At 45.8% G+C, this 144179-nt stretch overlaps 1 protein-coding gene across 1 annotated transcript; it reads right to left on the minus strand.

Annotated features, from left to right (window-relative positions):
• Positions 1-40952: 40952 nt before the first annotated feature.
• On the minus strand, positions 40953-101069 carry LOC147749180 (maestro heat-like repeat-containing protein family member 1). Its single transcript, XM_086936542.1, has 14 exons — positions 101009-101069; positions 100301-100362; positions 99306-99425; positions 68990-69097; positions 67740-67860; positions 65150-65190; positions 64719-64860; positions 63620-63672; positions 62188-62295; positions 58768-58887; positions 57690-57788; positions 44185-44268; positions 42560-42631; positions 40953-40997 (listed from the first exon to the last, which is right to left on the minus strand). Exons 1-14 carry the CDS (start codon positions 101067-101069, stop codon positions 40953-40955), a joined length of 1236 nt encoding a protein of 411 aa, XP_086792668.1.
• Positions 101070-144179: the final 43110 nt, after the last annotated feature.

The raw sequence follows: 144179 nt of genomic DNA on the forward strand, positions 1-144179 counted from the left end.
GCTCCCTTAAGGAAATTGCCAGACGTGCACGCGTTGCCATTGCAAGCAATGCAACACGTGCACGTATTTGCCCCCAAAGCGGTGCCAATGGCATTGGGTCTCTCTCCTATGCAGCGCTTGTGCGTTGCGTAGGCGAGACCTAAAAATGAACCTATAAGAGAGAGATAAAGAGACACGCAGGGTTGGGGTTTGGGGTGGAAAAACAGGCATTAGTTAGCTACAAGGCACTCTAGCATTTTACTGCTCCTGCAGCGGGCCCCTAAGAAAATCTTTGGGGCCCTGTGCTTGTTATTTTTTAGGTCTCGAACTGATCATGCGCTGGTCTGGCCGAGACATTTAGTAGCTGCTTTTAAAAGTGCTACCAAAGCGGCCACCAGCCTACTGTAACGCGCACAAGCACGCGAATCCCTAGCGTGCTTTAGCACGTCATCGCGATCGTGATCACCTGCGCTATCAGAGTGATCACGATTGCGACGACTTTCGCTTTCACGTCTGCGCAGCATTACTTTTACTGCTGTGCAGCCAATACTCGTTTGGTTATCCTGTCTCTGCTCCTGTTAAATGGTTAGTTTGGTTTGCTTCCTATAAGCCTTCCCAGCCGCTTTATTATTCTGCTTGCCCATGACTCATCTTCCCGATCTCCCGTGCCTTGCCCAACACCATCTCACCACTCCCACTTGCCCTCCGAGGTCACTGCGTTCAGTGACCTCTTTCCGCTCCACTGTGTATTGATTTCCTCCCTCCCCTTTTGCATTTTTATACATAGCGATCTCGGCCCGTAGGTATTGGAGCGCTTTACGCAAGCATCAGTTTCATAACACATTGTAACATTAATTTTTTGGTAGGGCCGTTATTGTTGTGTGTGTGCTGAATTGTTTTAACAATCAATGTTGGAGGGCGTTTCGACAGACCGGTAAATTGAGGTCTTCTTCAATTGTTGGTGCTTGAGGTTAGAGCGTGGGTTTGCTGGCAGAAGCCACTTGAAAGCTCAGTCTCTGTCTGGAGCTTTCCGTGGCTCCGCCACATATACTTAAATTGCACAGGATGTTCCAGACTTAACAGAGTTCTTGTAAACAGGCACCTACGACAGCACATACTTGCAGCACCGATAAAGGACATTATTTACAGAATAGCTCTAATAAGTGACAGCTCACAATGTTCCACTTTGATAGCTGCATCTAATGTTTCTCACTCGGCACCTCTTATAAACGCCCCCTCTGATAACTTTGTGTGATGTTAATTCTCACATGCCATTGCCTATAAACAATCCGTAATGTTTTAACTTCTCCCTCTCTGTCTAATGTCACATGCTTCAGCGCCTCTTCTAAACAGTCCCTGGATATCAGCCCTGCCCCAAAGCACACTCTTACATAAGAGCTATATTTCATGTATGGAGCAAATGTAATGTTGCTGCAGTCTTGCTTAGCACTGTTTCTTATGTCTCTTTCCCGTTTGTTTTTTGGCATTGTTTCTTATCTCTTTTCCCCGTTTATCTCCCCTTCACTGGCTCCCCACCCTCCCCCTTCACTCTTCCTCTCTCTCCTCCCTCTCTTAAAAACCTGATAAAACACTACAGTTTACTTTATCTGCATATATTTTCTTTCGTTATTATTTTTTAGGATCCCTGCCCGTGCTTAATTGCGAACTCGTACTTAAAGGCACATTTCGTATCTGTGGGGGAGATCAGCACCTAAAAAGGATACATCAAATCCATTTTGTGCACCTTAATTAGTGAAACCAACAAATGGATCACTAGGCACTTGCACAGCCCCTCTAAACACACTACCATTGCTGAGGCTTACAAACCATTCATTCCTTCTCTGTAGGCTGTATGTCAGGAGGCTCGACTTGCTTAAAGTACTTTTTGGAAATATAAAAACTGGTGTGAGTAGCTATGTACAGTACTGCACAAGTAACTAATTGCCACCACTTTGGTGCCAGCTTCTCGACCATTACATGTACAGACATCACACTGTACAAAACATTTCTAAAAACAGTTGGCATGTTGTCCCACTATGGGAAGAGTTTGTGGAGGGGTGCAAGAGAGGTGGTAGGGTTTTTGTATCTACGCACTAAGAACACTTTGTCATAATTAAAGCTCAAGTTAAAACCAGCAGCTTCACTAAGAGGTTTACCTTGAACATAAGGGTTAGTAGCAGCATCAAAACTATAAATTACCTTAAAATGAGAAACCCACTGAGGGTCTGTGGTTTGAGTACTTATTATAGTTAAAATGCAATCACTTACCCTAATTGAATTGATCGTCTGCTAGAAGATATTTGGACGCCGCCTCTCTAAAACCTAAAAACACGATCCCAATTCTAATGCTTAAGCTCTGTTTTGGCAATTTTGAGGGCAAGTTTATAATGTGCTCAACCATGCCCCGGTTACTTACCGGTAATCTTCATTACTCCGAGTATAGTCTTCCTCGCCACATGACTTACATAGTGAGCTTCAGCTCCATGACAGAACCCTCCAAAGTAAAAAAAAGCCTCCCACCCCCTCCCAACATGGCCGACCAGTCACCCCTGACCTCTATAAGAGGCGGGCCGGCCCAACCAACAGCCTGAACCACCAAGCAAACAATGAAGCCGATAGTCAGACAGGGAGGGGGGGAGGGAACTCATGTGGCGAGGAAGACTATACTCGGAGTAATGAAGATTACCGGTAAGTAACCGGGGCATTACCTCCTCGTTAGTCTTCCTCGCCACATGACTTACATAGTGAGCAAATACCCAAGCCAAAAGGCTTCATTGACCACAAGAAGAACAACACCACACGGTGATGCAGAAAAACCAACACAAGGTTGATGCAGTACAAATGAAAAGAAAACAGGAATTCCAGCAAACCTGAATCAAGACACAATAGAAAAAGCCATCAAGGAGTCACAGCTCCCGCACTCAGAACGGCCCCAGCGAAGTCCCCAGGGACAGAACCACCCAAGACAACACGAAAGTGTTCCATGAACATGTGGGGGGACGACCACGTCGCCGCCCGACAAATCTCCTCAGTGGAGACACCCATGAAGGAAGCCCAGGATACAGATACACTCCTAGTGGAACGTCCCTGGACCCCCGCCGGTGCCACCGAACCCAGCGAAGCATAGGAAAGAATGATAGCCTGTTCAAGCCAGCGACTCAAGGTGGAAAGCGAGGGCTTGTGGCCAGAAAGAACGGGACCGAAAATCACGAACAGGCTATCACACTGGGAAAGGGAAGGCGTGCGTTCAAGATAAACCAAAACAGCACGCCGGACATCCAGCAAGGACAAGGAAGGATCCGTGTCGGGAGGGAAAGAAGGAAAGACACCTCCCGAGACCCGTACACCAAGGAAGGAACCTTGGGAAGAAAACGGGTGTCAAGACGGAGAGCAACCTGTCAGGCAAAACCCGCAAGAAGGGAGGGGAGCGGATGAACAAACCCAGCACGCCCATCCGCCCGGCAGACACAACGGCCACTAGGAAAACCACCTCAAAGGTGAGAAACCGCACAGCCACCGAGGCCAGGCGTTCAAAGGGGGGACTCTGAAGGGCTCGCAGGACGAGAGGGAGATCCCAAGGGGGAGACAGGCAGAGCGTCCGAGGGCGACGGAGAAAACAACTCCGGAGCAAACTAGCCACCAGGACATCCAGCCCATCGAAATCCAGACCGCGGAAGGCCCGCAAGGCCGCTCACTGGGTCCTTAGGGAAGAAGAGGCCAAGCCCAAGGAAAACCCCTCAGCCAGAAAATCCAACACCCGCAAGGGATCCACAGAGGCGGGGTCAGCACCTTGCCGACCGCACCAACGCGAGAAAGAAACCCAGTGCCGGGCATAGGAGGACAAGGTGGAAGACCTGCGGGCGCCCCGCAGCAAATCCACCACTCCAGAAGAACAACCCCGATCCAGCAGCATCACCCGCTCAAGAGCCAGGCCTGCAGAAGGAGCCGGCGCAACACCGGCTCCGGGAGCGGGGGGCCCGTCTAAGGAAAGGGAAGATCCGGGATCGGCCAGTAGGCCTGAACCGCCAGCTCGCAAAGGAGAGAGTACCAGGGGCGGCGGACCCAGCCGGGAACCCCCAGAAGCACCCTGGCACTGTCCAAGCGAACCTCGCAGAGGACCCGAAGGGTCAGGGGGAACGGGGGAAAAGCGTACAGAAGACCGGAGGCCCAAGTGAAAGACAGAGCATCCACACGCCACACCCCCGGAACCGGGAGGAGAGAGCAGAACTTGGGTAGGCGGGCCGAAACCCCGTCCGCGAACAGATCCACCCGCGGCAGACCGAAGCGAGACACCAGGTGTTGAAAACACCAGTCAGGGAGAGACAAGTCAACGATGGAAAGAACTGACTCAGACGATCCGCCTCCACATAGGCGGACCCCGGGAGATAGACAGCCCGAAGAGACAGGACCGACGACTCCGCCCAAGTCAACAACTCCAGAGTCAGCAACCAAAGGGAGCGAACCCTGCACCCCCCCTGATGGGTGACATAGCCCCTCACAACCTGGTTGTCTGTCCTGACCACGACACGGTGACCCCGTAGAGAAGGAGCAAAAACGACGGCAGGCCAGGAGGACTGCCACCAACTCCCGATGGTGCAAGGAGCAGCGATACAGGAGGAGATCCCAACGACCCCGAACCGACCCCGCGCCCAAGGCCGCCCCCCAGCCGAGGAGACTGGCATCGGACGTGACCACCCTAGACGGGGATACCAAGGAGGAAAGACCCCCGGGGAGGCGAGACTCCACCAACCAGCCAACCCAACTCCGAACGAAGCAGAGGGGAGACCGGGTCCAGGCACACGACCCCCGAAGGAGGACAAGCCCGAGACGAGAACAGAAGGGACTACCGCACATAGAGCAGGGAGACGAGGGAGGGGAGACACCGTCTGACGTGAAGCCTCACCCAAGAAAAAGAAGAGGCCGAGATGTATCACACATCCAGACAAGTAAAACCAAGACCCCCTCCCGGCGAAGAAGGCCCACCAGGCGGGCCAGGAGTACAGCCCACACCCACGGGTCAGAAGGCAAGCCCAACGGAAGCACCCGTAACTGAGAGTGGGAACCCCCAATCGCAGAACCGGAAAAACCATCCGGCCACTCAGTCCAACCCATGGGACACGGAAGGAAGGAGACCAGAAAAAGCAGCAATGCAGCCGAGAGCCAACTCGAATACAAAATTGTGGAATGGCGGGATACAACCACACCAAAACCAAAACTGGCCGAAAACATCCCAGAAAACCTTCCAGAGCAGACCAAGGAAGGAGTAGATGCCCGAACCCCCTGAGAAGGCTGGACCCCGTGGAAGGCCCGCATGACAAGCAAGACCGAACTCCCGCCAGCAAGTCCGAAGAGCCCAAGATCCGAGACAGACACGTCCCATGCCGGGATGAAACGGCGGAGACAGCCCCCCACAGGGAACACCCCGGAGGGAGACGGCCGAAAGCCAGGATCCAGTGGCGGAAAGGGAGCGGCAGCACCAGGACGAGACCGGGAATAGCCGAGGAACGGGGTGCCCCGGCCGCGACCCATCCCTTGAAAGGGCGAGACGCCCACACCCATAGGCGGACGAGGAGAAAAAAGTTGGCCGCGCCCATGGAAGCGGGCCCCATACGAATGGAAGGGAGACAGCCAATATTGGCCTCCCGCAGAAAACTCCGAATCCACCAGAGCAAAGCACCCCTGGCCGCCACCGACGTCCCGGCCGCAGCCAGACCAGACGCTGAGCCAGCATCACAGCACCTCAGCGGCCGTAGCCGCACCCAGAGTAGTAAAGGAAACGCCCGACAGAAGGCGCGACCGCCGGGCCATCAAGGCAAGGATCGGGACAACAACCGCCCCCCCGATCCAGGTGTCCCCCCCAGGGCCCGGAAGTCCAGCACCACAGAAAGCACAGTGTAAGAAAAACAGGCCCAGGCCCTGAATGGCGAAATGAGCCGTAGCCCAAGAGCGTATAGCAGCCGCCTCCACGCGCTCGACCCCAGGGCCAGAGGGGTAGGCGCCCACCGAAATGAACGCACCCCGTGAAGACAGACACACCACCAGAGAGTCCACCCCCGCTGCCAGAGGAAAAACTCCAGTGAACCATACCTCCTCAACGCCCATCACGACGGACGCAAGCAGAGGAAGGCAGTCCGGTAGTCTTGCGTAGAAAACGCACCAAGAGAACCCCGGGAACAACCACCGCCGCCAGAGGAGGGAAATGCAAGGCAACCTAGATGAGCGAAAAAAACACACTATCCACCCTCCCCCACCACCTCAGATGGAGCGGGGTCATCGAGAGGGAGTCGAGGTGAGGAGGGGTCAGGGCAACCCGCCGCGCAAGGACACCAAGTAGGGACAGCGCAGCAAAAGGGAGACCATGCAGACCAGGAGTCAGACCCCGACCCCGTCCAAACAAGGGAGAGCAGGCAACAGAATGCAAATTACCTCAGCACACATCCCCTTTGGTCGACCCGGGGAGACGAGACGAACCGCCCAGAATCACCGGACGAGCGAGCGTCACTGCAGAGACACGAACCCAGCACCACCAGGCCCGTGAGCGCCCAGGCGCCAGGCCACCCCCTCATCCGGAGGAAAACACGGGCCCCCAGGACGCCGGAAAGGCATTAGCCAGTAGGGGTTCTCAGCAGGGACATGGAAGATGAAGGCATTCCCATAAGCCGCACCTGGCGTAAACAAACCCCGCCCACAAGAGGCGGGATGCGCCCAGAGCCAACCCCAGCGCGGCAACCAGCCGCGGGCCGGAGGGAAGACAAAAATCCCGTTGCAGGCGGCAGCGACCAGCGCCGCGAACCGAGACCCAGACCGGCAGAAGGGGAGCACATGGACCCGGACAGCAGAGCCCCCGAGGAACCGCAGAAAAACGCGGTAGGACCGAGCTAGCCCAAGCTGTTAGCAGACAGGGGCGCGCCGCACCCACACAACAGGCGGCACTCCGCAGCATACCGGCAAAGGGGGCCGAGCACGTAATAAAATTGAACACCAATGAACAAAGCGTGTGCAGCAGACAATCCAAGATAGAGAACAGAGACTCCCGGAGATGCCAGGAATAGAACCCGGGGCCACATACATGCGAAGCATGCGCTCTACCACTGAGCTACTGCAACTGACGAGACCAAAGGAAACGCGCCAGCTCAAGCCGTACCAACGCGGCAGTCAGGGGCGTGCTGTGCAAAACAGCGCGAGTACCAAGGACCCACGCAAGGTGCCTGAAAGCAACCGGAGCCCCATCAATAAAAACAGGAGAACCCCCAGCGCCGGACCCTAAAGCCCACTCAAGGGCAAGGGCCCACCCAGTAACGACCGGGGGTAGACAAGGGAATGGTACAAACACCCCACATCCCCGGCCGCCCCCCCCCCCCCCTGTAAACCCCTGGCACGCTATAGCAGCACCTAACCGGCCCCACAGGACCGGGGGAAGGAAGAGGGGGGGGGATTTGAAGTTCCAGGTACCAGGGACCGCTAAAGCAGGACCCTCAACCCCAAAACCCATGGACCAGCTAAAGCAGGCCCAACCTTACCTGTACAGCGCCTCTGGAGAGAATCGCACAGAACAAAAAAAAACAGGCTGTTGGTTGGGCCGGCCCGCCTCTTATAGAGGTCAGGGGTGACTGGTCGGCCGTGTTGGGAGGGGGTGGGAGGCTTTTTTTACTTTGGAGGGTTCTGTCGTGGAGCTGAAGCTCACTATGTAAATCATGTGGCGAGGAAGACTAACGAGGAGGTAATCTATGTTTCTAGGAGAAGTGTGGCTCAGGGGTTAGAGGCGGCAGACCCGGAAGCTGAGATCGGCCCTGGACCAGGGTTCAATTCCCCGCCTCGGTGGGTCTTGGGCTCAAAATTCCACGGACTCGATAATTCTCGCTCCGGTGCCTTCTCGACTCACGGGTTCACACTCTGCGACTCTGGGCAATAGCTTGCTTAATCTCCACAACGGCCCCTCGCGGCGGGATGCCTGGCTTTCACCTTGTGGATACCCTGCCGGGGTTATCTCACAGGGGAATACCAGGACGGGCTCCCTAAGCAAGCGCCGGGAAACCCTTTGTGGGTAGCTGTGCGCTATATAAGCTCAAATACATTTACATTTACATTTAAATGGTCCCACCCACAAACTCCTACTGGCGAGGGAACATAAGGCATCATACCATCGAGCTGTTGCCTAATTGCCTTATAGGTTGGGCCACTGGAATTATACTGCAGGAAAGGCCAAATTATGGGGCAGGACTGAGTAAATTATGCGGCAAGAAAAGGCAAATTGTGCAGCTTAGTGCTGCTTATTTTGTAATAGTATTACTTCATTATTTAGTGAGGTCAAAAATAACAAGCATTGGCATAGCCAATAGGTCTCACTTTTGGGACCTTATAAGTATTTAGGTATTCAGCACAATATCCTTGTTGCAATAACAGCAGCTGTTGCATGGCTAAACACTTATAAGGTCCCAAAGGCGAGACCTATTGGCTATGCCAATGCTTGATTAATTAGGCACTTTCTCTCTCTTTACCTCTCCTTTTCAAGAGTTGACAATCCATGTTTCCCTAGTTCAGACCGCCCCTCCCATGTGGATAATTTGTCCTCGCTCCCTGGGAGACCTGGCCTTCACAGGTGCTCTGTGAGGGCTCCCCGACTCCTTCCCTTCCCGAGATTATATTGGGCTCCCTATCACTGTCTTTACCTGCTGATCTTTTAAGTACAATGTGGCACCCCTGGGAGTTCTGGAGCATCTCGCCCCTGGGTTTGTTTCCTGGTTTTGGAGGCCTCGTTCTCTGGCTGCAGCTTCCAACTCGGTCTTCAAGGCTTTCTAGGATTGTGGGAAACACGCCTGCCAGCTCGTGGCCTTGCTGGTGTCGTATATAAGGCCACCTCAAGAAGCATGCAAAGCAGGAGAGAAGGAATGTGCGGGAGGGAAGGTCCAGACAAGGGAGACTTCGGCAGAGAGGACACAATCCTGGGACTGTCTGCCATGAACATCCCCGGACACAGTTCTGGGAGTGTCTGCCATGGCTGCCATGGGCATCCACACAGCGGACGCCATTGTGCTGTTTTTGCTGCAGCTCAGCCTCACTCGAGCAAAAATTAGCCATTGCTCAGTCGCCCAAAAATGAGGAATTTCAGCCATGCCACAACTCTGTGGCTAACTGCGCCGAAAACAGTCGAACAGCAGCATAATCAAGTAGGATTTTGTAATGAGACACTTACTTTCGCAGCAGTTGCTGCCAACGAGCCTGCTCCTGGTAGCCGCAACTACACGGACTGCTGGGCCCCCCTGCTGCGATGACTTTCCCCTCAAACAGCTCCAACCGTGGTCCAGGGCTCGAGTCGAGGACAGTGCCAACGCAGCATTGATAATGGCCTCAATGCTGCTGGACACGCTACAGGTTGCAGTGCCTGCTGATGCACTGTCACTTTGGTGGCAGACGGGTTGGTGATGACGGCGTGGGCATATTACGGTACATAATAGTCTGACGCAATATGCGCAGTGTGAGCACTCAGCAGAAACGGTCTGCGCAACCTCGCGCTCACGGCACAGGTGAATTAGTTAAGTTGTAACCCCACCTGCTTGAGCCTTGTGCGAGTTGAGCCAGCCCCCCAAACAAGCCTGCAAGCTGCGCGCTCCGAGTGCTGTCAGCTTTCTGCCTGTAGTGTTAATTTACAGCGCTCCTGTTTGTTTTGAGAGCCCAGGAGACGCTATATAAATGCATGACTTTCCATTTCAGTGCGGTGATGCGCACCACACTGAAACGCATTAGTCTAACACCTGATGCGTGATACTTAGCAGGCCTGCAGATTTAGTCGGACTATTGAAGGAATACGATTGATTCATGGGTCCTTTCTTTTAAGGGAGGATCTCCTGGTTGCTGAAGTGGTAGAGTTCTATATTCTGTGGCATGTTTTTGCTGGTTAAAGGTTTGGTTGTAGATTCAAAATCAATTGTGCTGGAGGTTTTTTTACCCTGGCGAGTATACTTCAGTGACTGTGAGACACGTCCTAGGGTAATTGGTATTATTTGTGTCACAGAGCTTCCAATTGGTGCTCTTGCCTCGAAATGACCTTGTAGATCGAATCGGTCACGTTCATCACCACAAAGCCACAGCACTGTTCGTTTGTCCAGTTCGAATCCCCTCCGAAGTGATAAAGATGTCTTTTAATTGAAATCCTATATCCCAATATTAACAGATTATTTGAAACGAGCAGCTTTAATATAGCTCCGCGATTATGCAGAATTGTGTGGGGTTGCAGTAGTCTCATATTGGTAGACCCTTCTATTGCATACTGAGTGGCCCCAGCAGAGTTCAGTTTTTTCAGGTCTCCTTTGGCAGTGCAGCATTACATCTTTTGGGATCAACCGAAATAGCTTTAGGAACGCTTCTGAGAGTGGTGCTTGGCTCTCCCATCCATATTGGTTACCTTGAGTACAGTATTTGAGTTGTATTTCAGAAGACACCAAAAAACAGTAACTTGTCAACCTGCAGAAATGTATCAGGGAAAAATGTCTGGGGGAAAAAAGGCAAAGCATTTGCAATTTGGTGTGTTGGAGGCTAATTATGTTGGGCGTTGTTTTCTTGTTGAAAACTAGAAATAAGAGGCATTTACCCTGAATGGTAAATACCTAACCATACGATAATGTTATTCACGTGTGGTAAGTATGCCGCCCAATAGCTTAAGACGGTCTTCCTCGATTCAGGATGGCTCCATTTGAAGGTCTTGCAGAGTATGCAGAGGGTGTTGAATCATGTGTGTAGATCTGTCAGTTCATGGTCAGGGAGGAGTTGAGTATGATGGCGAGGTTGCGGGTATGGTCCACGGGCATGGGAGTGTTTTCGAGGGCGGCGGGCCTCCAGGTGTCGTCCCACGAGGAGGGGGTGGTTTTGAGGATGATGACTTCTGTTTTCTCAGAGTTGAGCTTCAGGCAGCTGCTGCTCATCCAGGTGATGCTCATCCAGTATTCCTAACACTTATATTTATGTGACACAGTTTTCAATAAAGCATTGATGTTTTGAAGTGCTTGATCTGCTGTGATTTATGAATATCTGAAGAAAAATGTTCCTTAAATGTAGCTATCAATGAACCTACTTCGTGCGTATGGGTCTGCTGCAAGTTAAGAGCAAATTAAATATTGTAGGGGTACGTGCCCAAATTTTTGCAATGTTTTACCTGCGCCTGATAATTTGCAGCTTGTGCGTGTTCAGAAAGCACAAGCTGGGCTGGATGTCTGGAGGCGCCTCCATGGGGATAGTCGGGAATTCACCTATTTATCCGCAGTACATAACTCGTTCTCCAGAATTGACTATCTCTTTGTCCCCAGAGTGACAGTGAGTGCAGTGGTGTCAGCGGACATTCTGCCCCGGGGCCTGTCAGATAACTCCCCGGGGGCCCTTACACTTCAGATGGTTCGAGGGCGACAGCCGTTTAGGTGGCGTATGTCTGTGTGGTACCTGTAGAAAGATGACTATAAGGAGAGCATGAGCTAAGCTATCTATCACTACCTGACTGTTAATGTGGGGTCCGTTTCCTGTACTGAGACACTGTGGGAGGCACTGAAACCCATGCTGAGAGGGGTGGATATTTCGTGGTGTGCAGCAGCGCGTAGGGAGCGTAAGAAGGAACTACTGCAAGTGGAGGCAGGAATAGAGGTGCTTGAACGTAGGAGCCGGGAGGTAGAGGGGGGCCCAGTGAGGTGGCAACTGTTAGTGGTACAACAAAATTATGCGGCCCTCTCAATGGATGAGGCCCACCAAGCCTGGCTGGCGATGCGTAGCAGAGTGTATCAATGCGGCCCGGCGGGAGAATCAATTATCGACTCCGCGGCTATTGCCGAAAGCTTGGCTCCTTATTATGCGGAACTTTACGCTTCAAAAGAATGCTGTAATTTATGAATTAGCTGCCGTCATAGGTAAATTTATCGATGATTTACCGTCTAAAGATGTGTTGGTTGAGGTGCGAAAACAATTGGAGCTGCCACTGACAGATGAGGAGTTGGGTACTGCGCTGGGAGAACTCAACCCCGGGAATACCCGGGACCCAACAGATTCCCCATTGATGGCTCGCTCCCCCGGACTGGAGACATGTGGAGGTGGTGGTATTCCACAAACCAGGTAGGCCCCCAGAGCAGCATGCTTCATATCGTCCCATCTCCCTCTTGAATGTGGAGGCGAAGGTTCTGGCCAAGGCTTTGGCCAACTGTCTTCTGCCCCACATTTCCACTCTGGTGCACCCCGACCAGGCTGGGTTTATGCCCCAGAGGGCGACCAGGTAGGTGGGCACATGTGGCGGCCAGCGGGCAACTGGAGGAGCCAGCTGCACTGTAATTGGCCAATATGAACAGGTGTTTGACTTCCTGAGCTGGGTGTACCTTTTTGCCTTGCTGCGAAGGCTCAACTTCGGCCCGCGCTTTCTTTCCTACCTAACTCTACTATACGCAGACCTGACGGCGTCGGTGCGGGTGGCGGGAGCACTTTCTTCATCCTTCTCTATTAAGCGGGGTACACGGCGGGGCTGCACCCAGTCCCCATACTTATTTGCGCTTGCCATGGAGCCGCTGGCAGCCTGGGGGAACATTGACGCTCAGATCTGGAGATTTGAATGGGCGCCGGGCCTGTTCGATAGGATTGCATTATACGCGGAAAATGTCCTTTTCTTTCTCACGGCTATAGATAGGACGGGGCTGCGGCTATTGCGCATTCTGCAAATCTTTGGGGACACTCCAAGACTCTATATGAACCCTCATAAGTCAACACTATGAATTTTAGGGGATCACACTGGAGTAGGAGCGTGGGAGTCCTCGGTCCAGCTGGCGGCGGGGGAGCTGCAATACCTGGGCATGTTTCTATCAGATATACCAGCAATTTCCTGGGAACCTAATCTGGTCCCAGTGTGGGAACGCACTCAGGAAGATCTTAAGTCCTGGTCCCATATGCCTCTGTCCCTATACGGGATGGTGGCGCTTCCTCTGCTCCTCTACCAATTGCAGAACCATCCATACCAGATCCCACCCCGATGGTTTAAGCAAGTGAACGCACCACTGGGTCAGTTCCTGTGGGAGGGGGGAAAGGTGCGGGTGGCCTTGCGCAGATGTTTCCTGTCCACCTACTGTGGAGGGCTGGCGTCCTCGGATGTCCTCTCTTAATATCAAGCTTCACACTTGCTGGTTCTTAATGAGTGGTGGTACGGTGACCAGGGCGGCCCGGCATATGCAGTTGAGCGGCAGCTCATGGAACGCCATTCCCTACATATGATATTATATTTGTCGCTGCCATCGGTCATGCGAGCAGTTTTTCTGATTTTGAGGCAAGCTCTACGCCACATGGGGTGGTGGAACATTTTGACTCGTGAGACCCCCCCTCTGGGACAATGGGCTTCTGCCTCAGCTAGTGGCCTTACAGGGTTTCCGGGGTTGCAACGCAATAGGTATCTCGGTCCTTGGTGATGTCATAAGGGGCCGGACTCTCAAATCTTTTAAAGACCTGCAGAAGGAATCTTCGATGCCGAAATCCCAGTTTTACCGCTACTGCAATTTAGGCATGCCCTATCCCCTAGTTTAGAGGGCCTGGAGTAACTGCCGGAGTTCAGTCCATTAGCGGTGAAGGTCTTCATGGGAGATCTCACTGACCTGAAGATCTCTCGAATTTACCAATCCCTGGTCAATCACTGCTACCCCACGCTACAGAGGCTTCGGAAAGCTTGGGAGGAGGATGTGGCACATTGGAGGAGGAGGATTGGACTGAGGCCTTAGCAGCCCCGCGGGGGCGGCAATAGCGATGCGCCTTCGGCTGGTGCAGTTCAAGTACCTACAAAGGGTCTACTTCACCAAAGTGCGTTTGTGGAAGGCAGGGCTGATCGCCTCCTCTATGTGCCTTCGCTGTAATCGGGAGGAGGGCACATTTATTCACACGTTCTGGAACTGTCCGTCTCTTAGTCGCTTTTGGAGTTGGGTATATTCCAGCCTCTCTGAGGTTCTGGGATGGGGGCTCCCCCGCATGCTGCAGCTTGCCCTACTGCATGTTATGGAGGAGGTAGGGGGTAATAACTATAAGCGACACCTCATGCAATTGGGCTTTACACAGGCAAAAACGGATATTGCCAGGACATGGAAGGCACCTAGGGCCCCATCGGTGGCTGCATGGAAGAATGGGCTGGACTTCTGTATGGGGCTAGAACAACCCATTTTGATTGCTAGGGGGTGCCCGCGCAAACACTACAAAATTTGGAAACGGTTGGGAGATTATCGGGGTCTGATGTTGGAACCGCCGCCGGTGGTAGAGGCACATTTGTCAGAATTATACATATGCATACTTTTAGACCAGGGGGCAAATTGTGGGAGGGCTCAGAGGGGCTAGCATTTCCTGCTGTGTCTCCAAGTGGTGGACAGGTTTATGTGGAATTGGCGCGATCTGGGGGGTGGAGGGAGGAGGGAGGAGGAGGTAGTTGTTAATATGTGTTTGGTTATTAAATGTCAAAGTCATTATCACTGTATGGTTGAATTGTGCAGTTGTCTCTGGGGTGCAGAGCCCTGCAATATATGTGCAACTTGACAAATAAATTTTGTTTAAAAAAAAAGAAGGCACAAGCTAGTTCAAATGGTCAAGCCAAATAAATATTATAGCACTTAAGGGTGACAAATGAAGGTGGGCTTCTATGCGTCTCAGTCATTGTATGTGGAGATTGTTCAATGTATTACTGATAAAAAATCATATACTTTTACTTTATTGTAATCTTAGGACTTTTGAAAATAAACCAAATAGTCATATGAACAAACGGTCATCAGTGCTGAAATACTTTGACCATTAATTCATACTAATATATTAATTGAGGAAGTTGTGAGATCCTCCAATCTATGCATGTGTAATTAGAAAGTATCTGCTAGTGTACCTGTTTATTTGTAAATATTATGATATATTATTAACCTAGCCATACCGTTCGGTTTAGCTTTAACAGTTTGGACACAAAATGCTTTGAACATCTTTTTAATATTTAATATTTAATAACTAATAAGGTTCACAATCTGCTACTATTTAGCATGCAGCTTGATTAGAATGTTAATAGTAGTCTGGGTAAAGTCCAGTAGTATTCAAATTGTTTGTATTCACTAAATGTTCTGCATTGTAAATGAAGACTATACGGTTAGCAAATAAGTATTTGCTCAGTATTCTGTTAGTGTTTAAGAAGTATCACTCACATATCATGCCACTATGCAGACTTTTTCAGATCTCCGTGCTCTGTGCGGAGCTCAGAGTGGGAAAAACTCAGTAAAAAAACTCCTCAAGTGCAGCAAAGTTTAGTGCCCAGCTAATAAACAGAATTATTTTCTTCATGTTACTTCTCTTGCCCATGTCTGAGCCAAGCAAATTCATAGACGAGACCAGTGTGTCCCTGTGTTTCAAATTTGTGAATATGATTTAAGGAACATGTTCCATCCAAATCTTAAATTCTGCATAAAAACCTTGCTTAGAGTGATTTTTCAAGAGTGATGCATTGTGTTGCAATATGCCCCACACCTACTTAGTTTTGAAACTCTATCTTGAAGGATTATGCCAGTCATGTAGCCAAGAATATACGATAGCTCTCATTAAAGGCAAGAATATTTGTTTTCTTCATTTTTTTTATTTAGTGCCAAGGGTGCTTAAAATGCATAAAAAAAACAAAAAATGTACAATGTTTACATTCAGTGGTCTGGGTAAGAACATTCACATTACATTTATTTTAAAGAGTCAGATTTACTTTACAAATAGTAAGCAATTTCATATTCATCATAGCTGTACAATAACTATTTATTAACTGCTTAATATTGCTCAAGTTGTGATGAACCAATGTTTCATGGCTGATATTGGAGAATGATTTGATGTAGGAGCCCCAGACTCGAGGAAGCAGTACTTCATTGTCATTGGAGGTGATTCTAAGCCGTTGAGATGCTGTCGTCATTCTTCGCCAAATCACAAAAGTCGAACCTTCATGTTTCTCTACAGCTGGTGAAGCTTTACTATTCAATGATTTCTAAATGTTCTCTGCAAGTCCTCTGGTGGGATATGGCATTTCAGCACTGAATGCTTCTCAGAAAGGAAATGGCGAGGGATCCTCCATAAATGTTGTCAGTGATATCAATCACAGTGGTCAGAATCAAAAGCTGAAGAGATGGCTTTTAGTCTGGAACCTGAAAGTTGAAAGGTATAAGGTCAGATTGGTCAAGTAGGCAATTTCCCATCCTTACAGTCTAGCAAGCAACGTGGAGGTACCATGGGCTCATAAAATATCTTTTGCCTTGTTTTAAACGTTGGCTTGCAAAGAACTTGAATAACTTTAACCAATGTAAAGGGGGAGTTAGCTGGGAAGAGATTGGGCCTCTTTAAACACAACAAGAGGTAAGACAGTTCATAAAAATGTGCTGCCATACAATATTGTACTCCAGTAGCTGCGTCGTCTCTTCTCCAGTGTCACAACCTCTCCCATGCAGGAGCTACTCCACAGAATTCTAACACTCTTGGAAGTCTTTAAACAGCCAGTAGGTGTTTTGTAATCATACAGATTATTTATAACAATGTGACCGTGACCTGATAACCACCAGTCTTAGACTCTAGGGGGCAGATAATGTTACTTACCCATTGGTCCCCCTTGCATCTGACCTAGATTTACAGAATTATTTTGCTCTTCTGTGGCAATCCCAAAGCATCCATAGTGGGATGACAGCCAAGCTCTTGGGGGTCCATTCCCACGTGATGCACATAATGAATTCATATAAACAAAGTCTTTCTCTTTTAAAAGGTTTTGCACCCAATCTTAATCAACATAAAAGTGTTTCTTTGATGATGAGGACTTGAATGACCCTACCCCAGAATCGCTCCTCCTCAAGCACCAATGGGATTTGAGCCTCAATCTCTCCATGTCGTATGTTGATTACATTTTTCCCCATGACTCTTAAAAACCTTTGTATTTCGTTCTTTTTCTACACATCCAACTGTAATGTAATTTAAAACATTAATCAAAGGTCTTCTATCAGAAGTGGCTCTGGAATTCTGAAACTATGAAGGGGCGATTGTATTTTTGAATATATAGGACAAGAATATTGTGGCACAGTGAAAGAGTGGACAAAATATCGAGGGACAAAATAATGAATGGTAAATGCATAGAGGAACGTATACATTTGCCATTCTTAACGCCACATAAATGAAGATATATGTGTATGTTTTTTTGGTACACCGATGTGGAATTAGGTGCAGAAAATCTATACACATACCTTTTGATATTTTGTCTCTCGATTTTTTGTCAATGATATTAGTGCTTCACAATATTGATATTCAGAGACACATTTGGAAGGCCAAATTATGGAACACAGTGAAAATGATGCAGCAAATGTAGTGCATTCTGTGACAATAATATTTTGCTGTTTCATCACACATTAATGCTATTCTCGCAAGATGTTCTGCCTCTCAAGTACCAATTTAACACGGGTGAAACAATCAGGCGAGTAGTTAACGTATGCCACGGCGCAGCACCATGTGTGATTTTTGATCCTTCTAAAGTAGCAAAACAATTCTTTGTGGAAAACTGCAAAGTGTGTATCATAGGGTGGATTATTTGGCAAGTAAAGCAAACCCATTATTGTATGGAAGAAGCCCCTGGATACCCTCTAGGGTGACAAGCACTGCTCTACAAATCCACCTTACATTTACATTACATTCCAGCGACCTCATTGAATAGTGACGGTTATTTGTGTGATTCTTTCAATTAGATAGTACTCACGCTCTCTCTTTTTGACAGAAAAAAGCATCAAAATCTTACCTCGCTCTATGTAGAAAGTATGAACTCATAAAACCTGAGAGTGCTTTTCATCATTTTGATCATGTTCTCAAGCTGATAGATAGAGAGAATGGAAACAAGAAGGCTATTTAGACATGTAAAACAGTTGATTTATTTTTCTCTAAAATAGCAAACTGTGGGCATTACCAATAACCGGTTGATCCTAGGTAATAGGATAGGATAGTATTTATAAAGCGCACTTATACCAGCTGATGTCAAGGCGCTAAGTGAACAGGGAGAAGTAAGCACCAACAACCTGCTAGGAGGCAAATAAACAGGGGCCTGGTGTACGACCCGGGCATTTAGTGACTCGCAAATTGCTCTCAATTGCGAGTCGCAATTTGTGAGTCGCTAAATGCCATGTACAACAGTGTCAGAGACACTGTTTGTCATTCCCAATGAGGTTGCACATAGCATGCCTCATCAATATTCATGAGGCACTCATAGTTTGCAACCCCAATAGGAATGGCTGGCCTTCTCAGGTATGGCGGCCTGCTCAGCTCAACAGGCCTCCATGCCTGAAACTGCTTTTCAATAAAGCATTTTTTTAATGCAGCCCGTTTTCCTTAAAGGAAAACTGGATGTATTTTAAAAGAACATGTAACGTTTTCATTTTCCCCTGCAATTGCAAAGTGGAAGGGGTCCCCTGGGGACCCATTCCCATTTGAGAGTGTTTTATCACCCTCTTGAAGAGGGTGGTAAACTGTGAGTGTTTTGCAACTGCAATTGCAGTAGCAAAACATTCTTACATAAGGTAGCAAGTCGCAATTAGGAAGGGGCACTCTTGGAATGCCCCTTCCGATAGTGAGTTGTAAATCCTATTTAGCGAGTTGCAAATAAATTGCAACTTGCTAAATAGGGTTTGTACATGGCCCTATTTGTTTTTGCATGCGCAAATGAGTCCATAACCCGTTTGCTCATGCAAAAATGGGTCGTACATCTGGCCCCATTACTTTAAGAGCTTCTTAAAGACCGGAAGTGAGTCTGCCTTGGAAATCGGAAGGCGCAAAGATTTGCAGAGTTTTACGGCTGCCAAAGAGAAGGAGCAGCCACCCCACTTGCACCTGCGAAATCTGGGAGTGACCAATTTTTTAAGAGAAAAAGATTTTTTTATTCTTTGCTCAAAGCCAATGCCAGCCGAATCTTTTGCTTAATTTAGAAGTGGGGCTAAATTTGATCCTAGAGTGAAATGGAATTTTTGAGCCCATAGATTTTTGCTCGTCCACAAGTAGGATCAACCCTGTGTTTTTTGTTCTCGTCTCGCACAGAAGAGTTTAGTCTAGTAGTCAGAAGGATGATTGTTTTAATTAATCCCTGTTTCCAGCAGGAGATAGATTCCACCTCTGTCTGTTTACACTGTGCACTAAAACCAGCTTTGAAATTAAGAGATCAGCTGTAGCTCTCTAAGGGTTCCAGTGGATGAGAGACAGATTGAGTTGCTACACCATTCACTCATTGCTAGTATCGTAAAGAATTCCTTTGTTTCTGAGAATGGAGCGCATTTTCCACAGGCAGTTATTCCTGTGATATCTTGCAAATTTACTTTGATTTGTGAAGATAGAATGGAAGAAACATAGTTTGAGAGAGAAGGAACATGAACATGATGGTATGGTATTTTAAAGAAGACTCAAATGTTTCTCAGCTGCTAAGGTGGGGATGTTGAAGACATCCCTGTGTTCCGGTGGTGTTACATCTTCAAGTAGTTTATATGGATACTGTAAATATAATAAAAAAGATCAGCATTACCAAGACCATTGTCAAAAAATGTAGACTGTCATGAGTTTCACAGAGACGGAAGTCATGTAACGCTGCACATCTCAAGGTACTAAACATTTTAAAAACCATTTGTACAAGTAACTACATGCTATGCTTGCTTACCATTTTGGCATTTCACATCCATAGCACTTTGTGTTTATCACCTTCTAAAGTAGAAGATAGGTGTGAGTGAAATATTTCTATCTGTGAGTAATAGATCAAAGATGCAGAAACAGTGAATAAAGGTGAGCTGGCTATGTACAAGTGTGCTGCTACCAGAAGTGCTCACTCTGCTCTTTACCCAAGAAATCTTGTGTGACTCCTTCTAAACAATACAGTTTCTACCTGAAATGAGGCGCTAGGGGGCGCACAGCGGAATGGCTTGGTGAGACCGCAGCTCCGCCGGACAACCGAAGGAAACGCGGTCTGTGCTCGCCCCGAGGCCTGCAATGTCGCCGACGGAATATGGCCCCGACGTGTGAATACATCAGGATGGTGAAAAAGCGAGTTTGAACGCCAATATCACGAGTGGAGTAGAGAAAACTGCAGACAAAAGAGAGTGGGACTGTGCGGCGATTCAAGATGGCGGTCGCCGCGTCTGCTGCCGACTCGTACAAGCCCAGAACTCCGAAGTAAGCAACGCGGAGACCAGCAACACCGTTAGCGCTGTACGTGTGGGCTGTGACATGCGGGCTGAGACGAGCACCGGAAGGTATGGATTCAGTGCCGGACCGTAATGGCTGGGGTACGGCTCCTTTAAGCGCCCGGGAATGCACTGAGGCAAAATGGCAGCGCCCGTGTAACCTGTGATCGGCAGGCGAGCATTGCACTTACTATACGACCAACGTGATATGTGGGACTGGGGGAAGACTGCTCACTGTAAACCAACCCTTGGATGTGCAGGCGGCAGTGGCGTCCAGAGCACGCGCGGTGCTTCGCGGCCCAGGAGGCGATACTTCGCCAGGCGCTATGGCAATGAAAGGGCGCGAAAACGCACGGACTGGTCAACCCTGTATGCAAGCGAAGCCTACGGACTAGGACGATTCGCTGTGGTGCCGTTGGGAGGATACGGACTTGCAGTGGCTTTTGATGCGCCGTGTCGCTCCATTCATGCACCTGATAAAGCCAACACTGTACTCAGCGTCCAATGATTCATCAGGGCTGAAGGCTGCTCGCCCTTAAACAAACATCGTGGGGATCAGCCATCCTGCTGGGTATTGCAGTGGTGCCCCCCTCAGCCCCATTACAAGATAACACCCCACCAGGCAGCTCAAACCACGCCTCGGTTGGACATCGGGAGCGGCGGCGCTAGGGACCCTGATTTGCACGCGGTGCACATAGTTAAATATCGCTTGGCAGCAACGACGGCGGCATCAACCAGGATCACCAGGTCCTTGCTTCAGGCTGTGGAACCAAGACCACCACTGCCAGTGAAGATGGCTAAGCCAGACAAACAGCAGCAAAAGATTTCATTTGAAAGCAAAAAAGCACCTAAACCCACGGAGCAGATGGCGGACGGCGAGGTGTCGACCGACCTGGCGCCGAGTAACAATATGGAGAAGATACTGCTTTCCATTCAGGCGAACTTACAGGACATTAACGGCAAATTGGACAACTTGACATGCACGATGGACGGCATGTCTGACAAACTGGAAAAACATGGCGAGAGGTTGGAAACGGCCGAAACCAGGATATCAACAGTAGAAGATGAGTCGCGCGCCACGACCAACAAATGCGCCGGCATGGAACGCATGTTGGAAGTGATAAAGGCGAAGGAGGAGGAATTGGAAGCGCGGTCCAGGCGCAATAATGTGTGTATCACTGGCCTTCCTTCCGGAAACAACAAACACCGGTCGCATGGAGGTAGACATAGAACAGTGGTGCAAAGATCTCTTCGGTGCAGACGCGCTATCTCTGATCTTCATAGTTGAGAGGGCTCACAGATCCCTCGCGCCTCGTCCACCGCCGGGAGCTCCACCACGGCCCATAGTGGCGAGAATTCTTAATTATCGTGACAGGGACACCATCTTGAGGCTCGCACGTGAGAAGGGAACGATCACCCATCAAGGTAACACTTTAGAATTCTACCCGGACCACAATGTAGCGGTACAGCAAGCAAGGAAAGAATTTGCGTCTGTGAAGGCCAAGCTCCGAGATCTCAACATCAGTTACTCCATGTTATACCCGGCAAATTACGTGTGTCTTGGGAAGGTAAAGCTGTACTGCTGTCGACCCCTAAGGCCGCGCAAGAATTTGTGAAAAAGGTGATGAAACAGAATAAACTTAATGCACGAGTGGAACAGAAACCGGATTCCGACTGAGGGGGATGGACAGATAGGCAGTACTCCCGCGAAAATTGTGGTAAGACGATCTCTGATCATTTGTGGTTTGATGTTCCCAATAACTGGTACGGTCATGTTCACGGCGTGCAAACCCCAGGTGGCATCGACTGCCAATTTCCGTGGCCTGCACTAACTGTTTCAAAGGGCTGTCAGATATGCAAACTATTGCTTTGGATGTAATCGTTGGAGGCCGCTGGGCGTGACAGGACTAGAGACTGGCCCACTGTGTAGCCATGAGAACTGTATCATTGCTACGCTCATTAACAAGGCGTTGTTATGCATTAATCCTAGCCTCCAGAGGGCCCTTTATCGCTATGGGTTGCACATCACTGGCATATCTGCATTACGACCCTAACTTACTTCTGATGTAATGAGGAAGTGCCTTGCTGGCTGATTGTTAGTGCTGGCCAATGGGTCTGCACATGCCCTCTATACTGTCCCGCTCCACTCGGGACTCTGTCACTCTGCATGATAATGTTTCACGCTCCTATGCGTCCTGTAGACCACTGCCCGTTTGACGAAAGGACCAGGGTGAACAATGGCAAAGGAGCACATGACCTGTGATTTGTGGTGCGGCCATTACGGCCTCATGCAGTGTCATAATACGGAAGGTTCGATATGACCGGGTGAGATATATGTGCACACTGTATACCTTGTTATCAGCCTTACACAAAGCCCCCTAAATCGCTGGCATCTTCATGCTGGACTGTCATGCTCTACGAGGTCACTGATGTTACTACTCACAGACTGTATCCAGGTTCCTGTTGGTGGTGGGTGGGATAGGGGCAGCCAGCCATACCACACATGTGTGAATCGATCGATAAGTGAGTCGTCCGCATCCATTAAGTTGGGTGTTGAGTTGTGCGCCAAGCGGACCTCCGCAAGGGTATCCCCCCACGTAAGTTCTGTTAAGATGGGAATTGTTCTGAAGTTCTCTAGGTTGAAGGGTATGTTTCAGAAGGGCAGATTTGGGTTGCTGGAGTGGGTGGGGGGAGGGGTAGGGGTATTTTTCATGACAATGTCAAGTTCCTGTGTTTTGTATGGCAAGGGGCTAATAGGTCACACGTGACCGCACACATTGCAGTGCGTATGGATTCTGATCATGATTGTAAGTTGTTGCTAGCTTGGACTCAATGGCCTTATCGATGACTCCGGAAGGTAGAGGTACAGGTAGAACACATTTAAATTTCCTCACGTGGAATATCAGAGGCTTTACACAACCAAAGAAAATAAGACAGGTGTTTGCCTACCTAAATAGATGTGGCTGTGCTGCAGGAGACATACATCGCACCTAACACACATCAGCACATAGGCAAACGCTGGGCGCAGTCGTCCTACACTGCTACTTACTCCTCTTATTCGAGAGAGGTGAGCACACTGATCCGGAGGGGTGTGAACTTCACAGTACACCAATGGGAGATATGTTATTGTGTCCGGCACATTACGTGGGCAACGACTAACGCTCCTTAACGTGTACGGTCCGAATGTGGATGCACCCGAATTTTTTCAAGAAGTGTGGGGGCATTTACAGACACTCACAAACACACACATCATATGCGGGGGTGACTGGAATGTGGCTATGGTGGATGGTGTAGACCGTTCCTTACACTCCTCGGAACAGCACAAGCAGGCAAGGACGAAACTTGTTCATATGCTGACGGACCTGTCGTTAACAGATCTTTGGAGACACAGACACCCTGACACACCGGGGGCCACACACATTTCAGCGATCCACAATAGTTGGTCACGTTTGGATTACTGGCTGGGCACGGATAGCATTGCACTGTGGGCACAGGACTTGCGCGTCCTACCTAGAACACTGTCAGACCATAACCCTGTATTGTTAAAACTCACGATACCGCATTACGCACCACCCCCGTTTCACTGGAGGTTCAACTCACGTGCTCTAGCTGATAATGTTTACGCTAAAACCATCAATAAAGCGATTAGGGAATATTTTCAGATAAATGCACCAGTGGTGGAGGATCCAGGGCTGTTATGGGAGGCATTTAAGGCCACAATACGGGGCGTGTGCATGAGCACTACAATAGGCATATGAAAGGACATTAGGCAACAGATAAAGCGCTGCGAGACGCGCATGAAGGAGCGAGAAATGGCCTTTGAGACCACTCACGATATCACCCTACTGGGGGAACTGCGTCTAATACACACAGAACATCAAACATTTGTTGACGATGAAATAAAGTATATAGATCGAAAACACACGGCTAGATCTTTCGGTGAGGGCGGTAGACCTGGCGGCGTACTGGCAACCAAAATATGCGAGGGCAAGGGACACACGGCTATACTGCGCATCAAGTCTAGGGATGGTACATTACAGACACAAGCCACGGACATTCTGAATGGCTTTGTTGACACTCACGGGGCACTATACAAATCACAACCGATAGCATCGGCGGAGGAGATTTTTAGCTATTTGGAGGATGTGGCAATAGGTTGGCTGTCGGACGGCCAGTGTGGTACTGAAAATTCTGGACCCCGCTATTGTGTGGTACCGAAGCTCTGCATCCGTGTCATAAATATCATCGTACCATGACGATTTTGGTATCGGCAGACCGGTAATGATTGGGATACTATACATCAACATTTGCGTCATGATCGAGTGATGCAATCACCCTGAAATCGTAGTTTTCGTCTTTGAACCCTCGGGTTCCATTTTGTGAGCGGCATCCATTTTGTGATTGCCCTTACCTAGTCAAAACGACCAAAGGCCGAATTCGATCTAAAAGGACACGTACACCTTTGCTGACTCCTCTGTGACCTGGGCGAGTTGACTCCACTGCCTCAAGCCAAACCTGTTCGGGCAGTTCCTTTCCCAATGGCCGAACAAGATTAGTATCAAGGCATAACATGTCATAAACCGTTCATCGCATACAAGCTATGTTTTATCTCACACACACCTTTCCCTGTTTCTTCTTTATGACCTGTTTTACAAGGAGGAGGTGCCCGATTTTATTAGGGGTCTGTCGATATCTGATGAAAGTTCTGGGCCTTGCCGGGTAATCTATCACGAACTGGACAGACTGAAATGTGGGCTTGTCATCGTGACTCTGCTTTTTCTTTGTAGTGAAAATATGTATATGGTCAAACTGTAAAACAAGGAGTTCTTGCCTGAAGCTCAATATTTTGTATAAAAAGAGAAGGCTGGTTCTGTAAAAACGAGCAGTCTCCTGAGAACATACATGCGCTTCATGCTATTGTACTTCTAGGATACCTGTTACTGGTTGCAGCCAATAAATACGATCTTTGCCATCACCTAGAAGACTGTGTTTCTGTGGTCCAAAACAGGAAGGACTCGAGGTCTTTGGGTGTTTCCCCTGGCACCGCCGGGTCCAAGCCAGAGGTTCGTGAGGAGCTTCGAGTGAAAATTCCGGAGGACGGCCAGCCACTTCAGCGACCCCTGTATGTCGACGTGGTTCCGAAGGTCTTTGCTGCGAGGTTCCCCACGTCCCGACGGCTACGAAGGACTGCTGCCCTGACTATCGCCCTGTTTTGGACCCTTGATGATTGGTAGAGCGAAACGATAGACGAGTCTTCTGGTGACGTCATCGATCATCGATACTTCAGTTAAGTATAAGTGGAGCGTCTCCCAGTCCTTAGTTTGGTTCTTTGTTTGGTATCCTTCGGATACGCTTTGATTTGGAACTTGCAAGCGCCAAAGCCGAATGACTCGTGTATTCACGAGACTATCGTATTCGATAATCCTTTGCAGTTTGAAGCCAGACTAGAGAGCGAAGATGCCTGGTCTTAGCAGACTTGGAAATTTGTTTTGTCTTGGTTGTAGTAGGGACTCCCGATTGGAGGACTCGTGTCCGGTTCCTCCGATTGGAACTCCAACGTATGAGCTCTATGTGAAGCATGGCGTAGGCCCTATCACATATAATGAAGTGTGGATCCGATACACCAGAAACGATGGTGTCTTAAAATGGCCCCAATATGGTAGCTTTGACACAGAGATTTTAGATAATCTGCAGGTAAAACTTTTCAAGAAGAAAGCCCGGCCGGCGATGTTTGATTCCTTTCGCCTATGGCGCAAAGAAGCCAAACAGAAAGAAATGAAATTAGCAAAGAAAAATAAACAAGGTATGTCGATGGTACAAGCTGCCGTGGCGTTCAGGGATAATGAGGAAGAGCAAGAGAGTGAACAAACACTTAGAAGTAGGAAGTTAGCGGTAGACAAGGTCTACCCAGTTTTGCCACGTAAAGGACGAGGATCAAAAGAAGAACTCGATAAAGATCCTTTAATGTCTCATTTACTGAGTTCACCACCGCCTTATGCGCAGAGTGCTACAGCACCCCAACAACCTCCCATTGTTGGTCCACAGGTTCTACCACAAGCACAGCTCCTCTTCAGCTGGTTCCTACTGCTCCGGCGCAGCCCTCTCAAGGGTCGCCGCCTTTGCTACCTACTCCATCTGTTTTTCCTACGACTTCGCCTACTGCTCCAACTGCTTATCCTAATACTTCCTCTATTACTGCCTCCACCTCTGCTTTACATCAGCCTGTCTTTTCCGGCGCTTATGCCTTTCCGTCAGTTTCTCCTTCTGTTCGACAGAGAGTAACAAACACTGTTACTGGCCTTTTCTCACCTTTCTCACCTTTCTTTGGGTCGCCTAATACGACCCCTAACTCAGAACGAAGACAGTTGCGGAGTCAACTGCCTGACTATCGGGAGAGAGAATTATTGGATGAGTTAGCGCGCAAATGGGTTGTCGATACTGCAAGACATGATGAAGAGTCTATTATAGAAGTCTTCCGTCAATGGGAAGCATCGAGTTGTACCTTGTGCGGTTCAGGTTCGCGGAGGGCATGATTGTGGGCACCGATGTTGAACAAGCGGTTGCGACATTATTATCCTATAGGAGTAGAGGGGGCACTTCCAGATCACTATCTGAATGTGACGCACCAGGTAGGAAAAAGGCGCGACAGTATCCCATGAGAGAGGTTCCCCCAGTTTGGAGGGAAGGTGACGCAAATGCTAATCCAGCCATTCCGCCGCATTTTCAGCGTGTGTGGGTACATGTTCCTTGGAAGAGATCTGAAGTTTTGGCTCTTAAACAGACATTGCCTGATCCCCGTAAAAATCCTGCAGGATATTATAAGGAGTTATCACAGACTGCGAGCTCCTGCATCATGAATTTAGCCGATATAGACATGTTGTTTGGAAATGTTGTTCCACAGCCTTTATGGGGAAAGATTCGTCATACAGATCATGATCAAGAGTTAGGTGACACATGGGTTAATATTGCAACTGCTGATGCTAGACAAGTTGGTGGTGCTAAACCTGAGCCTTTAGTAGCAGAACTTCCTGGTAGGATTATTACGTATATGAAGACTTTAATGCCCGAATTGCGTGTGAATTGGGACAAGTTGTCTGCGTGCAAGCAGAAGAAAGATGAGACTGTGTCCGACTTTTTCACGCAGTTCGAGGAGACTTTCGTCGATAATAGTGGTCAGGATATGGCTACTGAGGGTGGCCAGAGATTGTTTGTTGACAAATTTGTACATAATTTGCTTCCTGAATTATGTAATAAGTTGAAGGATTCTGAGAGTGCTTGGGCCGTTTCCACATCAGCACAGATTTTAGCTACGGCCCAGTACTATGAAAATCGGCGCAAAGATGAGCTAGAGAAAGCGGATAAAAAGACTAAGGAATTGAAAACTATAGTCCTTCTACAGCAAGCTTATCCACCTAGTACTACTAGTCAGCGTGACTATCAGCAACCCCAGCAGTATTCGAGACACTCGCAAAGAAACGAGTCTTCTCAACCACGTTTACAGTATGGACCGAATCAGTGTGCGTATTGCAAGGAAGAGGGTCATTTCGAGAGTAGTTGTCCGGTTTTGTTACGACGTATGAATGGTGCTTCTGGTGCAAGAGGTCGAGGTGTTCAACAGGCTCCTAGAGGTAGGGGCCGTGGAAATTTCCCCCAGAATGCTCCTTCTTTCCCGCCTCAGAATTCTATGAATAGTTTTGACCAGCAGAATAACGCGTTCGCCAGGACAGCTCAGTACTATGCTGATGACTACTATGCAGAAAACGATTATGTATGATTGCTAGGACAGCCATGGACAAAGAGAGGGAGTTGTTTCAGTTCCAGTAGATCAGAACGGACCTTATGTTGAGGTGATTACATCAGGTGTGTCAGAGCCTTTTCTGTTAGATACTGGTGCTACAAAGAGTTCTATTATGCACTCAAAACTCCCTGGCGCACCTTTGTCTGGCGAAATGAATGTTTCAGTAGGTTTTTCTGGCGCCCCGGTTAGGAACCGATCTCTAGTCCTATGTCCCTTTCTGTTGGGCCATGTGAATTAGAAGCACCCCTTATTCTCACAACAGGTTGTGGCGAAAACTTGTTGGGATTGGATCTGTTGAAAAGATTGTATGCAACCTTGTACTGTTCTCCTTCGGGAGTACAGCTTACACTGGGTAAGAAAGTGGTTTCTCCAATGTACATGTCAAGGGAAAAGCTCCCAGCAGAATTGTCTTCTCTTCCGGATACACTTTGGGCTACTGGCTCTAATGATGTGGGTCTCTTGGAAATAGCGCCATATGTTATAACATTGAAAACTAATGTTAGAATGCCACGCATTCCCCAATACAAGATCTCTAGTGAAGGTGAAAAAGCGTTGTTAGCGATCACTTATGATCTGATTGAGAAAGATGTCATTGAGGAGACAGCAGGCAACATCAGTAATAGTCCTTTTCTGCCGGTTCTGAAGCGTACTGATCCTTCCCAGCCACCTGTGTACCGATTTGTGATTGATCTTAGAGAGGTCAATAAGATTGTTGTGCCACAATTTCCAGTCGTCCCTGATATCACTGCCCTATTGACTATGATTCCAGCTTCAGCCACTTGGTTCTCGGTGATTGACTTAAAGAATGCTTTCTTCAGCATCCCGATTGCCGAGGAGAGCAGAGATATTTTTGGCTTCAATTTAGGAGGCCGAAGTTTCCGCTTCAAACGCGCTCCTCAGGGCTACTGTGAAAGTCCATCAATATTCAGTCAGGCCTTGAAATCGCAGCTTGACACGATCATTTTACCCGACGGCGCTACCCTTATTCAGTACGTCGATGATTTGCTAATAGCTGCAGATACTGAGGATATTTGTAGGGAAGCCACATTGTCGTTGTTGCGTCATTTATGTGATCTGCACCACAAAGTCTCTCTTTTAAAGTTGCAATATTGTCGACAAGAAGTGACCTACCTAGGTCACCTCTTATCGAAGGAGGGAAGATAACTGACCCCAGAAAGAATTCAGGCAATTGCAAGATTGAGTGTCCCAAGGACACACAGAGAAGTGCGTGCTTTCTTGGGCATTACATCATATTGCAGGCAATGGATATTGAATTTCTCCTTATTGGCCAAACCTTTGGTAGCATTAACTCGTAAAGATACACCGAAACCCATTCCGTGGTCTGAAGAGTGTCAGAAAAGTTTTTCCAAATTGCGTGATGCATTGTGTTCGGCTCCTGTGTTGGGTACCCCCGACTACAGTAAGCCTTTTACATTGTATGTCCATGAGAAAGAAGGTTGTGCTTTATCAGTTCTGACACAATCTTTCGGGGACAAACAGCGTCCATGCGCATACTTTTCAGCGACTCTAGATCCGGTAGCTAAGGCATTGCCAAGTTGCTTGAGAGCCACTGCGGCAGCAGCTGTCTGTATTCGACAGTCTGCTGGGTTAGTAATGAATAACATGCTAATTGTCATGGTCAAACATGCAGTAGACATTTTGCTAAACAGAACAAGGACACAGCACTTAACTAGTGCTCGATTGTCAAGTTATGAGCTGACACTGTTAGCAAGTCATGTACATATAAAGATGTGCGACACACTAAACCCAGCCACGTTATTGCCCATTCCAGTAGAGACAGATGAAGTCGAGGAACATGAGTGCTGTTTTAGGACAGAAGAAGAGACAAGAGGGAGAATAGATTTACAGGACACTCCTCTTCCTGAATGTGATGATACCTTATGGGTTGATGGTTCATGTTTCAAGTTGCCGAATGGCGATACGACTGCAGCATATGCTGTAACGACGTTGCATACTATTGTTGAAGCTGCACGTATCCCCCACAATTCCGCGCAAGCAGCAGAGTTGATTGCACTTACAAGAGCATGTGTTTTGGCAAAAGGGAAACGAGTGAATGTGTACACGGACAGCCAATACGCCTTTGGCGTGGCTCACAGTTTTGGACGTTTGTGGCGAGAACGTGGGTTCCTGACTTCGCATGATGCTAAGATCCAGCATGGTCAGTTAGTAAATAAGCTTTTCGAGTCACTGACCTTGCCATTACAAGTTGCGATTGTGAAATGCAATGCACACAAAAAGATGACGGATGATGTTGGTCGTGGAAATGCATTTGCGGATGAAGTCGCGAAAGAAACTGCAAGGAATGTAATGAGCCGAATGTATGTTGCAGGCCCTGCGAGATGGATTGGTGATGTTGGTATGTGTGAAGATGTGATTGAGAGTGTGAAGTCTATCCAAGCCGAAGCCACAGAGAAAGAGGTGAATGAATGGAGAGAAAGTAAGGGTAAATTGGATGCGAATGGTTGTTGGGTCGAATTGTCAGAACATCAGAGATGGTTGTTACCCGATGCGTATGTGCTTGCCGTGGTGACAATGGCTCATGGAATGGCTCACATTAGCGTGAAAGGGATCTGTAAGTTGTTGGCTCCAGTATGGCAAAATGTTGGGATCCCTAAGTGTGCAGAGAATGTGGTCAAGAATTGTATGGTGTGTCTGAAATACAACCCTGGTAGAGGAACCCCAACTCCAGCTGGTCATTTTGCGCCTCCAACGTATCGGTTCGAGGTTTTGCAGCTAGATTTCATCCACATGGAAAGGTGCAACAATCTGAAATACGTACTCGTTGTTGTTTGTGCCTTCTCCAGGTGGGTGGAAGCATATCCCCTTAAGGACAACACTGCCTTATCCACAGCTAAAGCCCTTGTCAAGGAATTCTTCCCTAGGTTTGGAATGCCTAGAATGGTTTGGAGTGATAATGGAAGTGAATTTGTGGGACGAGTGATGAAGAAAGTGTGTGAGGGGCTAGGCATACAACAGAAGTTCCACGCTGCAAATCACCCCCAATCAGCTGGACTAGTAGAGTGCTATAATGGCACTTTAAAACTGAAACTGGCCAAGATTCAAGCAAGCACAGGTCTGAAATGGCCTGACGCCCTGCCCTTGGCACTCCTATCCACAAGAATGACTGTTCACTCTAGAGTGGGACTTAGTCCACATGAAATTGTGTTCGGCCGCCCGGCCAACATATGGGGAGTGCCAAGGCCCACCAGGTTCAGTGAAATAGAACATCCTGTACTGCTTGACTATCTGTATGAATTGACGGCTAAATTGCGTGTTTTACACCAACAGGTCCACGACATCCTACCTCAGGCCTCTGAAGCTCCAGGACACCCTATCGATCCTGGAACCTATGTCCTCGTGAAAAACTTCCAGCGGACAAAGAATGATGAGCCCCGCTGGACCGGTCCCCACCTAGTTCTCCTCTCCACAAGATCGTCGGTTCGAGTGGAAGGAAAGAAAAACTGGATCCACGGGACCCATTGCAAGAGGGTCCCGTTACCTCTGCCTTACGACCAGCGGGTCCAGGAAGGGATTGCTGACTCTGAGACCGAGACTTTGCCTCGCTTCTTGCTCTTTAGTGATGCACAGATAAAAGGAACAAACTCTGTACGTGAAAGTGACGACATTCTGCAAGGATCTGCGCCACCGTCAATGCGATTGGACACTACAGAGCCTGAACTTCTGTTTCAAGACCAAACGGCACCTGGTACCAATCGTTATAATTTGAGGCTGAGACCTATGACTATGGACAAATAAACCTTTTTTACTTTTTATTGTGCAGCTCTCTCATCTAGGAAACTTGCTCATTTTAGTTTTTTTTGAACCGCCATCCGGTTCTGCTGCTAGGGTCGCGGTTGCCACAGTCTTTGGAGTGCAGCTGGAGACGGTTAGGTCGACAGTTCTGGTCGGTTCAAGAGAGTTACCCTGGACTGACAGAAGCACTCCTTAGCAGAAACAACCTCCCACCGCGGGCAGCAAATTAGGGAGGATGGAGTTTCCCAACATAGAGAGACCTACCAGATCAACGAACTTTGAAACCAGAATATGCACTGTAATGGCAAAAACACGATTTTTAATAGTATGCATTTTTATGTTGTGTAGTATAATGATGTTTTTAATTGGCTATGCTTTATACACCTTTCGAGTTTCATTTGCACCCACTACACAGCCCATACCTCCTCCTACTGTTTCCTCGCATTCTTTTCACCCCCTGCCCGAACATGAGTCCTCTAGGAGATTAGAATTTATAAATAACTCATTCGTTCAGCTCCTACACCAACACCAGTTTGTAGTGAACACGACAAATTGTTGGGTGTGTGGACTTATGCCGCACACGACAGATAAAGGTATCCCTTATTTTGTCTTGCCATTTAGCTACTATGGTTCTCTGTGGGCATTTCAAACAATGTTCCTATTTGCCCTCGAACCATATTCCTCACGTTCCACAGGAAGCAACTCGAGCAACAAGGCACTAGTTGCGGGAATCAGATATATGAGTAGAGATATCGACACGTATAGAACGATTCCCAGAGACGAATTGCAGGCTTACAGTAGATGGAATATAACAAACTATGAAATTTCCTTGAGTGAGAGCCAGCGAGCAAAGAAGTCCTCCCCAATCTGGATAGTACCCCATCAGGGTCACCTATGTCTGCAGGGAAATGGCAAAAACCCCAGAGCTCAGCTAGGAAAGAGCGTCTGTACCAAAACATATGTTTTCTCGTCTCAGACCTCCCCTTCATTCTTAGCAGCTAAGGGTACATATATCATCTGCCATGATAGAGCATATACATGGCTGCCCCCTGACTTTTCGGGCACATGTTTTATCTCGTTCCTGCTGCCACCCACCTACACGGCCGCGGCAGATTACCATAGGACAAGGACAGTTAGGGGTGTTGTGAGTAAAGACGACACTGCGGAACAGGAGTTTGGGGATTTCGCAAAAGGTTTTCTGCCGTTTTGGGGGCCTATGGTGAACAACAAGAACATTCGCCAATTGACGAGGGTAGTTGAATCCGCCGTGATTGAAACGGCTGGTGCCCTTAGTAACTTGACTGCGGAGCTCCAGTCGGACCGCCTTATGACTCTTCCGAACAGGGTTGACCTAGATGTCATACTTGCAGATCGTGGTGGGGTATGTAAGGTGATCCAATCCAGTTGCTGCATCTTCATCCCAGATAACTCTCCGACAGTATACCAGGCCATCTCCAAATTGCATAAGATCTCTGAGTCCATTCATGTGGACAAAAGAGACTGGTCCTTAATGGGGTGGTTCTGGGAACTGATATCTGCCTGGGGATGGAAGATTCTGATAGTCATTGGGATGGTCTTAGCCGTTCTGTTTATGTTCTGCCTGTGCGTGCAGTGTGCTCCTGCAATATGTGCCCTCTGTGCTACATCATGTGTAAGGAAACCTGTATCAAGAGGTAAACTAAGTAATAGGATGATGCTACAGAAGCATCTCAATGACTTTATGTATACAGACCTAGACTCAGATTAGAATGAGTATAGGTTATTGCCTATATAAGGGCAAAAGAAGGGTCTGTGGTACTGAAAATTCTGGACCCCGCTATTGTGTGGTACCGCAGCTCTGCATCCGTTTCATAAATATCATCGTACCATGACGATTTTGGTATCGGCAGACCGGTAATGATTGGGATACTATACATCAACATTTGCGTCATGATCGAGTGACGCAATCACCCTGAAATCGTAGTTTTTGTCTTTGAACCCTCGGGTTCCATTTTGTGAGCGGCATCCATTTTGTGATTGCCCTTACATAGTCAAAACGACCAAAGGCCGAATTCGATCTAAAAGGACACGTACAACGTACACCTTTGCTGACTCCTCTGTGACCTGGGCGAGTTGACTCCACTGCCTCATGCCAAACCTGTTCGGGCAGTTCCTTTCCCAATGGCCGAACAAGATTAGTATCAAGGCATAACATGTCATAAACCGTTCATCGCATACAAGCTATGTTTTATCTCACACACACCTGTCCCTGTTTCTTCTTTATGACCTGTTTTACAAGGAGGAGGTGCCCGATTTTATTAGGGGTCTGTCGATATCTGATGAAAGTTCTGGGCCTTGCCGGATAATCTATCACAAACTGGACAGACTGAAATGTGGGCTTGTCATCGTGACTCTGCTTTTTCTTTGTAGTGAAAATATGTATATGGTCAAACTGTAAAACAAGGAATTCTTGCCTGAAGCTCAATATTTTGTATAAAAAGAGAAGGCTGGTTCTGTAAAAACAAGCAGTCTCCTGAGAACATACATGCGCTTCATGTTATTGTACTTCTAGGATACCTGTTACTGGTTGCAGCCAATAAATACGATCTTTGCCATCACCTAGAAGACTCTGTGTTTCTGTGGTCCAAAACAGGAGGGACTCGAGGTCTTTGGGTGTTTCCCCCAGCACCGCCGGGTCCATAAAAACCCGGTACCTCACCAGAGGGAATATTTGGCGTTACCCATTACGGTAGAGGAAGTGACTGACGTGATCAAATCACTTCCGAACGGGAAGGCACCTGGCCCAGACGAGTACACAAATGAATTTTATAAACAATATGTAGATGTGCTTGCGCCTTATATGGTAGAAATGTACGGTGCAGCTTTCGACCGGGCAGAATTACCCCCTACACTTCGGAAGCTGTGATAATCGCCCTTTTAAAACCCTCCAAAGACCCGGAATTGTGCAACTCTTACAGACCGCTATCGCTTATCAATACTGATTCCAAAATACTCGCGAAATTACTGGCGGTTCGGCTGACTCCACTGATGACGAAATTGGTCCTCCCGGACCAGGCAGGGTTTATCCCTACGCGGGCAACATCCCATAACACTAGGACACTGTTTGCCCTCTCGCACTATCTTCAGCCTTCCACGAAGGCAGTGGCAGTCATGCTCAATGCCGCCAAGGCTTTCGATTCTATTGAATGGAGCTATCTGATTGCTATTCTGCAGAGAATGGGCTTCCCCAAACGTTTCGTACAATGGGTATCGTTGATATACACCAATCTGTGCGCCCGAGTTCGAGTGAATGGTTACGTCTCTGACATCTTTAATATAGAGCGAGGTACCAGGCAAGGGTGCCCGCTTTCACCCTTGCTCTTCACGCTAGCACTGGAGCCATTGGCCTGCCTGATCAGACAGAAATACAAATCGTCGGCCCTGCAGTTCCCTTCCAGACCACTTCATATCTCGCTGTACGCAGACGATATGTTGTTATACGTTCGCGATCCCAACATACATTTAAATCGGCTGCTGCGAGAGTATATCAAATTCGGGGGACACTTGGGATTAGCCATAAACTGGTCCAAATCCTCCATTATCCCTCTAACGGATACGACGACTCCCTTTGACACTGAATATCCGCTAGAATGGCAGAAAGATCCCATACGGTATCTGGGTGTGATGTATCATAGAGACCCTGAGGTGATTATCAGGTCGAACTATGGGTCAGCGATCTCCAAATTGGAAGACAAGGTACAGCGTTGGATACAATTGCCACTATCTTTGGCGGATCACATAGCGATCGTGAAAATGAATGTGTTACCTAAACTATTATACCTTTTTAATAACATCCCTATCACACCCCCTGGAGAGGTTTTCCGCCGCATAAAATCACTCGTACTAAAGCTCATATGGGCAGGCAAACAGGCTCGCGTGGATCTAACTCTTCCATATATCCGGGGAGGTTTCGGGGTGCCGGACTTTCTATTGTATTATTTATGTGCCCAGGCCCAATATGCTGCTTATTGGTACCACGAGTTACCGTACATCGCTCATACTGCCATTGAGGAAGGGGACGGGGAACCAATCCCATTGACAGCAATCCTGTCTCATGTCAGACAACCCCTTCATGCTCAAGACATCAACACTATCGACACCACAGTCAAAGCCTGGCAGAAACTCGGGCAACTGGCGCATAAGACCCCGCTATATGCACCTGCAATGCCATTACATCACCATCAGGCGTTGTCGGTCACAGGTGAAAAAGTGGGCATGTCACTATTACAACAAGTGGGCATAGAAAGAATGGGTGACCTGTTTCATGAGGGCACATTTCTTGACATTGAGGACCTAACATATATTCAAAACAAGTCGCCCATGTTCCACTTCACGCACCTCAGATTGAAACGCGCACTGAAAGAACTTTATCCTACATTCCCCAACGAACCAGATAGTTTAGACACACTACAGCTGCTCATTGAAACCCAAGACTTATCGCACCTAGTATCAAGACTATACTCCACAGCACAGGCTGAGATACCACACACCACTGAGAAGGCTAAAGCACGATGGGACACGGTATTAGAGGATTCACTGACAGACCAAGAATGGCAGCAAACTTGCGCATTAACACAAATCCTCACTCCTAATGGCAACCTCAGAATTATCCATTAAAAGTTTGTACATCAGGCGTACTACACGCCTGCGCGTATGTGTAAATTTGGCCTACAAGTAGAAGACAGGTGTAAGAGATGTGGGGTGGAGGGCGCAGATTTCGCACACTTGGCTTGGTCATGCCTAAAGGTCCAAGACTACTGGGCGGAGGTAACCACAACACTCTCTACTATGATAGGGGTAGAGGTAGAATGCACAATACGGTCCTGCCTGCTAGGAATCGTACCACATCTTAAAGCCGCCAAACGCAAATTTTGTGTGATTTCCCTACTGTTGGCCAAAAGACAGATTGCACAATGCTGGCACAGTAGGAAAGTGCCAAAAGCATCCAGATGGCTACACGACATGTCCAGCTGTAGAGATAAGCTGTTAACATACGAGGAAGAGCTACCGGTGAAATCTAGGCCCAAGAACTTTTGGGACTACTTCACAGATTATATGGGTGCACTGGATGTGGACGCGCGTGAGTGATCCATATACATGAGTTACAATGTAAGGGTCGATGTTGTGATGGTTGTGTGCCGTACTGTCCCGTCGGATTGTACATGTCATGAATCATACAGATTACACTGTTGTGACAGCTGGATTGTAATGGTCTCATTTTCAGGTTTCTAAGTAATTGTTTTCTATTTGTCGTTGGACATCTACAAAAGAACCATAAAACTGTAAGACTTCATGTAATGCATTAAGCCACCGGACCTAGCATTGTCGGCTGAAGGGCTGTGTAACTCCTTCATTGGCTTGTCCTATTTCTTACCTCACAGCCGGCCCCAGGGTTGTAGGCTCCTGGCTGTGTACGATTATCAAATGACAATAAAGGTCTTGCAAAAAAAAAAAAAGAATACAGTTTCTACCTTATCTGATAAATACCATCATGTCAGCAAAGGGCTCACCTACCATTATATATCACTCTCCTCCCCTACATTGTAAAGAGCATCAGGAAAGAAATTACTGGTGGGCGTGGCCAAGCAGCCTAAAATGGTGGCCGCGTTTTAAGCAAGCTGGTGTCAGCTCTGAGAATCCTGCTGAATCTGACCCTTAGGCGACCTTTTTCGGTCGCAAGCACCCAAACAATGGTCCTTATTTTCACCCCCTTTGACTCACCTGAGCCCATCCAGGGAGCCTGTGATGAGAGAGATAATTTCGGTGATCGACAACATGGGTGTGCATATGACCTGCCGGAAGACTGCCTGCCGGTGGCAAATACCACCTGGAGCTGTGAACCCACAGTGGCGAACACTCCTTTGCATCAACTCCTGGATGAGCGAGGGAGAGAAGACAGCTGATTAGCCGGGGTGTGGGACAAAGCTGTTTTCACTTCCAAGTGGTAGCCCGTAATACCGGAACGGGTAAATTAGAGTGGAGGAGATGGGCTGCCTGGACGAGCCGACTATGGGGCAACCTTTTCTCTGATACAAAAATCCATAAGGTGGCCCGAACCCTTGTCCCCTTTGGCTTACCCAAGTCCATGCTGGGAGCCGGGGACAAGAGAAACGCATTAGTCCATACAACGCCCTGCCGTGAGACTGGCATGCCGGCAATGGACACAACCTGGAGCTGCAATCGCACAGTAGAGACCCACCTTTACCTCAGCATTGACTGTTGGGGCACAGCGAGGCTGAGGAGTCAGTCTCAAGAAGAAGAGAGATAAGGACCCCCTTTCACCTTTAGGCAACCACAAGAGTTTGTGACAGCCCAGCTGAGCTGATGGACAAGGGTAGATGAGACAGACTGAGCAGCATGAGACTCCAGGACTACGATTGCAGCCTGGGTGGGTGGAAACCCACACAAGACATCTGAACTGGTTTGGACTAGGCAAAACCCCCTCTGCCCTCAGAGGACAAATAATTTTGGGGTATAAATATTGGGACCCTCATCCCAAGAAATTAGATCACTTTTGGACAACAAGAAAAAACCTTTGCTGAGGAGAGGAACCTGACGAAACTGAGGAAAGATTATCCCTAAGCTGAAGTGCTGCTTGGGGGACTGGCCTACAGTGGTTGCCTAACTGCCAAAGAAAGGTGAGAGGAACTTTGTGTGTACTTTCATCAACTTGTGTAAGGCTCTCCAAGGGCTTGCAACAGAGCTTGCCTCCTGCTGAAGTCTCAGGGACGGCAATTGCAAAAACAACAAGTGATGGACCGAATGTGGATCAATGTCACACATTCACCCCAGTCAAAAGATCTGGGCCCAAATCCATCGTTTTTTTGCACTCCACACCACAGCAGACTTCACCCACTGGCTCCTCAAGAGTTCTCCTGAAGAGCCTGCAGTTGTGTTGGACTTTTTAGGGACTTGCGCGTCGCAAGGAGCTGGTAGCACGACTCAAGATCGAGAAGTGTGTCGCAGAGCTGCCTCTTCACAACATGAGGTGCCTCGCATCGCCAGAGGAGAGTATCGATGTTGCAGCAGACGCCGCCGCCTCACCGGGAAGCGTGTCGTAGGAGTAGAGGATCGACGTTGTATCAGTCGCCGCCGCATCTCCGAGTAGCATGTCGCAGGGCCTGTCGCCGCTCATCGCCGGAGAAGAGGATCGACATTGCAGCAGATGCCGCCGCATTACCGGGAAGCGCGTCGCATCAAGGAGAAAGCACCATCTTTATTTCTTTGCACCGGATATTAGCTGCATTTCCATCGTTGCAACACTTTCGCTGCCCTTCGTGTCGCATCTTAAGGTACATAGACTCAAAGTGTTGCATTTTAAGAACTAAAGAGAACTAAGCTAAAACGACCATCTTAATTTTAGGATTGTGAATTTTTGTTGGTAGTGGTCTTGTGATAAGCCTATATAAAGAATACTTATTTTGTATATAAAACCTGTGTGGTATCCATCTGTAGTGTTGTCACTTGATTACTGTATGTGTTCACAAATGCTTTACACACTGCCTCTGAGATAAACCTGTCTGCTCGTGCCAAGCTACCAATAGGGTGAGCAGGGGTTATTTTAGGAGTATACCCCCCTTACCCAGACTAGAGGCAAGGGGCCCTATTTGTCACAAGTACCTACCTGGGCCAACTACAGACCCCCAAATCTAACAATAAGAAAGGACATTTTGAGACACACAGCTACGGGGTTTGTTTACTAATTACCTTGTCTCTTACTTATGCCAGAGAAGCCATATGATCCTCAGTTACATCTCTTCCTTCTTAGAATGAGTCAGGAGTCGAAAAAATCATTTGGGGTAAAAAGCGAAAAATCTCCTGCGAGTTAGGGGCTTAGATACTCTTTCACTTTTTTTTTACTTTGTTATTTATTTCCTCAAGAAAGATGTATGGGCCCATTACCCTGCTCAAGGACACTACATAATAATTGAAACAGTGAGATTATTTTTGTCCATTGAAACATCCCAAATAACGAAGATGGTTGAAAATAGTTGAAGAAGATTCATAAATGTGATCAGCATGGATTTCGTTTTTTATGGTAATTTGTGTAAATGTGGTTTCTTAGATTCTTCATGGCTTTTTAAGGGCTGGCATAAGCGTTTACATAAACAAGGGACAAATTAGTAGGCTTGAGTGACAAAAAATTCCACAGCGCTCCATGGAGGTCCACAAGCAGCAGAGTGAGATAAGTCATGCTGCTGATTTTTACCACAAGAAGTAAAACAGCGTGAACAGCACCACAAGCAGAGCAAGAGGAGCAAGCTTCTTTCTGCCAATTGAAAACATGTTTAACTTGAGTGGCAGCTTCCTCAATGCAAGTGGCCGGTTTTTCAACATGAGCAGTAACGATCTGCTGTGACCATCCATGTTGAGGATTCTCGCCAAGAGATAGTCTAGCCTTGGTGAGCCAGGAGAGAGGAAATACTCCACTGCATGCCACTTTGCAGAGTTTTTCGGATCTCCGTGCTCTGTGCAGGGCACAGAGTGGGAAATACTCTGCAAACTCCGGAAGTGCAGCAGAGTTTACTGCCCAGCTAATAAACAGAATTCTTTTCTTCGTGTTGCTTCTCTTGCACATGTCTGAACCAAGCAAATTCATAGACAAAGACCAGTGTGTCCCTGTGTTTCAAATTTGGGAATGTGATTTAAGAAACATGTTCCACCCAAATCTTAAATTCTGCATTAAAAAACCTTGCTGAGTGGGCCTTTTCAAGAGTGTTGCAATATGCCCCACACCTACTTAGTTTTAAAACTCTATCTTGAAGGATTATGCCAGTCATGTAGCCAAGAATATATGATAGCTCTCATTAAAGGCAAGAGTATGGATTTTCTTTATTTAATTTATTATGTTCCAAGGGCACCTTAAAATGCATAACAAACAAAAAATGGACAATGTTTACCTTCAGTTAAGTGTGGATAAGAACATTCACATTACACATATTTTTTGTGTTGAAAATTTGTATTGAGTTTTATAATATAATACAAGTTAATAATAAGGCATCAATAAGTGGTTAATAAATACAATACTAAAAAAAGATATCAATGGAGGTATAACATTTGCTGTTGAATAAAACAAATAAATATGGAATACATAAATAGGTATATAATAAATGTTTATTTAAATAAATATGTAAAGAAAGGAAATGGTGAGGGATCCTCCATAAATGTGATCAGTGATATCAGTCACAGTGGTCAGAATCGAAAGATGGCATTTCGGCTGGAACCTGAAAGTTGAAAGGTACAAGGTCAGATTGGTAAAGTAGGCAATTGCCCATCCTCACAGTCTAGCAAGCAACGTGGAGGCACCATGAGCTCATAAAATATCTTTTGCCTTGCTTTAAATGTTGGCTTGCAAAGAATTTAAATAACTTTAAGTAAGGTAAAGGGGGAGTTAGCTGGGAAGAGATTATGCCTCTTTAAACACTACAAGAGGTAAGACAGTTCATAAAAATGTGCTTCCATACAATATTGTACTCCAGTAGCGGCCTCATCTCTTCTCCAGTGTCACAACCTCTCCCACTCAGGAGCTACTCCACAGAATTCTACTACTCTTTGAAGTCTCTAAACAGCCAGTAGGAGTTTTGTACTCATTCAGATTATTTATAACAATCTGACCGCGACCTGATAAACACCAGTCTTGGACTCTAGGGGGCAGATAATGTTACTTACCCATCGGGCCCCCCTTGCATCTGAACTAGATTTGCTGAATTATTTTGCTCTTCTGTGGCAATCCCAAAGCATCCATATAGGGATGACAGTCAAGCTCTTGGGAGCTCTATTCTCACATGATGCATGTAATTAATTCATATAAACAAAGTCTTTCTCTTTTGAAAGGTTTTGCACCCAATCTTAATCAACTTATATGTGTTTCTTATATGATGAGGACTGCTTTGAATGACCCTACCCCAGAAACGCTCCTTCTACAGCACCATTGGGATGTGAGCCTCAGTCTCTCCATGTCGTATGTTGATTTAACTTTTTCCCAAGACTCTTGAAAACCTATGCAGTTACTTCTTTTTCTACACACCCAACTGTAATGTAATTTAAAACATTAATCAAATGTCTTCCATCAGAAGTGGTTCTGGAATTCTAAGACTATGAAGGGCCGATTGTATTCTTTAATATCTAGGACAAGAATATTGTGGCACAGTAAAACAGTGGACACAATATAGAGGGACAAAATATCGAATGGTAAATGCACAGAGGGATGTATACATTTGCCATTATTAACGCCACATAAATGAAGATATATGTGTATGTTTTTTTTGGTACACAGATGTGGAATTAGGTACAGAAAATCTATGCAAATACCTTTTGACATTTTGTCTCTTGACTTTTTGTCAATGATATTAGTGCCTCACAATATTCATGTTCAGAGACACATTTGGAAGGCCAAATTATTGAACACAGTGAAAATGATGCAACATAATGTAGTGCATTCTGTGATAATACTATTTTGCTGTTTCATCACATATTAATGCTGTTCTCACAAGACGTTCTGCCTCTCTAGTACCAATATAACACTTGGGTGAAACAATCAGGTGAGTAGTTAACGTTTGCCACCGCGCAGCACCATGTGTTATATTTGATCCTTCTAAACAAGCCAAACATTTATTTGTGGAAAAATACCCTCATGGGTGACAAGCACTGCTTTACAAATCCACCTTCCATTTACATTACATTCCAGAGACCACATTGATTAGTAACGGTTAGTTGTGTGATTCTTTCAATTGGATAGTACTCACACTCTCTCTCACATTGACAGAAAAAAGCATCAAAATCTTACCTCGCCCTCTGTAGATAGTATGAACTCGCACAACCTGAGAGTGCTGTTCATCATTTTGATCATGTTCTCAAGCTGATAGATAGAGAGAATGGAAACAAGAAGGCTATTTAGACTTGTAAAACTGTTGATATATTTCTCTCTAAAATGGCAAAACTGGTTGATCCTAGGTAATACGATAGGATAGTATTTATAAAGCGCACTTATACCAGCTGGTGTCAAGGCGCTAAGTGAACAGGGAGAAGTGACAGCAACAACAACCTGCTAGGAGGCAAATAACCAGGGGCCAGATGTACGACCGGGGCATTTAGCGACCTGCAAATTACGCTCAATTTTGAGTCGCAATTTGCGAGTCGCTAAATGCCATGTACAACAGTGTCAGAGACACTGTTTGTGATTCCCAATGGGGTTGCACAATACATGCCTCATCAGTATTCATGAGGCACTCGCAGTTTGCGACCCCAGTAAGAATGGCTGGCCTTCAAAGGTATGGCGACTTGCTCAACTTAGAAGACCTCCATGTCTGGGACTGCTTTTCAATAAAGCAGTTTTTTTTAAAATCCAGCCCCTTTTCCTTTTCCTTAAAGGAAAACTGGATGTGTTTACAAATTAACGTTTTTGTTTTCCCCTGCATTTGCAAAGTGGAAGGGTCCCCTGGGGACACCTTCTCATTTGAGAGTGCATTATCACCCTCTTGAAGAGGGCGGTAAATTGTGAGTGTTTTGGGACTGCAATTGCAATCGCAAAACATCCTTACATAGGGTAGCAAATCGCAATTAGGAAGGGACACCCTCGGAATGCCCCATCCTAATTGTGAGTTGCAAATCCTATTTATCAAATTGCAAATAAATTGCTACTTGCTAAATAGGGTTTGTACATGGCCCTATTAGATTTTGCATGTGCAAACAGGTCGCTAACCCATTTGTGCATGCAAAAATGGGTCATGCATCTGGTCCCAGGTCTTCAAGAGCTTCCTAAAGACCTGAAGGGACTCTGCCTTGGATATCAGAAGGGGCAAAGATTTCCAGAGTTTTACGGCTGCCACAGAAACGGAGCGGCCACCCCACTTGCACCTGCGAAATCTGGGAGTGACCAATTTTTTAAGAGAAGATTTTTTTATTCTTTGCTCAAAGCCAATGCCAGCTGTTTCCTTTGTCTAGTTTAGAAGTGAGGCAAAATTTGATCCTAGAGTGAAATGGAATTTTTGAGCCCATAAGTTCTTGTTTGTCCACAAGTAGGATCAACCCAGTGTATTGTTTTCTCATCTCTCACAGAAGAGGTTTGTCTAGTAGTCAAGACAATTGTTTTAATTAATCCCTGTTACCAGCAGGAGATAGATTCCAACTGTTTACTCTATGCACTAAAACCGTCTTTGAAATTAAGAAATCAGCTCTAGCTTTCTAAGGGTACCAGTGGCTGAGAGACAGATTGAGTTGCTACACCATTCACTCCTTGCTAGTATCGTAAAGAATTCCTTTGTTTCTGAGAATGGAGTGCATTTTCCACAGGCAGTTATTCCTGTGATATCTTGCAGATTTACTTTGATTTGTGAAGATGGAATGGAAGAAACAGAGTCCGAGAGAGGAGGCACATAAACATGATGTTATGGTATTTTAAAGAAGACTCACATGTTTCTCAGCTGCTAAGGTGGGGATGTTGAAGGCATCTCTGTGTTCCGGTGGTGTTACTTCTTCAAGTAGTTTATATGGATACTGAAAATATAATAAAAAAGATCAGCATTACCAAGACCATTGTCAACAAATGTGGACTGTTATAAGTTCCAGAGATGGAACTAAGTCATGAAACGCTGCACACCTCAAACAACTAAAAATGGAGAAAAAAAATTGTACAAGTAACTGCATACTATGCTTGCTTCCTATTTTGGCATTTCACATCCATAGCACCTTGTGTTCATCACCTTTTAAAGTAGAAGATATGTGTGAGTGAAATGTTTCTATTTGTGAGTAATAGATCAAAGATGCAGAAATAGTGAATAATGGTGAGCTGGTAGTGTACAAGTGTACTGCTACTAGAAGTGCTCACCCTGCTCTTTACTCAAGAAATCTTATATGACTCCTAAACAATACATTTTCTACCTTATTGATGAATACCATCCTGGCTCCAAAGGGATCATCTACCATTGACATATCACTCTCCTCAACTACATTGTAAAGAGCATCAGGGAAGAAATTACTGGGGGGGGGGGGGGGGGGGGGGGGCGGGCAAGCACCCTAGGATTGTGGCCACATTTTTAACAATCTGGTGTCTGCTCTGAGAATCGTGCTGAATCCGACCCTTAGGCGACCTTTTTTCGGTTGCAAGCACCTGAAAAATGGCCCTCATATTCACCCCCTTTGGCCCATCCAGGGAGCCCGGGATGAGAGAGATCATTTTGGTGATCGACAACATGGGTGTGCGTATGGCCTGCCGAGAGATGGCCTGCCGGTGGCAAACTCCACCTGGAGCTGTGAACCCACCGTGGCAAACCCCCCTTTGCATCGATTCCTGGGATGAGCGAGGGAGAGAAGACAGCTGATTAGCCGGGGTGTGGGACAAAGCTGTTTTCACTTCCAAGCGGTAGCTCGTAATAGCGGAATGGGTACCTTAAAGTGGAGGAGATGGGCTGGGCGCTATAAGTAGCCAGGACTGCAACTGCATCCTGGAAGAGCTGACTATGGGGCAACCTTTTCTCTGAGGCAAAAATCCATGAGGCGGCCTCCGCGCTTTTCCCCTTCAGCTTACCCAAGCCGGGGACAAGAGAAACGCATTAGGCAAACAACGCCCTGCCGTGAGACTGGCATGACGCTAACGAACACAACCTGGAGCTGCAATCCCACAGCAGCGACCCACGTTTACATCAGCATTCACTCTTGGGGCACAGCGAGTCAGAAGAAACAGTCACATGGAGAAGAGAGGTAGGGACCCCCTTTCACCTTTAGGCAGCCACATGGGCTTGTGACAGCCCAGCCAAATTGGCTGACGAGGGTAGATGAGACAGACTGAGCAACATGAGAATCCAGGACAACGATTGCAGCCTGGGTGGGTGAAAACCCGCACATGACGTCTCACCCCAAAGGTAGGAGATGGGCACACAGCTTCCCCCTCAGGAGGTGACCCCCCAGGAGCCCAGAGATCCTGGGAGACTACTACAGCAAACACTGGGCTTGGACGGTCAAACAAGTACAGCAATACTCCACCTCACTGTGGTGTCTCAAGAGGATAGAGGGCGTGGCCCCTGTCCTGGACCAGCGTAGGCAGATGTTCCCTGTATCAGGTGTAGGGGGTGACCCTCCTCTGCCCTTATGGCTGGTGGGCCTCCCAGAGGGCATGTAAAACCAGCACCCAGAGAAATTCCTCATGGATCCTGGATTGTGAGTTTTCCCCCTACTTTGTTCTGGAAAGGGCACACCGGGTGGTTGCCCTAAGGCCTCCACCGGGGGGGGGACCCACTAGAGCCATTGTCATCAGGGTACTGAACTTTGTGAACTGATAATATATCCTGTGGCAGGTACGCCAACATCTAGACATCCATTGCACCAACTCCAGGGTTATACTCTTCCCTTATTACACAACTAAAGTGCAGCTCCTTTGTAAATCTTTCTTAGAGATTAAGTAGAAAGTCAGGGCTGTGGACATTCAATATATGCTGATATAACCTGCCAAATTGAAATTAATGTCACAGTGGAGAACCATTTTCTTTGAGAGCCCGGAAGAGGCCTGGGAGTGAGCAGTGGAGAGGAAATAACTGCCCATATAAACAAAGGAGCCAATGACATCTCGGGAGACTGTAGGGGGTCAACCATCCCACCCTAAGAAGAAGTGTAGCAGACTGATAGGAGGGCAACTCTGGTCACAACCAGAGGACAGACGTAGAGCATCCTCCTCAGACAGGAGAATTTTGGTACCCTTCCTTCCTTTCCTCCATGTATAGCTACAAATGTTGTCTCATTCACTTATGGAGAAGAGACACATTGCCTCCAGATAGAGGGGCTTGCTTGGAGCGAAGCTACACAAAACTATGGTGATTACTTTCTGCCGACTTCATCCCTCCCACCCCTTCACACCCCACCGCTGTTACCTGTGCCAGCCGCGCCTGAAGTTGCGTACTATAGGGCTGATTTCGGTTGCAACACTATGCCTCAAGCAAGACACATTACACGGCCACGGACCCTAGTCAAACGGGCTCAATGACTCGCCAAGACCTCTGACAACAAAACCATCCACTAAAAGCTGTTGTCTTGCAATGTCAGTGGGTTGCTGGATAAAATAAAATGCACAACAATTCTCAACAGGTCCACAAGCTGACCCTGGTGGTTCTATTGTTGCAAGAGACATATTTGCTTGGGAGTAGGGGTTCCTTTTTGGTACAGCATGGCTTTAACTGCGTATATCATGCAGGGTTTACTAGGTGCTCAACAAGAGTTACCTTTCCCCTGATGGTCACGCATGCTATCTGAGACACCATGGATAGATATTTGGTGGTTACTCAATTTCTGAATGGCATCCTATGGATGGTAGTGTCTGTGCATATTTCACCGAACCTGCAGGCGACCACAATGAAAGATCTGATGACAGTTATCACCACAGTCTCGGAGTGGGACCTTATTGTAGCAGGCCACTTCAATAATGTCATGCACCCACAACTTGATGTGAAAAGAGAGGCTCAACCCTGGTGCCATGGGTGGAGTCCCTGATGCTTTGCAATCAATGGAAAGCAAAGAACTAGTCAGTATGTATTATTTTCACTGCTGGACTCCGATTTCTCAGAAGGGTACCATTGGACCACTGACCGATTTAACTAATTGGGGATGCCTAGGTCTAATACGCACTGAAACCTTCAGGTTGGGTGACTGAAGTATGTTAGATTTTTGGAACACATGAAGGTAAAGATATAACTTTACCTCAGAACAAACGCCACAACAGATGTCTCCCCAATCACATTGTGGGAGGGAAGGAAAGCAGTTCTTCAGGGGAACACAATAGCAGACCCTGCATGGGCAGCAGTGTCCGATTCTCAAAAACAGCGAGAATATGGGAACATTGCTACACAGGTATGCAACCAACTCTGGCAGACAGGTTTGTCCCATAGACACGGGGCCCGACGGTGAGGTGACAAATGTTGCTGAGGCAATCGGCAATGACTGCACACATTACTATGAGAAACTTTACCAATCAAACACGTCGGGCACGTGGAGCAACAACACCCCATAGCTGCGGACCTGATCATGCTGCAGGACTTGGATGCACCTCTGTCGAAGGAGGAATTATTTTCAGCCTTGCAGGAGATGCATTCTGAGAAGGTGCCCGGTTCAAGTGCAGAAAAGGTTACACCAACACTACTCTCTCACTTCTTTACAATGGTCGAAGCTGCAGGTACAGCTATGATAATTCCCTATCATATCTAGGGGGCCTCAGTTGTAGTTTTCCCCAAACCATATAGGCCACCTACAGACTGTGCATTTTACAGCCTGATTCCCCTAAGTAATATTTAAACCAAAATATTTGCAAAGGCCGTAGCACCAGGGTACTGAAACAGGTGAGATTCCTAGTGATGCAACTGGACTTAGAGAAGGCCTTCGACTCAATTGAATGACCTTTCCTCCACGCATCATGGAAAAGATTAATTTTGGCCCTAAAGTCCTTCAGTCTGTAAAGATGTTATACACAGTGCCATGTGATAGGGTCAGAGTGAACACCATTTACTCACAACAGTCCAGCTAGGCAGAGGCCACTGGCAGGGCTACTAGTGAAGTAGTGTGGCTCACTGGTTAGAGGCGGCAGACCCGAGAGCAGAGGACGGCCCGGGACCAGGGTTCGATTCCCGACGCGGCAGGTTTCTAGGACCAGGGTCAGCGGACTCGATAATTCTCTCGCCTCGGTGCCCACTCTGATCAGCGATCACACTCGGCAACTCTGGGCACTAGCTTGCCTCATCTTCACTAACGGCCCCATCAGACCGCCGGGGATGCCTGGTCTCACCCCGGAGATACCCATTAAGGGACCATCTCTCAGGGAAGCCAGGAAGGGTTTCGCAGCGGTCTAAGCACGGGGACACTCCGGTGCGCGTAAAAACCCAGCGCTATATAAATGCCCCTATTACTATTACTATTACTATATCACCTGCTGTCTACTCTCCTGTTCGCTCTTGTGATTGAAACACTGGCCAAATAGATCGGGGGATGCGCAGGTTTGGGGCTTGAGGTGGGGTGTAGAATTAGGGTACTGCATCTCTTTGTATGTGGTATGATGTCCTCCTTTATATTCAGCACCTAAACCAACTGATCCTACAGCTGATTTGCATTCTAGAAATCTACAAAGAAGAAACAGGCCTGAGAGTGAACTGGGGGAAATCAGTCATAATCCCTGTGGTGCCATTCCTCCAGAGTTACTTCCAGGTGATCTGGAGCACTTAAATAGTTGGTGTTTGACCTGTCAGCCCGAGGGTGGTCTTCCCCAATCTTTTTGCCTCCACATTTGGCTGAATCTATTGTTGGTCCTAAGACTCTGAGCGCTTTACCACTCTGAATCAGTGCTAAAGAGCATGTGCTTCTTCCTTAAACATGTGTATAATTGGTGTATACTTAATCGACCTGTTTATTTAACTTGTAAGTCCCTGTAAGGTGGTATATCATATACCCAGGGCCTGTAAATGTAGTGCTACTAGTGGGCTGCAGCTCTGATCGTGCCACCAACAGAAGAAGCCTTTCAAACCTCTCTCAGGCCTGCAACTGCAGTGCCTGTGTTTGCAGTTTAATGCTACTTTGATTTGGCATTTAGAACTACTTACTAAGCCTTAAACTCCCCCTTTATTACTTATAAGTCACCCCTAAGGTAGGCCCTATGTAGCCCTAAGGGCACAGTGTATGCAAGTAAAACGTAGGACATGTACTTTTCTGTTTTGCGTGTCCTGATAGTGACAAACAGCATATTTCACTTTTCACTACAATGAGGCTTTTTTGTGTTTCGTATGTTTGGAATGGTAGTGATAAATCCTACTTACTGGTGAAGTTGAATTTAACATTGCTATTTTAGAAATGCCGCTATGCTTTAAGAAAGTATGCAAAAGAAACAATTGCTGGACAGAATGCTGGACAATGCAAACATTCACCCCCGGTCACAAGGATCTGGGTTTAATCTATCATTCTTTTGCTTACCACACCACCCCAGTTTGGACCCAGCCATATGCAAATCAGTCTTGACCCTGTTCCTTATGGGAGCAGTCCAGCCTGAACTGCCAAGCCAGGTTCAAGACTGATTTGCATGTAGCTGGGTCTGAACTGAAGTGGCGAAGTGAGCTAAAGAATGATGATGCATTCATCCCAATCTGTGACAGGGGGTGAGTGTCTGAAAAGTGTCAGCGCTCCGTACATCATTTCCTTGTGTTTGCTTTGTTCACAATAAGAAAGTAGACATTTATCTGCACATACTGCGTTGTGTGCCTGACAGCCCATCTCCAATAATTGGAGTAAGTGACAGCTACACTTTTTGCATTCCCTCTTGACAGCCACAACCCAGAAAAGATAGGTGTGTCTGAGTAGCCATCAACATGCATTTGTATTCTGATGGCCTTACCTGGGCAGAGTGCAACAGAGGGTCTAACACTTTACTTGAATAGGCAGTGGCCTGTCCCCACACAAAGGACTGATTATCCCCTATAGATAGCCTGGAGGACAGGACTGGGCTGAAAGAGGAAGCTGTGCACTTCAGAGAGCTGCTTTGAATTCACGAACCAGCATCAAAGGCACTTTTGGCTATAAGTCTGGGTCTCTGACCAACACGCCCCACTCAAAATCAGGCACTTCTGGATCTTGAACTGAATCTATGTCAGAAGGACTGCTGTTCTGCTTAAATGACTTATCTTTGGCTTGCAGGCTTGGAACGCCTGCTTTTCTCTGGTGTTTCTCTGCTGTCTGCTTTTCTCTGACTGCCCTGAAGGAGAGCTGGGCTCTGCCTATCCTCCAAGTGATCTCCAAGGGCTTGTTGGCTGGCCTCCTATTGCATGAGACTGAGGGACATCAAAGTCTCTATCCCTGCTCCAGTACCTGAACTCACTGGAAGTGGCCCAGACACTTGCAGCATGGAATTTGATGAATTGTATGTCTGTGTTTAACCGAACTGGCGCATCAACCAGTTGCAGGAGTAAAATGGGCACAGCGCATCAGAACTAGCGCTTTGCCCTCAGAGATCGATACATTAGACTGCGTATCGCCTCGGCGGCAGCTTGGTAAGATCGATGCATCCCCTCGACTGTGTCGCAGAATCCGATGTGGCACATCACTCAACACATCTACCACCCATTTTCAGAACTGACGTATCGCCTTCACTACGTGGAGCAGATCAACACATCTCACTGTTTGAGACCAGGAAAGGTACTTTTTTCACTTCTTCCTGCCGGGGTTCTGTAGCTGGCCTGCGCTTCCACGCGTTTGGCCTGAACTTTGACCCGATACAGCGCAACCTGAAGTAACCTTTTTAGAGCTGCTTGCTTCTAGGTGCTTTAATGCATTTATTCATTTAAAAATGTTATATATCTCAACTTCTATACATTGGATTTTTGTCATTTTAGGCTTGTTTTGGTTATAATATAATTGTCTATCATTTTCTAAACCTGTCTAGAGTCTTGTTGTGGTGTATTCATTGTGTTACTGTGCATGTGTGTGTGTTGCACACATACTTTGCACATTGTCTCTTTGGATACCCCTGAGTGTTCTGTGCCAAGCTGAGCACAGGTTATCTTTTAGTGTGTATCTTGCTTATCCTGACCAGGATTATGGCTTCTGCTTGGACAGGGTGCGTACCTGTGCCAACCAGAAAGCCAATTTCAAACACTGAGGCATGCTCTTATCAAGAGACCCAGAGGAACGCTAGGGCAGGAATATAACCCCTTTGACATGCAAAATTAAGGGACATATGGCAAGATGGAACTCTCTCCCCCTGATCATGATGGGGTCTATAGCCCTCTTCAAAATTGTGGCCTGGTCACAGCTGTTGTATGTTTTGCAACACTACCCCCACAAAATCCCTAGCCTTTTTTTTACAACCCTAGAGGCCAACTTCAATAGCAACAAGTAGCGAGGATCGTTGCTGTGAATCTCCCATAAGAACTGCATAAAATCCCCTTATGATGGTGGACTAGGGGCAGTAGACATCAGACTGTATTACTTTACTGGGCTGCCCAGCTGGTTGTGGTTATTGATTGGATATTTGGTGCACGGGGACCCACTACGAGACGCACATGGACTTTACCAGGCAAGCACCAGGGTTTTGGCTGTATGGGGAGTCCCTCCTACCCACTCCCCCGGCCATTCCAGCCATTCCAGTGATTAGCTGGAAAGAGGCATTGCAATGGATATGAAAGTGGAGGGTGCCCACTAGGAAGAAGCCATTGTGGAAGGGTACATGGCTATGGAGAACAGTAGGGCTCAAGTGCACTGAAATAAGTTGGGGATCTCTAAATTGGGAGACGTCTGGCAGACACACCATATGATGTTCTCTGACCATCTCAAAGCTGAATGCAATTTACACAGAACTTATTCCCGGGTTGGGACAGGTAAGGGGACAAAAACTGATGGTTGGGATCAGTTGTTTTTTGGCTAAACATCACATAGCGGGCCATTGAGGATCCGGGGGGCCCTCCCAATCTCAAAGTGGCTAAGAGGGATGGATTTCTTCTTTTCAGCTGAGGAAGCAGTGAATAGGTCCAGAGGGGGACCACAAAAGTATGATAACATCTGGGGACAGTAAAAAGCGCATCACAAAATACCCAGAGCGGCCCACCCATAGGAAGTTGTTGGGGGAAAAGCACACAGTTTACTGGGGCACAGACCCCTCTATAGAGCACCGAACTGGTTGCAGTGGACTTGACTGTGGTCTACTTCATGGTATTTTGGAACTAAATGGGATATTAAGAAAGGGGAGAATCAGGTGGATGGCGAAGCAGTGTCACAGTATTGTGATCTTAAAATTGTTGAAAACTAAGTAAAATATTTTTTTTAAAGAAATAAATTACTATCCAGCTACAGGAAATACAACAAGAATTATCTCTTGTGCAATAGCTACTCTCGAATTAGGGTGAAATGCAGCAATGAATCTCCACCAATCTGTTCACATCACAGTCAAAGCTGACCCTGCAGATGTGCCGGCTGAATTTCTTCACAACTTTTGGTATTATTGACCCAAGTCCTACAAACTAGCATGGGATTTTCAGGAAGGAAGAAATACCTCAATATGGTTGGCTGTATGTCTGCCAGGTCAGTAGAGTACATGCCACCACTGTCCTCTCCAAACGGAGTACACTATTTGATGGTCTGGCCCATCCATCAACACTACAATATTTATGAAGTTCAGATTATAGAAATATCTATGCATACATACATGCAATATCAGTGTAGAGTGTTAGGTTACCTAGGAAGAGGTGGGACTGCTGTTGTGACTGATGTATTCTAAGAGAATCAAATTACATGTTTCTAGATTGACAACTATTGGTTAAAGTAGGCACCTCACTTCAGCCTTTGTAGGTGCTGTTGCATTTCTCTAAACTCTTCATCTAGTCTGAGCCTTTCATTGTCTTGCTTTATTAGCCACTGATCATCTACATTATCCCTTTCATAACCCTCAGCCAATGCACAGAGACTTTAACAGTTATTGGATTGCATAATTTAACAAGCATTTGCAATACATTAGGACTCAGGTTTTTGATATTTAGAGCAATTGACGTACATGACAATGCCTTTTACCTATATATTTTGGTTTGGAGTGAAGTGGATGTATGTGGTGTAGAGTGGAAATATGTGGGTTGTATTGGACATTGTTAGTTTTGAAATTGTGTTGTGTATTTGTGAAAGGGAATGTTGTGGCATAGTGAATAGATAGGGATGAGAGCTGCACAGAATAGATAGAAAAGAAGATCGAGAGGAATAGGTAGTTTGTGCAGGAAGTGGTGATTGATATTGAGATAGGGTAGCAAAAAGAAGGGAACCGCAGGCCACAGATGCATACAGTAGGACCACATGTGTAAGCAGAAGACACCCAAAGCAGAGGAGGAGAGGATGGGTTTGAGGGATTGAAATTTTGAAAAGGCACGAGAAAGAAACTGTGCTTCAAGACCTGAAGAGAACCATATGAGAGAGGCGGTAAGAGTGTGTGAGGGAGCGAGAGATAGGGGTGAGAGAGAATACAAGTGAGAGAGAGAGACAGAAAAAGGCATGAGTGGAAGGGGCACCCATGGGGATAAGCGAGAGGTGGACCAGTGCAGAGCGTGAGGAGGTACAGGAAGGTAGCGTGTGTGAGCAGGCAGTATAGAGAGGAGACAGTGTATGTGAGGGAGGGATGAGAGGGCAGTGGTATTGCAAGATGAGAGCGGGTACTGTGAGTGTGAGGGAGAGATGAGAGGGGCTGTGGGTATGTGGAAGAGAGATGACAGGTTTGGTGGTAGTGCAAGTGTTGGATTGAAATTGTTTGTTGTGGAATTGTGTGGCGTAGTGTGAAGTTGTGTAGTGGAAATATGTGGCATGGTGTGCTGTGGAATTATGCGGATAGAATTTAAGAGTGACAAAGGTTTCAGTAAATGGGAAGCCCATGGGCAGGCTGAAGCCTATGTAGTAGATGCAGTATTTCTTGGTTTGAGACAGCTCATGTGTGCTGTCTAAAGCCAAGACCTAAAAACATGACTTAATCTAACTGTGTAATTTACCATCAGAGAGATACCTGAATAGCGGTGCAAGGCTTTGCCTGTACCAATGCATATATGTTTTCTTCGCATTCTCAGAGTGAGGCATAGAGCAAGATAGACTGACCAAGCAGACACTGTGGTTTATGAGTAAGTGGGAGCAGTATGCCTGACAACAAAAATGGCTGCGTGTGTTTTGGCCACGGTATAGGGGTAGTGGAAAAATGTGTAGATGCAGACATAAATGTGCAATATGGCATCCTGTCCTTGGGGGTATGCACACAAAGTTGCACACATGTGTACAAATGTAATCCTAGGAAAATCACATGTACATGCAAATATGGTGTAATCCAATATAATAAAAGAAACATATGTAACAGGTTTCTTCAAATTAGATGAGTGTAAAATGACTCCAATGGTTCTCAAAATGTTCATAGTGTAGTACCTTACAATCTGCCACTCTTTTCGATCACATACCAACCTTACGACCCACAGTTACGTTCTGAGAAAAGTAGGCGTTGTTCCTATTTTATTGAAGAGGTGGCACACGGATTGAGAGGTTGCTTCAGTGCGGCCCACACTGCAGTGAAAGGCCCCTCCTGCAGAGAGCCCAGGTAGGCAGTGGCAAGGGACACATAAGCTTTTGCATTTTCAAATCCACTGGAGTGTGAGAGGGTACCTAGCCCCAGGAGTTAGAAAGAGAGAGCAATAATAAGGGCACGTTATACAAATGAAAAAGCCCAATAGGGACCCATCTCAGCACCTGTTTTTTAGTACTGCTGGTGCACCGTCAAGACCCAGCCCACTTAAAGCCCTGGGACTACGTGATATTTATTTGTGCCTACCCACCGGATGCCAGTGCACCCATTCCCTGAGCTGCATACTCCTCAGCATACGCTCCCTGCACAGACATGCAGTAGAAATCTGGGACTTACTCAGCGGAACCTAGGCACCGCTACTACACCTACAACCAGCAATGCCAACCAGCCTACCATCACCGCATGGACCCCTGTCACCACAGAAGACACAGCTAAAACCATGAGAACCATACACTCAGGAGCCCCCACTGACCCCAGCCCGACGTACATCTACCACAGAGCCACCTCCCCTATAGCACCCTCAAAACAGGCATGTTTCCCGGTGATTGGAAACACACTGATGTCAAGATCCTCCTCAAGAAGCCCTCCGCAGAGCTGACAACCTCCAGAACTATAGATCCATCGTTCTCCTCCCCTTTGCAGCCAAAGTCACCGAGAAGATCGTCAACAACCAGCTCACAAACTTATAGAATCCAACTCAATCCTCTACACTTCCCAATTTGTATTACGTAGTAACCTTAGCACTGAGACTGCCCTTATAGCCACCACGGGCAACATCCGCACCCTCCTCGACCAAGGACACATGACTGCCCTCATCCTATTAGATCTATCAGCAGCCTTCGACACCGTCTCCCACTGTGCATTAACCGCCAGTCTCTGCGACGCCGGAATTCAGGGGAATGGATCCGTTCCTTTCTCACCTCTCTCCTCCCCTTCGCAGCCAAAGTCAAACAGAAGATCGTCAACAACCAGCTCACGAACTTTATTGAATCCAACTCGATCCTCTACACTTCCTAATCTGTATTCCGTAGCAACCTCCGCATGAGACTACCCAACTAGCCGCCACGGGTGACATCCTCACCCTCCTTGACCAAGGACACATGGCTGCCCTCATCCCACTAGACCTATCAGCAGCCTTCGACACCGTCTCCCACCGTGCACTAACCGCCAGACTCTGCGACGCCGGCATTCAGGGGAATGGATCCATTCCTTTCTCACCGGCCGAACTCAAATAATCAGACTCCCGCCCTTCCTTTCTGAACCAACAGAGATCAGCTGCGGAGTACCCCAAGGATCCTCTATCAGCCCCACGCTCCTCAACATCTGCATGGTCCTTCTTGCCACCATTGTCAGAAAACACAGACTCAGGATAGTATTCCACGCTTCCGACACCCAGCTCATTTTCTCATTCACGAACCAGGTACACGAACTGCAAATCCTATGCCTAACGATAACGCTATCCTCATCAATTACCCATTACTCTTATGCAATGTAACCCAAACACAAAACCCCTAACACTAGCAGCATAATTTACACCTACATTCCATAAACCTAAACCTAGTTCAATCCTGCAAAGTATCCTTAACCTTAAGAAAATCATTTACCAATACCCTGTATCAAACCCATACTTCATCTCTAGCCATAAAGGTATCCCTAAGACTAACATTAAACAAAAACTGTTCCATAATTGGCACAATATACACAACCTGGAGTCTATCACTGCACCTAACTTTAATGTGTCCCATTACTCCTACTGTAGCTCTTATTCACACACACACACACACTCTCTGGTATTAACACTACAGTCAACACTAAGGGGAGCGCCCTAAGTGTTGACTGTAGTGTTTGCACTACAGTCAACACTGAGGTAAGCACAAATTGTACCATGATACAGAGGAGCAAACTTATCTAGGTCATGATGCAGTGTCTGGCCATACCCTTTTCCCTGCCAGACTGTTTTAAATGGCCTCCTCTACAATTTATCACATGTTCCTAATGTTCCTTTTTGTAAATTTTGCATTCCAGCCCATTTATTACACTTCATCCGGCCTGAGCTGGAAAGAACGACTCAAAATGGAGAGTAATGCCACAGCTGGAGAGTACGGCCCCAGCCGGAGAGTAAGGTCTGGGTGTGTAGAGTTTGGCACAGAGGCGAAGATTCCGGCCAGACTGCAAACGTATAGATACGACTCATAAAAGACCTCTTTGAATACCAAAAGTCATAAATAACTTCTGTGAATACCAAAAGTTGTAAAGTTAGACTTTTGTCTCAGATTGCCTTTGCTATTCGGCCCCAGGATGTCCTGAATGTAGCACAACACACCAGGGCCAGTGAAGGTTGCCTCCTGGCTTAAGCCAGTCACTATTTCAACTGGAGTTATGAACAGAGCCCTTCCCCTTTCCTCAATGTATCTGTATTGTGTATCCTGTGGATACAGAGCCCAGCCTTTAGCCAGGCCTGGTGTTTGATCCTGAGTACTCCGCCACCTCGGAGTGCAGGGACCGGTCTTAGACCCTGTCTTGTATTGATTCCTAAATGCGAGTCGCCTTGGAGGGCAGCCTTTCCCTCTGTGCTCTATCACTTCTGAAGTCATGAGTAATGCAAAGGAGGAAGTAAAGTTTGAATGTTCTTGTTGTTTATAGTGAATTTAAGACATTGTTGCATTTGGTATCATAAGCCCATTCAAAATAAATATTTAAATTTCTTTTGTTTTCGGTATTGTAGACCACCTACGCCTTTAGACATATTTTTGCTTTTCTTTCTTGTAAACTGTTATCTAATTGCAAATTACACTTTTATAGATGTGAATCGCCACTGCTGAGGAAAGTTGGAAATATGAGACAAAAAGAGATGCATGGTTCTTACCAGGTCAATAGCAAAAAGATAGCCTTTGTACTCTTCAATCACCCGACGGCTTTCGAATGGATGAGTCTTGGCACATGTTTGAAATCCAATTATTATATCCTGCAAAGAGTGAAAGACAACTCACAGCATTAGGGAAACATTAACCAAACACAGGCATTTAGGAATAGAGATTCCATATTCGAAAGAAATTATAATGATACGGTTCTTGATTGGACCTTCAGTGTTTACAACTGGCAATTACAAATGGTTCTCCACTAGTAAAGCAAATATATTCAGTTTCCAGAAAGCATGATTTAAGGATACCCCCTATACAACTATGCTGGAGTGTCCTTACCATGCTACTGAAGAAACATCTATAGACAATAAGATGAGAGTTCAGTCACTATTTGTGTTCTGTAACTTAGTTCTTTCTGGTTTTCACCTAAAGAAACTGCAAGGACTTTTTAGTACACAAGCATTTGGGAAGAAGGAGTGCATTTTCTTTAGAAGGAATGCTTATCCTCTCTTCCTCAAGGGTACTGTGCAGGGATTATACCAGATTCTGCTCTGTCCTTCATTCTTTGAGAAATCGCCCCCCTCTGACAACAGGTAGAAACAGACAGCTCTGTTATCTATTTGGGCCTTTCTGAAAGCTTCACAAAGCTTTAGATCGTCATCCCATTTATCTGCTACATTGATTAAGCTTGATTTATATAAATAATTCACTTGTGTCCATCAAGACGGATCACCTAAAGAGGCAAAAATAATCCCTGATGAAATGCAGCAGTAGTAACCCGAACAAAGGCACTACACTTCTAGTTTCAGCTAGCTTAGTCTTCACCCACTCTGCGGAGGGTTTCCACTCTGATATGATTTGGCTATCCATGGGGTAGATATCACACTTTTGGGTGACAGGATGTGCTAAGTGAGGAAGGTGTTTCCTGTTATCATTAATTTACCATCAAGCTCCTTTAATGAAGTTACAATCCAGAACAATATAACCCAGATGTTCTTCAGTTCCTTAAGACTCCATGTGCTTGTTCTGGTCATACAGGGTCAAATTTTACCTAAGGGGAATAGAAATACACTTGATACTTACTGCATGGTGAGGAGTTGTAATAAACTTAGTAGAATTGAACATCTTTCGAAGGTAACGTAAGATCAGCTCAGTATCATCGCATGCGGCGAGGCACTTCCCGAGGCACCGGAAAATAAAACCCTAATATAGGAGTAAATTAAAGACAGTCTGAGTTAAGAATGAAAAGAAACTCCTGCCCACTCTATGAGAGTAATACTTATAGAGGAGTATTCATCTTTGATTCACTCTACACATGTCTTCAACTCACACTATGAAACAACTCCTAATGAGTTGAGCGAAATGTTTGTTATGTTATGTCATGTTATATCTTCTGGACATTGTAGAGATTTGGATATGGCCATGAATATGACTCAAAACAATGAAGAGGGAGGACTGGGAGCCAGTAAAGGTCCAGTACCTATGCTCCGAAACTGCTAATCCAAAAAGCAGTTGAGGTACTGTTCCTTTCAGGAAGCAAAGAAGAAAGAAAGGCTGACAAAGAAGGGAGAATCCCTTTGATTATATCTTGGTGCCATCACACATCCATGAAGATGTACTATATCATCATAGGATGTGCTCCTCATAGGGCTGGTGCTGCAGTGCCCCACGAAGGGTCGCTTTAGCAAAGACCTTTTTAGGTTTGCTATCTGATGACATGTGCCAGTGTGATGGCATTTTGAATGTGTGGGGTGGAGTGAATGGGTATAGTGAAATGAAGGGAGACTAAAACAGTCTAAGAGATACCACGCAGGACTTTAATGTGATGGTTCCCTCTGCAAGATTGAAAAACGTAATTTGGTAGGGGCTATTACAGGGACGTGATGTATCCAAGTAGCCTAAATCTGTAAGTGTGGTCAGGTCAACATGTTTTGCGCATGATGGTCCAAAAAGGATCCAAAGTGCTTCTTCAGAACCTAAAAGGGGGGGGTAACCCTACCCCACACCTAAGACGTAATTTGCAGTGTAGGTATTGCCCTAGAAAAAAACTTCTTGTTCAAAAATTTTAAAATTGATCATCCAACCTAGAAACTAAATTAGAAAATAAAGAAGACACACTGTAAACAAATTTGTTTCATGTATGGCAAGTAACTCATGTAGTCCTGTTAAACTTTTCAGAAGGGAGCAATGGTGTATTTTCTGCCTCTCCATGAACAGCAAAGGTCTGAATGATGAAATCCCTTGGTGCAAGGTGTAATTCCCATGTCAGTCTCCTGCTAAATCAGATACTCCCTTACAATGGATTTATTGACATGCCGTCATACAGGGGATCTGATCTACCATTTCACCATTGAGACCATGTAACATACCTGCTTTAGAGTCTCATATACCACAAAAAGCAGTGCTTATGATAAGCCTTTTGTGACTTGCCATGGGTATCTTCTTCATTACTACAAATGTTTCTGTGGAAACAATGAGGTGGTACCCTTCATAAGAAAACATTTAACTGTGTTAGTCTACTGTTTTAGACGCCGTTTTACTAATATAATTGATGACTTTGGGCCAGCCCACATTTAACCGCACCACAGACTCCAGGATGGCCACCACTGAAGGATGATACTTCTGTTACACCAGCACATGAGGGTCTCACTCCTATGACTTCTAGCACACCCCTACTCTTCTCTCTTATCCTCATTAGCCATTTGCCCAACAGTGCTCTCCAAGCATGCAAATCCATTGGCAGTAGACTACTTAGCCGCCCTTGTTACTTATTAAATGTGACCGCCCATATTTACAACATGAACATAGACGCCAATATGCCTAGAATAATCCATGAGGGATGGCAAGCACTTATGTGCACCTGACTTGCTTCCCGTCACTATATATGCGTGAGCACTTAGGTGCCCCATACATTTCTCTTACCATCACCTTCCATTAAGAAAACCTTCAACTGTCTTAGTTTACTGCTTAGATGCCACCTTTCAAAAACCATGGTTGACTTTGGGTCGGCCAGCATTTCAGCACTACACACTCTGAGATGGCCGCCAATGAGGGGTGATACCTCTGTTACACCAGCACGTGAGGGGCTTGCTCCTACTGGCTCAAGGTTACCCCTCCTCTCCTCATTGGCCATTTGGTCATCACTTCTTCCCGCAAATGCACACACCACACCTGTAAAAATCACTCCAATTACCTGCACCTTAAAGCAGAGGAGAATAGACTCTTGTGCTTTTGAACTATGGGGCATAATACATTGTATCAAAGTGTAAGACCCTGCACTCACACCTGAAGACAACCAATCACTCATGAAGCGATGTGTAACACCACCAGAGATTGGTTTTATGTTGTCTGTTCCACGTATGTCCACTTGCTTTATCTGTTATATTGTAAGTACAAGTGTGTTTTTCACATTTTTCACATTGTGGTGACTGATCAGCACCAATATTAGCATGAACATTTGTACCTTTGGAGACAATGTGATACAGTGAGCTGGAAAAGCGATTCCAGTGAATCATTGGACCATATATACAAAACATTTGCTTACTGTGTGTGTTTTTTTTATATTCTCATTTATTTTCTAGATTGGATGATCAATTTTTAACTTGTTGAACCGGGTATTTTCTTTTGAGGGAATACCTATACTGGATGTCACGCCTTAGGTGTGGGAAAGGGTTATCCACCCGTTTTTTAGGTACTAAAGAAGCATTGTGGATCCTTTTTAGGCCATTGGGCGTGAAACATAGCGACCTGCCCACACTTTAGGCTACTTGGGTACATCACCCTACTAAATTATATTTTTTAATCCTTGCAAGGGACCCATCACATTAAGGTCCAGTTTGGTATCTCTTAGATAGTTTTAGTCTCCCTTCCCTTCACTTTAGACTTTCACTCCACCCCTCACATTCAAAATGCCCTCACACAGACACTTTTCATCAGACAGCAAAAATAAAAAGATCCCCGCTAAAGCGACTCTTTGTGGGGCCCATAGAGCATTACAGTGATGGCCTTACAAGGAGCACGCCCACTATAAAGCATGACATCCTCATTGATGTGTGAGGGCACCAAGAAATAATCCTTAGGGTTCCGCCTTCTTGTCTGCCTTTCTTTCATCCTTGCTTTTCAATAGGAACAATAGCTCCACTGATTTTTGCATGAATATGACCTTACATCCACTGAATGGGGAGTGGCTCTAATGAAGAATACCTATTGGCTAAAGAAGATCCATTAGGGCAAGGAGTATAGCCCTGGTATGTGGTGTCTCCTAACGAGCCAGGTGGAGAGGAATTACCTCATGGTGTTTATCTCCATCTGACTCTAAGAAGGTTGGCTTTTCCAGGGAGTTGGAGAACCATACCTGATTTTCCCGACTGACTAATTTCAGTGCTGTGCACCCATAGTATACAAGTGTAGTTTACCAATCACAGTGCGATTGGAATACAAAGTTATATCCTTCTCTGACTTTGTATTAAACTGCCTTTCCAAATGACCCTTGAGAGCACTAACCTCCTCATTCTCATGATGGGCAAAACTGTCAATTTGTGCGGTGAGTTCTTCCATAAAAAAGGCATGCCATTTTCTGTATGGTGCTTGCTTCAGGATAGTCCCCAGGAACTAAAAAGAAAACAGTGAGAGACTTTAATGCAGTAATATAAACATTAATGCAGTATCCACAGCTGATGTTTGCAGTGACTTTGAGAAGATATGGGTAAACAAACTTCAGCTGACAACAACCTCAGTAATGATGAAATAATGTGTGGACAGAAGAACCAGAGAACACATAGAGCAGCACGTAAATAGTGTGGTGTGAAATCAGTGGTCAGAAGAAATAGGATGCCTTTACAGTGGCAGTGATTTACACAGAAACATATGCACCAAAAGCATGCTGCCTGCAAATTATTGTGAATAGAGTTACAGTGCAGCCATCCAGACCGAAAACACATGGGGATTTTGCAGCTATATCATATACTTAGGAGCAGAATGCAAACCTCTAGGGGCTGATTTACAAGCCCCTTGAGCCACTTTTAACATGGGAAAAGTGGGAAAAGTGACGCAAAAGGGGCGGACAGGGTTGTAAATCTGCTCCATATACTCTTAGATCACCAGAGTTAGGGCTGAATGAAAATTTAGTGTTATTAAGGGTGAAGACTGAACACAAGGAAAAGAAAATTACCTCACAGGAGCACAATAAAAGCAAAGTGAAGTGTGATGACCTGGCAAAGAATACACTGTTACAAGGGAACCAAGTAGGAGTGCGACAACCAAGGATTGAATAGAGACAGTTATAACCTGGCCATTACAAGGTTACACTAGAACAGTGACAGAGTAACAATTCAGATGAATATGGGGAGCACTGATCACATGCCAAACTGATTGCAGAATATAAACATTCTGATGATGTGAAAAGCAGTTGGCAGACCCGGAAGAGTGATATTGTGACAATCCAGGGAAAGAAAAATGTTGCGCTAGTGTGACTATCCTGGGGACAAAATGAGTCAGAGGACCTGATTTCCAACACGGGGCTACATTTCTAACCCTGTGTAAAAACAGTCAGATTGATTTAATGCAATAATCACTGCAGTGCCTGTAATTTATGTAGGTAAAACATGGAGATAAAATCTTATACATGCAGGACTATCTGCAGTAAGCACATAATTCCAAGGTTCTGAATGTGAATATGGCCAATGAGGTTTTAAATGGTTCTGGTAAATATTGCATTCTAGGAAAAAGTTGTGTACCGAGATTGGCTTCTCCCTCACCGTGCCCATTCACAATCCAGAGAAACAATAGGCATATGGTGAACATATTGCAACCACATAGCAGAACAGCACTATGATGGGGGGAATTTAATATCTGCATTAATTCACTCTAAATGAGTGAATATGAAAGACAATGCGTTAAGAGCCATGTGTGACATTCATTAGCAATTAATCCTTACTGAAACAAGCGCGCATTTCCACTGTTCCAAGTCAAAGTTTCTTTCAGTTGCAGCTGAAATAGCAGTTGGGAAAAAAGAAAATATGTAAGTAAAAGTGAACAGCAGGCAACATTTCAAATGCCATGGGCTTAAATACCAAGCACTAGCAGAAGTAGAGTCACACAATTCAAAGTGTGCAAAATCTGGCTGTTGGCTCAGCCTGTCCTGGGATTTGAATTCAATGTCATCAGTTGTTCATGTGCCCTTGATGTCACTCTTGCATCCTTATATCTGGTTGTAATTTTAGGTTTATATATTTTGGTTTCCTTTCTTATATAACCGAAAGGCTGCCACATCACTTGTTTGCAGAAGATCTATTTTTACAGAGCTTTAGCCTGAAAGCATTTGGCTGTCAGATGCAGCCTTGATCACATAGGGGATGGCCGTCGTGGTTCAGAGATAAAAAGTGCATACCTGCTCTAAAATTACATACATATAGAAAAATACTCCTTTATTATAACCAAGACCAAAATGATTATAACATTTCATAGTTCGACCTCCTCATCTGTTGACCTATTGTTTCATATCATTCACATTCTCTTCTGCCCTCCACAGCATTCATCATGGGCCAAATCAGCCTTAAGCTAACTTCACTGTAAGTGATGGCATTCTGCTTTTTCAATCAATCAATCAATACACTTGTAGAGCGCACTACTCACCCGTGAGGGTCACAAGGAGCACATCCACAAAGTATTTTTCTTTAGTTCCAGGGACTACTAAGGGAATGTGGGCTTTTTGAGTACCTGGCTTCTCCTCCCACAGTAAAGGCTTACAAAAACTGTGAAAAAAAACAAGCGTGGACAAAGCCTAAAAACTAGCAGCCAACACCAGGCTTAACCACATGGCTGCTAGGCGTTTTCCCGTCCTGTGCTGCAAATTGTTGTTTTACTTTATTTCATGACGAGCTGGCCTTGTCATCAGCGCACGGCAGGTAAGCGCCATGACGAGCCCAGCTCGTCATTAGCCTCGAAGGGGTTAATAGCTTTGTCAATGCTTGTTTGAAATACCATTAATGCTTGTTTAAATTGGGTGCTCAATGGCTTGTGCTTTGGGAACTCACCTTCCAAATATGTTATCAATGGGGGGATCTTCATTCTGATGAGCCTTGCTAAAAATGGGTAGTTTGCAGGAATCAGGCGTTCGAGAAGAGCCAAGACAGCGGTTCCCTTTTCGACATCCCAGCGAGGATGTGAAGAAATGACCTGAAAACCCACAACAAAGAATTCAGCAAGAGAATACTCACTGGTCTTTAAAGCATCTGGAAATGCTACCTTGTTTTCTATACAGTACTTAATACCTCATTTTGGCTGTTTCTGTGTGATATAAATAGTATGTCTTACTGATAACCAATTGACTAGAAATAAAACCATCAAGTTCAAAAGGATAAAAGCCGAGTTGAATGCAAGCTCTCCATGGGCAGGTTGCATAGAAATGCCAGCAAAGAACTTGAGGAGAGGGATCTGTTGGAATATGGTGGGGGTGGATACTCACAAGCAATCTTATGAAGAGGCTGTGTATTGGAATTCCTTTAGCTGTTTAGATACAAAAGAAAGAAGACATGTCATACTCAGTCCATAAAATACTGAGCAACACTTGCCAAAGGAAGACATGTGGCTGACAAACACACTTAAGACACTCAGTAGTATCTGCAAAGAAGAGGATGGAGTGATGGGTGGTATTTCAATAAGGCACTAGAGGTCATGAGGATGCTTTAATGTCCCTGCAGATACTGACAAAGACACCCCCACCACAAAGGATGCTGCTAGTGGTATACAGTACCTCAATGGTCTGTGCTACAATGCTCCACCTCCCTACCCCAACAATTGCTGTCAAGGAATGACAGCCGCAGAAGATGCTACCTAAGCTGTCATGCAATGGTCCTGCTTCAGCTGTCATTGAGTGACAGAAGACTACAGTGGGATAAGAGAGGATGCAACAGGAGCCGTGGACACGCCCTACATATTGAATGGACCATGCTAAAGAGGAGTCATTCTGCGACAGCGGATATCCCAACAGAAAGAGGACACCAAAACATGTTCTTGCATAACCATTTTCTAATAATGTTAACCACCTGGGGAGCAGGCTATAATGAATACATAATTGCCTGTTCTGTTCTGCTTAGGACCCTTTACATGAGTGACAAAGAAATAGACTATGATACCATCTGCCCAGGTTACTTGTACTTTATCAACATATTCATTGGAAAGTTGAGTGGGGACTGCTAATTGGAGCTCTGGAAATGTAGTTTTCAATTACAGGTTCTCACCACATGATGCAAATCTACTTCTTGACCTTGGAATCAGTCCAAATAATTATTTTCACTTACCCTCATTGAGTAGGCCTCCCTGTCTATCAGGTCCATATGTCAAGTGAGAGCCAATAACTAGCAATTTAGTCTGGATCTGAAGTCCAAAATAATGAACCAGAAACATTGAAGAGACAAATATCATAGCCAAAAGTAACTCCATAGAGAAATAAAATACATCCATTTTGCGGCTGACTAAAGTAAAAGCGTATAAATAGGTACCATACCCAGAAAGGTCTGGTCACCATACCAGAGATAGGTAACTCCATGGAGAGCAAGAATACTCCAAGGTTTGAAGAGGACCATTAGAGGCCTGAGAAGTCTCACAGAGTGTGGAAACCTGAGACAGTCAGCACATTGCATTTAAGTGGTGAGGGTAATAACCAGATGAAGAGCTGAAACCAACAGAAAGTAACTTTATGGCTGACAAACTACAATAAGTATATAGAGAACAAGGCGGCGGACCCTCCCATATCACCGGGCACATTATCTTTAAGCGACCAGGGGAGGCATCTATGCTAGTCACAGATAGAAGTACAAAAGGGGGTGGTAATGGACGGAGCATCTGAACCAATCAAACACTCACACCCAGTCAAAAGATCTGGGTTTAATCCATCACCGTTATTTAGCCCACTCTGCCACCCCAGTTCAGACATGGCTATATGCAAATCAGTCTGACCCTGTGCCTCATGGGAACAGTCCAGTCCAAACTGCCAAGCCATGCCTTCCCTGGACCGGAAACAAGCTTCCGAGGACCGGTTTCTGGCATTCCAGCCGTCTTCAGCCCGGCTTGCTTGAATCCAGTGGCAAAGTGAGCAAGGGACTCACGTCTGAGCATACCCTGCCACACTTATGGCGGCCAAAAGCAGTACAAAAGGGGGTGGTAATGGACGGAGCATCTAAACCAATCAAACACTCACACCCAGTCAAAAGATCTGGGTTTAATCCATCACCATTCTTTAGCCCACTCTGCCCCCCCAGTTCAGACATGGCTATATGCAAATTAGTCTGACCCTGTGCCTCATGGGAACAGTCCAGCCCAAACTGCCAAGCCAGGCCTTCCCTGGACCGGAAACAAGCTTCCGAGGACCGGTTTCTGGCATTCCAGCCGTCTTCAGCCCGGCTTGATTGAATCCAGTGGCAAAGTGAGCAAGGGACTCACGTCTGAGCATACCCTGCCACACTTTTGGCCGCCACAGGACACCTTACACTTTGTCTTCTTATGTAAATATTTTCCCCACCCCAGGAGATTGATTCTTAGGCTCCTTTTAAAAGCCATGAAATTTAGACAAGCCTGGGTTGTAGTAATGCATTTGCAGCTTTTGCCTAACAACCATACCCTTTTTGTTGCCAAAAATTTCCTGAGGGATTCTTTTAGATCAAGAAGCTCAAGATGCGACTGACGTTAGCTTGGACCTTGCAAATTTGCACAGTATCTCTTTTAATGTAATGAAGTTCTTCTTATAGTTATATTTTATATTTTTTTGAATCTTTTATGGATGTGACTACTTCCGAATGAAGATTTATTATTATATAGAAAGCAGCAACATCAACACAGATACATATATCACTAAAGTGAGAGCAAACACTGTTATTGAAAGAATGACACCCACATACTATAGTAAATTAACCAAACTCCTGAGCTAATGGACTGGTTCTTCACCTCATGCCAGATCATTACTAAATATGAGGGAATCTGGGGAGAGGAGGAGGAAGCATTAACCACCTTCAATGGTAGATCCCACGGCATCAATGAGTAGGATGTTTAAGACTCACCACATTCCTTAAAGTTGATGCTTGCTTTCTTATCTACAACAAGTACCATCTGGCACAGTGCTGGCACAGATGAAGTATAGCCCTCTTCCAGCATGTAGAGCAAAATCTCTTTCCAAAAGTCCTGCAAGAATGAGTGGTGAACGTGTTATTTGTATCATTAGCATTTAATAAGGCTTTATTCCCACAGATAAACAATCATGGCTGGTGGGAGGGTTTTTGGCATTTTATTTAGTTCATAGGGCATTTTGCAAGCTCCCATATCCAAGAGATGGGGCTATATTTGATTCATCCCCTTGCTGATACAATTCCTCGCTGATGGGGTCCAAGGCAGATGCCTAGTATTACACCGATGTAGCACTAACCGTGTTTAATGCTACAATCTGGGATTCTGCATACAATCAAAATGAACCCATTATGTGCAGAGAATGTGTGAAACATGTTACTTTCCAAAAACCCTACAAGTGAGCTGAAGTTTGCAAATTAGCTCATTATCTGTTGGAATCTTCATAGAATCATCTTTAGGAATGTGCCAGAATACGAAAAGCAATGGCTGGGAATGAACAACCATGTTGATATGAAAAATTGGTGCCTGATGTATCATGGGACAGGTAGCAAATAGGAGATGCAAATTGAGAAGCAAAGTTATGCAATATAACCGATGTACCATTAAGTCTCATTTCAGTCTATTTAGAAGAAGCTGCAAACCCTTCTGCCTCATTCTAATGAATGAGGTAGGATTCAATTGGTGCTCTTGTACAAATGCTCCAAACCCTGGGAAGTTCTGCATGGGACAGCAGACCTCCATTCCTCCATCAGAGGACACAACTTTTACATCGTATCTCGAACCACTGTGCGCATTAACAATGTGATCCAACTCACTAATGCATCTTTACAATGTATTCCTTTAGCACACAGGTAGTTGCGATGCCTCGCCTAAAGGAAAGCGTTGTTGGACTAATTTTGGACTTTAAGGCCAACACTTTCCCTACTGTTGCACATAATGGAGTTGGAATAGTACATTTTACTATTCCAAAGTCCAGCGCTTTCCCTAAGGCAATTCATTGTAACGACTTCTCTGGTAAAGGAATGCGTTTCAAACATGCAATCGTGGTTCAGAACACGTTGTTAAGGCAGGTGTGATAAATTCCTGCATGGTTCCAACATACAACCCTGCAGCAGAGGGAGCTTTACAAAAATGTGCTTGTATGTGAGCCGGAGGTTCCACCTTGTTTCACATCCCCCTCGCTTACCTCATCAGTATTTCTATGGTGTAATGCAATTGTATTGAGGAGCTGAGAGATTTGGATGAGGATGGTCTCTTCCTCAACATCAGATTCATCATCCAGGTGACTAGCGATCTGTGGAAATGTGGAAAAGAAAGCAAAGTAAAATACGATGTATTTGCACATAATTTTAATTGTGTTTTCTCTCCTTATGGAGGGACAAGAGATTTGAGAGTTAAAACATCACAACTTTCTAATCAAGGTTGTCAAGCACAAAGAGAACCTCTTGACAAATCCAAATGTGAAAGCAAAACTACTAGCCTCAAACATGTAAATAGAAATGTACAAATGCGGTTATGCTCTCATGCTCCGCTCTGTTGAGTATAAAAGTACCCAGCCATTAGGCGTGGGAGGGTATAGCATTCATATACTGTCAAAATACCGGTGGACTCACTTATAATATATAAGGTTCTGATACATGGGACACTACCCCTGAGAAATTGCGCCTCTGGCACCACACAGTAGTATCTCGTGCTCACCACACAGATTTGCCCTTCCCCTATGACTTGATGAGGAAGTATGTGATACCTATGGGACTTAATACACTCAATAAAGACTAAAGAATACCAGGAACCACGTTTATGGTAGGCAGTTTTGATATGAAATACTGATTTGAAGTATGTTCATGCTACTTTGCGCTGGATTTGGTGGTTTGCCATGTTAGGCATTTAAACTGTAAAGTGGGGTATGCAACAGAAAATAACCCACTAGATAATGCACTGTCAGTGAAAAGCCCAGCTTATCAGTGCAGTAGCTGAATGCCCATGTGCCTTCCCCAATCACCCCAGAAATAGCCCAGTTAGCCTTGGTAAAGTCTAAGGGGTAGTTGGATCTCATAGGCTGGATTGTGTGGTTGGCCTCTGTACTGCCTGTGAGCACTGCTGTTGAGCCAGTCCCATTCCCAAAGTGTCTGAGCATTTTATTTCTTTGCGCTTAAGCCAGTCAACATGTGCATCAGGTTAACTAAGATGGGATCTAGGTGTACAAGCATCATTCTTACAGTGCGATGCAACACAAGGACAGGCATCTGAATTGTCCCCAGCATCAGACCTTGTTAGAATAAAATTGTTTTTGCTGTTTTGATTATGCACTTATTCATGTAAAAATTTGCATTTGCGGCACCATTTTATCTTTGGCCACCATTTTGAATCATGACCAAAACTGACCCTTGCCTTTCCAAAAAATGGCTTTTCATAGGTTTTGTTTTTTTAAGGTTGGGCCTTGCTTAACTGTCAGTCAACATGAGCTTTATTCGACAGATGTCACAAAAGCAATTCACATAAAAACGATTTTTCAAGTTATAAAAAAAATACAATAAATTGAAAATTTCAATAAAAAGAGAGAATCAAACACATTAAAAGAGCATATACTATATGTTGATAGACAAAATTAATGCTACTAATTGATAGATAGTTTAAAAAAGTGTCCAAGCATTAAAATATAGCATATTATTATTATTATCGGTAGGAGACTTCATTTACAGAGGTACAAAAGGAGCCTAGATCTAATTGTCCACATCCATCTCAAAAACGTTTCCACTGATACTGCACACTGGACTGATGGATCAGAACACAATATTCTCATTGCTACACTTAACAAGTGAGTACCCATGTTCCTACAAATGGGTGTCAGCCAGGCTTTGCGGGGAGCAGCGTACGCCGGACAAACAAACAGCACATGCGCGTATGATTCTTCAGTGTCAGTGCAGTTTAGACATTTGTCATCGGCCGCAGTGGACCATGCAGCTGTAAAGGACTTCAAAGGTAAGCAGCCTGCTCTAAACTGAAAACACAGTTTGCGATCTAGCGGCTTAGTACTAATTACGTCACAGTAAAACATGGATTTGGTTTAATTTGTTAGAACTTCCCTGTTAGAGAGGTGGCATCGCTCATTCTATTTGCTTCTTGCACCATCGGTTCCCAGTACTTTTGCTTAATTAAATGTTTTGGTGGGAACCCAGTAGCACTAGGATCATCCCACAGTGATGTCATACCCATGCTAATTAGTAATGATCTGATGTTGCATAGCCAGCCAATCTTGTGGAAGTGATCTGCCTCCATTATATCTTTAAGACCATCTGCAAAGATGGCCAATTCTGGGGTACGCCAGATTCTACGCCAGAAGAGAATAGGGCATAGCCTTGCAAGGTCTACTATGGCTTTTCTGCCTAAATCATAGGGGTACTTTGATGTAGGCTTGTTATCCCACTCAGGAACTTATTCTCGGAGAAAGCTAGAGGATGCATTTTCTCTAAGCCCCATAATATAGATGTGCAGTGCCGGGGTAAAGGGGCTTAGTCAGTGATGTCTTATGTTCCTTTTTTTCATGGCTCCGGCCAACTGCATGTGCTTTAAGGCCATGGTGTCAATATGCGGCCTCCAGCTAATTCGTTTATGCAGGGTGATGCCTAGATAAGTAATGCATCAACCTGATCCACGGTAAGCGTGGGCGGAAAATCCGTTCCGCTCGCGGATTTTGCGGATTTTCGGGAAATCCGCAATCCGCGAGATTTGCGGATTTCCCGCAAAATCCGCAAATTCGCACGCAGCGGATTTTTTTGGCGGCGCGCGGCGTTGGTGATACAATTTTTGCGGCGCGCGGCGTTTATCATCGTTTGCCGAGTTGTTTTTTTCGATAGTTTGCGAGTGCTGCGCCATTTTGGATCTTGCTGTGTGATCCCGCGGGAATTGGCGAGCGCGATTACGTCATCGCGGCTTGCCAGCGATAGTTTGTCAACGCGAGTACGACGAGATCACGTCTCGCGGTACTTCGCAATTGCGAGATTTGAGATGCGGCGCGCGAAAATATAAATTTGCAATTCTGCACAAGAAATCCACCAGCAAGCAGCATAAACCTTCTAGAAATGATGATTTTTATGTGAATAACTCCTTAGTTTGACATTTGCCTGCACTTTTTTAGCGAGGAGTCCATTTTGGGGAGGGGGGCAGGGGGGTGGGAGGAAGGAAGTGCCCCATAGTCTTCAACTTCCTGTTCCTGTTCAGCAGGCTCCTCCCAGTGCTTTGTCCATCTCCTGGTCACTTTTCATTCGGATGTGGACCTGGAAGGATTACCTTTTGTGGATGCTGCTGGATCTTTGGATTTGAGGCCTTTTTGACTTTCTTTGGATCACTGTTGGATTAGAAATTTTACAAGTAAGTTTGTTTGGGGCATTACAGTTGCTGCAACTAAAATTTTGGGATTTTCGATTTTTGGGCTGTTTTGGGGCCTTTTCCCAGGGGTACTCAGTGGTGGGTGGACTGATTCTTTCTGTGGGTTGTCTTGAACTTAAACATCATGGAGGCCATAGATGAATTGGGATTGTGCTGATTTTTCTGTGTTTTTCGATTTTTTTTTTTTGTAAAATTTTGTGTTTTTCGATTTTTGACCTGTTGTTGGGGCCTTGACCAGGGGTAGTGAGTGGTGCATGGGCCTAGTCTTTCTGTGGGCTGTCTTGAATTTAAACATCATGGAGGCCATGGATGGAATGGGATTGTGCTGATTTTGCAGTGTTTTTCGATTTTTGGGGGTGTTCATGGGGAGGGACATGCCATGTGGCTGGTGGCCATTTTGAGTGCAGCTACAGGCACTGGCCATGTGCTGGCAGGCAAGTGGCCATTTTGAATGCAGGCTTTGTTGTTAGGCCTCCAACCATTTTGCCTACTTTTCAACCTTTATTTATGCCAGGGGTAGTGAGTCTTGCATGGGCCTAGTATTTCTGTGGGTTGTCTTGAATTTAAACATCATGGAGGCCATGGATTGAATGGGATTGTGATGATTTTGCAGTGTTTTTCGATTTTTGGGCCTGTACTTGTGGCCTTTTCACCAGGGGTATTTGAGTCTAGCATGGGCCTAGTCTTTCTGTGGGCTGTCTTGAATTTAAACATCATGGAGAGGCCACGGATGGAATGGGATTGTGCTGATTTTGCAGTGTTTTTCGATTTTTGGGCCTGTACTTGTGGCCTTTTCACCAGGGGTATTTGAGTCTAGCATGGGCCTAGTCTTTCTGTGGGCTGTCTTGAATTTAAACATCATGGAGAGGCCATGGATGGAATGGGATTGTGCTGATTTTGCAGTGTTTTTCGATTTTTGGGCCTGTACTTGTGGCCTTTTCACCAGGGGTATTTGAGTCTAGCATGGGCCTAGTCTTTCTGTGGGCTGTCTTGAATTTAAACATCATGGAGGCCATGGATGGAATGGGATTGTGCTGATTTTGCAGTGTTTTTCGATTTTTGGGCCTGTACTTGTGGCCTTTTCACCAGGGGTATTTGAGTCTAGCATGGGCCTAGTCTTTCTGTGGGCTGTCTTGAATTTAAACATCATGGAGGCCATGGATGGAATGGGATTGTGCTGATTTTGCAGTGTTTTTCGATTTTTGGGGGTGTTCATGGGGAGGGACATGCCATGTGGCTGGTGGCCATTTTGAGTGCAGCTACAGGCACTGGCCATGTGCTGGCAGGCAAGTGGCCATTTTGAATGCAGGCTTTGTTGTTAGGCCTCCAACCATTTTGCCTACTTTTCAACCTTTATTTATGCCAGGGGTAGTGAGTCTTGCATGGGCCTAGTATTTCTGTGGGTTGTCTTGAATTTAAACATCATGGAGGCCATGGATGGAATGGGATTGTGCTGATTTTGCAGTGTTTTTCGATTTTTGGGCCTGTACTTGTGGCCTTTTCACCAGGGGTATTTGAGTCTAGCATGGGCCTAGTCTTTCTGTGGGCTGTCTTGAATTTAAACATCATGGAGAGGCCATGGATGGAATGGGATTGTGCTGATTTTGCAGTGTTTTTCGATTTTTGGGCCTGTACTTGTGGCCTTTTCACCAGGGGTATTTGAGTCTAGCATGGGCCTAGTCTTTCTGTGGGCTGTCTTGAATTTAAACATCATGGAGGCCATGGATGGAATGGGATTGTGCTGATTTTGCAGTGTTTTTCGATTTTTGGGGGTGTTCATGGGGAGGGACATGCCATGTGGCTGGTGGCCATTTTGAGTGCAGCTACAGGCACTGGCCATGTGCTGGCAGGCAAGTGGCCATTTTGAATGCAGGCTTTGTTGTTAGGCCTCCAACCATTTTGCCTACTTTTCAACCTTTATTTATGCCAGGGGTAGTGAGTCTTGCATGGGCCTAGTATTTCTGTGGGTTGTCTTGAATTTAAACATCATGGAGGCCATGGATTGAATGGGATTGTGATGATTTTGCAGTGTTTTTCGATTTTTGGGCCTGTACTTGTGGCCTTTTCACCAGGGGTATTTGAGTCTAGCATGGGCCTAGTCTTTCTGTGGGCTGTCTTGAATTTAAACATCATGGAGAGGCCATGGATGGAATGGGATTGTGCTGATTTTGCAGTGTTTTTCGATTTTTGGGCCTGTACTTGTGGCCTTTTCACCAGGGGTATTTGAGTCTAGCATGGGCCTAGTCTTTCTGTGGGCTGTCTTGAATTTAAACATCATGGAGAGGCCATGGATGGAATGGGATTGTGCTGATTTTGCAGTGTTTTTCGATTTTTGGGCCTGTACTTGTGGCCTTTTCACCAGGGGTATTTGAGTCTAGCATGGGCCTAGTCTTTCTGTGGGCTGTCTTGAATTTAAACATCATGGAGAGGCCATGGATGGAATGGGATTGTGCTGATTTTGCAGTGTTTTTCGATTTTTGGGCCTGTACTTGTGGCCTTTTCACCAGGGGTATTTGAGTCTAGCATGGGCCTAGTCTTTCTGTGGGCTGTCTTGAATTTAAACATCATGGAGAGGCCATGGATGGAATGGGATTGTGCTGATTTTGCAGTGTTTTTCGATTTTTGGGCCTGTACTTGTGGCCTTTTCACCAGGGGTATTTGAGTCTAGCATGGGCCTAGTCTTTCTGTGGGCTGTCTTGAATTTAAACATCATGGAGAGGCCATGGATGGAATGGGATTGTGCTGATTTTGCAGTGTTTTTCGATTTTTGGGCCTGTACTTGTGGCCTTTTCACCAGGGGTATTTGAGTCTAGCATGGGCCTAGTCTTTCTGTGGGCTGTCTTGAATTTAAACATCATGGAGGCCATGGATGGAATGGGATTGTGCTGATTTTGCAGTGTTTTTCGATTTTTGGGGGTGTTCATGGGGAGGGACATGCCATGTGGCTGGTGGCCATTTTGAGTGCAGCTACAGGCACTGGCCATGTGCTGGCAGGCAAGTGGCCATTTTGAATGCAGGCTTTGTTGTTAGGCCTCCAACCATTTTGCCTACTTTTCAACCTTTATTTATGCCAGGGGTAGTGAGTCTTGCATGGGCCTAGTATTTCTGTGGGTTGTCTTGAATTTAAACATCATGGAGGCCATGGATGGAATGGGATTGTGCTGATTTTGCAGTGTTTTTCGATTTTTGGGCCTGTACTTGTGGCCTTTTCACCAGGGGTATTTGAGTCTAGCATGGGCCTAGTCTTTCTGTGGGCTGTCTTGAATTTAAACATCATGGAGAGGCCATGGATGGAATGGGATTGTGCTGATTTTGCAGTGTTTTTCGATTTTTGGGCCTGTACTTGTGGCCTTTTCACCAGGGGTATTTGAGTCTAGCATGGGCCTAGTCTTTCTGTGGGCTGTCTTGAATTTAAAGATCATGGAGAGGCCATGGATGGAATGGGATTGTGCTGATTTTGCAGTGTTTTTCGATTTTTGGGCCTGTACTTGTGGCCTTTTCACCAGGGGTATTTGAGTCTAGCATGGGCCTAGTCTTTCTGTGGGCTGTCTTGAATTTAAACATCATGGAGGCCATGGATGGAATGGGATTGTGCTGATTTTGCAGTGTTTTTCGATTTTTGGGGGTGTTCATGGGGAGGGACATGCCATGTGGCTGGTGGCCATTTTGAGTGCAGCTACAGGCACTGGCCATGTGCTGGCAGGCAAGTGGCCATTTTGAATGCAGGCTTTGTTGTTAGGCCTCCAACCATTTTGCCTACTTTTCAACCTTTATTTATGCCAGGGGTAGTGAGTCTTGCATGGGCCTAGTATTTCTGTGGGTTGTCTTGAATTTAAACATCATGGAGGCCATGGATGGAATGGGATTGTGCTGATTTTGCAGTGTTTTTCGATTTTTGGGCCTGTACTTGTGGCCTTTTCACCAGGGGTATTTGAGTCTAGCATGGGCCTAGTCTTTCTGTGGGCTGTCTTGAATTTAAACATCATGGAGAGGCCATGGATGGAATGGGATTGTGCTGATTTTGCAGTGTTTTTCGATTTTTGGGCCTGTACTTGTGGCCTTTTCACCAGGGGTATTTGAGTCTAGCATGGGCCTAGTCTTTCTGTGGGCTGTCTTGAATTTAAACATCATGGAGAGGCCATGGATGGAATGGGATTGTGCTGATTTTGCAGTGTTTTTCGATTTTTGGGCCTGTACTTGTGGCCTTTTCACCAGGGGTATTTGAGTCTAGCATGGGCCTAGTCTTTCTGTGGGCTGTCTTGAATTTAAACATCATGGAGGCCATGGATGGAATGGGATTGTGCTGATTTTGCAGTGTTTTTCGATTTTTGGGGGTGTTCATGGGGAGGGACATGCCATGTGGCTGGTGGCCATTTTGAGTGCAGCTACAGGCACTGGCCATGTGCTGGCAGGCAAGTGGCCATTTTGAATGCAGGCTTTGTTGTTAGGCCTCCAACCATTTTGCCTACTTTTCAACCTTTATTTATGCCAGGGGTAGTGAGTCTTGCATGGGCCTAGTCTTTCTGTGGGTTGTCTTGAATTTAAACATTATGGAGGGCATGGATGGATTGGGATTGTGCTGATTTTGCAGTGTTTTTCGATTTTTTTGTGCTCTATAACTGAACTGATGTTCCTCTGTCTTCCATTTTTTTTAGGTGCACAAGACTCAAGAGAACCACCAGTGCCAGGAAGAAGTCCTGCAGCGGTGTGTGTGTGCAGCATAACGTCACGCGACGTCACGTCTGGCCTCAGACAACTCTACAATTCGTGCAACTGCGGCCTGCTGTCTGACCTGCTCTGAAGAAGATGGCCCCAAAGAAAGTTCTCCGTAGCTCCTCTAGCAAGAAAGTTGCTAGTAAGGAGCAGAAGAAGCAAGTTACCAAGGAGGCTGGTGTGCCACCCGCCACTTTTTTTGGGAGCAAAAAAAAAAGTACGCCTGCAGCAGCAGGATCTGCTGGGGACCAACCTGAGAGCAGCACCCCTGCTCCATTGGGTTCAGTGCCTCCACCACCACGCCAACTTAAGTCAAAGCCCTTGAGTGCTTCAGAGGCAGTCAGTGTACTTCTCCAATCACCATCGACCAGTGATGTTGGCTCATCGCAAGAAAGTAGCAGCAATGTCCCTGAATCAACACAGGTTGTTGTAACTCATCTGACAAGTGTTGAACAACCACAGCCGCAACAACAACACCATGTGCAAGTACACGCCCAAGTACATGTGGAAGGAGAGGCAGCAAAAGGAGATGCGCAAGCAAAGGTGCATGGACGTTCACAAGTGCCCACAATAGTTGTTCCTCCCGAAGTAGGGGCACATTTGGAAATCGACAATGAAGCTGAGGTATCATTGGAAGCCACTCCTCCTGATGATCATTCATTGTCTTCCACATCCCTAGCAAGGAAAAGATCAAGGGGGGTGTCTACATCTTCTTCAAGCCCACCTCGTTCTGGTGCAAGTGATCTGTCTTGGGAACCACAACTGCGGTCTGACAGTGAGGCAGAGGCACACCATGATCTGACACCGTTACCTAAGCGTAAAAGGAAGGTCGTCCAAAAACTCAAACCTATGGAGTGTGATGAGGCTCAACAAGAAGTGACAGATACTGCTGGTGATGAAGCCTCTCACGATGACGACGAGCTAGTCATCACAAAGGTCACTGCAGCCCCACCGGGCATGCAGCAAAGAGACATTTTGACCCTATCCCGAGAAGCTGCTGAGCGTGATGACGATGTCGGCGAGGAGGCAATGGAAATGGAATCATTAGATTTGGAGTTAAGTAGTACACCAAAACCTACCGCTTCCATATTTCTTCGCAAGAAGGTACCCACCTCGTCCTCGACCTCAATTCGTGGTGGTGAAAGTGCAAAACGTACTGAAGTTCGGCAATCCACATCCTCCACTTCATCTGTCATTAGCAGCAGGACCACCACCACCAGTATTGCCGCCTCCTCCGGCCCCCGAAGACATTTCAAGTCTCCAGTTTGGGACTTCTTTAGTGTTTGCCCAAAAAAGGAAAACGTAGCCATTTGTAGCCTTTGTAAGCTTCGATTTAGTCGTGGTAAGCTTGGTTCTAACTATGGTACCGGAGGCCAGAGAGGTCATCTTGAGAGAAGGCACCCTGTCGAATGGTTTCCGCACCTAGAGGCGGTCAAGAAAGCCGGAATTGCACGTAATGAAAACGTTGATTTGTCATCTGCTGATGACGAGGTAGAAGACGATTCAAACACTTCACTTACACCCAGTTCCCATGTCAGCAGCACACCCCATGGGAGCCACACTAAGAGTGTGGGAGAGAGTGAGACATCAATGCGGAAAAGTTCATCAGCGAGCGTAACTGGGTCGAAGAGATCATCATCATCCCGTAAATCATTGGTCCAGAGCAACATTAAAAAGATGTTGTTTACAGAAGCGCAATATGAACGCAACCACCCAATGACCCGTCTGTATAACACTAAGCTGGCTAAAATGCTAGCTCTGGACCTTCTCCCTTTTTCTTTTGTAGAAGGGGTTGGTTTTCTAGAATTAGTGACAGCGCTCTGCCCTAAATGGAAGGTTCCTAGCCGGTTCTATTTTGCCCGAGTTGCGGTTCCAGCACTACATGAAGATGTTCTGAAGGTGATTGGGGCAGCTTTGCAGAAGAGTGCTGTTCACACTATACATCTGACAACAGACATGTGGACCAGTGGCGCAGGCGCTGATTACATGTGCATCACTGCACACTGGGTCTCTTTTTCAGGGGCTAAAGCAAAGCTAAACTCAGGTGTTGACACTAACATTGTTTTTAAAGGTGCTCGGAAACATGCAACACTAGCCATGTTTGGTTTGGAGAAACGTCACACAGCAGAAAACATTTTGGATGTCTTTAACACAAAGGTCCTTAACTGTCTGTCCCCACTAAAACGCAAGGTTGGTTATGTTTCCACAGACAATGGCTCCAATATAGTTAAGGCCATGAGGGACGGTTACTATTTCAGAGTGCCGTGTTTGGCGCACTGTATAAACCTGGTTGTCCAAAAATTCTTGGGTAATAAACGCAGTGCAGCGTACAGTGTATTGGAGAACTGCCGAAAAATATGCAAGCATTTCAGGCATTCTTTTAAGGCCCGCAAGCAGCTGAGGAGCATGCTATATCAAAGTCAAATGCCAGTGAAAGCACTCATCCAGGAGGTGGTAACACGTTGGAACTCAACCTTCTACATGCTTGAGCGTCTGTATGAGCAGTATACGCAACTCGATCAATATTTCTTGAAAGAGGGTATAGAGGAGCTGAGGATGGGTGGGCCGCAATGGAACATAGTTGAAAGCCTAACACGCATGCTTCGTCCTTTTGAGGTCTTCACACGTGCAGTCAGCAAGGAGGACTCTAATTTGGGAAAAGCTATCCCATTGTTGTACATGCTGGAGGACCAACTGAAGGAGGTGTGTTCTGTGTTTCGAAAAGATGACAAAAAGAAAGACTCTTTGCTTCTGGCTGAGAAATTATTAGAGCTCCTACAAGGTGATGAACGTCTTCAAAAGATCCACTCAGAACAGCATTACATTTGTGCTACTATTCTGGATCCACGCTACAAAAAGGCGCTGGCAGGCAGAGCATTCTTTCCTTTTGCTGATGAAGATGTTACAAAGTACAAACGTTGGCTAGCCTTGTCAGCCAAGAAGTTTGAAACAGAACGGCTGGAAATTGAAGGAAATGGCAGTACATCAGCAGGCCATCCCCAGTCAAAACAATCCACTTCTGCACCTGTGGCTGTGGCACAAGTGACCTCTCAGCCGTTAAAGACACCGGCAACCGCATCATCTGCACGAAAGACAGCAGAAACATTGGAGGCTGAAGAGGATTGGCTAGCTCTGCGTGGGTTTGGTTCTCAAAAGGTCAGAGGCACAGCAAGAGCTACGCAAAGTGGAGGAACCTTGGAGGAGGACCTTGAGTCGATGGTGAAGGACTATCTGAATGACTCCACAGAGGTCTATGTTAATTCTGACCCATTGGCGTATTGGCATGGGAAAAAAGAATTGTGGCCACAGCTCACCAACCTGGCTTTAAACTACTTGTCTTGCCCACTCGCAAGTGTGTCTTCTGAACGGGTTTTCAGTGCGGCTGGTGGGATTGTAACTCCCAAACGGAGCCGCCTCTCGCCCAAAAATGTGGAGAGGTTAACAATGATCAAGATGAATCAGCACCTCATACCACCAGATATAAGAGTACGAGAGAGCGTGCCGGATGAAGAGGAGGTGGTCAGCACCATAGATGAGGGAATTTCTACTCTGTCAGGTGGCACTGACCTCACCCGGGCTGAATTCGCAGAGTATGATGACGAAGCCTTATTCTTATTCCTGGACCGTGATTCCGACTTCGAGCCCTGAAAATGAGACAACGAATCAATAACTTTCTTTTTCATCCTTATTCACTTTTATTCCTGTGTGTCTGTCTTTCTTTGTTGTGCACAGTTAATATAATTCAAACTTTAATCAGATAATCACAAAGACAAGCCCATCAGCAGAACTGTCTTCACTTGTTTGCTAATTTATTTGAAGGTGCCGCAGTCTGCATTCCTCAGGTTCACAAGTTCAGAAGAACATGCTCCTCTATCCTCCTCCTCCAGACTCCTATTTCCATCAAAGCAGAGGGCTGGTTTACGCCCAATGAAGAAAGACTCAGCACTTGTGGGGGTGTTGTTCTACCTCTTTGCAGGTGAGTTGACGGGTCTGGGGCCATTGCTGGGAAGCACTAAAAGTGGTTTGTGCCAAATCCGAGGCGGAAATTTTTTTGTGTTTTTGATGACTTGCTTGCCTTTGAGGTGCTCTTAGGGGGGGTTCCGTCTGTTTGTGGGTGAGTTTCGTGGTCTGAGAGCATTGCTGGGACACTCTAATCTTGATTGCATTTGCTTTTCAGGAAATCCGTCGTGCCAACCCCGACTTATGGCCTAGCTACGCAGCGCGTTTGGACCGAAGGCCCAGAAATATTGCAAGTATGAGATTTTGCTTTTGTCCTGTTTGGGGGTGTTATGCTTCTTGGCGGGTGGGTTGCCGGGTCTTGGGGCATTCCTGGGAAGGTCTAATACCGGGTAGAAGTGGTTGGGACAAAATCCAGGCCGATTTTTTTTGGGCTATTTCAGACATTTTGCTCTATGTAGCGTTTTCGGGGGCCTGTTTGGGGGGCTTCCTGGTGTTTGCGGGTGAGTTTCGTGGTCTGGGAGCACTGCTGGGACACTCTAATCTTGATTGCATTTGCTTTTCAGGAAATCCGTCGTGCCAACCCCGACTTATGGCCTAGCTACGCAGCGCGTTTGGACCGAAGGCCCAGAAATATTGCAAGTATGAGAGTTTGCTTTTGGCCTGTTTGGGGGTGTTATACTTCTTGGCGGGTGGGTTGCCGGGTCTTGGGGCATTCCTGGGAAGGTCTAATACCGGGTAGAAGTGGTTGGGACTAAATCCAGGCCGATTTTTTTTTGGGCTATTTCTGACATTTTGCTCTATGTAGCGTTTTCGGGGGCCTGTTTGGGGGGCTTCCTGGTGTTTCTGGGTGAGTTTCGTGGTCTGGGAGCACTGCTGGGACACTCTAATCTTGATTGCATTTGCTTTTCAGGAAATCCGTCGTGCCAACCCCGACTTATGGCCTAGCTACGCAGCGCGTTTGGACCGAAGGCCCAGAAATATTGCAAGTATGAGATTTTGCTTTTGTCCTGTTTGGGGGTGTTATGCTTCTTGGCGGGTGGGTTGCCGGGTCTTGGGGCATTCCTGGGAAGGTCTAATACCGGGTAGAAGTGGTTGGGACAAAATCCAGGCCGATTTTTTTTGGGCTATTTCAGACATTTTGCTCTATGTAGCGTTTTCGGGGGCCTGTTTGGGGGGCTTCCTGGTGTTTGCGGGTGAGTTTCGTGGTCTGGGAGCACTGCTGGGACACTCTAATCTTGATTGCATTTGCTTTTCAGGAAATCCGTCGTGCCAACCCCGACTTATGGCCTAGCTACGCAGCGCGTTTGGACCGAAGGCCCAGAAATATTGCAAGTATGAGAGTTTGCTTTTGGCCTGTTTGGGGGTGTTATACTTCTTGGCGGGTGGGTTGCCGGGTCTTGGGGCATTCCTGGGAAGGTCTAATACCGGGTAGAAGTGGTTGGGACTAAATCCAGGCCGATTTTTTTTTGGGCTATTTCTGACATTTTGCTCTATGTAGCGTTTTCGGGGGCCTGTTTGGGGGGCTTCCTGGTGTTTCTGGGTGAGTTTCGTGGTCTGGGAGCACTGCTGGCTATATCTACTTTACTTTGCAAGAGGTTTGAAGCAAATCCATGGTGGCAGAGGGGACTTAGGGCCTAGCTGCAGAGCGCGCGCGGAGTGATTTGGGAAATTTGTGAAAAATTGACTAAGTCCCCATTTTTGTACTTTTGCTCTTTGGCTGTTTGGGGGTCTTCTACTCGTTTTCTCCTGGGTTGACGGCTCTGGGGCCATTGCTGGGAAGCTCTAATACCGGATAAAAGTGTTTTGGACCAAATCCCAGGCGGAAAATTTTTTGTGTTTTTGATGACTTGCTTGCCTTTGAGGTGCTCTTAGGGGGGGTTCCGTCTGTTTGTGGGTGAGTTTCGTGGTCTGGGAGCATTGCTGGGACACTCTAATCTTGATTGCATTTGCTTTTCAGGAAATCCGTCGTGCCAACCCCGACTTATGGCCCAGCTACGCAGCGCGTTTGGACCGAAGGCCCAGAAATATTGCAAGTATGAGAGTTTGCTTTTGGCCTGTTTGGGGGTGTTATACTTCTTGGCGGGTGGGTTGCCGGGTCTTGGGGCATTCCTGGGAAGGTCTAATACCGGGTAGAAGTGGTTGGGACTAAATCCAGGCCGATTGCCTTTGAGGTGCTCCTAGGGGGGCTTCCTGGTGTTTCTGGGTGAGTTTCGTGGTCTGGGAGCACTGCTGGGACACTCTAATCTTGATTGCATTTGCTTTTCAGGAAATCCGTCGTGCCAACCCCGACTTATGGCCTAGCTACGCAGCGCGTTTGGACCGAAGGCCCAGAAATATTGCAAGTATGAGATTTTGCTTTTGTCCTGTTTGGGGGTGTTATGCTTCTTGGCGGGTGGGTTGCCGGGTCTTGGGGCATTCCTGGGAAGGTCTAATACCGGGTAGAAGTGGTTGGGACAAAATCCAGGCCGATTTTTTTTGGGCTATTTCAGACATTTTGCTCTATGTAGCGTTTTCGGGGGCCTGTTTGGGGGGCTTCCTGGTGTTTGCGGGTGAGTTTCGTGGTCTGGGAGCACTGCTGGGACACTCTAATCTTGATTGCATTTGCTTTTCAGGAAATCCGTCGTGCCAACCCCGACTTATGGCCTAGCTACGCAGCGCGTTTGGACCGAAGGCCCAGAAATATTGCAAGTATGAGAGTTTGCTTTTGGCCTGTTTGGGGGTGTTATGCTTCTTGGCGGGTGGGTTGCCGGGTCTTGGGGCATTCCTGGGAAGGTCTAATACCGGGTAGAAGTGGTTGGGACAAAATCCGCGCGGAAAAGCCTTTAGTTTTGGCACTTTTTGTAACTTAGGGTTCGTTAGGGTTAGCCCTAGCAGCAGGATTGCATGTGTATCGGGGTGTTCTAGATTTTTCAAACTGAGTTCTGGGGTCTTAGAGCACTCGTGAGAATGTGTAATTTTGGTTGCAAGTCATTTGAAGAAAATCCATGGTGGGAAAGGGGGGATTTGGCATAGTTAAAGAAAGCCTTTGCCACTATTCTTAACTTAGGGTTCGTTAGGGTTAGCAGTATTTCTATTGCATGTGTTTGAGTGGGGGGGATTTCGAGTCTTGGAGCGATGCTGGCTATGGCTACTTTTGCTTGGTTGCTTGCAAGTGGTTTGAATGCAATCCACGGGGGGTAATGGGTAATTAGGGTACTTCGGCCTACTTTTACTTTCAAAGTAAGTTTTGTCTCCAGTTTTCTGCTAGGCCTCGTTTTTTGGGTGGGAGCACTGCTAGGAAGATCTATTTTTGTTCTAAAACACAGTTTACAGTACACCTAGCTTGAGGGGCAAGATCCGCTACATTAATTTGCCCATACTTATTTATCCTTCAAAAGGTGACTCAGAGTACGCACTTTCAAAAACATTGTACTGTCTGTCTACTAGGAAAAACAAATTGTGACTTTTTGCACTCCACAGCCTACATACCTTATATTTATTTATCAGTGGTGTTGTAATATTATATCACTTCCTGTTTTTCGTTGAATAATTACAGGCCGGGTTTCAGTCTCTGCAATGGGGAAAAAAGGATGGAGTCAGGCTTCACAGTAGCGAGCCACAATTCAGCATCAGGCAGGCAGTGGACAGGGTGTCTTCTGGTGACCAACATCGGTGGACGAAGCGTCGGCTGCAATGGAGGAGTGCCGCTAATAGGAGGATTTTTTTTCTGCGGGCAACTTACTTACCACTTCCAACAGGACCACTACAACCACATAGATACAGTATCCCTTGCCTTTTTCTCTGACTGTGACTGCATTTCTTTGCTCTCTCTCGGCTTCTACATTGATCCCTTAACACATCACTTAGTCCACTCCACTATCTGCACCACACATAGTCATTTGTAAGTGCTCCTACGTAATTCGCAAGTCGCAGCACGCCCCAGGCCGTAGAGGACTGGGATGGCCCCAATGATGAAGCATGTCACCAAGGGGCAACCCTGGTGAGTGAGGGGACACCTAGAAAAAAAGCAATTTCTCCTTTTCTATCTACTATACCTTCTGTCAGGTTACGCAGCCCCTAAGCGCCTACCGTACTATGAAACTACATTTCCCATGAGTAGGCGGGAGACTTGCAGACTATTTAGTGAGACTATATGAGAGTACCCTTGTATGTTAGGACATCACTTCACTGATGCCTGTCTTGTCTTCTCTTACAGGTATCCTTTCCCTGCTGACCCTACCTTTACCCATCCCACATTTTTTATTTTAGTTTGTTATTTTTCTCCCTCGCCTAATGCCTCGAACACCCTGTGTTTACACTTCTGGGTGTTGGTGACATTTGGAGGTGGAACCATATTTGCATCGACTGGATCACGGGGAGTAAACGTGACACCTTCCAGACCAACCCCATTGAGTGTTGTTGTGAATGGATTTATAGTGACCAGCAAGGCTCTCGGGTATCTGGCTACAGAGACCTTATGTTGAATATAGTTATCAATAATTCCACACAGGCCCTGTACTGTCGCATTCTTTCTTTCCACAGTTGTCGATGATATATTCTTACTCTGCTTGACAAAGAACCATTGCTAATGTGAAAGAACTTCAACCGAATTAGTAGTTATACTTTACCATTTGTTAGGCTACAATGTGGCACTGCTCTACTGTACTTCTGTCACCTGCTATATTCTCAGTTGTACAGTTGAATTGCTCAGGAGGACAAACCAGATTTCATTTTCTTTTTTTTCATAGGCATGCAACTGCCACTGTGTCACACCACTAGTACCACCGCTATGAGGAAATTTTATCCGACCAAGATTGCCAACGTTATTCGGTGTTTCCCGTGGAGCCAGCCCTGGGCCTAGCCCTACTTTCAAACACAAATTACAGGTAAGATAAGCGTTTGGTGGTTTGGGGGTATAATGGAGTATTAGTACGAGAGACGAGAGACTGAAGGTAGTACTACTAAAGTCCTAGGACTCTTGGATTCACTTCACTTAGTCTGTGAGAGGCACTTAGTGTTGAAAACATTTGGGCATTTACACTTAAAGGAAGAAAATGGAACTAAACTTTCAGGAAAACAGTCAACGTTAAACCCCCACCCACCAGGCAAGCAGTAAAAAACAGGTATGCTCAGATAAAGTTTGAAAAAGTATATTTATATCCCTAACAAAATAATCTCCCGCAAGACCCTCCCTAACCCCAACGATTGTCCTTCAAAAGTCCCCAAAAACCCAACTCCCAATTCCCACCCCCCAAAAGTCTCTAAAAAAGGGGCAAGGGACACTATGGGTGGATGCTGTTAACTTTTTGGGCCAGGGCATCATGCTCCTCGCGGAGCAAGGCGAGCTCCTGCTGAAGGCGGGACACCATCAGGGTAGTGCGGCGCAGGCGTGCCTTCACTGCCTTGCAGGTGCAAGGCCTGTGAGAAGCAGCTGTTGGCCTTGCTGCTCGGCGGTGGCGTTTGCCTTTGGCAGCCCGGCTCAGTCTCGGTGGACCACTGTGCTGGGTGGCAGCCGGTGGGGCCACGGAGGCCGATGCAGACGACGTTGTCGTTGTTGTCGACCGCACACTTTCCTCGTCCTCCAGGGCCACCAGCCGCCGATATTCCGCAACAGTGGCCTCGATTCTCCGTTGCCGGGCCGCTCTAGCCAGCTCCTTCCTCCTTGTTCGTTTGGAAGGAGAACCTATATGAAGAAAGAAAGACATAGTCTGTAACCAATGCTCTTTAAGATTAACTCAATCATTCAGCAGAAATGTGTGCTGCAGTACAACTAGCAACTTGCAAGCGCATTACATAACTATTGAGGCCAGTATCTATCTAACCTCACACTTCTTCATCCTTGCTCTAACATTAGTGGGAGTTTAAGGAACAAATTCTATGAGCACTGTGGACTTCCATTGGAGTCGACTATGAAAGTACACCAGTCTTATTCTTCTTCTTGTCTCTTGTTTTGGAAAATTGGTACGTTATTTTCTGCAAGCCGGCATAATGCCAGCGCGGTAAACTTGCACCCGAGAAAAAGAGACGCACGCCATGAGGAGTGACCTAGACTTGCGTTGCCGTTGCGTTACTGTACCCGTCCAGTACATGCAGGTGGTGAATCTCTTACTTTTCTATTACGGGTGGCACTGAGAATACTCTGTTACAACTCAAGGGCTACTGCTTAATTAATTTAACTTTCACCCTACAGTGGAAATGAGTACTAGAAATGGAAAATTGAAGAAGATAAATAATCTGATTATCTATCACTTCACATGGGATGTTTTTGCTTATATATGGGATGACTTTAGGTGCTTTGCTTTTTATTGAGTGACAGGCAGTGATACATCCACACATGAATGACTGAGTACTACTAAACTTATTAAGAGAGGTAGGGAGTGGCCACCATAATAACCGGATCTATGCAGTGCTTGCAATACAAACTACTGCTACTATTTATGGTAGTATTTGGACAAAATTAAAAGTTCTTTTCCTTGCCTTTCCTACACTGGAACGGACGTGCGGGTGCAGTGTTACATGCTCTTCAAAGTTACACTTAGTTCATCCACTGACCATCTACTCTCTCTAGATCATGGGTACTCACAAACTTTCTCTCAGGGGCTACATTTACAGTGTAGTTTGGGGCCGAGGGCCGCACTGGTGGGGGCGGAGTCAGAGGGGGCGGGGCTAAAGCAAAACGATAACTTGTGACCATGAGGTTGCACACAGGTCCCTGCAGCAGATGCCCTCATCCACTGAGCCACCAGACCCAGCATTTACATACATCTCTCTCCCTCCTGCTGTCCCTCCTGCCCTCCCTCCATCTCTCTCTCCCTCCTGCCCTCCCTCTCCCTCTGTCATCTCACTGTGTGTGTGTCTATCTGTGTCAGCCTTCAGCCCGGGTTGAGACCGCTTCCTCAACGCGCACACACAGACAACAACACCAAAGTACTTAACAGGTCTTTAAAAGACCATTAACATATTATTGAGGCTTTGTTTGTTTTAGCGCCCCTGCTTCTCCACCCTGACAATCACTGCTTGCCCGGCCCCACAGAGCAGAGGCTTTGTTCTATTTCACCTCTTTGTGGCCTTGCATCTCCACTCTGCTCTGTGGGGGCCGGGGGAGCAGTGATTGTCAGAGTGGAGATGCAGGGGCGCTAACAGGTGAAATACAAAAAAGCCTCTGCTCTGTGGGGGCCGGGGGAGCAGTGATTGTCTGCAAGGTCTGCGCACCGCCAAGGAAGGCTTGCCGGGCCACCACCGGCCCGCGGGCCGTACTATGAGTACCCCTGCTCTAGATACACATATGCTATCTAAGAGTCAGATAGTAGCATGATCCAGGTATATGGACACATACAGTTTCTGTGTCACCCACCCAGGCTGTTGTCCTTCCACCCATCATTGCTTCATCATTCACCCAGCCATGCATCTCATATTCTTGCCTTCCCAGCTAGTCTTCAATCTCAATAAGTAAGGAATATATAAGAGCTTACCTCTGGCCGCCACCACCGTCTCAACTCTCACAGCCGCCGCCGCCGCCTCCTCCCCTGATGAATTGCCCTCCGCCTCCGTGTCGAGCACCACCACCACACTGGCCCCGCCACCAGATGTTCCACCTACAAAGTACATTTAAGAATCTTAGAATAAAGCACTCACTAGTCACTAGTATTTGGTCTAGGAATGAAGACATGTGAAAACAATGTAATTTGTGACTGTCTACGTTAAAGTTAAAAAAAATGTCCCTTTTTCCAGGGAAGGTTGTCTTGCTGCACTTTTTGGCACAACTGATGAAGGCTGATTTTTTAACACGCACCATTTTTCTCCACACAGACAGAAGATGGACTTCTAACAACAAGATCAAGTTGAAACCAGGTGAGAGCTCGGCTCGACCACAAGAAATGTCTTCAATTAATCGTCAGCACTAACCACTTTTCCATTATCAGTTAAACGTTTAGTTTTATTATGACTTCATTTTAATAAATGTGTTTACTTTTAATAAAGCTTTTAAATTTAAATACAATCTGTGTTTTTTGGTCCTCCAGACTAGAGTGACTGAGCGAAAGGTTTTGCAATTTTTGCAAGCATGAGTCCAGATAGAACACTTCAAAAGACATTATGGACAATCCCAGAGGACTGCACTAAGTTGATAGAGCTATTGCTGACTAGAATCATGGGAGTTTCGCCAACCGTGCAATCTTAGTTAGCTACACAGACAGACTAATAAGAATAATCTAGTAATACCACAGGGAGTCATAGTAGAGGCAGGATAAGAATTTAGATACAGTCTACAAGAAGAGCAAAGACAATTTTGAAAAAATTCAAATGAGGAACGCTAGGAAAAATAGGTACTAGTCTAAAATGAAAACTTACTGGGGCCAGCAGAGGAGCCCTCGCCTGCCCGATCCTGGCCCTGTTGAACAGCATCCGCCGCCTGCTGCTCCTGTGTCCTCCTCTCGCCCCTGGGGGGAGCTGACGTACAACATGAAAGAAAGAACAGAAAACATGGATGATTGTTGCTTGTCAATGTCAACCAAATCAAACATTTCAAAAGAACAATAACAAAATATTTCCGCGAAATTATATTGATTATGGTTACTTTTTATTTATTTGCGGACCTGTGACTTCGAAAGTCACGTAACTCACTAAACAAAGTACTGAAACGTTCACCTAGGACTGGCAGGCAGCAGTCCGCAGGCAAGACGCAAAGTGACAGACAAACTCCATTGTGATTTCAGTCAGATCAGTGACAACACTAACAGTTGCCTGCTACATTACCAGTCATTTAAATAGTCAAACTATCAATCCACCGCCACTATTTTTCTTATTGTCAGGGTTACAAAGGAAGGGGCAGATTTAAGCCCTTGCGGCTCTTTTGCGCCGTTCTTGCGTGACTTTTGTGACGCAGCAGCTAAACAAAAAAGGGCGCCATGGTGCGGCGTATAATATTATAACAACGTGACGCATTTGGGAGATGCATCCCGTTATAAAGCCCTGCGCCATCAGGGGGCGTTCCGGCGCAAGGGAGGGCATTCCTGCGCTGGAACACATCCTAATAGTGGCTGAGGGAAATCTACAAAATATCAATCAGTCACCTTTAGGACAATGATGCGTCACACAAACCCTGCACCTGCTTGAAGCAGACGTACGGCTTGACCCAGCATTGGGGAGATAGGGTACCCCAGAGCATTGATGGAGCTGCGCCATCGTTGCGACGCAACTCCAGCAGTAAAGCTTCGGTGACGTTTTGGGCCCATGGGGCGCCGCATTGCAAATACGGCGCACCATGTTTGGTGGTGGTAGCGGGCCGCACAATTAATGGCGCATCCCTGCTACTTTGCAGGGATGCGACGGTAATTGCAATTCTGCCCCTTAGGGGCATACTTACTTACGCGTTCTGGCGCATCTCCAGAGATGCGCCAGATCAAATGCGTCACGCAAAACTACCCTTGCGACACGGCAGATGTGCCTCATTTACAATGCGGCGCGCCCTGGCGCAAGGGTAGGCACTTGCGTGACGCATCTCGTCACGTAAGAGCGGCGCATCGCTGGAGTCACGTCGCCAACGCAATGCAACTCCAGTAATGCTCAGGGCCACCCAATACTTTACATGCTGTGTCAGTCCTTTCGCCTGCTTCGAGCAGACATAAGGAATTGAATTGACGTAGCAGCGTCGCAGAAGTGCCTGCGTTAAATCTTGTAGATTTCACGCAGGCAATTTTGCGAGGCGCACAGCCGCTGGACCGCCCACCCTGCGTACTAGGAACGCACCCATTGTGGTGCAGGCCCATGGCTTTATAACGTGACGCATCTCCCTAGATGCGTCATGCTGTAAATGACTTGCAGGGATGCGGCACGTTTACGCCGCTGTTGCGTCACGCAAGGCAACGTAAACGTGGCGCAAGGGGCTTGTAAATGTAATCTGCCCCCTAGTGTCTAGCATTACGCAGTTCTGTTAAGTACAATCATACATAATAGTTACTCAGGCCAATGAGACCACGAAATAGAAAACAAATAAGCATAGTAGCAACCCCACTGAGAAGGAGAGCAGTGCACCTGAAATGCACAGAAGATTTTGAAATATAATTTAACTACAATGTAATCGTCATCAGCGGCATTATTGGCTTGCTCCATGTAAAAAACAAATATTTGCAATACAACAACACAGAGCAGGAGAAAACATCATAGTAGTGAGTGATTAAATGCCAATGGCTACTACTACTCACCAAGCCCGGGGATCTCCAAGCCGAGCTGGTCCAGCAGGTCGCGCTCGCGGTCCAGGAGGTCCGTCCAGCGATGGGTGACCTGGCTGTAGGTGCGCTGGACCCCGTAGAGGTGGGATATGGCCCAGCACACCTTCTCCCACCGCTTCCGGCGCTCCCGCATGTTGTAGCCGCCGGCCGCGATCCTGCCGCCTCCCGCGATGGTCCTGGGCAGGCGGCGCTGGACGAAGTAGACCAGCGCGCCCACTTCCTCCGGGCTGAATATCTCCCGGCGCGTCACCTGCTCCCCCCTCGATCTCACGCCTGCTGTCCTGCCACTGGGTCCAGCACTACTCCCCGCCGCTGCTGCGGCCCTCAAGTGCCTGGGCAGCTTCACGGCGCCTGGCTTGACCATGGTCTGGGCAGGTAAGGTAGGAAGAAGTAGAAAATTAAGAAAGAATAGGATAGGGAAGAAGAAAAGAAAAGAGTTTACAAAAGTAGTTTAAAAGTAAAGAAAAATAGCAGAAAAGACAAAAATATACAGCTAGGAAAAGAGAGGGATAGATAAGAAGCAAAATCGTAAAAAAAAAACTGAAAACAAGCAAAGGATGGGAAAGATATCAAGAGGATTAAACACCATGCCCAGACACAGGAAATGAATGAAAAACAAGATGGCCGGCGCCCGTTTCCGAGCGCGAAAGTCAGTTCGCGCGAGATTTTCCTCGCGATCTCGTGCGAACCTCTAGATTTCCCGCGCGATCTCGTGCGAACCTCTACTCGCAATGCGCTTACTGCGCGAGATTATACATAGCGGGCGGAAACGGAAATACGTCACGCAAACAAAATGGCCGCGCCCGTACTCGACCTTGGGGTAAATTCGCGTGTTGCGCTGCAAGCGGCTCGCGAATACTGCAAAAAAACTCGCGAAACAACAAGCCGCAAAAAAATAAAATGCTCATTCGCACGAATTGGCGGCTTCCGCGGTCGGTTTCGCACGACGCCGCGCCCCGCGAATAGCGCGAAAAAAACCGCAAAACGATTTCAGCAAAAGCAAAAGCAATGAGCAGGTGCAAAAGGTCAACCTCATGATTTGTAACGATTCTTTGTATTGCTTCCTGAGGGGGCCCTCCAGAATTCGGTTGCCTGCTTGCAACTATTGTGTGACCCTGCTCTGACCTTAACTGTATGCCACAAAGGTCCTGATTTACAGCTAAAGGAGCAGACAAGCAGGTGCCAGGCTGGAACTTTAAATTCTTTCAGTGACACATTAATTAGCCCCTAATTCATTATTGTCAGTTGGGGCAGGGCAGGTGTTGTAACTAATTTTGCAACAATGAAAGCACTTAGCAAGTGCAAAAGATCACTAATCAGGGCGCACTAAGGAAGCAGGTGCCAGCTAAAAAAATATTCTGTGACACATTAATCAGCCCCAAATTAATTCAGGTCACTTGAGGCAGGGAAGGTGTGCTTTGCTTTGCCGAAAATAATGTACACTGGACAACCAGAGGGTGTGGTGATGAAACAGAGGGTGGCATGGGTGGGCCAGAGGGTGGCATGAGTAGTCAGAGAGTGGCAGTGGTGACAGAGAGTGGCAGTGATGAAGAAGAGTGTCCCAAACAGGCTGGACATGTAGAAACAACAAGTTCGCAAAACTTGCGACCCGACAGGTAAGTTCGCAAATTGCGAAATTGTAAAAACCCTCGCGAACTGGCAGAAACACGGGCGAACACAAAAAAAATAAAAAATCCGCAAATTCGCGGGAATTCGCGGATTTTGCGGATTGCGAATCCGCAAATCCGCAAAATTCGCGAACGCGAGATCCGCAAAATTCGCCCATGCTTAATCCACGGGTTGCCCATCCATTACCCCCCATTAAATGACCTATGCGGTTTAAAGGTCATGAACTTTTATTTGAACTATTGACTGTTAGGCCAGGCAATAAGCAAAATTCTTCAAAATGCAACAGCGAATGCTGTAGCCCACTCAGTGATTTAGACAGTATAAGCGTATCGTCCGCAAACCTTATTATGGGAATTTTTGTGCCTGCTAAAACTGGAGCATCTGTGGAAAAGGAAGCTAAAAAGCTAATAATACCATTAATAAGGAGTGAGAATAACGTAGGTGCTAAAACGCAACCCTGACGTACTCCCATCTTTACCGGGAACTGGTCAGTCTTGTTTCCTGGCGCCCCCCAACAAATGTGGTCATAGTTGTATTCGTAGAGGCGCACAATTAGGAAAAGTAGGTCGGGGGCAAGCCGAGTTCCTGCAGTACCCTCCACAGTTTGGGCCGTGATATCAAGTCAAAAGCAGACTTAAGATCAACAAAGGCTGCATAAAGGCTTCCTTTTCCAAGTGTTACTGTCCACCGATAAATTTTAATTAATCGGAATACTTTATAAATAGTGCTCATATTAGCCCAGAAGAGGACTCAAAATGTCATTATCATCAATACAGGTTTTAATTTTTGCCAAGATAAGTTGAGCTACGACTTTCTGGATTGAGTTTAACAGGCTTATTTGCCTGTAGGTCCCGGGTAAGGATGTATCTCCTTTTTTTATAAATCGGGATGATTTCCGCCCCTCTCCAGGTATCCGGGATCAGAGCTCAATGAGCAATTGCATTTGCTAAAAACATTATGTTTTGATTCCATTGTCTTTATCCTGGAGAAAAATATCTGCGGGGACCTTGACTATGCCTGGCGCTCTCCCAATGGTAACAGTGCTCAGCGCCATTGTCACATCAGCTAAGTTGAAGACAGTATCCGATGATTTAAAATAAACCCAAGAAGGGTCATAATCCATTTTATTATTAGATGCATATTGATCTGAAAAAACTTAACCTACAGAGCAGGCTCCACATGATTTTGCAGTGATTACATGTGCTTCCTGCACCCCATTTTATCAGGCTCCAAAAGTGGTGCATGTTCCTCTCCTTACAAGCTTCAATAAGGTCCCGCCATCTTTCACAGTGATCAAAAAAGACATGGTACGTTTGCTGTTCTGGAGGGATTGGGGAGAGCATAAGCAAATGTGGCCTACTCTCACAGGGACACTGACAAAGCCAAGTGTGCTGCAGCCTTCAGGCACCATGCCACCTCCCATTGCCCATGCTTTCACACCATCACCTGCAGCCCCACAAACACTGGTGAAGGGCACTGATCCAAAACTCATTCCCGTCCCCTAGTCAGATGACAGGTGTTTCTACAGCGACTAGAGATATGATCAAAGTGTAAGCGTCCATAGGACTTGAGAAGGTCCAAGAAAAGAGAAGAGGCAGAAGACGTGCCCAATACAAAATCACTCATTGGATCTGTGGAGGAAGAGGAGGGCAAATAATTAGAATGAGAATAACTAAAGGATATTATTAGACCCTTTTCTGATGTGCGTTGTTCACAACATTGAACAATTTTTCACACCACAAGAGCTTGATGAAAGCCATCAAAGGATCAGAAGGGCCACAGTCCTACTCAAACCAGTGGCAATGACTCTTATTTGGGGACACTGACTGCACTTGTGTTTGACATCAAAACTCGGACCCCACAATAGTAAGGGTACACTGTGTTAATCGTTTCGCAATAATTGAAAAACCATGGATAGGGTATACTTTGGCTGTCTTAGTTTTAAACCTATAATAACTGATAAACCCTCACCAGTTTAAACTTATAAACACTGAAAAAACACCTGCGTACCACTAATTAAATGCCATTCAAAGAAAGGAAAAGGAGAGTGAAAGAGTCATTTTTTCCTGAGGGGGCCTATACAATATAACTTTGTTATATAAGGTGGCAGCAAGAAAGACTGGGCTAACATTATTCTGCTTGAGTTTTGCTGTTGAGGGATGTCACTGAAATAATGTTTCTTCTTCCTTTTGCTTTTTGAAGTTTTGTGGTCTTTGGTCTAAAGATGCAGAGTTTAGAAGCATGTTTTAGGTCGTGTTTAATAATTTGATAAACTGTAGAGAATCAGGAAATATCAAAATCATATTTGATATTTTGGCTGTGTTTGATTCTTTCACTGATAGGTAAAATGTCTGGTTTCATACAAATCTGTCCCAAAATGTGCCATCACATTTATCCACAGAGAATGGGTAAAAGCCCTTGATAGATCAGCCCCAAGTTTCTAGTGAGTCAGTATTGATAGTAGGTGAATTGACAACACCACAGGCTTTAAACATTCAATGCAATGTATAATGACAAGTATATGTGAAAAAAGTGCTATCGCCAAGCATCTGGGATAGTGGTTAAAACATGACAGGATGAAACATGGATCGCAGTGTCACTCGGTATGCCGCTGCAAAATGTTTCTTTCTAAATTCAACAAAGATTGGAGTGATTTTGATTGTACTTGCAGTGATTCAGCTACATATATAAAAAAGCTGTGTAATGACCTTTCAAAATTGATACCTGTAAGAGATCCTTTCCACTTGTTAGATGGTATGCTAAAAGCATCTTTACAATCTTCAGAGTTAATGAAGAATGCTATTGACTTTTTAGTCCATCCTAGTGCACTGTTTTGTTGTGCGAGGGGACTAAAACACAAATATTTCTCATTTTGTGCTTTGTGTGGCATCAAAGAAAAAGTCATCCCACTGTGAACTGTGTCACTTAGCTGATGGTTCTTGGACCAAGGGGCTGTGAAATGCTATAGTACCCATGTGGAAACCGTTTACAACATGTTTGCTGAATGATGATGCCAAAGGCAAGAAATGTGAGGATATTTGTTCGCAAATTACTAGTGATGTGAAAAGAAGTACACTCTACTAAAGTCTTAGATGTTTACAGGAAAGCATAACTGCTGTAGTGGACATAAAAAAAACTAGAGGCGGAAAACACCCTGGTCTGCCAAGTGTTCTGCATACTTGGTGTAAATGTGAAACATCGTCTTGAGAGTTGTCTGGGTGACACCTTAAATTGAATTTGGCACTGCAACATGTTCCATGTTAGAGTGCTTGCCATATGGTAAACAAATCAGTGTTGAAGAGCAATTCAGGAACTTTTATTTTACAATGTACGAGAAACGGCTTGACATAGAAATGTCCCTTCATCAACCATGGCATTTGAAGTCAATGAATCCTCACTGTGGTACACTGTGCAAGTTCTAGTTCCCTTCAGTAAAGGGGAATTTTCTCAGTAGTTTCAAAAGTGCTGCTTTATTTTTGACCATTTCAATAACTCGGAGGGCAGAATCGCCCAGTTCAAAGCAAATGCTGCGGAACCTGTCCAGAGAATTGCAATCTTCAAGGGCACAGTGTAGGTATAGAAAGCTATGTCAGTGGCCAGCGTTAGCAAATAGTGTACTGGCTGTCTTGTCATTGCCCATTTCAAGTGCCAATGTTGAGAGGGCCTTTTCACAGAAAAAAGGGACATGGGAAGGAAAAAGCGAGCGCACATGACCAAAGACTCATTGAAGTCTCTGGTCTATGGTGTACTACAATACGTTTGATTTGCAAAAATGTATTTGGACCTCATATACACTGTACATACACTGTCTATATACCATGCATTATCAGTGTAGAAAGCAAGCAATAATAAAAGCAAAATGTTCCATACACACCAGAAAAACACTGATTCTGTTGCTTTTCATGGCGCGAAAAAGTTGTAACCCCTGACACCACTGATTAGGTCTCGATGAGTCAGCGCGCATGCGCTGTCCATATAGTAGCGGCTTTGGGAAGTGCTCCCAAAGCAGCCACCAGCTTGCTAGAATGCGCACAAGCATGCGGCCTGCTGCGCGTGCATCCCTTATGTGTTTTGGCACGTCATCGCAATCACTTTCGTTTTCACAACGATCGCGATGACCCACTTTAGGTTGCTGTGCTTCATGTTTAGACATCATTTGCACCTACAATGCTTTTTCGGCCACCACCTACGTGCTTTTTTCAAAATGTCCTTTAGATGTTTAGCATGCGCGCGGGCACTCTCCCACCCCTCCCTCTCGTTTACTTCTTGCCTCGTGCGCGCACCACTCGTGTGCTGCTGAAGCTTGTATTTTTTTCTGTTTCTTTCACTATTATACTTTCAATGTTCATCTATAATGAAACCAAGTGAGATACATGTGGCGTCTCTGTTTCCTCCAGCATGCAGCTGTATGCTCTCTGTTATGTGCCGGGCAGATTCTAAAGCAAATGGTAGAATACAAATGCATGGTTTTGTTTAGTTCCGGTTGTTTCTAGTTTTCTTACATTCTTTGGCGAGAAGGCCCTGTGGGAGTCCATGCTCAGTCTGCACCACAAGGAAGCTGTGATGGAGGTTAGGCTCCACCTAGTGGAGGTAGCGAGCAGAGAGAACCTGCCTATCAATTCGAGCATTGGTATGTTTGGATTATTCAGTGCTGCATTTGACTGGGTAAACGTGGTCGCTCGTCGCTTAACGTATGTCTTGTAAAAGACTGGCAATAGATATTTACTCTAGCTGTGCAGGATGTGTGACTGTAGATTTGTAATGTGTTTGCTAGGCTGGTAAGCCCTGGAAGTAATTAAATATTGGATCCCACAGAGCTTCCAAACAAGCCCAAGCAAATGAGTACTGGGGTACCAGTCTGTCAAATCGCGTCTTTGCACCTTTCTAGGATTTTGAAGTGCTTTATAGGTGCAACGCCAACTTCTGATCTACAAAAGTTTAACAGATAAACCATATTGTTTTCCGTATCCCCATAGTCTCTATTTTTCCCGTTATTGTTAAAAGTAAACAAAAGCATTGTTAAAGCAGTGCAGCTCACAAGCCACTGTTGTTCCTCACTAGTAGTCCATTTTGTTTAGCATACTCGGTGCTCCAGGCAAAGAAGGAAAGCCGTCTATTTTAATGGCCTTTCCTTGATTTATTGCGCCACCTAGTCCTAATACCCTAACATTGCTGCCTCATTTCGCCTTATGCGAGTCATGGTCCTGCTGCATGGAACTTTATGTAATATTAAAACCGCACTATCTGCCCATTTATCATGAACAACTGATGAAAAGTGTGGGCACACATCTTCTTTTACATGGAAGTGCGAGATAGTTGTTTCGGAGCTGGGCCGGTGCTGCTACCCTGCTGCAGGACTCCATAAATCATAATAATTCCGACACATTTGCCCAGTCCTATCTCGTCCCTTACCAGTCCTGGTGTAGCCACAGATGGCTTTAAGCTGCTAGCGTTCTGTGAGGAACTCTGCAGCCCACCTCTGCCAATTCTTTCCACCATTATGCTCCATTATGCTCAATAAATTAACACTTTTACTCCCTTTGGAAACCCTTTTATCAGTAGTTCTTAAACATCCTAATCGGAAAGGATGGTTTAGGAGCTCATTGCGAGTGGCCTGCTGGGGATGTGATATTTATGGCATTCTTTTACATCTAACACCACGGGGATCGGAAATTAAAAGGTGCCATCATTTTTGCCTGTTACAAGTGGTGCCCTTTAAAAGAGGGCATAACAGGGATATTGGTGATTTGCACAGCAGAATTTACATTTACTCCTACTTACCGGGTGTTTTGCTTGGGAAATTGTGGAGATATGAGATTTTCTAGGAAAGCTGTAATTTTGATCATTGTATAAACCGTTGAGAAGGGATTTTAAAACAAGCATTGGCATAGCCAATAGGTATTTCCTTTGGGACCTTATAAGTGTTTAGCCATGCAACACTTGCTGTTGCACCAGGATATTGTGCTGGATAACTAAACACTTATAAGGTCCCAAAGGTCCCAAAGGCGAGCTCTATTGACTATGCCAATGCTTGTTTTTAAAGGTATTGAAATAACTTGAAAACATTGAAAAAAAACACGAGAATGGACCACAAATAGAAACTGAAAACAGGAAAGCCTAGGTATACTGAAAGGATGACTGTCCAAGTGAAGCTACAAGTAAATATACTGGAAAGCACTTGAGTGGCTTGGTTCACGTCATGGGCACCCTGAAAGAACAAGACATAAAGAAATGGCATATACAGTGTTGACACTGGTAGTCAGCAGCTGAATTTCAGGTTCAAATGTAATCAGCCTGATGGAGCAAGGGAGACCCATACGGTTGAGGGAGGGTGAAAGACGCACTGGAATGCAAGTGGGGAACATCAGGCTCAAATGGAGAACATGGAATGTTAAGTGGGCCTATGTGAACTAAATAGAGGTACATAGGTCTATATTCCACCACCAGGGGCAAATATGGAACACTGCAGATCTGTATTACGTGGCAAACAAGCTACATTGGGGCACAAAGGGGCTAAAAGGTCCACTTATTTCTTTTGGGCTGACTACGGTTGCTGTTCCCCTAGCACATTCACCCTCCCAAATATGTACATCTGCCACTTACCTGTTCTTCAATGATGAGACTGTTTTTCCTAAGCACATATTCCATCAAAGCTCTTCCATTCATATCATAATATCCTTTGGTTGTTAAATTGGATATTAAACTTAAAGTGGCAAGAATAACCTGTGATGAAGCAAAAAATGGTTAGTGAGAAACCCTTTTGATGTATAAATAAAACCAAATCCCACATTCTGGTGAGGGAGCAGCACGGGAGTGTGAGAAAACCATACAATCTCTCCTTCCTTTTTGTTCATAGAGGAAATAGAAATACACTTGTATGTGTGGAAAGCTAGTACCTGGATATAGCCTTTGGAAAAATATTGGAAAATGGTTATTAAGACACTCTGAGAATAAAACTTGAATCAATTTAATTAAACTGTTTTTACAGAATGTCTGATCAAAGCGTGATTGAGGGAATATTCAAACATTCCAGGTGGTGTACGCCTTCTATAGGTGATTGGAACTTGGTAAAAGATTGAAAGATACATTGCAAAAGATGTCTTGGTAGGTTACAACTAGCAAAGAAGCTCTCAGGACCTTGTATTGATTACAAAAATGCAAATGAGAAATCAGTAGGCTGTAGATTCCAATAATGTGGAAATGAAAAAAAACTAGAGTAGTCTGTGGGAAGAATGATGGCCACTGTCTAACTCAACCTGCAGGATTTAGCAGACCTACACTATACTATATATTGGGTCTGAAAATGAGTTGACACAGAGAAGGACAGGAAAACTTGGATATGTCCACTTGAACAGGGAAACAGTAGACACAAGACACTGAGGAGACACACATGGATGGAGGTTGCATGACCCAACACCTGCACGAAAGACCAGCCTTAGAAAAATACAACAGACTGTGGTATACGCACCACTGCAATGAGTCCACGTAAGTAGAGAATACTGCACTATTCAAAAAGTGCATAACTTAAATTAGATTGCGTTGCTAATTATGAAACTGCTTGACCACAGAATGCTGCACACATAATAACTTGATGGTACCTTGTGATTGTCATCCTCAAGCACGTGACGGACAGCATCCAGATAAGAGGCACCTTCTGAATCTATGAAATGAAGCCATACATCAAATGTTCATAACACATAGATATTGTCTTTGTCTAGTACGATCAGGAATAATAAATAAGTAGATGAAGCTTCCACTATTACATGTGCCTACCTACCTGAGGGTCCTGTCAAGTCTTGGTGTGTGTGTCTGTGACTGTGAGCCTCATGGGCCTATCAATGTCTTCCTGTTCTACTGTGCATGTCTGTGCCATCATGTACCACTGAGTGTGTCTGTGTCTTCCTGCCCCATATTTTATGTCCCTTTTTGTTCCTCACCGAAGTCTATGTCAGGATCTCTTTCCACAGTGTCCCTGTCCCATTATTGGCTCACAGTGGGAACAATTTATCAAAAAGACAGATGTGGAAATGTTTGACCACTACTTTATTTCTTCACCACGACTCATGTTAACGATGGGAGGATTTATTCTTAAATTACAGTGCTCTACCAGGAACTGTTGGCAGTCAGTGTAGCTGAGGAATATGAAATTGAGGTGATTTGCTCATAGCTGCACCATGTTGGTTAAGTAAGAGGGTAAGTTGGAATTATAACTTAGGGCTCCACATTCCATGAAAGCATTCAGTCCTTTAACTATCTTCCATGTCTATCGAAATCACATGCTGCCACCCACCCACTGAGAGGCTTACCAGTTTCAGCAAGAAGCTTGCAGAGCAGCTTTATTGTTGTGGCACGGGACTCTGCACCCATATGGATCAAGCTACTTCCAAAATATTTAAGGACCTCACTAGAGCTAGAATGGGCTGCAAGAGTAAAGTGAAGAGAAAAATAGACATACATGAAAAATGACATACAATAAAATCATGCACGGAGGAACTAAACGCAGGGGAGCAGGTCATCAAGGCCAAATGTAAGGAAATTTTCAACGCATATCCAGGAGGTACAATATCAATAGTTTACAACATTTAATGATGATCGGTGGAGCACATGGTACTCATGTGACTACTATAGCTGTATATAGTAAATTAGACAACATGTTCTAATAGAAAGCTAACAAATGCACTGGGAAGGGAGGTAATTACTGAAGCAACAATAGCTTTTAAGAAGATCAAGTGATGTGCAGAGCAGTGGACAGAAATTAATGTTTCGGAGGACCCGATCACTGGTAAAGACCGTCATATACTTGCAGTATCACAAATATATACATATATACATTTATGACCAACTCACCCAGTGACAGGATAATGGCCGTGGACACCTTGACTGACTCTTCCCTTTCATCTGAACCTCCACGGTAGGGTGCGCAGATCTGTCAATAACAAAGCCATATTAAACAATAATGGAAGCTAGGCTATTTGAAAGCCAACCCTATACATCTGGAAAGCAAATTCCATTCAGTGGGGAAATGACGGCATAAGAGTTTGTCAGGATTTGTGGGGCCATGATGGTGGAATTGCAAATTCTCAGTTGCCATTCTAAGATTAACGCCTTAGTTTCCTATGGTTTCTGCATGGTTTGGAGACTGAAGTCTCACAACATTGCAGCAGGCAGTCGTACTGAATGCTATTTAACACAGTTGGCACTAGTGACAGCGTCTGCTGTTCAAGGAAATCAAGACAGAGGCTGTTGTTGCACTTCAACTTAGTTTATCTCCAGGGACTGTAAGTGCGTTCCCCCTTTGCATCTCAGTGTCTGGCTAGCAAGGTGGGTTGCATGCTTTTCAGAGCGGGCCTCTTTTGTGCACTTTTCCTCCCTTTTGTGTCCCCAGTTTCTGGTTGGCAGAGTAGTGAGCGAGTGTTTCTGTTGGTGCCTGCATTAGGGTCTTTTTCAGGTCTCACCGCCACTCGCTGCTTCTGCCGTACCGCTAGCAATAATTTCTTTTTTTTGTTCTTTGCTTGCATTCAGTTCTCGCAGATTGGTCCCCATCAGAGCTGCATGTCTTTTTAGTTCCTGTTCATTGCAAATTCCGCACACCAGCATTGCTATTTAGAATTTCATGCCATGGTCGTCAAGTTGTGTACTTCCTTTTTTAGGTCTTGTGACATAGGCAGCGCATGTGCTGCTCTCGTCTTACGAATCTTCTTGGAATTGATACAATTCCAAAAGCCTCGTCTTAGCTCCACCTTCAGCTTTGATTCGTGCGCGGCGTTTGGCATCACAAATTATGCCGATAGCAGTGCAATGATTGCATGCAAGGCATGTAAATCGCTGCTTGTTGCCATCCTGTCTCCTTTTAGCCATGCCTAGCGGGATTGGATCTCTTACCCGTGGCGTGACACAGTAGGTATATTATCAGCTTGCCACACTTTTTTTGTAAGCTTCTTTATTCTCTGCCGCCATGACGGTAAGCGTATGCTTCTCATAATTATTTATTTTGTTCATTGCAGCACTTTTTTTTGTAAGCTTGTTTTATGTAGTAGCTATTAAGTGACACATACTTTTGTAGAAGGGAATACTGAATATTACTTTAAAGGTGATTTGTCATCAATTATTCTGGCTGAACGTGCCACACCTGAACCAGTCATTTAAGGAGTTGTGACACTGGTCTTCGACTCCAGCCATTCTGATGACTGGTTGGTGCCATAATTGCGGGTGAGCAGCCGCACGGAAGATGACTATGTAGGTCTGTTAGTAAGGAAGAGCATGATAATGGGAGACAACAGTTACAACGCGGTCTCCACACCGCGATATGTTTACAACGCGGTCATTACAACGCAAGTCGTTACAACGACTTGCACTGGATGGCGCTATATAGTAAGGAATAGTATGATTTACTATTCCAATACCTTCCCTACTGTTACGTAGCTGGAGTTGGAATAGTAAATCATACTATTCCTAAGTCCCTCGCCTCTAGCGCAAGTCGTTCTAACAACTTGCATTGTAATGACCGCGTTGTGAACGTATCGCAGTGTAAAGACCGCGTTGTAAGGTCATACATTCCATGATAACAGCAGGTATGTTTTGACATGAGCACGACATCTTTGTAAGTCATCTTTGAACACGTGTGAAACCTAAAGCAGCATCTTGTAGATGATTGGATGAAACCGAAACAGTAATGGATAGAGCGACTCCACTGAACAGTGGCATTTCCTTCTAGAGACAATTGGTAAAACCCTATGATACTCGTGGTTCGAGGTTCATTGCAGGGAACTTGATTCTAGGAGTTTGACATCATGGGATTTTGACAACTTGGCTTGTAGGTATGCTGCTTGCAGGTTAAAGTCCGAGACGGGGACAAGGATTGTGACACAATAGGAGATATAGAGAATGACAAGACAGGTACATGCATTGAAAGTTGGTATGTCTGGGACGCATGAAGATGCTCTTTAAGCCTGAAGGATATTTCACAATAGCCTTGGCTATTCGTCTGAAAAGGCGAGACCTGTGACTTCAGATGTTAGAAGCAAAACCCAGCTCAGATGCGTTCTACCCCGATTGAAGCCTGACACCATCCGGGTATGGAGTGCGACAAGGTGGGTTATGAAGAATGACAGGCAGTGTATGAGGGTTATATGTATTGTTATGGGTGGAGGAAGAGAGACTAGGGCATGAGGACTTTGACATGGCGTAAGGGAGACGGCTTGATGCATGATGACAACTGCTAGTAGCGGAACACCTGCACATTGAGGCTTGCTACCGGGAAGACACAGCGTGACACATGAAAATACTGAACAACTTTAAGTGGGTGATAAGCATGACACTAGTAGGAAGGGGTTAGGAACATTGCATATGTTGAAGTGAGGCGGAATTGCCACTACAATTAAGTGGTGTTTAAACTTTTGACATCTGTAAACAGACACCGACTGAATCACTACTAGAAGCTGGACCCTGCCTGAGCACAATTGCTTCGATTCAAACATCTAAACAATACAGGAAAATAAAGAAACAAGTGTACATCAAAAAAAATACACAACACATGCAATTATTTCACTCACAAATAAAAAACTATGAAAAAGTTGACATTTTAATTGGAAGGTTGGAACTTTTCAAAATGTGTTTTTATTTCTCAGATTCAAAACAATATGCTAGACTGTTGCAAATCACTTTCTTTTTTGTTCCTACTGCTGGCGTTTTTCGTGTCTAGCAGTGCTCCAGTTGAGGCCACCATTTGTCCAACTGGATTCTAGTTGCTGTTCTTGTGCTGCTCCCACGAATCGTGCTAACAGTACCAACTTAATGTTTAGACTCCCAGTTGCAAATTCCTACCAATTTATAGAACATTAATACATATTCGATGTTTAGCTAGGTTTGCTTAATTAATTTGCTATTTGATTTGATTTTCTATTGTGGGCAGCCTGAGTAGGTGTTGCAGAATCCAGGTTAAGAACCACTGCACTAGATGGTAGAATCTATATTACCAGGCTGGAGGCATGGCTTTGAAGAGCAATTTTCCTGTAACATGAGCCAGGTTGCCACCACGTCGATAGTTACTCCGGAGACCGAGAGCATATAATTAATTAATAGATGTGAAGACCTAGAAAATAGGTCCAGACAGGCAATCTAAGAGGCTGTAATATGGAAAAGGAAAGGGAGAAGAAGGAGAATATGTGGTGGAGTGCTTGAACAGCTCTTTAGACTTCCCTATAGGGATTGAAAGAGACCACAAAGGGGGAGAAAGAGCTATATGACAAAGCTAGACCTCAGGACATTGTGGCAAAGATCTCCTTGTGTTTGCCAAGATACCACATACCATCTGAATATATTAATTCTTGCAGAGAGGAGCAAACAGAAGACCATTCAAAGAGGAACCTGTAAAGGGATGGTTTTCCAAGACTTGATACACGACTCTCGGAACAAGGAGACTGTTTATGGGATAGCATGGTTTTGTCTAAATATAAATAAATCTAAAACACTTGCACTGATGCCTGCACAAACAGAAGTGAAGGGATTTAAAAAATAACTTCTATTACACTAAATATTAAAGACTTTGCATCACTCCATCACTGCCAAAGATGATCCCTGATAAATGGTTAGCATTAGTAAAAGATATTAAGCAGGATCTGAGTAAATGTAGTATGCTCCCAGTCTCTTGGAAAGTACTCATAGCAGCAATAAAAAAAAACAAGCATTGAAAATGCATAGGTCTTGCTTTTGATTAAGTTAAAGGCATTAGCTTTGCTAATGCTATTGTATAGCAAAGCGAATGGCTTTAACTTGATTTTGAATTATGCATTTGGATTGTTTGAACTTATTTGTAGGGTAGTTTCTGTACATATTGACTTTAGGAACCCCAGCTGGATAAATAATGAAATTACTTTGATCGATGACATTAATCAGATGTATATGATATATACTATTTATCATTATTTATATAAGTATATGTTATATAGTAAAGTCTAGTTGGACAATTGACCCTCAGAGATAATCATTGTTAGTGATTATATATTTGTTTGTAAACCATTGTTATTGGGCAAATCTTTTCTTTTTCATGTCTCCATCCTTGGTGTACCTCCCTGTGTCCCTTCCCTTGTCAGGCCACTCTGTTGCTACCTATTATCAGAGCCAGAGTTGCTGAGAGGTAGACTTATGGGTGGTTCCTGCTGATGACCTCTCAACGCTGAAAGATCTGACAGAGGTATTTGCATTGTATTCTTTCTTTGCATCCTTGAAGCAAATTGGTTCATGTAGGCTCTTTATGGGTGATCATTTAATATTTTATACAAGCGAGTTCCCAAATGTTCCCCTCTAAAAATACTCTTACTATAATTGGATTAATGCAGGACCCTCTTTGTTAGGAAATGTCAGTTGTCTCCTGCTGAAATACTTTGCATGTCCTCATGTATATACTTACCAGGTGATGCAGAGCCGTAAGCACGGTTGGCACAGTTTCCTTCAGTGCTCTGCAACTCTTGGTAACAGCTGCCTTCATGCATAACTCAAGGGTCTGCAAGGAGATAAGTCAATTGAGATGAGGCCAAAGGGCAAAATTGAGGACATGGTGAGGGTCAATGGTAAATGACAAACATCAAATTATACATTCTGTATGAATGCTAGAGTGAGTTTGTGTGTGAACAAGCTCTCTTATGTACTAATTCTAAATACACATGACCACAAGTATTTTTTGAAAGGTGACCATTAATATGTCTAATTGTTTCTTCATTGATGGCTCTGTTTTTTTGACTCACAGTGCCTCACACAGGAGTACCCTTTTATAATTAATGCCTGTCAGCAATCAAGATCTCTAATGTCCATAGGGATTTCTGTAGAGGTTACCTAATGGAGTCAGATTTTGGATTATAGACCTTCAAGGAACCACAAGAGGACACATGCAGCATTTAACTGGTGTAACTGTAATAAATGATGGATGGAATGCTGAATGATTCAAACATCCTCCCCCAGTCAAGAGATATGGTTTAAATCCATCATTCTTTTGCCCACTATGCCACCAGAGTTTGGACGCAGCCTTATGCAAATCAGTCTTGACACTGTGTCTCATGGGAACAGTCCAGAGAAAATCGCCAAACCAGGTCCTCCCTGGACCAGAAACAAGCATCCTGGGACCGGTTTCAGGTTATGTCACCCTTTATCAGCCAGGCTAGCTTCAATACAGTGGCACAGTGAGCAAGGGACCCATGTCTGTGAATGTCCTTCCCACTTAGGGTGAAAAGTGTAACTGCAACAAATGATGGACGGAATGCTGAATGATTCAAACATACTCCCCAAGTCAAGAGATCTGGGTTAAATCCATTGTTCTTTTGCCCACTGCTGCACCCCAGTTTGGACCCACCCATATGCAATCAGCCTTGACCTTGTGCCTCATGGGAACAGTCCAGAAAGAACTGCCAAGCCAGGTCTCCCTGGACAGGAAACAAGCATCCTGGGACCGGTTTTATTTCACCCTTCATCAGCCAGGCTAGCTTGAATCCAGTGGCACACTGAGCAAGGGGCCCACGTCTGGCGCATACTCATCCCACTTAGGGCGATAAGTGTAACTGCAACAAATGATGGACGGAATGCTGAATGATTCAAACATTCTCCCCCAGTCAAGAGATCTGGGTTTCCTTTGCGTATGTCACCCCAAGTTGGAAGGGTATGCCCAGACGTTGGTCCCTAACTCACTACACCACTGGATTCAAGCTAGCTTGGCTGATGAAGGGTGATGCCCTGAAACCGGTCCCAGGATGCTTGTTTCCGGTCCACGGAGGACCTGGCTTGGCAGTTTGAGCTGGATGGTTCTCAAAAGGAACAGGGTCAAGACTGATTTGCATATGGCTGTGTCGCAACTGGGGTGGTGCGGTGAGCAAAAGAATGATAGATTTAACCCAAATCCTTGTGACAGGGGGTGAATGTTTGCATTGTCCAGCATTTCGTCCATCAATTGTTCCTTTACATATGTTGCCCTAAGTGGGTGGGTCCCATGCTCACTACACCACTGGATTCAAGCTAGCCTGGCTGATGCAGGGTGATGCTCTGAAGCCAGTCCCAGGATGATTGTTTCCAGTCCATGGAGGACCTGGCATGGCAGTTTGGTCTGGAAGTTCCCACAAGGAACTGGGTCAAGACTGATTTGCATATGGATGGGTCCAAACTGGGGTAGTTTGTTAGCAAAAGAATGATGGATTTGACACAGATTGTTGTGACTTGGGGTGAATGTTTGCATTGTCCACCATTCTATCCATCAATTGTTCCTTTTGCATATGTCGTCCTGAGCAGTACGGGTATGCCCAGATGTGGGTCCGGTGTGCACTACACCACTGGATTCAAGCTAGCCTGGAGGATGAAGGGAGATGCCCTGAAACCGGTCCCAGGATGCTTGTTTCTGGTCCAGGGAAGACCTGGCTTGGCAGTTCGTGTTGGACTGTTCCCTCAAGGAACTTGGTCAAGACTGATTTGCATATGGCTGGGTCCAAATTGAGGTGGTGTGGTGAGCAAAGGAATGATGGATTTTACCCAGATCTTTGTGACTTGGGGTTACTGTTTGCATTGTCCAGCATTCCGTCCATCAATTGCTCCTTTGCATATGTCACCCCAAGTGGGAAGGGTATGCCCAGACGTGGGTCTCGTGCTCATTACACCACTGGATTCAAGCTAGCCTGGCTGATGAAGGGTGATGTCCTGAAACGGGTCCCAGGATGCTTGTTTCTAGTCCATGGGAAGAAAGGCTTTGCAGTTCAGGCTGGATGGTTCCTATAAGGAACAGGGTGAAGACTGATTTGCTTAAGGTTGGGTCCACACTGGGGTGGTGTGGTGAGCAATAGAATGATGGATTTAACCCAGATCCCTGTAACTGGGCTTGAAGGTTTCCATTGCCCAGCAGCCCGCTCATCAATTGTTCCTTTGCAAATGTCGCCCTAAGTGGGAAGGGTATGCCCAGACGTGGGCGCCGTGCTCAATGCACCACTGGATTCAAGCTAGCCTGGCTGATGAAGTGTGATGCCCTGAAACTGGTCCTAGGATGCTTGCTTCCAGTCCAGGGAGGACCTGGCTTGGTAGCTCAGGCTGGACTGTTCCCTCAAGGAACAGGTCTAAGACTGAATTGCATATGGCTGGGTCCAAACTGTGGTGGTGTGGTGAACAAAAGAATGATGGATTTAACCCAGGTCTTTGTGACTGTGGGTGAATGTTTGGATTGTCCAGAATTCTGTCCATCAATTGTTTCTTTTGCATTTAACTGGGGCATGCCCTAACGTTTTAGCCTAGAATCACTTCTTGTCATTGTGGGCCCTGTATTCCTAACCACAGTTGCTGAAGGCCCTCGTTTTGGTTGTCCTAGTTCTCTTGGTGATTCTAGTTCTCTGGGTTGTCTGCTATGCCTGCTTCTTATGGCACTCTTGTCTAGATCCTCTTGGCCATTTTAGTCCCTCCCCCCAGTCATGGTCTTCTTGTTCCTCATCCTCCTGCTGGTCTTGATGGTACTAACTAGTTTTGTTTCTCTCCCTTTCCTTTTTCAAATCCTTATTCTGCATTTACTACACCCATCCCTAGTCCTCCTAATGCTTGTTCTCACGATTCTCTTGTTGCTTGTATCCTGGTCCTCCAGGTCATGGTCCACTGATTCTCTTGGTGGACCTGGTAATCCTAGTGCTCCTAGTCTTCTCGGCTGCCCTGGTCCCTCTGCTCCTCCTGGTCATTCTCCTCATCCTGGTCTTCCACCAGCAGGTTTTCCTCTTCATGCTCCTGGTTTACCAGCTCTTCCTTTTCCTAGTTCTCCTAATTTCATGTTGGTTTTCAAGCTATCCTTTTTTCTAGATCTCTTCCTCCTGATTATCTTCTTAATCTTCTTTACCCTGTCCCACCTCGTAGTTTTCCTCAAACTCATACTTCTGGTCTTCATCCACATATTCTTGGTCCTGATCTTCTGGGTATTGATAATTGGTCATAAGTGGCCCTCATCCTCCTGAGACCCTTGTCCTGTTGGTAAATATTATCTTTACCATGGTGCTTCTTGCTGTGTCCCTCCTTGTTGTTCTTCTGGCGATCTTGCCCTGGTGTTCTTGGAACTTTTCATCCTTCTGTTCCCAGTCCTGCTGGTCCTCATGATCTTGCTTGTCCTTGTGTTTATGGTCCAGCTAGTCTTGGTCATCCTCTTCCTAGTCCTCTGGATCCTCTAGTGCCATTCCTCCTAGCGGTCCTGATGTTGACCCTCATGGTGATCATGGCGGTGACTGATGTTCTGTTCCTCCTGGCCTCCTCTTTCTCCTTCTCTTTTTAATTCTCCTCCTTTTTCTGTTCCTGCTCCTCCTGGTTTTCCTCCTTATTCTCCTAGTCCTCTTGGAAGTCCTTTTCCCAGTCCTCCTGGTCTTGATCCTCTTGGTTTCCCTAGTACTTGGACAATGTATTGGCCCCCTGTTGGTCAAGTGACCCAAATCCTTCTGGTGGTCCTGGAGTTCATAAACTTCTTAGTGGTCCTGGACCCCCTTCAACTCCTCTAGTCATCCTCATGGCCATCTTCCTTCTCCTCATCCTGTGTGTGGTCTTTGTAGTGGTCTAAGTCCTCCTTGTGGATCTGGCCGTCTTCTTCCTTCTTGTTCTTGTGTCCTAGTCCTCCTGATGCCCCTCGTTTTCCACTTGCCAATCATTCTCCTCCTCTTTGGCCTCCTGGTTCTGGTATTCCTCATTCTAATTCTCCTCCTGGTTTTACTGATCCTTCCCTTTGTCTTGGGCATGCTGGTCCTCATGTCCTTGTGGCCTCAGTCATTCTAGCAGACTTGGTCTTTGGTGCCTGATCCTCCAGGTCTTTTTCATGGCCCTACTGATATTGCTTTCTCTTCCTTCTTTTGGACATCCAGTTCCTAACCCTACTGGTGGACCTGGTCATTCGCCTCCTCCTCCATTCAGTTGTACTGGCCCTTTTTCTGGTCCTTTGTGAGATTCTTGTACCCTTGTCCTCCTCGTCTGTGTAACCTCTTCACCCCTTAGTTCTCCCTCTTCATCCCACAGGTCCTCTGGGTATCTGCCTGATTCTGCAAGTGCTTCACCAATATATCCTCATCCAAAGTCAACCAGATACAGCCTCCAGTCAGAGGACACACTGAGATTGAGAATGTTTAGATGGACACCATTGAAAGGAAATTAGCCCCTTGTTTACATTTAGACAGTAAAATACAGTCATAATTTGGATGTTCCCCTAAACCCTGGACCTAGGTGCCACTACACCTGTTTCAGTATTAGCATTAGTGGATAAGGTATTTTTCAATGTCCCTCTTGCAGCCCTGCACATTGTGAACCAAGGGAGTGCAGATGTGCCTAATAGGGGGAGGGGTTGCTTAGAAGAGACACAGAGGTGACTTAGAGGCAGTAGCTGCAGCACATAAGATGGGTGACTGAAAGTAGATTTAGGAACACATTTAGGTTCACAGATGTTAATGAGGAGAATGATCACCTGCAGTGAAGGCTCAGAAGACTCATCAGGGGAACAGCCTCAAATGTGCATGTCCAGTAGGGTTTACACCAAAATGTTGTCATTTGTTTTTGGTTTGTAGCTGGCTTTCAAATTTTTATTCTAAGTGGAGGCTTTCAAAAGAAGGCCCATAAGGGAATCGTAACACCCTGTCCTTTGAACTGTAAGAGCTCAGACCAGGCAGAAACTGAATCACTTTGGACCTCAACATTAATCTTCTAGTCTCAAGGCTCATAAAAGTATATTTCTGTGCAAATGAAAATTGGCAGATTCAAGAAGTAATGATTCCAATAGCGAGTCCACCAAGGTCTGTCTCTCTTGCTTTTCCAGCAAATATAATTCACACCCCAGTAACTGTAGACTATTTAATTTGCAAAAATATTTTTTAAGTTCACATCGCAACCACAAATAGTATTCAATAATGCAAACACATTATTGATTTCCAACATGGTACATTTCAAGGGCTCCTCTTAAGACTGCTTTGTTTTACCTGTTTGGTCACCAGGAGTGTAATGCAAAGTCATTGTGATCTTTAGTGAAGGTCATTTATACATTTACTTGGACTGTCTAACTTTTATTTCAAAGGGTGTATGCAGCCCCTCAGACTAGAGAAGATACAATGGCACACAGTTTGTTCTAAGAGGTCTTCCTCTTCAACCAACTTTATTTTGTTTCAAGAAACCATAAAAGTGCACAGGACAAAAGCAATATAAATACATAAAAGCACAATAGATACGAATTACTGGTCAGTAGCAGTGTAATATATAAAACAATTACATTAATAATACATTGATTGTGAAAATGCTAAAACAATACTAAGACGAAAGCCGAAGGGACAAAAACCTCAGAAAAAAGTTCTAGGAAGTGGGCTCATTAGGGGTCGCCTATGTTACCTGTGTTATCTATATTATTGTCTAGTATGGGGAGGTCAAAAATATTCACTAAAATAGGTGGGGTACTAATGAGCCCTGCAATGATTGAAATAATATAATTTTCAAGCAATAAAACATAAATGGATGTCATTATACTGATACATTTCACCTAGCTGCTCGTCCTAATATAATGATAGGAGACTTATATTCGATTTTGCGATACAATCATACAAGTACATAAGAGAATCCATCACAGTAAAAAAAAGTATATGAATAGATTCATATGGCATACAATACAAGTGGTATTATCCCCTATCGTACCACTTTATGAACCCCTCATATGAAACATTGATACTTTATAATATATTAATTGTGAATTTAGAAGTTGTAAAACAAAAAAGTTGCCCTGTCCCAATCAAAGGAACCAATTAAAAGAAGTGGGTTTGAAAATTTGTGATGGAGATGTTCAAACATAGGACATATCATCACGATGTGCAAAATATCACTTTTAAAAGACAAATTACAGGAACAAAATGGAGAATCAGTATACTTAAACCATTTTTCCTCTGGATTTAACAACTGATGAAACAGACCCAGCCTAAAAAAGTTAAAAGACAGTACTGGTGAACAGGCATCCCATAGAGTAAGTATGACTGGAACTGTCTTAAACATGATTATTTTTTTAAATAATGGTTTGGCCAGTGATAGAGCTTCTCTCTCAGCAGCCTGGAACTAACTGTCTGTTGGACTCCTCCCTGCGGTCATGTGCATTCTTGTCAGCAAGCGAGTGAGGCTGCGGTGTTGGAGAGTGGAACGGCCGTTTGGAAGTGACATTGCTGGATTTGCCTCTTTGTAGCCGTAGCCGTAACCGTAACTCCTCTGCCACTCCTCTGAGGGCTGTGTTGGGCGCTCCCGCTGCTGGTGCTGCTCCTTCAAGAACCAGGCGGTGTGTGCCATGGTTGCTCACGGCCTTTTGCAGCCTCTTGCAGCAGCAATTGCAGTTGCAGCTGAAGTGATATGAGCCAAGAGCCCTTGTGCCGGCAAAGAACACGGAGCATCAATGTCATCTGGAGGTGAGGAGAAGAGAGAGGGGTGAGCTAAGCTGAGGGGAGAGCCATGGTCAAGTACTTACTTTCGCTTAGTTGCGGCCCACTCTTGAATCCCACTTGACCCTCTTGGCTCTGCCCAGTCCCTCTTCAAACCCTGATGGCCATAAGGCCCTATTGCTCTTTCTCGTCCTGCTGCCTCAACTCTTGACGAATTCCTGCCCGGGGACCCGTGCAGAGGAGTAAACGGTAGTCAGGAGGACTAAGCCCCCTGAAATCCAGAGATGCAGCATCAGCCACAGTAGAGCAGCCGTCAGGCTAATTAGACGGGTCGCGGGACCAGCAGGTTGGGAAGCCAAGCACAAGCGCAGCCACCATTAGTAGGTGGCTGCTAAGTGAGAGACCCGGTAGCCAGCAGAAGCGGCCCGAACAGGACCGGGTGCAGCTTGCAAGCGAACTGCATTGTCCCCACTTGTTGGCCCCGATTGCCTCCCACTTCTCCTCTTGCATTCAGGAGCAGCATCGCAGAAACAGAAAGGAGAGCAGATTAGCAGCAGAGAATAAAACAAGGTAGGTTTAAAGATAACCTATATAGAAAGCTATCCTAGTGGTAGCTGTGGAGAGCAACCTTCAGGCTAAGTCTTGAAGGTATGTAAACCAGCTTGTTTTGCCAGTCTATAATCTCATGAATGACCAATTGAAAGGAGAACCACACTAGGTATATATATAGCATATATGTATTTATTCTAAACACATCCCTCTAGTCTCTTTATGAGGCTAGAGGCGAAAGTACATTTGGTAAACTTATTTAGCACACAGTAAATTAGCACACTATATGATTAGCCCTAGGGGCGTAATAAACCATATACTAAGAAAGTAGTATAAGAACTACAATAGACATAGAGACAAGGCCTAGGGCCTGTAAAACCACTGGGGCAACCAGGAACCATCCAAGGAAGTGACAGAGATGACCCACGGGGCACACGTGCAGTGTCTAAACACAGCTGAGAATCACCATTGACTTCTATGGAGAAAGTTGAGGTTAGAATTTTAAAGATTAGGGACACTTAGAAGTGGACTTGGAGCAAACCCATTTAGAACTAGGCAGTTCTAGAGTCAATACCCACGTGAGCACCCGAGTACTCGAGTTACATCACCCGTGGAAGCCGGGTGCATAGGTGTCTTTTTGTGTCAGGTTTCGTCGTCGTTTTCTATGGTGAGCTGCGGAAAAGAGCTGCAGCGACCAAGTAGAAAGTGTCCGGATGGATCCAAGGGTGGATCAGAGAGATGAAGAACCTGAAAGCAGAGAGGACAGAGTCTGGGTTACTAGACAGTGACCAGGAAGGCGATGAGCAGATGCCCACCGATGTTCGGTGATTTCAGGTGCAGAAGGTGAAGCTTGACTCTTCAGCAATGAGGACCAGGATGCCTCAACAACAATAAGGAGCTGGATTTGAGCAGTGCCATGAGGGATGTCGAGTGCTGTGGTGTCGGTATCTGGATTGGACCCAACAAGCCTTGGCAACAGCAACCCATGTAGAAAGCAAATAAATTGGCTTCGGTGCAGACCAGAAAGGTCTGAGGGACTCACATTTTGGAGGGGAGTCGGGGCACATCTGGAGCAATCAGGGAAGCCCAAGAAACAAAAGAGTTACCTTCATGGGGACCCACCAGTCGACGGCCCAGGGATCGCAAAGGGGGCTCAAGCAGAAATGTTTGAAGCGGGCTCACGGAACACTAGAGGAGTGTAGGCCCACAATCTTCAGTGCAAATGGTGCTCGGGGCTTGGACTATAATTAGCCCAATGCACAACTTTGGGAAAGCTTGGTAAGTTGATGCACTAGCAAATGTGCATAGTGTCCAGGAGTTCCGATTTCAAGTCACTTGTGAGGGCTGCGGGTCTCAGCTTTGCTGGGATCTCATGTCGGCCTCGGGGAAGTCTGGAAGTCTGTGTCCTGTGTTGCAAATCTGTCGGGATCCGGCGGGAGCCTTGGAAATGCAGACCCGCAAGATGCTTCTTTGGTGCCGGTTTGAACAGGGGAGTCACTCCTTGACCACAAGGGAGATCCTTCCGTCTTCTAGTCGAAATAGAATGTCAAAGTTCCAGGATATATGTTGTAGAGTTTCGTCCAGGTATATTCCAAAGTATTAAGGACTGGGTTCCTATACTTATTCTAAGTTTAGTGGTTGGACTTACTCTAGGGTCCCAACTACTGGAGGACCCAGGGAGGGGGTGGTTACACCCCTTTCCCCTTGTCCATTTTCGCGCCAGAGCAGGGGCTGAGTGCCCCTGCAACTGGTTTGAACTTGGCTATGCACAGGGACACCAAGTGTGTCCGCAGCACTGTCTGAAAAGCATTCTATAAATGCACCCACCCAGCCCCAATACACTAAAGCCTACCTGGGAGGTGGTTACACCTCCCTGTGACAGGAAACCTATTGCCCAGGCCTTCCCTGCTGGAGTTTGGTCCAGCAGCAGGAGGTCAGGCCCGTGTCTGTGGCTGCAGCATCCATTTTGTGATGCTGGGGTTCTTTTAAACTATTACCAGTTAGGTAAGTGTGTACATGTCTTCTCCCTCTAGAAGGGTGGAATTCTACCCCCGCCGCCAGGACTGGTGGGGTGTAGGATTCCAAAGTGTTTGACACCAAACACATGTTTCCATACAGCTGTTCCAAAGTTAGCATTTACCGCGAGGTTATAATGCATTTAAGAGTATATGGTCTGGCCGCATCACTGAACAGCATCAGAGAATAGATTCCGAAAGGTGCAGAGTGGCTCAGCTCATACTTGGGCACCCTCTCACACAAAACCAAGCACTCTGCCTTCAGGATTGATAAGGCCTGCCAAGGAGTGACTTATAGGTTTATAGGTGGCAGTGTAGTAGTAGTAGTAGAAAAGCTTTATTCGATTTCACAAAATATAAAATCATAAAAGCGACAATTCATTTGTTAAGTCAAACATTCCAATGAATTACAGATGAGAACAGTAAATAGGTTCATAATAGTTTTAAGAGCTAATTAAACTATTCCTTTTCCTCAAGATACTTTTTAAAAAACCTGTCATTGTTCCAACACAGTATGTATCATTTAAAGATTGTAGAAACAATAGAGCCGGGCGACATTGATGCCATGAACCTTGTTTTTTTTAAAACGGTTTGATCCATCTTGTCCTTTCTGTTGAATAAAATTTACCAAAACATATTACATGCAGAGTAGATTGGTCTGATATATGATCGCACGGGCATTTGCAGAGCATTCTGGACCAATCGTTTACTTTAGAAAATGTAGTTAAGCGAAAGAAATAGTAGAATCTAAATCTTGTCAGGATATACCTATCATAGCCCTCCTGACACTAAACCAAATAGGGTTGAATTGAGGCCGAGACCAGGGTGAGTTGGTGTTGTAATACCGTTTTTTTTATTTAATTCCACTCCTAGCCTTAATGTTTCTAGATGGTTCCAGCAAAGTGACTTTAAATCTTTCCTCGTTATGTTGTTTAGGGAGTCTGGCTTATGGTAAAACTCTGGTGTCCCCAAGTCAATTGTAAACTTGCGAATATAACACAACCATGGAATGTTGGCGGCCTGATCCAAACCCAAGGAATCTTTATTTATATCTCTATTTAAAACTAGGACAGGTGAGGTCCAGGCTCTGTGCTATAACAGTATTGGTTGCATGCTTATCAAGTCGCTGACATGGCCGTGCCCAGTTCAGAATGACAATTAAAAACAGGAGTACATTGAGGAATAGCTAAAAAAAATCTTAAAAAAGCATTTTCTACTTTTTGAATGGATGAGCTATCACAGGCTCCCCAAACGCCTGCTCCATAAATAGCTGTGCTCATGCACTTAGCCTGATAGATTTTTAGCAGGATTTCTGGGGGGCTTTTCCCCATTTTTCTTGCAAATATCATGACTGCTGCCATTGCTCTTTTAAACGACAATGTCCTGCTTCTAATAGCTGGTCCCCAGGATCCCAATTCTTCTAAAATGATGCCTAAATAGGAGAATGTTTTAGTGGGTGCAAATTTTTCATTCCCGGCAAACAGGGCGCAGGATCTATCCTTGCCCCTCCCACAGGTCATAACAAACTTTTTTTAACATTAAGTTTCAAGCCCCTATTATCCATAAAGTTTATATAGGTGTCTAGTGCCGTCTGATGGCCAATTTGTGTTCTCGCCATTAAGAAGGCATTGTCGGCATACAGGAGTGAAACCATCTGTTTATGGTTAACCTGGGGTGAGTCTCGTACTTTGGCCACCAGTTCTTTTTCCAAATCGTTGGTATATAAGGTAAAAAGAAAAGGGGCGAGTACGCAGCCTTGTCTGTCGCCTCTCCTCACATGAAAAGGCTTGGTACATTTACCTTTTAAACCAAATCTCACCTTGGCTGTAGCACCTGCATAGAGTTGTTTTAAAAATAATATAAGTACCTCATCCACCTTCATGTCTGATAAAATCTGCCATAAACGACTATGGATTACGCAGTCAAAAGCAGCGCTTAAGTCGACAAACGCTGAGTATAATTTGCCTCCCTTAGCCTGAGTATATTTTCCATGTAAAATGGAAAAATTTAGCACCTGCTCTATAGTGCCCCGCCCCTCCCTAAACCCGTATTGTACTGGACTTAATACGTTAGTATCTTCTGCCCATTGTTGGAGGCTGCTCAAAATAACCCTGCCAGTAACTTTCATAAAGGAGTCAAGCAGGGATATAGGACAATAACAGGAAGGATTATCCTGGTCCCCCTTTTTAAATATAGGGATAATTACTGATTCGGACCAGGTTTTAATGAAGCCCAACTTGCAACTTGATTCAAGAACTCGGGTTAATAGTGGGGACCAAAGTTCAACCGAGTACTTTAATAAGTCGATCGGGGTGCCGTCGGGGCCCGGCGCTTTACCTCCCTTACTTTGTTTTATGGCTTCTAATATTTCCTTGTTACTGATATTAATTTTAATTTGTGCACATTTTTCTGGACCCTCCTGGGTTGCGATCCCCGTGTATGCAATTTTATCAGTCCTCCCAGGATTATATACTTCTGCGAAGAAGTCTACCCATAGATCTTCTGATATAGCCACCTCAATTCTCGCCCCATCCCCCGTGCTAAAAAACGATGCCTTAACTGCTCCCCAAAAGAGTGAGCTATCCTTCTTTAACGAAGCATCATATAGATTGGTCCAAGCCAGCTTGCATCTCTTTCTTGCTAAATAGTATTCCTTCCTGCAACTCCTAACTTCTTCAGAATCCCTCCAGGTACTATGTGAGGCCTTTTTATGTTGGGAGTAGGCCCTTGTACAGTCAGAGTCGAACCATCCATTCTTGTTGGATTTAAAATCTCTGTTGGGGCGCTGTAGGATTTTTTGGATTATCCTTGTAATATCGGCAAAAGAACCCAGTATGTCTAAGTGTGATGCCTCTTCCTGCAGACACTTTAAAATTGGAGTTATGGCCTCCATGATTATTTTCTTATTAGTGACCTCAGGGTCGCTCTTAGCCCATTGAAGGGAATACCCATTTTGTCTATACAATATGCACCCTTGAGTCCAGGCTAAGCTCTCTACCAGCGAGCTTGCCTTTTTATGAGGGAATAAGATGTTAATACTGAGCGGGAGATGGTCACTGATCCCAACTGTATGGGTAGCGAAATCCGCTACCCAGGTTGCGTAGCTGTTTGAACAAACAATGAATCGATCAGGGTACTGAGTCCTCTCCCTACAAATGTTGGACTAAAATCAACAGTTAGAGAAACCTAGGTTATGTGTTGCCATGACTTCGTTAAAGCTGTCGCCCCCATTAGTGTGGATAAAGTGGGGCTGGTGGTCATCATCATCAACCTCACAATCGCCACATCCGCTCAAGAAATGTTGGCAGAGGTTGTGATGAAAATCGCTGCCCTATATGAGGATGCAATCCTTCCCTGAGTTATCGCTCACACTCTTAAGGTCCTCGTTGAGTCACGGAGCATATCACAAACCTGGCCCTTATCCAGATTATTATACATGTTAATGATTGTTAACTCAACCAGTGAGGACATTTTGATGACAATAATTTCGTAATAACTGGACGCTTTCACCATTTTTATCCCAACTGCCCCCAAAAGATTTGTGACATACACACAGATCCCCCCTTTATTCCTTCCATGACTTGAGTAACCCGCAGGAACATGAAACGTTTTAAAACCGCTAAGATGAATTTCCTCCAAAGACCATGTCTCCTGCAGGCAAAGGATGTCAACATTTTTTATGAAATCTACCCAAATTGGGTTAATAGTCTTGGAACGAAGACCCGAAATATTCCAAAATACTACCCTCGCCCGTCCCTTTACAAACGACTCTTGGGTGCCATGGGTAACCACACTCCCTGCCCTGTGTTCCTCCCCGATTGTTACTATGGAAACCGGGGTGACACCTCCATCACTGCCAGAAGTTCCAGGGCCTAATTGCGGCAGTTTGTTCAGCAGTACTTTTTGTGCCTGTTCTGAGGTGGTCATTCCCATGTCAGCATCCACGGGGGGTAGAAAATGGGGAGCAACCAATTTTAAGGTTTTGTCGTTAGCATTCCTAACCTCGTAAATGAATACTCCCTCATGCCCTGGGTCTTTTATAATTGGGGGCGTTGGGTAGCTGGTTGAAATACTACATTCCCGGAAGACCCTTGCCAGTATAGGTAAATCTACTTCATCTAGCGAGTGTAGAGGGGCAAACCTATTTGTAACTTCCAAATTATACCTCAGTGGATTGTTAAGAGGGTGACCAAACGGGTGAATATTAAAATTATTTGGCATTTTGGGATAGTAGAAAAACCAAGTGGGAGCACATTTATGCCCGCCGTCCGGCTTCTATTATCCCCGTCCTGATCCAAGATTTCTTTGACTAAGGGTGGGGAGGCAAATGATAAAACTAAGCAATCCCCAACAAAGGACTTATTATTTGGGGCAAGCCACCTTACTCGCTTTGCCATTTTAAATGAATGGAACATATCGCATGTTAATCCCGTTTTCTGACCCAGGAAATGAATAGCTGTGTTTCTCAGTGTTTCCCAGTTTTCCCTCACCCCGTCCTCCACTATGGGAACGTTGGCCAAAACCAACGTATAAGGAGCTGCCGCGGGTGGGAGGTTCAGATTTGGCAAAATATAGCCGCCATCTTGGTAAGGAAGTGTACTACTCCCCGTTTTTCCAGGTCCATCTACCGTGGGCATGGAAGAACGATGCCCACTATTATTTTGACTGGCAGAAGTGGGGGCCTAACTTTGTGCGGACTGCAAGGCCGGCTAGGCTGAGTGTTGCTACTACTACTAGGAGCAACCTGTTTACTGTGTACCTCTTTCCCTTGCACTGTGAGTATTGTCAAAGTGGATTCTATCTGTCCCAATCTGTTCCCCATCAAAGTTATAGCTTCTTTCACGAATATGGTGAGATCAACTATTGACTTCATGATGTCTCCATAATCAGTGTAGTTTTGGCCCTTGCTTAAGCGTTCATCGTTAGTGGATTTTGGACACATTTTTCTTTTGTTCCTTTCTGCTTTTTTTTACCTCTTTCCCTATATGTGATTTACTTTTAATCTTTAGGACATTTGGGGTTGCTGGAAATTCATGGATCTGAGGTACTAAAATAGTGTGGGGAGGATTCTTGGACACGCATACTCTTTTTTGGCAGGGGAGATCAGAGCCCTCTAGGTCAATTACAGAAATCTCGTCGCTACCTTGCTGTAAACACACATTGTGGTGATCCAGGGGAGATACATTTGCTATAAAAATTGCAGGTACATCACTCAACTCGTTTCTAACAGGTTCAATGATGCTTGTTGCGGACAGCCCTATATTGAGTTTTTCCTCTACGTTAGAAATTCGCTTCTCTATGGCTCCTACTTCACCCGTCAAATATTTCATTAGGGTCGTACTCGACTCTACAATAGACGTTTTCTTGCCCGGTGGGCTAGTGTGTAGCTTTCTTTTCCCCATTTAACAAAAGGCCAGTTAGTAACTGCTATACCCTGATCGGTTGATGGAACTATACCCTTGCTGTTGTTTCACAAAGTTGGTACCTACTTATGAGTAAACAGCCCTGCACGCCCTCGCCACTCACATGTACAAACTAGACACAAAAGACAGAGTGCACAAGTAAATATCCGGGTATTTAACTTACAGTGCGGTTGATAATTATCACCAGCTTTCTTTCCTGGTCCCCCTGTTGGCCCTCTAGGTTGATTAGCAGACCCAATAAGAATATGGGGTTGCAGACCCCGAGTCGATTATGGGTTATTGCAGACAGCAAGGATTACATACAATAAAGTCTATAGTGTAATTTACCCATGGTTCAGTATTTCAATCCGGTCCAAAGCTAGTGATGAAACCAAAAGACCTGGTCCAGCCCAGCCCAGCCCAGCCTCCTCCGGCCTGTGACGGGCGCGGACGGGAGGCGCCCTGATCTTTTAATTGCCTCCGGGCGCTTAGAGGTGATGTCAATAAGGTGCCCTGCCCCCAAAGCACCCTGGGAGGTGTAGTCTGCTGGTTCCGGTGCTGCGTGGGCGGCAGTTCACTCCGGCAGGCGAGCCGGACCAGCAGCGATACTGCTGATGTCCCCAAACAAGTAGGATTATCCAGAGAATGCAAGTAAAAGTGTTCCGCGCCGCAGGAGGCGCCCTGATCTTTTAAACGCCTCCGGGCGCTTAGAGGTGATGTCAATCAGGTGCGCGGCCCCCAAAGCACCCTGGGAGGTGTAGTCTGTGGGTTCCGGTGGTGCGTGGGCGGCAGTTCACTCCGGCAGGCGAGCCAGACCAGCGGCGATACTGCTGATGTCCCCAAACAGGTAGGATTATCCAGAGAATGCAAGTAAAAGTTTCCTGCACCACGGGAGGCGCCCTGATCTTTTAAGCGCCTCCGGGCGCTTAGAGGTGATGTCAATCAGGTGCGCGGCCCCCAAAGCACCCTGGGAGGTGTAGTCTGCCAGTCACGGTGCTGCGTGGGCGGCGGTTCACTCCGGCAGGTGAGCCGGACCAGCGGCGATACTGCTGATGTCCCCAAACAGGTAGGATTATCCAGAGAATGCAAGTAAAAGTTTCTCGCGCTGCAGGAGGCGCCCTGATCTTTTAAGTGCCTCAGGGTCAGGATCGGACGTGGAGGGAGGCCCTCGCCTGTTCAGCTCTGACGATGAGGGCAGTGACGCACCTGCATCTTGACAAGGCTCAATGACGCCTCCAATAGTGACTCCTCAAACAGCTGACACATTGATATAACAGTCTAGTGGGCACCCAGGACACACAGTGTGAGTTGCATGGCCCGGAACTGAACCGCGTGCATGCGCAATGGCATCCAGTCACCGGGATGTAGAGCGGCGACCGTCAGGACTTATTATGATGATTATAACACACTCTAATCCAGTGAAAACAATCAACATTCACTGTGATGCAAGGGGGCACATTCCCGCAGTCTTTTATGAATGTGCGGCCGCACCGGCAGAAGTCAAGGAGAGAAACCGCCACTACCCCACAACAATGAACTAAAGTCTACCTATGATGACCAGTTTGAACGTATTGCATCCAGCAGTAGGTCCCCCAAGTTGGGACTGTTCCCCAGAGTTGCCGTTTGTCCCCCTTTCTTTCCTAAATTTCCCAGATATCCTTAAGCGGGTGAGATGTGAAGAGACTGGACAATACAAAGTTCTCAGAGACGGTGAGCGGTGGGGGCGGGTGGGGTGGGTAGGGGGAAGGGGACAGTACAGCTAGAGAAGAACGCGGATTGTTCGTGTGACACGACACATAAAACACCAAACACAGACATAAAATTTGTCACACTGAACGTCAGGGGTATGCATACAGCTACAAAACTTTACTCTGTCTACGCCTATGTTAAGAGGCAACAGACCCAAGTGGCCCTCCTACAGGAGAATGAAAGGGTTATTACTGGACGCACAGCTATTTAATAAAGTTTCAAATCTGTGTGGTGCTCCAGAGAATCGCCCTCTGGCTGGGGGCGTGGTAGATACAATAGGGTAGCACTCTCAAAATTGAGAAATGTCCTCCGGGCTCCTCAAATGTCCTTATATAAAGGTTTCATTTATGATTCACATAAAGTAAACGAAAAAGTTCATATTTTGTAATGCTCGTATTTTTAATCTTGTATTCTTAATGCATCTTGTTGTATTCACAAGTGTATATTCAATGGTAACATCCAAGTTGGAAAAATGCACTCAAACCATCCCAATGCATTTCGGCATTTCACACATGCCTTCTTCTGGGGATATATATTCTGTCAACAAAGAGAAACATTGATGTACTAGGGGTCTGAATGGCTAAAACAAACTAGTTAAATGCGAGACTCCGTGAAAAGAAAATCATGCTGGTGGACGATTGGTGAGAAAGTGTGGCTCCTATCGGTGCTCAGCCCCGTGAAACTTTGCAAAGGCGGCGTGTAATATACGATAAAAAATGGCTGTTTGGAGCGAAAAGCCTGGTGTAGAATAATATACAATGAACCCAAAGTGCTCTGGTGAAAGTATAAACAAAGGAGAATGCAGGCGCATGCTGATTAATCTCAAGAGAAAGTAATAATTACACGAAAACAAGTGCGGTTTACCGTGGCATGCATGGACGGGTTTAATCGTGGATGTTACTGTTCTCGACCGGGTTTGGGCGTGACTAATCCCCGGATGTAGTTAAAACCCAAGAGGTTGCGGGGCAACGTCTGGCGCCTAGTTAAAGGTACAGGGTGTCTATTGTGTAACGCTCGTGAGTAACTGAAAAAACCCGAAGAGTGTAATGAGAAGAGATAAAAGATAAAAATAACGAAAGGAAGTGGAGGTGATGTCATAAATATAACAGGATATGTCGGATTAAGCAAAATGTAACAAACTCTAAACAGTTAGGTGGTTTACTGAACAGTACCGAATGTTCTCGGATCTGCTGATGAATTGCCACATTGTATAACAAATAATATAACATAAAATCTAACATAAAATCAACAATGCTAATTCTCATCATAGCTAACAGGATAAAGTATAACCATAGAGTAAGAGAGCTAGTCACTACTCGCATTCTGGGAGCTGTTAACTTGAACACAGCGTTTTACAAATAACATAAGTATTCCACGCGGTCATTAAGACCATGTGGCTTCATGCTGGATAGTGTGAAAATCCAATAGTTCTCTCTCCTTAGCAGTTCAATATGATTGTCTTTACCTTCTTGTTTGGTAACTGTTTCCAAAGCGCAATATCGTATTTGACTAATGCCGTGACCTGCTTCTAGGAAATGCTGAGCGACAGATGATTTGGCTTGTTTGGTTCTAATGTTGGACTTATGTTCATTAAGTCGTATTTTTAGTTTTCTCTACAGGAGACACATCTGACAGAACAGGAAGTAGGCCGCCTGCACAAAAAATGGCGGGCATACTCTTGTGCCACTGTGTACTCCGCCTTCACCAGAGGTACACTTATATGGATAAGACCAGGGGTGCCCTTTAAGGAACAAACTCAACACATAGATAGGGAAGGGTGATATGTAATCATGACAGGGCTATTAGAGGGTCAACCTATACTCATAGGATGTATATACGCCCCCAATGTGGAACAAGACCAGTATTGGGACAAACTTACAAAAGTGCTAGCTCACTACACAGCCATCCCATGGCTCCTAGGGGGAGACTACAACTGCGTACTAGATTTACACCTAGATAGATCACATCCACCACCACTATACTCGCCTGCGCATAAACAAACTGACCGCTTCCGTAGATGGGTAGAGCACTGGACACTAGTGGATGCCTGGAGGGCGCGGAACCCAGATGCCAGGATGTACTCCTTTCACTCCATCCCTCACAACTTGCGAGCTAGACATAATAGGTTCCTGTGCTCCACAGACCTCTTACCCAAGATGCAATACGCTTACTATATGGGAAGGATAGTGTCGGACCATGATGCACACATAGGGACCCTTAGATGGAGACCGCCCCAACCCCCAGTCCCAACATGGAAACTGCCCCAAGACTGTCTCACTGATCAGGCCTTTTGCCACATCCATGGGGAATATATCCAGGAACATTTTCTACGGAACGCTGGCTCGGCCTCCTCCAGGGCAATAGAGTAGGATGCATATAAGGTCAGCGCCAGAGGACAATGTATCCAACAGGTGGTGGGGGTACGGAGAACACTAGAACAGACACTAAACGGAGCGGAGAAAACATTGGCAGACATGTCCCGAGACACGGACCAGGGGATGGCCACACTAGCTCAGCTCTCAGTGGCAAAACTCTTACACGCAGAGGCGCTACGAGACCTACGCAAATACAACTTCGGCGCATATGCAACCAGGGCACACAGGGAGGGCAATAGAACGGGAGCGTTACCGGCATGGGTAGTCAAACAGGAAACGGCGTCACATCCCATCACAGAGCTCACAGTCAGGAATGGGCACCTAAAACACTCCCAAATCGACATCTTGCACATAGTTCAGGACTATTATACAGAAGTATACCGTGCCCCGACACCGAAGACACCAAGTGAGCTGGCACAATTTATGGACCCATCGCCTATGCCCACAATCTCCCTGGCAGATAGGAATGATTTAGACAGCAAAATTACACCCTCCGACATAAAGCATGCAATCGGGCCGTTAGCAAAGAAAAAAGCGCCGGGTATGGACGGATTCCCACTAGAGTACTAAAGCACGTTTGCTGCCCAGATAGTGCCCCACCTAGCATCCACATACGACGACACCCTAACCAGAGGCATTTTACCGGAGTCGTTCTGCGAATCGGTGTTGGTGACATTTCCGAAACCCCATAGAGACCCAACACTCCCGGCCTCTTACAGGCCGATAACACTTCTGAACGCAGACTGCAAGATCCTGGGAAAGCTGTTGGCCAATCGCTACAGTCAAATTCTCCCAGCCTTGGTACATCCTGACCAATGCGGCTTCGTGCCACGATTTAATACTTCGCATAATTTACGTAGACTGTTTCATATACAGGACAGGGTAAAAGACAGATTCCCACTTGCGGCGTGCCTGATCCTTGATTTAGAAAAGGCATTTAACACACTGACATGGCCCCCTCTGTTTGAAGTCCCTTGGAAAATAAATATTGGCCCAACACTGATGGCATACACAAAGCTCCTATACAGAGGCGTCACCTCTAGGGGGAGAGTCAGCAAATTTATCTCAGCCCCATTCCCGGTGGAGAGGGGGACTAGACGGGGTGCCCCCTCTCCCCCCTCCTTTTTGCACTGGCAGTGGAACCCCTGGCCATACGATTACGACGAGAGGGGGAAGCATGGGGTATCCCGATAGCGGAAACACTACACTGCGTATCGCTATACGCAGATGATCTGCTGATATACGTTCAGGACGTAACAGGCAGCTTCACCTCAATATGGGCAGCTTTACAGGAATTTGGAGAGACCTCGGGTCTCAAAGTCAACTGGGGAAAATAAACAGTTTACCCACTCGGTCCGCAATTGGCGCCACAGAACATAGCGATAGGCACACAGACATTGAAGTGGAGCGAAGCGACCCCGGATATCTGGGAGTACGCCTATATCACTCCCTGGAGGACCTCTATGAAGGTAACCATTGCGAAGTGTTAGCAGGCCTACGATCAGCGGTGGGCTTCTGGAAGACACTACCCCTGGCACCTATTGGTGGGTAGCTATAGCTAAAATGATTATGGTTCCCAGAATGCTATATTACTTCACAAATCTTCCAGTGATCCCACCTCGTTCCCCCCATGATGCGAGTGCACAGAATGTTGAAATGGCGGCTGCTATACTCCCCACTGCTTCCCTTGGTGGGCCTCCCCCGAAAGGAAGACTACTACACCGCGAGAGCCCTGCAGGTATGGACCGATCACAACGTGACGGAAGTAGAAGCTCTGTTCCACGAAGGGCAACTAAAAACATATGAGCAAATGGTTGAATGGTACGACCTCCCGCAGGGGCAATTCTTAACACAAAGGCAACTCTTGGATAGTGGTCGCTAATGCTGGGACCTACGAGATGGGGAACCCCCATCACACCCGGTACTGCACACGATATTACGAATGGGGGCAGGCAGACACCTGGTAACATGGCATTACAAAGCGATCGGGGAATTGACCAATGTCTCCCTGGACAGATTGAGACATTCGTGGGCGGACGAAGTGGGTCGAGCCCTCCACGACAAAGAATGGTCCCTGGCCTCAGAATACCCTAAAAAGGTTTACAGGAATACACGTTTCAAATCATACAGTTTGATATCCTGACACTAGAGGCGAACTTCAGACACATGTTCTGGGACTGCCCATCCATACAAGGCAATGGGGACAAAATACATCGCACACTACAAACAATAGTCAACCTGCCACACATTACCACATAGGAGGAGTGTGCCTTTGGAATTTACCGAAAACAAGTTTGATAAGCTGCAGTGGCGATTCGCATCCCTAGCTATCCTCCTAGCAAAAAGAAACATAGCCATGCACTGGAGAGCCCCTACAGGACCCCCAAAAGCAGCTTGGGTGGGAGCGGTGGCGGGCTCTCTGAACAATCGTGGAGTGTAGGCACACAATCTTTGGTGAAGATGGTCTCGGTATTGTACTATAATTAGCCCAATGCGCAACTTCGGGAAAGCTCGAGAAGTCGATGCATTAGCAAATGCGCATGGTGTCCAGGAGTTCCGGTTCCACGTCACTCGTGAGGGCTGCGGGTCTCAGCTTTGCTGTGATCTCGTGTTGGCTTTGGAGAAGTCTGCAACTCTATGTCTTGTGTCGCAAATCCATCGGGATCCAGCGGAAGCCTAGGAAATGCAGACTGGCAAGATGCTTCTTTGGTGCTTGATTGAACAGGGGAGTCACTCCTTGACCCCCAAGGGAGATCTGTCTGTCTTCTAGTCGAAATAGAATGTCGAATTTCCAGGATATATGTTGCAGAATTTCGTCCAGATATAATCTAAAGTCTTAAGGACTGGTTTCCTAATCTCATACTATGTTTAGGGGTTGGACTTACTCTAGGGGCCCACCTATGGGAGGACCCAGGGAGGGGGTGGTAACACCCCTTTCCCTTTGTCCAGTTGCGCATCAGAGCAGGGGCTGAGTGCCCCTGCAACCGGTTTGAACTGGGGTATGCACAGGGACACCAAGTGTGCCCCCAGCACTGCCTGAAAAGCATTCTATGAATGCACCCATCCAGCCCCAATACTCTACAGCCTGTCTGGATGGTGGTTACACCTCCCTGTGACAGGAAACCTATTGTCTAGGCCTCCCATGCCGGGGTTTCATCCAGCAGCAGGAGGTTAGACCCGTGTCTGTGGCTGCAGCATCCGTTTTGTGATACTGGGGCTCTTTTAAACTATTACCGGTTAGGTAAGTGTGTACATGTCTTCTCCCTCTAGAAGGGTGGAATTCTACCCCCGCCACCAGGACCGGTGGGGCGGAGGGGGGGAGGGTAGGATTCCAAAGTGTTTGATACATGTTTCCATGCAGCCATTTCAAAGTTAGCATTTACCACAAGGATATAATGAGCTTAAGAATATATGGTCATGCTGCATCACAGAACAGCCTCAGAGAATAGATTCAGAAAGCTGCAGAGTGGCTCATCTCATGATTGGGCACCCTTTCACACAAAACCAAGCACTATGCCTTCAGGATTGATAAGGCCTGCCATAGGAGTGACTTATAGCTTTATATGTGTCAGTGATTGAAGGTCGATATAGCTAACCTATATCCTAGTAAGGGGTGCAAGCGCCACCTTACCCAGGCTGCAGTAGTAGACCTATGGTGCCATTTTGGAAGGCTTCCCAGAAGTGGCATAGTACATGCCTCAGCCTCTGGTAGGCCTCTTGGGTACATATGCCCTTGGTGCCTAGGTACCACATACTAGGGACTCACAAGGGTAAGCAAGTAACCAATCTGGAGTGTACCTAAAGTACATGAAATCAAGTTAGAGAGGAAGCAGCTGGGCTGGGGTCCTGAATAGCAGGGTCCCAGCTAGACTTAAGTAGAAAAACAGTGAAACACCAGCAAAAAGTGCCATAGTAAGCATATCCTACTCTCCTACAGAAACGAGTAAACATAACCTGTTTAAGGCAAATACGAAAACTCAACAGGAACTCAAGGAAGGTAACAACCTTAAAAAAATATGTGATCTGGCAAGGTCAGGAAGGACCAGGCGACAAACCAGGAGCCCACAAAAAAGGAACTAAAGGAAAACAAAACACTAGGGAAGCGTCCAAAACAACCGGCGCTAGTACTACATGAAGGAGTCCATTGATCTCACCAATAGCCACTATGTTTGGAAGATCGACTAAGAGCACTCAGGCAATACGAAACACCTCATATTTCAGTTGCTCAAGGACCCGGGTTTAGTAATCTTTGCAGCAACAGGAGATACTCCAGGTTTAGTGACTCCCCATTTGCTGCCACTCAGTCCAATTATAACAAGAGATAACATCTCAACAACAACAGCTCTTGTACACACAGACTGCAAAGAAAACAATATAAGGGGAACCCATGTCCAGCCACTTAGGCTAATAAAAACTGAAGGAGACAATATCCCAGTAAGTCTAGTCACTAAACAAGAGAAACAAGCACAAGACATCCCACCTGGGGCACTCTCTAGGACTCCCAGAGCTCACTGTAATTGCCAGTTTAGGTACAAATTTTCCACTCAGACCTAAGGAAAATGCCAGACAAATTCCCCTAACAGACAGCGGGGCAAGGACCACGACACAGATTCCGATGGAACTCATACCCCTGTTGCTGCAAGCATCAACAGAAACTCTGATTATGCAGTCAGACAGGCTTGACATTCAAATAGACCTAATAAACTTTATTGCATCTTACATTGCAGGTATAAAGTCAAAACCATCCATTGACTCCACCCAGCCCACTTCATGTGCATGCGGCCCAATACTAGATAAGGTAAGCTTTCTACCAGCTTTAATGGAACAGATTCTTTGTCTTAACAAACACATGGTTCTCTTTAACCCCCATCCGGAGAGTATCATTACAGATCATACCGATTCAACTTCAAACAAGCAGCCTCATAAGTAGTGCCAGTCTCCGCACTTGGAATTAATAGCACAACCCAGTCTTCTACCGCAGAAACTGGTGAATATGCAAATGCGGAGCAATTAACAAAACTATTGCTATATCCAGGTAAACCAAACACACTGTTGCAATCCAGAAGGCAAAAAAAGAGAGTAAGGAAAGCAAGAAATAGAATAAAGGAACATCCTACTGAAAAGCTTCACCAAACTATACCCAATCTTTACTACATCATGTCAAACTAAAAACTTAGATGAGAGTCTATCGTCATCAACACTTGCAAATCCCCCGCTAATCCAAACTAATTCAATTAAAGAGACCGGAGGAATGAATACAGAAGGCTCTGGGTCTCTTAAAAACAAAACCACTGATACCACTGTCTCGGTTTATGCTATAACCCCAGGAGGAAATGGAAATACACAAGTCAGTTGACAGAGCTGGTTTGTGTGCATCAGAACTCAAGAGGCGAACAGACAGAGAAGGATCCAAAAAAAGGGGAAACCAAGCTCCTTTAAACTTGCATCTCTGATCAACCGCACACTCACTGCCTCCAGTTCGGAATCTTTTACCCAGAATAACAGTAGGTCCTAAACCTGTCAACTAATCAACGATGATACACTGGGCTCCCAGCAGCAGGAAATAAATAATAATACAGACCCACCAGAGATTTCCGGAATCATTGCCGTAAGCCAAGAAACGATAAAGGGAACCCAGCTATCACAAGTACCACTACGATATCATATTGCAAGCCAGATAAACCCTGTATCAAAGGAGAGTACACTTAAGGAAAGCTTAAGGGACATAACTGAGCTCAACAGCCCAATTTAGCAGATAATATGGACTCCAGAATATAATTTACAAGGCAGCCATGATATCTTGAACAGAAGTAAGATACTAAGGCTCATGGCTGTAATCCCGGAACCTAAAACTGATACATACAACTTAAAATTCTGGCAGTCCAGTTCCTTACAGCAGCCCGAAAAGACTCTAGGGAACAAACATTAACTACATGGCAATCAGCAGAAATTGCTCAGCTAATAATAAACAGCTCCCAACAATATGCGGACTGCGGTATAAAACTATCTATACCAACAAGCCCTTGCTACCCCTCTCCACTGATTGATAATCACTTACATCAACCTAAACAAGATCTCAACAATCTTCTGGTTACTAAACAAGTTTATTCCATACTGCAGAGCGCTAAGGGAGGCAGCAGTTCACATGCAACATTGGACAGAATGGCCATAGATCGTCACTCAGTAAACAACTGAAGCTTAAATGAATGACACTGGCTTCCGGGTACACTAGCCCCCCAGTAACAGAGAATGACAAAGAACAAACAAAACTAGAAATCCTTACGAGAACGAGATTCACATTCTATCCTGGAATATAGCTGGGGCAAATACATTTCTTGAAGACGGTCTTCCACTACAAGAGTGGGTCTTCTGTGACATAATTAACCTTACAGGAGACATAGGCATTGGAAGACCTTCCTATAGTTGGATTTGCTCATTACACAGTGGTGGCAGAAAAATGCAAACAACATGGCTGGACAATGGGGTCCTGACAGTTTGCATTTGCTCTAAACTTTACCTCTTAATAGTTGAATTCTCCAGATTAGAGTATTCAACATATTAAACTTACATACCATTGCTTGGGAAAAAGACATCAGCAATATTGATCAACTACTACACGCAGCCGAATGTCCCCTCCAAAAAGAACAACAACGCACTTTTACTTAAAACCATCGCGGAATAACATTGGGCTGAACCAGCATGGGATATAGTTCTAACTGGGGATTTCAACTAAACTTGTTCCACACATCTGAAGAAGATGAAATTCTGGGATCTGACAATAATTTCTGGAGCGTACTGCAACAGCTCTCAAATAGACCGACTCAACAGGACAAAATCAGCGACAGCTGGTAAAAGCTCTAGAATACCAGGGAATGTGTGTGATTAATGGAAGATCGGAAGAAGATACCCCACCCAAATACACATACCACGGCCCAATGTCACAGCCGACACTAGATTAAACGATCATAACGCTACCATCAACGCCACTTCTTACTCATTATTATATTGAATACACCACACTGAGCGACCATTCAATTCAGCACATTGTTTTTAACTTGAACTTGACACGATTTCAAGCCTCTACATCTCAGTAAGGCAACTTGAACACAATAAAACTAAAATGCCTCACCTTGTCAAGTGGAAGCAATCAGCTGCAATTTACAACAGCGAAAGTGCAACTCGGTGAGTCTACTCAAGCAACTGTAAGGATTAAACCTTGTCACAAGATACCATGCTTCAACCCACATAAAGGATTAACAAGTGAGGTACAACAATTAAGAAGAGACTTAAATAAAACACTAAGGAAGCTACAAACAAAAAACAGTAATGCCCTGCATGGGAAGCATTATAAGAGCAGAGAAAACATTATTAAAAAAGCTATGAGGGTACAAAAGATCAAAAGCGGATAACTTCTGGGTAAAACTATTACACAACACAAGAAATCATAACTCAAACAAATGTTGGCAAACAATAAACGAATTGAATCGGCCAAGGAACACTCTAACATTAAATATGCAGGAACAGGAATGGACAAACTATATAAATCAGAAATTTGGAATACAGCACCATATTTCCCAACGGACACAGACAGTGCAGGCTCACATAAGTCATCCACAGCAACCAGGTGCTGACGACCAACCACCTTTGCATATGCCACAAACAAGATCTTTGGCAAAATAACGGAATCTAATACAAACAAGTCCCCTTACACAGCAGATGCAATAAAAAGTATAAAAAAACAAAGCAAAAGAGATGAAGCAACGGGGCACAATGGTGACCCGTAAGCCTTTGTTAAACATGACCCAGCTTTCTGGAGCTCAACACTAGAGAACCTTTTTTTTAGGCTGAGCTCCTAAACCAAATTCCAGAGAGCTGGCAAGGATCTATTTTTACACCAATATACAAAGAAGGAGAACAAACAAACCCATCCAACTATAGGCTAATAGTACTGCTGGATGTCGAATCAAATTACCTTGCCTCCCTGATCCTGGGAGATCTGGTTAATTGGTCTAACAAACTCAATCTGATTCCTGCAAATCAACCAGGCTTTAGAGAAGGGATAGGAACTATATCTAACATTTTATCCATCTCCCTAATTGCAGAGAAATGCAAGACAAAACAAACAGAATCTGCATCTCGTTTTTATTGATCTAAAAGCTGCATTTGATAGCGTGGACCGGAATCTTCTGTGGACTAATCTGCGAGCATGGAACATTCTAGAAAGAATTCTGAACGGACTAAATGTTATTTTATACTGATACATGGGTAAGAGTATAACTCGGGGACAGTTCAAGAGTCTCAAGAAAAATATATATGAACAAAGGCCTGATGCAGGGATATGTGCTGGCCCACATCTATTTAATCTTTTCATATCTGATCTGTCAATAAACCTTAATGCAATTAACTCTCATTCCCCATATCTTGGCACCTTAGCCCTATCACACCTTGCTCACGCTGATGATATTGTGTTAGTCAGCTTAACCAAGATTGGCCTAACCAGAATATTAACTGAACTTGCACAATTTTTTTTTTTTTTTTTTTTTATTTTCAAACAACCTTTATTGTTTTCTTTCAATGGATGTACACAGCCTGTAGCCTACAACCCAGGGGGGCCGGCGGCAGAGTATCTGGAATCCAAAACAAGAAACTTTACAGTAGCATGACACAGCCATTTAGCCGACAACCCTGGGGTTCGGCGGCAAACTGTTCATTCAGAAATCAAGTCTCTGCTGCCATTGCAAAAGTAATGGGGCATCCCTACCCCTCTGTTAACACCTTGGCTGCTATGGATTTCACCTCCTGTGCTGTTACTCCAGATTTACCATTGTTCATGACGAGCTCAGCTCGTCATAAGCACAGCTCCACTGTGCCTCATGACGAGCTGAGCTCGTCATGAGCAGGGAAGGGGTTAATCTTGTGTCACACTGAACTTATCCCCCAGTGCGTATGTATCTAGCCCCACTAGGTGCTATTGCATTCATGTTATGTTACCGTCTAGAGAAAACCATGTAGCATGTATTAACTATCCCCTCCCCCCCAACTGCCCTGCGCTAACCTACTCCCTTCCCTGTGGACTTTCCATCTAGGATTGGAGTCCAAGTGCCCCCAGATATCCCTGTGTTGGCTTGGTAATCAAGTAGCATTCTCACTTATGTCTGCAGCCGGACAGTGCCGCACAGTGTAGCACGAGCCAACTCATGTCTCTTAAATGTGATCATGACCTGTTGGTCTCTGTCTGCCTCTCCGAGTTGCTGAAAACCGCCACCCCCTATCTGCGAATTTCTCCCATGTATCGCCTCAAGTACGTTACCCCGTAGCGTTGGTGTGTTGTGCATCCCCTGTGTGTGTAAGTACATCAGGACTCTGTCCTTCCCCGTTCTGGGCTATACCTGCATCATCGTTTGTATCCCCAGCCTTAAAGTGCGTCAGATACAGGCCCCAGAAGTTCTTGGGTTGGGACATGGGGAGGAGAAGGTCGCTATAAAGCTCAGATTGTGTACAGCAATACAGCATGTCATTAGCCCATCTTTTGGCTGTTGGTAGTGGCCCCCTCATCCAGCACCTCGCCACAACTCTCCTGGCTATTAACATACCCATATCTGTGAGTCGTCTGACTGCTACCGGCAAGCCTCTGGAATATCCTAGCAGCGCAAGCGCCGGGTCTGGGGTCAGCTGAAGGTCCAGGATCGTGTTTATGGCTGTGAAGATATAGACCCAATATTGCAGTACCCCTGGGCAATACCACGCTAGGTGCATAAAATCTGCAACCGGCTCATGGCATCTTTCACATTCAGCAGATTGTCTCAGGCCATATCTGTGTAGATGCTCCGGGTGTAATAAACCCTCTGGAGAAACTTGAAATGCTCCAACCTATGCCTACCATTCAGCGACACCTTCTTAGTGTTCGCACAGCAGTACCTCCACATGTCATCATTGATTTCGACTTGCAGGTCAGTTTGCCATGCCGTTCTCGCTTTCGTGAATTGAGACCCTTTGTGCTCCAGAGCAAGTTTATACAGCTTAGTGATCAAATTCCTGGGGGTCTCAGCTCTGATCACACATGTGAGTTCTGGGACCTCCGGCGGTTCCGCCATGTCAGGGCCTAACAGGTCCGTTAATGCACTATGCACCCTATGTTATTGGAAGCGGTATAGCAGGGGTACTTCACCTCCCTCCATTGTTATTTGCTCGCTTATTTTCACTGTCCCATCCGTGAATAAGTCTCCCGTCATCTTGATGTGCAGTTTGCTTAACGCTTGCACCACGCCTTTTTCTCTCCCCGGCGCTATCCACAAGGCACACTCAATGGGCATGCTAGGAGAATATAAAAGCGCGCACCTCCGAGCCTGCAAAAGAGAGTACCATGCATGATTGGTAGCTGCAATGGAGTCCAAGACACCCGTTCTTCGATCTACTGGTCTGAAGACTGTGGCTGGGAGTGGCAGAGGGTCCGCAAAGAGCCTTTCCATGCGGAGGTGGGGGATCCTTGCATCTCCGTGGATCCACGTGTGAAGGTGGGATGCCTGTGCCACTCTGTAATATAGTTCTAGATCAGGGACACCCAGTCCGCCATGTCACACGGCAGCGTAAGCAGAGTCCACTTCGCTCTGGGTTGTTTGTCTCCCCACGCTAGCTTAATCATGAGTTGTATCATGGTCTGGAAGAAGGTTTTAGAGAGTACCATTGGAATGGCGCTAAACAAGAAGAGGAATCTGGGGAGGACCACCATTTTCATGATGGCTATACGTCCTAGGATGGAGAGCGGGAGCTTGCACCACGCTTCTACATCGTCCTCCAGCCTACCATATGCCACCCCATAGTTTTCTCGTAGTAATATTTCTGAATCTATGTGCAGCTTGACTCCTAAGTATCGAAACGGGTCTGTGGACCACTGCAATGGATATTCCATGTCAACCCTATAGGTCACTGGGGTGAGGGGAAATGCTACTGATTTCGTCCAATTGACTCTAAGACCCGATAGAGCTCCAAAATGTACCACGTCTCTCAACATTGATGACAAATTATTTTCTGGGTCACGAACATACAGCTGTGTGTTGTCTGCGTATGTCGACACAACTATCTTATATGTTGGAAAGCTGACTCCTTCATTCCCATGGTATTCCCGGAGCGCACAGGCAAGAGGCTCTGCCACCAGCTTATATAACAGGGGAGACAATGGGCAGCCCTGCCTAGTACCCCTGCTAATAGGGAGCGAGTCTGTCACCAGATCCCCCAGTCGGAGCCTGGCCGTTGGTTTGTGATATAGAGCGCCTAGCATTTGGAGAAATGGCTCGCCCAGTCCCATTCGTCGCAGTACTCTACTTAAGAATGGCCACTCGACGGAGTCGAAGGCCTTCTCCATGTCGAGAAAGACCGCGATGGCCTCAGTGTCCTGCCTGATGTGTTGCATAGTATCTAGCACTGTTCGAATATTATAGGTCAAATTTCTCTCCGATATGAAACCCGCCTGCTCCGGTGCGACCAGCTCGGGGGCCAGAAGTGCGAGGCGAGTAGCCACTACCTTCGCATATAGCTTAGCTTCAACATTTAATAACGAAAGTGGCCTATAGGAGCTGCACTCATTGGGAGCTTTTCCGGGTTAAAGAATTGTGACTATTAGAGCTTCTCTCATTGATCGTGGCATGCTCCCCTCCACGCAGATGTCATCAAACAGTGTGGACAAGTGCAGGATTAGTTTCTCCTGGAATGCTTTATAAAATCCCACTGTGAGTCCATCCGCTCCCGGAGCACTGCCAGAGCGCATACCCGACAGGGCCTCAACTATTTCATCTTTGTCTATGGGCTGCATGAGGAACTCCAGGTGCGCGTTAGTAAGCATGGGCAATGATATGTGTTCAAGATAGTCTGAGATTTCATCCAATAGGTCTCCGCCTCTGGAGGAGTACAGGTCAGTATAATAGTTCCTAAACTCAGTAGCTATCTCCCTCTCGTCTGTAATTACTTTACCATCTGTCGTCTTCAACTCCGAAATCTGAGACCTCCCCCTGTTGCCCTTCTGTATTCTGGCTAGGAGTGAGCTAGGTCGGTCTCCCTCTCCATACGTTCGTGCTGTGGCATATTTGCCCATGTGTTGTACCTCTCTGTCCGCCTCCTTGTTGTATTCGATTATAAGTGCTTTAATTTCCTCAACTATCGCTAAGTCCGTGGTGTTCCTTTGTCGTTCCTCCAATATAGCTAGTTTCTTTTCTAACAATGACAGTCTTTGCCGGATGGATTTAAGGACGCTCGAGTGCTTGGGCATAGGTATGCCCCTAATGTATACTTTAAAGGCCTCCCAGATTGATTGGAAATTGTCTACAGACCCTATGTTAGCTTCAAAAAAGACATTGATCTCTTCTGCAAGCTCACCTCGGAACTGTGGGTCTAGAAGCGAAAACGGGGGGAAGCGCCATGTGAACGGGGAAAATGCCTTTTTAGGGGACTCCAACTCCAGCAGAAGCGGAGAGTGTTCTGAGAGAGTGCGCGCCAGAACTGTGCAAGCACTGACGCGCCGCAGCAAACAGGAACTTGCCAGCCAGTAGTCTATTCGCGTGTGAATGTCATGGTAGGCAGAGTAGTGCGTAAATCCACCCTGTGATTCGTGTTTATACCTCCATACATCTTCCACGTCATGGCTAATCATTTCAGCTTGCATCGCCTGCGCTGCAGCAGAAGGTCTACGTGGTGGGCCAGCTGATCTATCCAGAGCCGGGTCTAGTATTAAGTTTAAATCTCCCCCCCACAGCGACTGCGACGTGGGAAAGGTGCGAGCCACACTGGCCAAGTTACGGTAGAACTCAGTAGTTAGGGCCATACACATTAATGACTAGTAAATCCAGTCCCATCCCTGTACACCGTGTGATCACATAACGGCCCTCCCTGTCTGCTTGTAGTGGCTTCAGTGTCAGCTTCGATCTAGGGTTGACCCAGGTTAACACTCCCCTGGAGTGCGACGTGAATCCTGCCGCCGCTATACAACCCACTAGACCTCTGCTCTGTAACATCTTGCTTGTGAGTGGTAGGTGTGTCTCTTGCGAGAGTGCTAAGTCTATCCTCTGTCGCTGCAAGTAGCTGACTACCTTCCTAAGCTTCCGATAGTCATTGAGGCCACGTACGTTCCACGTAAGAGCCCGAAGCCTAGTAGGTGAGTCGTGTGTGTTCGAGTTAAGTGCACCCAACATCAGGTCGATCGAAGTGTGAGTTGAGTGGCAGACAGTGTCGTGAGACCCCAACAAGGAATTTGCTATCTGTCAGGAGCGCGTGTAACATAGGTGGCAGAGAGATGCTTAAGCCCAGTGCAGGCAGTGTGCGCAAACAATAAATTCCCCCTCAAAATAACAATAACCAGCAGTAACCTCCCCCCTCCCACAGCAGACCTCCCAAAACCTGATCTTGCCGAACCCTATCCCATCCCCCCTCCCTCTCTTTCCCTCCCCAACCGGTTCCAACTCCTGAGAGTCAAATAAGAGCATTAAGCGCTGGCGCCGAGGTTGCCATGTTGTCAGCAAACAGTGCTAAGTCGCACTACGCCGGAGACATGAAACCCACTGCCCACAACGGTGTTAATCACACATCAGCAGTTCTAGGGGGGAACTGGTCACTCACACTTAGAGTAGGTGAGTGCAAAGAAAAATCTGCAAGCATAGTGCAACAACCCCCATCCTTGTGAGTAATCATAGCAAAACTACAGCATAATATTGCATTTCAGACCCCATATCAACAGTGCGTAGCCTGTGCGCATAGAGCACTTCCCGGACCCTTAATCTCTTGTGACTGCTGCTGTAAATTCACTTGTAACGTTAGTCTCTCCACAGCAGCTTTGAAATCTGCGCAGTCCTTCAGGCAAAATCCCCCCTCCCCTCAATCCCTGGCAGTCTGGAATTGCTCCTCCATGAGGCACTACCCCTGTACCTCACCGTAACACAGGAACAGTTGTAAGCGGCGAATCATTCCTGCTCGTCCAGTTGACTGCTCCCTTCAGCCTTGCTGCTAGGTACGTCAGCAGCCTTGCGATTTTCCCTCGACCAACCTTTTAGAGCCTGCTGCAGGGCGTGTGGGTCTGTAAACAGGTGAGAGTGCTATTACTATTGACCCTTAGCTTCGCCGGGTACAACATCGCGTAGTCCAAGCCTAAGTCTCGCAACTGTTTCTTATATGGAGCAAAATGTTTGCGAGCTTCCTGTACTCTGGTGGTGTAATCCGGGTACAACGAGATCTCCGATCCCTCATATTGGAGCGTTTTCTTGTTTCTGGCTTGTCGTAGAGCCGCGTCCCTGTCCCTGTAATTCAGCACTTTAGCAATGATTGGGCTTGGGGTGGCACCCGGCTTCGGTCGCGGTCCCAAGGATCGGTGGGCGCGCTCGATCACAAACAGCGGAGAAAAAGTTTCCTCACCAAGCAGAGTGATGAGTAGCTTTTCCACAAATCTCTTCATGTTTCCCGTCTGTGTTGTTTCCGGAAGACCCGTGATCCGTAGGTTACAGCGTCGAGACCACGCCTCCAAGTCCTCAGTCTCGTCCTGCAGGGCCTTCATCAATGATTCAATTTTTTGATGCCCGGTGTTCAGCTCCATGTGCGCTTCCTCCACTTCAGTTAGCCTCCGCTCCGACATATCAAGTCTTTCTGCATGCTTGTCTATTCTTTCAGCCATCCGGTCCATTCGGTATGTAAGGGCGTCAATTTTAGACCCCAATGCCGCCATGCTATTTTGAAGGCCCTTGTCCATCGCTAGCAGCATAGATTTTATGTCAGCATCTCCGTCGGCGCCTTCACCCTCCTGTGAAGCGCCATTTTTCGTGTGAACTGCGTCCTGTGACTTAGACCGCCGTTGATCAAAGGAAAGTTTAGTCTGAGACTTGTCTCCTCGACCCATCATGTATGGCACCTGCAGGGGTAGCCCTCCCCGCGATGCAAAATGTGTACCTTTGATGAGCGCACAATAGTCGTGCAGCACTCTGGGCTAGGGCAGTGTTTATCTGGTGCTGTCGTGCCCTTGCCTTAATGTTGGCCCCAACTCTGTCGCCGCCGGGCGGCTCCGTCTTCCGGATAACGATCCGGGTTCGTTACAGCCTAGTATCGGGCTATCAGCGGGATTAGGTCGCAACTACTGCCCTAGTGCTTGGCAACTATCAAGCAGGGCCCCACACCTCCGTTGTTTCGGCTATCGAGGAGTGGAAGGCTCGGGTCAGGCACCCCATGTGCATTCCAGAGCACGGACCCGCTAGATCCGTCCTTAGTGCCCGACTTTCACCTCCAGCCAAATTATGCCCAATTTATTATGTATAAGCTCCAGGAGTTCAGTCCCGAAGCACAGTAAGGCTGTCAATTTAGGCTCACCCGCTGGCGTCCGCCTTCCTGTCTTAGCAGGTGCCCAGCAAACTCCAAGTTATGGGTTACTACCCCTGGGCACTTTCGAGGGTGAACACTGCCAACGCCGACCGCCTTAGTTGACTCGGGCCCCGCAGTCAAACCCCTCAATGTGGCGCCCAAACCAGACAGCAGCAAGCGCCGTGCTACGCTCCCCCTTTCGCCAGGCCTCCTTTGTTCTTGAATCGCCTCAGCCGCCAAACACGGTCTATCTCGCGGTGGAAGCTCAAATTAAGTCCTCCGGCTTCGCGGCAGTGATGCGCCGTCACAAGGCAGTCTCAGCCGTTGTCCCTCAGCACCCGTTTCGGGCAGTTGGTTAGGGTCCGCAACACTCCCGGGTGGACGTCACTCCTCGGCTGCACGCACTGCTACAGCGTGCAGATCGCCTCAGCACTCGAGGCTGCTGCTTCTCGGCCCACCGCAGCTCGGCCCTGCCTACTTCTCGTTCGCAGGGATCCAGGGTCGGCGCAGAGTCGGGATTCCCACTCGGCACAGCACAGCTCTCCTCCGGACAGGAGGTCAGAATTTGCACGCTATATTTACTGCTAATGTAGGATTAGTGCAGGATTATTGATATCACCGAGCGGAGCTCGAGGCTTATGCGGCCATTTTCTTCGCCGCAAGCTCCGCCCCCCGAACTTCCACAATTTCTAACAGCAAACAAGTTAGAACCCAACACAACAAAAACAAAAACCATGCTTATTAGTCATCGGGTAGCCCGCCTGTATAACATCTGTCTGAAAGAAAAATCCTTAGAAAATGTGTCTAGCTACAAATATCTAGGATATTACATTGGCAATAAACTGACTCATCGCGAACAGCAGAATTATATGGATCAACAGGAAAGTGCACTAACTTTTGCTTATAATTCACTTGCAAAAAAACTGGAGGGCCAATCATTCAGACCACTGATTTCAGTAATGGCAGCCAAAACACTCCCAACTTTAATGTATGCCAGTGCTGCCCTTTACGAAAAGACTCAACTTTTCTGAATAACTTAATAACTATTATTTTTAAAAAGGTCTTCCAACTCCCTTAAACCGCTTCGCCAGCTCAAATGCCCTTACAATTTGGCCTAATTAATGAAACACTGGGTCGACTTTACTCATCAATAAAAGTTTGGTATTGGATAAAACAATATGTGGAAAATGCTAGCCTTAATGAGGCATTGTGGCAAGAACTCGAGAAAGGGAATAAATCACCATACACTGTTTTTTTGCACAACGCACTTAAATACTCTTGCACTTTGGGCCTTTGGAATAAAAATCTTTCCTTTTTAACAATTAAGTTAGCACCAAACAAAGCTGCAAAACTCCATTCTTTATGATTGAACAAAAGTACTTTTAGTCAAAGATCTCATTCCTGGACAGTACTCAACAACTATAAAGTCCTCAAACTAGCGGCTTATTTAGACCTAACTTTTTAAGTCCACAAATAAAGGCTGATGGCACTACGGTTTGGAAATTATCCCTCACTATCAGGCGCTCCCAGGTGGAAAAACATTGGCTTAAAAATGCGTTGCTTGTGTGGTAGTCATCAGGAAGATCTTACACACCTGATATATACCTGTCAGAAACTTCATCCAGAATGTGTCAATTTACTAAAGGAAGCCTTCTGGATTAGAGGAATATGATCCCCCAGTGCCGCTGTTATTACAGGGCTTGATCCATCTGACCCTCAGATGAACCGAAACTGGTTAAGTTTCTTCATATACATGATCAGGCTCTGAAGTCTTAGCCACCATGTGAGGGTTCATCCACTGAAGAAACAATGCCTACAGCAACCGGTCCTAATGACTAATATAATAGACCTAGGGCCCCAACATTTAATTTATTAATTACTCCTATCATAAATGAAACTAATACTTTTGTCACCCATTATTTGATGGTTTTCCATGTCAGTCCCAAACAAATCAATAGTCTTACATAGTTTACATACCAATTTTGAGAGTTTCTGCCAACACTGATAATTGAGGATTTTTGTTTTATGACTGTGTGATATTATATTGTGACATATTGGGTTGATGAAATAATGTCAATGTATGTTTTTAATCAAAGTTGATACATGTAAAAAAAATGGTATGGTTTTAATTAACTAAACAATAAAGAGATTACATGCTTCTCGCTCAGCAGCCACTCTTACATTAAAAGCTTCCTTTAACCAGGTCTTGTCTTGTTTGGTAATGTTGGATGGATTAGAAAATAAACCTGGTCTTTCTAAGTTTATAAAATAATCTCTGATGTAAACCAGCCATGGTATATTGCATACATTGCCTAATTTCATGCAATCAAGTATTATTAATCTGTTCAGGCTTAGAACTTCTTTTAACCAAACGCTACACCAGAGCTGTTAGAGCTGTGACCTAATATAATCCATAATGCAACTGATACTTAATTCCTAATGTATAATTTCAGTGATGATATATTGTCCCAATGCCAAAAGTCCTCTGAGATTGTTATTCTCTGCTATCATTAGTTGTTTTATATTCGATTACCCCATATTTCACTGCCAAAGGTTGCAATTGGTATGCATTTGCCTTTGTATATATCCAGAATAATTTTCAGAGGTTTGTGGCACAAACAGGAGGAGAATTCATTAACACCTGCACATGCTCTCATAAAGGAACATATGTTCTTTTTAACTAATGGTTGCCAGCTAATACAATACTTAAATACGGAAAGTTGTCCACCTTACTTAAATATGGCCCTGGGGCAAAAAGTGGCACTTTTTATGTACTTTAGTGTCAGGTTCATAACATGTGATTTAATAAAATTGGTCGCAGGTCCAAGCTATTCATAAAATCAACAACAACAACAAGGGTTAAATGCTGCTGTAATGATCTTGCTGTATGCACAATTAAAACAGCATACTTTCAAGAGCACACTGAGGCTTCAGTAAGCCTCCCAACTGCTCAGGATCTATCACAGGGCTCTAGTGTCTGAAGATTTGCTGTTTCGTTATGATCAACGCACCAATATGGAGCGTCAGTATGCTTGATTTCACTTCCATAACCACATTTTACTTACTCAGTATCACAACAACAGGTGGAGAAAAATACTGCAATGCTAATGTTTATTTAAATTTCAACACCACTGTTTGGTTCATATTTATTTTTTATTTATCCCAATTTCATATGTAACAAATAAAAATTTTAGTTTTGCTTCTCAGGCTGCCTTCACGTATTGTGTACAAATCAAAATGTATTTAGTTCAGTATTTAGACTGAATGCTGGAAAACTATATTCCCCCTAATCCCTTAATCTCCCCAAACAATACACCAGATCAATGCTTAAGAAACTACCATGCTTGAATGTGTCAAATAGTGGGGTACTACAGTCTGAATTGTATAGTATTTCTATTTCTCACGGGTACCTAAGGAGCAAGCTTGGAATCATGCATTTTTCTTACATCTCAAAATTATTGATACCCGCAACATTTGTACTGTCAGGTGTGGAATACCAATGTGATGACCTAATAGTCACATGATGGAGGCCTGAACCATCTCGGACTCTAAATGTGGTGTAACTGACTCACCAATAGAACCCTTTAGTTCTGTATTCAGCCCTCATTTCTCAATAATGTATTGTTTCATTGCAGCTAATCACTCACTATAGGATACGGTGTTCATTATGAGTGGATCACTTGGG

Source organism: Lissotriton vulgaris, chromosome 1_1 (assembly GCF_964263255.1).
Source record: "Lissotriton vulgaris chromosome 1_1, aLisVul1.2, whole genome shotgun sequence".
In the NCBI taxonomy this organism is placed as follows: domain Eukaryota; kingdom Metazoa; phylum Chordata; class Amphibia; order Caudata; family Salamandridae; genus Lissotriton; species Lissotriton vulgaris.

Bases quoted from the DNA above. Each gene is read 5' to 3' on its own strand.
- LOC147749180 (XM_086936542.1), bottom strand. From the start codon at position 101,069: ATGGGTGCAGAGTCCCGTGCCACAACAATAAAGCTGCTCTGCAAGCTT. The intron at 67,861-68,989 runs GTAAGCGAGGGG...TCATTCTTGCAG, and splicing joins ACCATAGAAATACTGATGAG to GACTTTTGGAAAGAGATTTT. The intron at 44,269-57,689 runs GTAAGAACCATG...TTATATTTTCAG, and splicing joins ATCTTTTTGCTATTGACCTG to TATCCATATAAACTACTTGA.